The sequence below is a fragment of the Leopardus geoffroyi genome, chromosome X, assembly GCF_018350155.1.
Source record: "Leopardus geoffroyi isolate Oge1 chromosome X, O.geoffroyi_Oge1_pat1.0, whole genome shotgun sequence".
NCBI lineage: Eukaryota > Metazoa > Chordata > Mammalia > Carnivora > Felidae > Leopardus > Leopardus geoffroyi.
Window position 1 is genome coordinate 113,889,029 of NC_059343.1, and position 144,179 is coordinate 114,033,207.

Here is a 144,179-nt window from a genome sequence, read left to right on the forward strand (position 1 = left end):
CAGCTCTTGGGGCTTCCAAGCGGGGCAAGAAAGCCAAAGAATTTTGTATTTGTTTAGACTGTTTGTGTAGAATCTAAGACATTGAAAGGACCTCATGCGTTACTTAGTTCAGCTTCTCCCTTTGACCCGTGGGGAGACCGAGTCCCCAAGAGGGGAAGTGACTTACTTGTTGAAGGTCACACAGGCAGTGGCAGAGCCAGGACTACGATTGCAATGGCCTGTTTCTAGCCCAGGGCTTGTTTAATTGTAGCTGGAGTCAGAATCAGCTCCCTTCATATTGTGTCATAGTTCCGACTAGTAATACGAATAGCTAATTTCCACTGAGCACGTGCTATGTGTCAAGCACTTTGCTAAGTGCTTTATATGTATTGTCTCTCACGTAGTCATTTATTGCCTCTCTCTTTTTGTGTGTGTGTCTCTTTTTTTTTTTTTTTCCTCCCAAGAGGGAAATAGGAAAACCTCGATCGAATGCTAATTCCACCACCCTTTGATGGCTCCTCGTGGGGTCTGGCTCTCTGGGGTGTTTGACTTCAGACTTTGCTCAGTTTTCTCTCTCACCAAACTATCCCATGGCTGGTGTTAAATCTTAAAGCATTAAATCAGTAAGAGCGCAAGCGCCTAACCTTTAAAATCTATCCCAGTTGTCCTTCGAGCTTCTCATCTGCAGAAAAAAAATGCAGTCGAAGGACCACATTTTACCCCTGTCCTGGTTTGCTTCTCATACAGTGTCCCTTTATCGCATTTTGAGAATATGATTTTTCCTTTCATCAATAGTATCTCCCCTATCCCCTGAAATTTCCTTCTCTGCTTTTGAACAGCTTGCTAGAGGAGCCTTCCTTTTGAGCACAATGGCTTTGGCCTTTCCAGGGAAGACAAAGGGCTAAATTAAAGGCACAGCTGGTAACCTGCCACTGTGGTTGGGGTGGAGAGACTTCGTTAAGTATTCATCCATTTACCTCAGCCCATTTGGCTTTCGCCTCTCTCTTTTCTCGTCCCCTGAATCAGACTGGAAGTAAAGAATCACCAGGTTCTTCATTGTACTTTCAGCAGCTGGGGCTGTAGCAAATGCCCGCCTGGATTTGTCTTCCCTCGGACCAAGGGCGAGCGAGCCCCGTCTCCGGCACAGTGAAAATCCAGAGTGAATAACAACTTGCTCTTAGACTGGCAATGTCTTTCTCTCGCGCGAATACCACACCTCATTTTCTACGTCCGTGACATGCGTTGTTTTGTTTAACGGAGAGAGAATTCACGTGGTGGACGCATAATTACAACTCCGTTCAGTTGAAGAGCACTCCTTCGCTTGTCCATTCGTGGATTCAGAGAGCATTCACCGTGTTCTAAGCACTACGTTAAAACCCTTGGGTAGTCAAAGATGAATTATGCAGTCCCTGCCCTTGAGAAGTCATGGTTTCGCTGGGGCAACAGCTATTTAATCAGGTTTTGCTGCCACATGGTAAGTGCAGTGGAAAAGGTGCAGAGAGAGATGAGAAATGGTTGAGCTACTGTATTTTGATAAATGAGGGGTGGTCTGTGGGATTTATAAAGGCTAAATGAAAGTTGCTGAGAATGTTTCAGTGATCTCTTGCCTCCTCCCCTCTCTTCTGCCCCTGCTCCCTTCAGGCTGTTTTAGAGCAGCCATATCTTATAGGAGGGATTATCTACCCTGAGATAGGCCTGCCAAGAGATCGAAAAATCAACATTTTAATAGACAAGTTTTGTTACCGTGTTTAGAAAATGTTCGGTTACCCTCTTGACACTCTAAATGGTGGAGCCGTGCTTTCTTGGATCCCTGGGCAGTACTTATAGTGTAGAAATGCAAGGTGAAGGCTGTTAGGAATCCCCACGTTGTTAAAATTTGCGTTGTTGGCAGCCTGATTTCGTTCAGGCCAAGCCCAAGTAAGGACTGGCGGATCCTGGAAACAGGTGTATGTATCAAGTAGGGCGGAGAAAGGGGGCTGCTTCGGGAGACTCTGTGCTGTCAGAATTGAGAATGACGTAACCCCCAGTGCAAACAAAAATAGGCAATAAAAATAGGAAAGGCTTCGAAAGGTTTACTAATAGCAGAAAAATGTGCAAATCCTAGGCCGCCTGGGGATGGTTAGTTGCGTGAAGTCATCGGTGTTATTCCGTAATATTTGCTGGGGTTTAATGACATAATAGAGAATCTATGCCTATAGTATGTCGGTCACTTGGTATCCCTCTCTTGAGGCAACCGCTGCGATCAGTTTGTCATGTGTGTCTTCTTAGAGATAGTCTGTGTATCTTTAGGTGTATCTTTATGTATAGACAAGCATATGTGATGAAATTGTAATTATTATTCCTGTGGCTACCCAGTTGCTCAAACGTCTTTTACTGAATAACTCATGTTGCCCCCTCTGATACGAAATGATAACTTGATCAAATAGGAAACTCTCATATGTATTTATATCTATTTCTGGAGTATGTTTCATTTCATCAATATGACTACCAATCCCTGGGTCAGGACCACACTGCCTTAATCACTGTAGACAGACTTGTAATGCATTTTAATCTCTTCCCAGAATTTCAGGGATTGCAAGGCTATTCTAAATTCTTTTATGTCTTGGCCATGATTGTCTAGATTTCCGGAAACCTAACCATGATTTCCCCGTCACTGTGTGTTCACAGAAGCCAGACAACTGGGTAAATGTGACCAACTGCAGATTTTAATTGAGTCAAATAGAGAGAGAAAAACGTATCATGCTAATCTTTACAGTTTGTATAAATGTTTATGAATCAAACATCAGCAGGCCTTTGTCCTACTCCTAGCCACGTCAGTTATTTCATGGTTATTTCACCTCTCAGGGACTCAGTTTTCTTATTTGTAGAAAATCCAATTCTAAAAAATTTTATGGTTTAACAACCAAGTAAGTAGTAAAAGGAAATTTTTTAAAAGTTCCCAGGAAAGAAAAGTATTCAGACTGTTAGGACTGCTGTCTACATCTCTCTTTCTAACACTTGCTAATCTCCCTTTCTAACAAAGAGAGAGCAGGCCTCCGCTCAGTGCCTCCAGCAGGAAATGGTCTTTAGTTAAGTTTAATACTGTTTTGTCGCTGTATTTATCTTTAGGGTTACATTCTATTTATGGGAAGAGAGACTGCTTTCGTTTCCTTTTAAAATAACTGTATTTAAGTATATATATAAAAAAGTGAGTCGACGTCTAGAAAAATGCTAATTAAATAATAACACATATAGCAAAAATCACAAAGGCGATTTGAGAACGATCGAAGTTTGAGAAACAATGAAATATGTGATTGAGGCAGAGACTGGCCAGGTGGTCACCAAATCCCATTTCTGTTTACGGGGCAAATAAGGGAGGTTACATTTTCCGGCCCCCTGGCAGTACCGTTGGGGGGAGGCGACTGAGTCCTGGTCCGCGGAATGTAGGTGCAGGTGTTGTGTGCCGCTTCTAGGTCTGGCTCCTGAAACATCCCATGAGTTCCTCTGCTCATCCTTTCTTCCGCTGTTGTCAACCAGTTGCAGAGTACCCAGTGGAGGACCCCGAGGCCATCAAGGATGTTGAAGCCAGTAGATGCGGGGAGCCTGGATCCTTGAGTCCCCATTTTGAGGAGAGCTGTCAGAAACCTGTCAGTTGGGCTTTGCACAAAGGAGAAGTAACCTTTCGCCGTGTTAAGTCACTGAGATTTGGGGATTATTTGTTATAGCCACAGCCGTTGGCCTACGCTGACTAACACCGTGATCTTTGAGGACCTTGGTACTTAGCACAATGACTTAGTTGGGCCTAAGGGTTGAATAAGCTAATTTTGTCCTAATTTTGTCCTATTTCAATCGGCCTGTATCATAATTGTCAGATGATAATGTTTTGTAGGCAAAGCGCCGAGGTTTCTGCTCACGTCGTAACCCTTGTTTTGCGGCGCCTTAGATAGCTCCAGTAATCTCAGGTGATCGTAGCGTTCTCAAAATAAAATTGGTTTTAATTACTGTTTTGAAAAAAAAATATGCCCCATAGTGTCTTCAGCACCAAGGTGGGTGGGATTGAAAGTAGGGTATCCGATTGCCCAAAGGATTGGCAACCTCTGCCTTAGAAGATGGGTATGAGTTCAGTGCTCTCACGGTGTTTCAAGGACTCTAAATGATTTGGAGTCTACTCTAGACTGGACCATCCCTCTGCCTCCAGAGGGAACTGTTTTTCACCCTCATAGACACAATAGCAAGCCTCCCGAGGTGTGGTTTCCTCTCTTGCTTCTCTTAACCAGGTAACGATTTTCTTTACTGCTCAGCCACCTAAAGCAACGTCACTTGAAAGGCAAGTTAGAAATATCTCCATTGCAGATATAAATATCCAAGTACGTCAATTAGATGTTACGTTCCAGGAATAGGTGCTATAGGTTAAGACGGAAAAACTCAGGGCGAAATTTCCTATAGACAACATGGTATTAGAGGTAGTGTTCAACAACAATCAGGTAGTTGTTTCCTGATTCGGAGCTGCATTTTCCTTGTCTGTGAAATGGGGGAAATAATAATACCTATCTCACTGTGCTGTTGTGATTGAGATCACCTTATGTGGTATGGCACACGCAGCACTACGTCTGGAACGTAAAGAGTGCTCAGTAAACCCGAGTGCTAACATCATCGTGATGATCATCGGCACAGGGTCTGGAGTCCGACCGCCTGAGTTCAAGTCCTAGCTCTGTCATGTGCTAGGTGGGTAATCCCGGAAAAGCTATCGAACCTCTCGGTGCCTCATTTCTCTCACTTATAGAACGGGAGTGCCGCCATACCAGGGCCTATGTCATGAGGTTGTTGTCAGGATCAGATGAGACCACGTATGTCTTAGGCCCCTCTTCCCATTCACAGCCAAAACCAAAGGAAGGTTTCCCCCTCTGGTCTCCTCGTTCCCTCCTCTTGCCCTCCACTGGTGATGCTCTCGGCAAGGTCACGGACAGCCTCGTTGTCGGTAGAGCCCGTGGACATGTTTTTACCTGACCTGTGTGTAGCCTCAGCACACCCTGACTGCTTCCTTCTGGAAACGCTCTTTCCCTTGGCCTCCAGGCTACCACCCGCTCTGGCTTTCTCATCTTTTCTTTCTTGTTTGTGCATAGCCCTCTTCCTCAGGCTATTCCGTTGATATCTGTGCCTCTTGGGAAATTGTTCAGGCTTTTTCTTATTCTACACACTCTTGTTTTTCAAGAAAATCTCAATTCCAGCGTAGTCAACATATGTGTTCTATCAGTTTCAGGTGTACAATGTAGTGATTCAACAATTACATACGTCACCCGGTGCTCATCATGACAAGGCCATTCTACCCACTCTTTTGGGTGCTCTCTCCTGTTCCCATGGCTGATAATTCTCACGCAAATGCGTGACTCCTTTACATAGATTGAGCTCAAGGCCCATATATTCACCTATTCTGGTGATTCACCCTGAAAATCTAATAGACACCCAACTCAACATGTACAAAATTGAAGGCGGCACTGCCCCCAAACTTCTTCTCCTATGTTCCCTGTTGACTATGCCAGGAATCTGGGGTCATATTTGACTCCTCCCCTTCCCTTGCCCTATCAATCTATCCTTAAGAGCAGGGGCCTGCTACTAGTTGAGGGGTCTTGGGTAAATTATTTAATCTCTCTGACCTCAGTTTCCTCAGCAGTGACCAACTCAAAGGGTTATCGTGTGGATCAAGTGGTTGTGCAACTAAAGTGCGTGCTACAGAGCCTGACACAAAGTAATCACTAGCTGTTGTTACTAATTACATCATCAACACCTCTCCAATCTTTACATTTCTACGTATTCCCTGCTGTCACTCTGGTACTCGAGGCCACCTTCGTTTCTCGCCTGTAACCTATCATGGTCCCTTTGCTGACCACGGCTTCTTTTGTGGTCTCCTACTGATCTGTCTTCCCCAATATAGCCAGGATGATATTTCTGAAATATAAATTAGATTATATGTCTTCCCTGCTGAAACCCATTTGGTGGTTCCCCACTGCCCTCAGGATAAAGCCCAAACCCCCTAACTTCTCCAGCTCCTGTCTAGGCACACCCTTCTCTCCTACCAGGGTCTTTTCATATCCTTCGCGTACACCGCTATTCTCTCTGACTCCTTCCTTTACCTGGTAACTCTTACTGATCTTTCAAATCTCAGTCTTAGATATCCTCTCCCCCACCCGCTCCCTGGCCACTTGAAACGGGTTTAAGCATCTCTCTGTGCTCCTATAGTACCCTGGGGTCATTCACTCCTATGGCCCCTGTAGCACTGAATTAGCATGACCTGTTTCTCTGCCTGTCTCCCTGAAATCTAAGTCCCCGAGGGCAGGAAATGTGTCTTTTCCAGCATTGCATTCTCAGTGCTTTGCATGATTCCTGGTTCATGGCAAATGTTCAAGAAATATTTGTTGGATGAGTAAAAATATTATCGAAAAGCCAACAGGCCACTTTGATCTAGAAATGTCACATGTCATAATTTTTTATTCAACCATAAATCACAAACCTGTTCACCTTAAAGCTTTCTGAAGCATATGATAATCAACATAAGTAGGTCGTACTACAAGGATGTTCCTTCCTCTCCCGAAAGAGTTTTCTCATTAACCACCCGTTGTCACTTTTGTATCTCCCTCACGCATAAAGTTCTTATTTTTCTGGTTGTAAATGTCAGATGCTTAATGACAGAAATTCAGTACCAAGTACAGGACCCAGGGAGAACTACCATTTGGGGCCCGGAGCCAAGAGAGTCTGTTGTTCCAGAGTACATTTGAAAGTGAACTATCACAATGGCATAATTCGTGCGCGGTCTACTGTTGAAATGCTGTACGGGATGTCGTGGGTGTAGATGGCTGAACTCTGGAAGAGAAATCAGAGGAAAACAAACTGCTGTAAGATGAAGGCTGGCTGGAGTGCTCACTCCACGAGGAAGAAGAGACTGATTGGTTCCATCCCTATGCTTGGGTCATTGCAATGTGATCAGTGGGATATATATATTTGGTTGACCCTTTTCTGCCTCTACACTACTTCTTGAGAAATGTTTTCCTACCGTCCCGGGAGTAGGAAAAATGTACCGAAAGCCAAGATTTTATAGGCAATACTGTGAAATTGGACATGTTGGTGATGTATCGTGCTCAGAGTATTTCCGTTAAAACTTGGTGAACTCATAACGCATATTTTCTGTTGTGATATTACTTTGTATCTTAAAACTCTTAAGAAATAAGATACGAGACGCAGGATGTCGCCAAGAACTGGAAGAATCGTGGCCAAATCTCAGACATGGGCCACCTAGTCAGAAATATTCTAGGATTTGGGATCTGAAATGGATAGCTAGAATGTTTGAATCCCCAGGGCCCAGGCCAGATGGCATTTAAAGACTAAACTGTAGCTGTAGACAGCTGAGAGGGGCATGTGCATGCTTGCATGCATGAAAGAGAGAGAGAGAGAGAGAGCGCTCAAAGAATATATTTCTCTCATTAAGGATCTGATATTTGCAACCAGAAAGCTAATAATTGTGAGTCTATGTGTCTGTGTGTGTGTGTGTGTGTGTGTGCTATAAACATGACAACTGGTGGCCAATGGGAGAACTCGGGGAATAATTTGCCTCAGCATATATCCAGATGAAGGTCAAATGGTGCACCCCTGCTCCCTCCTCCTGTTCGAGGGTGATTAAATCAGGGCAGAAAGAATGCTTATCTCGCTTTCAACTGCATATCTAAGTTGGAATTCATGTCATGAACTACTCAAGTTCCTTTCTGGAAAGAGCGTCACTTGCTCCAAAACAGAAGTTTAGAAAAGCAGAAGCCCAGCAGTTGGGGAAACTCCCCTCTTCACTCCTATCCATCCCAGCATCACAGACATGCCGAAGCCGTCCGTCCGTCCGTCCGAGGTAAGTCCCAGGACAATACTCTGTTCTTGGAGAAGGGAGCCTAGTCGGTGAGCTGACGGAGGATGTGCCCCATCATAGTGATCCATTTTTCAGTCTTACAGAAAAAGATTTTGTTGTCTTCTGAAAAAAAAGAGTTTAACACTATTGGACGTCAAGGTTCCATATGATTGATCATTGGCTTTTCAAATCCAAAACATACTGAGACTGTTAGAAGATTCAAGGAAATATGAACCCGTTATAGACTATATCTTCGAAGCATTATTTTCCAAGGTTCTCTTGCTGCTTTAAAATTCTGATTAAGAAGGTCCTTTATGGCTTGACTTGGTCTCTGTTTAGCTGACTTGGAAAAGGCCTTCAAAGCATGAGGCGTTGGTGCTACCTGGATGAGTGTTCATTAACAGTTTCCTGGGCAGAGAGGGGGCGACGTTTCGTGGTGTCTAAAAGCATTTATAATGTTTGGTGGGGGGGGGGGGGAGGATTCCTGAGAAAAAGAATACAGAAATACCTTTGATAGATTTCACAATAACACGTGATCGTGTGAACACATTGCTGTCGGGCCCCTCCCAGTGATGGGTCTTCACCCACATTCCCTTCATGGTAAATCTGCCTTTTGCTCCCAGCGTTCCAAAAGATGCTCATACGTTGAATAGGGAGGGTGCGAGGGGGGTCAAGAGAGGCATGCTGGTGATGGTAAAGGTCAACGTATTAAAAACAAGAGAAGCAACCCCAGTTGTTGAAAGACATGGGAACTCTCCATTGTGCGTGACAGAGGCACTACGTTCCTGAAAATGTTGACAGCAAGCTTGTCTCTACTCTCAGATGCTGCTGATTAGACCTGCTTATATATCTTTGTTTTCTTGGTCTGGTCTCAAGAATCCTTTTATGTTTCTTCACTACGTGCCGTGGATAGAACTGAGGCAGTCCAAGATGGCCGCTTAAGAAACTCTTCATTGCTGAGCTAGAAAATATCTACACTAGCGTTCATCTCTGTGAATGCTGCTCACCTGTTCACCCCATAGACTTTACCTTTGACTGTTATCTGGCTGCCTAAAAGAGGGAAAATAGCTCATGCCCGTAAAGCTTATTATTAACCAGCACTTTAAAGGGATAGAGAATTTAATGGTCTTATATGGATTCTGATTTGTGGAGGTATTAAAACAGTGGCCTTTTAAAGCTTAGATGTCACCCACAAGGTGGCTATATATACTTTTTTAAAGGTCAATATTCCACAAATCATAACATAGCAAGTACCTAATTATCGTGGAAAACCAGAGGAAATTTAAGATGCATTTACTGAATGTGTAATCTGTGCCCAGCCGGCACCACCATTTTCCATAGCAGGTGTTGTGTTGGGTTATTTAATCATGAAGCTTTAGTCGTAAGGAGCAATTTCAGGGAACAATTTGCTTCTTGAAAGGCTTCTAAAATATAGGTGGCTGTTTTTTAAAGGAAACCTGCTGTATGAAAACCCAAACTTTACAAAATGGGGAACTTAGGGGGTGATCAATGACATAATAAGTTATTCTTCCTGTAAAAAGAGTAGCCACAGGGTTTCTTTAAATAACACACTTCTCTAGCGTAGTTCAAATTTGGTAGGAAGAGGCTTCTTATGGCCTTGGCTGCTACCCAGCTGTGCCCTGGGAAGGCCTGTTCATCTCTCTTAGCCATAGCTGTCTCTGGCAAAATAGGGATTACAACCGTGAGATTAATTGTGTTGAAGATTTAACGAGATAATTTGTGGAAATATGACCAACACGGTGTCTGACATGTGACAGTTACTCCATAAATGTCTTTTGAATGGGCAGATTTGGAATATTTCTTGCAAGACAAGTGGGTTTGCTTCCCTTGGGTTCTTTTATGGATTTCGTGGACTGATGCATTTGTTGTTGTTGTTGTTTTAGGTTTATGAATGACATGGTGGTGAGAATGAAAACTCTACTTTGCACATTTCAGTGAAAGTATCTTTAGTGAACTGGTTTTTTTCTTTTAATTTTTTTTTAACGTTTATTTATTTTTGAGACAGAGAGAGAAAGACAGAGCATGAACGGGGGAGGGGCAGAGAGAGAGGGAGACACAGAATCGGAAGCAGGCTCCAGGCTCTGAGCCATCAGCCCAGAGCCCGACGCGGGGCTCGAACTCACGGACCGCGAGATCGTGACCTGAGCCGAAAGTCCGGACGCTTAACTGACTGAGCCACCCAGGCGCCCCATTAGTGAACTGTTTTAAGGACATTTTAGGAAGCCATTGATCAACAACTCCAAATGTAATACTTTCAAATAACTGGATATAATATAATTTTGATTGGGGATTTCTAGTTTTTAAGATGTGTCCCTGCAAAATTGATCACATCCCCATGTGTCCTTGGCACATTCTATGTGGTCTCAGATTGTGCACATCATTCTCCTGGACTAGAGGCTGAGTTCTCAATAAATGCGCGTCAAATTGACCATGATGTCTCCTGCTTAGCTCATGGTGGAAATTTCTGTTATTTCTCCCTTTTATTACTGTTTCTCCACCCACCCCCCTGGCTTTGATTACGGGCGATATGGGAACAATTCTCACATTTCTGTCTCCGGCTCCCCTCCTTCTCTCTCACCTCCCATATCCAGATAAGGCCTCCAAATTCTGCCCGTTTTTCTTTTTTTTTTTTTTTTTTTTTTTTAATTTTTTTTTTCAACGTTTATTTATTTTTGGGACAGAGAGAGACAGAGCATGAACGGGGGAGGGTCAGAGAGAGAGAGAGGGAGACACAGAATCGGAAACAGGCTCCAGGCTCTGAGCCATCATGAGCCATCAGCCCAGAGCCCGACGCGGGGCTCGAACTCCCGGACCGTGAGATCGTGACCTGGCTGAAGTCGGACGCTTAACCGACTGCGCCACCCAGGCGCCCCTGCCCATTTTTCTTTACCTACCTCATCATCTGAATCCATTCATTTCCTTCTATTCCTGCTGTCACCCTAGCCGAAGCCATCGTTATCTCTCACCTGTACTTTTTTCTTTCTTGTGCCCATTTAGGGCAAATCTCATGTTTAATGTTTTTTTTAATGACAACTGTCAGGCACTCAGAAAGACCAAACAGTATAAGGAACACCCACATATAGATCACTAGGTTGAACTATTCGTAATATTTTGCATATTTCTTCATCCATTTTGTAAAGTATTTCAAGGTGAATTGCCAACATGCACGCCTCAATATAAGCCTCTAAAAGTTAAAGCCATTTTCTTATACAACCACCACAGCATTATCACATCTAACAAATGACCAAGAATTTCTTAATAACGTCTAATGCTTCACGTATTCATGTTTCCCCAGCTGTCTCCCAAACATCTTTGAAATGTGATCAGACCAGGGAGATCTGATCAAGGACCACGTATTGCATTTGTAATTTCTTTTAATCTAGAATGTTAGCCTCCCCCAGCTACCCCCACTTTTTTATAAACGTTGAGTTTTTAAAAAAAATTTAAGGTTTGTGTACTTTTTTTTTTTTTTATTAATTCCTTTAATGTTTATTTTTGAGAGAGAGAGGCAGAGTGTGAGCTGGGGAAGGGGCAGAGAGAGAGGGAGGCACAGAATCTGAAGCAGGCTCCAGGCTCCGAGCTGTCCGCACAGAGCCCGACGCGGGGCTCAAACCCATGAACCATGAGAGCATGACCTGAGCTGAAGTCGGACACTTAACCGACTGAGCCACCCAGGTGCCCCTAGGTTTGTTTACTTTTGAGAGAGAAAGAAAGACAGAGAGTGAGCCGAGGAGGAGCAGAGAGAGAGGGAGACAGAATCCGAAGCAGGCTCCAGGCTCCGAGCTCCGAGCTGACAGCACAGAGCCCGACGCGGGGCTCGAACCCACGAACCGCGAGATCATGACCTGGAGTAGACTACACCCCAGATCCTGGACTTCTGGCTTGACAAGAAGAGCTCAGGCTGTATTTCAGCCTCCGCTTGCTCCCGAGTAAAGCCTCTTTGTGCGTGGGCAGCCTGCACAACTGTACATGGGAGCTTTGCTTGCCCTGCCCCATTCCGTTGTCCCCACAGCAGTCAGAGGGAACAACAGCAATCGAATCCCATCACTCACCTGCTTCAAACCACCTCAAATCTTTGCATTGAACTGGAAATAAAAAAAAATAAAAAAAAAAAAAGCTTTAAATAGTCCACAAATTAGGCCCTGCGTGGTCCACTGTCCAACTGTTCTTTTACGAGTCCCAGCCTAGTTCACTAACCTCCACCCGATTGTCCTCCTTATAGTTCCCCAACGCACGCGTATCTTTCCGTTCCCACTTGCTCTCCCCCCTTCTTGAGAGATCTTGCCGCGACACCTCATTCTTCACCTTGACCAGGTTAGGGGTCCAGGTCTATTGAGCTCACAGTACCCTGCTTTTTCTCTGTACAAAAGACCCAGAGCACAACTTTGGCACAATTATAAATAATTTATTCCTGTGGTCCGTTGTTTAATTATTTGCTTCCGTGACTAGGCTGTGAGCGCCAGGAAGACAGAAACCGTGTCTATATTTGCCGTCCTTTTATATTTAGCAACTTATGCTACCTGGAACATAGCAGGTGCTCATTCAGTGTGTGTTGAATTAACGGAAGGAAGGCGCGGAGCCGGGCAGACTGAGAAATGGGCGCGCTGACGCGGGCCTCACCGAGTTACTGAGACGGTCACCCCAAAGAGGACGTGCATCACGCCTGGCACCCTGTAGGTGTTCAGTACCTGCTCCACGAAGCACCTCAGCTATTTATAGCTTCGGTGCGGTATTTTGTGGGGGCGTATGAGTGGGGAACAGAGTGGGAAAAGCCTGGATCAGACATCTCAAAACGATTTCACATGATCACCTGTGGCTCACTAATACGGGTTCCGTGGTCCTGTCGCATACGCCCAAGGCGCGTTCTTCTGGCAGTCGAAGCTTCTCCTGACACACACACTCTTCCGTTCCCTTTCCAGGTTCTGTGACGATCGTTTATTTAAGGATCCCAGGAGTAGGCATTATGTCTGTTGGCGCCCTCACGGCTGAAATATACTAGTATGTGAACTGGCGGAATTTTTTCTAAAATAAAAAAAAAAAAAAATCAAAGTGGCTACTGGTCGTAGGGAAAGAGTCTAATTCCTATTTTAAGGTGTGGTAAGACTCTTTGAGATGTAGGTCGAAAACGTGTAAAAACGGGTGTTCTGCTTAAGCCCTCTGATCATTAGAGTCTAATGGGATCTGTAAAACCTCTAGCAGAGCGGGCTTGGGGGAGTCACAGCGGAATATGACTGATCTGAAAGCCTTTGTGAGGAGCCCTGAATCAAAGTTTGCAGTCGCCCGAGCTTTGAATCCCTCCCTCCAGCCGTCCGGTGACGCCACGCTGGTGGCGTTGACCTCAGGGTCATTCTTTTTTAAACAATTATGTTTAATTTGTGAATGCGATCTCCAAATGCAAAAGCTGCCCGCCCTCCCCTTGCCTTCCCTCCGTCCAGGAATGAATTCACAGGCCTCCTGTCCTAAGCGTGCAGGGAAAATTCCGCTCCGGAGACGTTGGCCCGCAGCCTGGCTATTTGAGAGAATAATGAAATGACACCATAAAAGTAGGTCTCGTGGCAATAGGTCTTCTTCTCTGAGTAGGGAAATTGCCAGAGAGTCTTAGGCTGTATCTGCTCTCCTTCTGGGTTTTGTTTCTCTGGCCAGACTGGGCTTTCTTCCTCTGTCTTTTTTAAAGCGGTCCTCATTTTCGCCTCTCTTTTGCCTCAATGGAAAGAAAGAAAGAAAAAAAAGTTTTGTCAGCACTCCTGTTCCTTTTGTTGTTTTCTTTTTCTCAGAAGTCTTTTTCTGCCTTTCTCCTAATCCCAGTTATGCTCTGTCCTCAATGAATCAGTGGGACTCCCTCTTTGTTCTCTTTCTTTTCTGAACACAGAAAGGTAAAAGCGTAGGACGAGGGACTGGAACTCCGAAGAAGAGAAACCTAGATTTATTTCGATTCAATGCACTTTTTAGGCCGCGTCAGTCATCAGGAAGGAGTTTCAGCGAACACGACCGAGATCTCCCATTTCCTTACCTGGAACGCTTCGTTTCACTGGTGTCTCTGGAAATAACACGCCTTGACCACACCCTTGCAGTTCTGACACTCTCTGGAACCTGCTAGTGGTTTCCTGTCCGGGGCCGGCTCCTTCCCACTTGGGTCGGGGACTTGGCAGTAAGTGCCTGCCTGAGGCAATGCCCGCCCGGGCTCTGGAACGAACTCCGGGATAAGATCATCCGATAACCACACAAGAAGATTTGCCAGTTACCAGAGCACCAAAGCAGCCCGCCGTAGCTTTTTTTTAATTCACGTATTTATTTTTGTGGTCTTGTCGGGCATCCAGAAACGAGGCTTGGGACGAAGACGAGAGGCTGTTTTTGTAAAGGCCGACGTGGCTACCCGACGTGGGCCTGCTCCGGGTTGTCATGGTGATGCTGTAGGCCTGAACACTTTCACAGGCTCAACTATGAAGTTTCTGCACGCTGTTGTTGATTCATTTCTCCGCACCCCAACTTCTCCCTCACTTCAGCTGCTTCCTCTTTTGTTTCTCCCTTGATTTACGGCAGGCTGCTGTCATTTAAATAGATGCGCATTTTGGAATTCCTCCTTTCTGCGCCAATGCAAAGGGAAAAATCACCCATGCGGGAGTCATGCTCAAAGAGTTGGTTATTGTTGCTTGCGGGATTGCGACTCTCTGTGGTTGTCGAGCCTAATTCAGAGTAATTCAGGCTCCTCAGTGGGGGCAGTGCATAGCTCCACAGGAAATTATGATAGCGAAAGTCTTCCTGTCGAGCTCTGCACTTGGCACTACAAAGTGCCTCAGGCCGCAGCCACCTGAATAGGGTTGAATTAGACCAGACAACCGCAGCATCCCACTTCTTAATCTATTAGAGCGACATACAAGTGGCAATTGTTGATTGCAAAAATGGGATTAAGAGGCCCTTCAAGCGAATTGATTTTCTTGTGAGACCAAAAAGAGGCAAGAGAAGCCCTCGTTTGAATCACACAGCCAGAAAGTTTCATGAATGGGTTCCACTCCAAATGTTAGGATTAAAGCAATCAGTGCTTCCCCCCCATGGGGCGCGCAGGTGAGAGAAATAAACTGCTTCTCCAAAATAGCACATGACACGCGAAAGCCAAGGTTCAGGCATCCGCCTCGCCAGAGTCCCCGGAATAAAGTAGCCGCTGGAAAGCTGCCTAATAATGGGCCACAGACAGATGATGCCAGTGGTTCCTCTGGGCCCTGCGCAAGCTAGCGTCAGCTCCAGCCGGGGTTTGGTGGGGAGTCAGGTGAGTCACTGACATTTTTCATGATTCGGTCTCTGATTTGCCCGTGATGACACACTCCTCTCCCTCCGGGGTCCGCAAAGAGCATGGACCTCCAGTGGCCTTAGATTTTCGTCTCTGGATTCCTTTGGAGAACGTAACGAGATTCTCTGCTTGTTGGATTCAAATGCCGTCTCACTTTTTCCAAAGTGCCGTTTAATTTGGAAGGACATCTATCATCGTCACTTGTCTTCTGAAAGCCAAATGGCACACCGCCCGGCCTCTGCCCCAGGGTGATTCCACAGGCCTCGAAAACACAAACTCCGTTCGTCTGACGCCCAAAGCTGGAACACATCATCTCAGGCTGATTGAAAACCGATCAGGAGCCTGAAAGAAAACACGTAGCGGGTACGCACGCGCAAGCGCCCATATTCTGATAGCGAAAATGACGCTGAGGATCTCTCGAACGTTGGTTGCTAGCATATCATGCATCACAAATGTATCTCGAGCGATCATTTATCTGGCGGCTTTAGCTGTCAGGAAATCCAGGGGTGTGGAGAATAGAAATGACACCGTGATGCCAGCTGGGGAAAAGAAAGTGACCAGAGCAGATGGGGGAAGCCTCCTATTACCTCTGCGTTTAGGATCTGTCACATCCTAACCAGCAGCAGATAATTTGGAAAGCCCGAGCCCTTTGACAACACAAGTGGCGACCGGCGGTTGAAAGGTGTTAGAAGAGGCTCCTGTTTGGGAAGATAAACATCACTCCAAGGGACAATGAACTCTGTGCAGATCTGAGACTTCTCAGAGGAAAGTCCTTGTCCGTGAATGTAGGAAAATGAGAGTGTCCGCCTTTCCCTCACCTATCAGCCCAAGGGGCTAGGTGGGGGGAAGGTGTGATGATGGGGAAAGGCCACCTTTGTTTTACAAGCACAAAGGGGACCGGCTCTCCTGTCCCCAAAGGTCGCTTCAAAGATCCTTTGGGGGGGGGGGAAATGGCACAATTTAGACATTTGACGCGCCCTACACATACTGACGCCGTAACTTTTAAAATCCCAGCCTACCAAGCTGGTCGGAGAGGTGTTCTTTATTTTTGCCCGGGGAATGTTTTTTTGTTTTTTTTTTTTCCTTTTCCCCTCCCGTCTCGTTTCGTCTTCTTAACCTGTGGAGCCTGAAGCCAAGGGCCACATCAGAAACTGCTTGATGGAGTTGTTACGGCGTTGTGAGTCTGGAAAGCCCGCCGAAGCTCGTGTCCTGACGCATGGGGAGCACTGTTTTTGGCAGGAATTTCTGAAGCAAGTTTGCGGGGTGGGGGCGGGGGGACCTCATGCAGCCCAGCAGCTACCTTGGCAGGTGGAGTTTTTTTTTTTTGGTTTGGGGTTTGTTTTTTTTTTTTTTTTTGGTTTTTTTTTTTGGCTTTTTGTTTTGAAGGGAGGTCCTTGTTTAGACAACGTTTGCACAGAGGCTCTCCATAGATTCGCAAATGTGAAACTCGCCCGGAGAAGAAAGGACGTGGGCATTTACATGAAAATATAATGGATAGATTTCATGTTCTCCTTCCTCTGCATATTCAAGGAATTCTTTTTCTGGGTGTATTTCACTTGTAACAGCCTTTATTTAAAGCTTAATTCAGAGGAACCACAGTTTGTTAGGTCTTTTCTTTCCCTCTGGATTTTCTCTAAACCCCGAAAGCAGAGGCGTTGGCCTGCATATAACATAGCAAGTATGGGCTACAGTAAGTAATAATTGTATATTTATCATAATGTTGCTTTCCCGGAACGCTATTCATTAACTGCCCCGTATTTAATTATGCCGAAATTAGCACAGGGGAGTCTTTGGCTAGTGTATTTGCACATGTTATCAATTATGTCCTAATAAATTAATTTGCTTTTCAGGATTCACCAGAGGCACCGGTTGGGCCTCTGCGCGCCTGCTTGACTGTTCTGACTTTGAACAGGTTTATTCAGCTGCTGTCTGCTAAGCCCCACAGAAAAGGACAAAGGCTGCTGATCGGCCTTTTATGGCTTATTGGAAACTGGTGGTCCGCACTGAAGCTCTGGTCAGTGATTAACCCGCGAGAAAACAAACTACACAAGGCTAAGTTGATGTTGGAGGAGGAATGAGCTCACTTCATTAAGGCTTGAAGAGGAAACCTTTTCTTCTTCAGTGCTTGTTCAAAACTTTTCAGGTCTCTATTTAATCACGTAATTCTCTCTAAGTAGCGAGAGAAGCCTGGTGCACAGCAAGTGCTCTTTGGCCACATGACAACTTCGAAAGATAAATGATATATAAATATCTTCATGGTTTTGTGCGCGGAGGAAACCAATTCTCAGTACTTCACAGAGCAGGACCCTGTGAGGCTAATCTGCTTGTTTCTTTATCAAAAGGAATAGCCGGGGACCCTGCGTGCGACTTCAGGGGCGCAAACAGTGGTCTTCATATTTCTTCTGGGCTTTGCTTTCTTTGATAGGGTTTTTGCAAATGCGGGCGAAAGGTACCTCCGGCCCTCCCCGCGAGTCCAAACAAGGATTGGAAAGAGGCTGTGGAGGGGAGAGAGCGAGGAAGAGGCCTCAGATGATACAAATGGCTGCAGAACTGGAAGATAAATCTCTTTGCAGCTAGAACAGAAGGTACAACCGGGTCTGCGTTGCCTGGTTCTGTTTTGGGGAGTTGCTTTCCTGGCATCCTCTAGTCGAATCTCTCTCTCTCTCTCTCTCTCTCTTCATCTCTTGCACACGCGCACGAGTGGCAACCTCAACTTTGTAGACCATGAATACAAATCGTAGATTTATGCAGATTTACATGACTTAGTTCGGGTTTTGGCAACTTACCCCTCTTGGGGGATGGGGCAGGGACTTCATGGTCTTGAATTAGAAGTCAGTGAGGATAGAGAATAGGTAAATGTCAAGGGATTTCACTGGTGCCTTCCCGTTCTGAACTGTAGGATGAAACTCACTGTTGTTTTGATCAAGCACAAACTGAGGGCCTCTGTCGCAGTTTGGGGGACATCTAGCCATCCTCCCTCACTTTGTCACTGCTATGTTTTTCCTATTAGACCTTGAAATGGTGCTCGGTGGCTCCCTCCCACTCCCGGACACACATACTCACAGGCGCAAGCGCTCCTAAGACGTCGTTACGGGAAGGCGTTCAATTAATCAGGAACATACGTAATAAATGTGTAGATTGCACATCGAGGAGACACGTTTCACGAAATCTCCATTATCATCTGGTGTATGTCGGTCTTCAGAAAACTCACAATCACCGGAGGATGAATCAAGGGAGAGGAAGGGTTCTCCTGGTGCCTGCACAACCGAAGCTCTGGTTTTCTGGCATCTTCTGTCCTCTACACTACTTATAATCTGTATCTCTTCCTCTTTCCATGCCTTCCCCACTCCCTTTAGTTGCAGTGAGAGGATCTCTGCAACTAAAGCTCTCTGGCTTTGTGGCAGGACCGAACTTCTGGTTTGGGTGTCATCTAAAATAATCTTTCTTTACCGCTCCGTTCCCCTGTGACTTTATGTAGTGACTCCACGCCGTTATCTTTTCTCCACCCCCTCTAGTAGCCACCGATGTCATTAACGCTGTCCACTTGCTGATGTGTTGGAATGTCCCCCGGTTAACGGTTTGATTCTTTCACACAAATGTTACATGAGTGCTTTGCAAACTCTCATGTGTACCACGAATCACCGGGGGAATCTTGTTAAAAGTGAGATTTTGACTCGAGAGATGTGAGATGGGGCCTGAGATTCTGCATTTCTTTTTTTTTTTTTTCTTAATGTTTGCTTATTTTTGAGAGAGAGAGCGCATGAGCAGGGGAGGGGCAGAGAGAGAGAGAGAGAGAGAGACAGAGTGGGGGAGACAGAATCCAAAGCAGACTCCAGGCTCTGAGCTGTCAGCACAGAGCCCAACGTGGGGCTCGAACCCACAAACCATGAGATCATGACCTGTACCGAAGCTGGACGCTTAACTGACTGAGCCCCCCAGCCGCCCTGAGATTCTGTATTTCTAACAAGCTCCCAGACGATGCTGCCGGTCCCCGGACCACACTTTGAGCAGCAAGGCTCCACGCTGGTTTTTCCCAACCACACTTTAAAAGCAGGGTGTCTGGGGTGCCTGGGTGGCTCAGCTGCTTAAGCTTCTTCCTCATGATTTCAGCTTAGGTCATGATCTCACAGTTTGTGAGATCGAGCCCTGCACTGGGCTCCATGCTGACAGCGTGGAGCCTGCTTAGGATTCTCTCCCTCCCTCTCTCTCTCTCTGCCGCCCACATGCACATACACTCTCTCTCTCTCTCTCTCTCTCAAAATAAATAAACGCTTATGAAAAAATAAAAGCAAATTTGTGAAAATGCTGGGTTGGTAGAGAATCAAGCATTTGAATCCAGGCACAAAAATTTAAGCAAAGTTATTGAGAGTTAAAAGGTGCCCTAGCATCAGGGCATATATCAAAATCTTAACGTGAACTAGGTTCTTCTAACATGCATAGAAGAGCTTGCCAGCGAACACATATGCTTTTGTATATTTTCAAAAATTAAACTTGGTGATAACTACGGGCAATGAAAAGGAACGGTTTGTGCCAAACTCCACAATTGGGGGGTAAAAAGCCAGAGCTCACTAAATGACCTATCATTATAGGATTTTAAAATGTTAAGGAAATTCACTACTAAATCACATCTTGGTAGCGTCATTTGTAAAGAAAGTGTTCTCAGCTGGGTGAATATTTTAGCCCTATAGTGGTATTTCAGAGCAGTCTTTTAATATCGCTGTAGTATTTATTCTAATTTATTTCAGCTTCTGAAATTTTCTGAGTAATGAGGTTTGTTAGAGTGGATGCTGGGCCAGCTGTATATCTTAATCTAACCTACTGTTCCCCACCCCCACCCGGTTATCCCTAAGATCTTTGGGAAAAGATTTTCTACAACCTTTTGAGGCAAATTTTTAAGAACTAAATCTTACTACAAACCGTAGTAGATTATGCTGCAGTTTAGGCCATTATTATTTTGTTTAGCCAACCGCAAAATATTTGTCATGTATCGGCTATCACCCCCAGATAGTGCTAGGTACCAGGGCAGAAAAAAGAATTTTTTTTCTTTTTTGGAGTACAACAGAGTACAAACAGCTGTATAAAAGAATGAGGTACAGTCTATGAACTGATATGGTGTAATTTCCAGGACATCTTATGAAGTGTAATGGAAAAGTGCAAAATATGGCATGCTATTTTTTGTGTTAAAAAATAACAATATACGTGTGTGTGTGTGTGTGTGTGTGTGTGACAAAAACAAACAGAAAAAGGATAAAACAGAATCTATGGGGTTAGTGGAAACTAGGCGGAGAGGATAGGAATAGAAGAAAAACTTCTCTCGTGGTAGCTTTTTAGAAAGTTTTGGCTTTTTAACATGTAAACATTTTATATATTTCAAAAATTCAGTGAAAAGGGATGAAAAATCAAATCTTAAGACTTCGTACAAACAGAAACAAATAGACAAGTAAATGTCACATTTATACCAAACGACAGAGAGAAAAGGAAATTCATTTTTTTCCCCAAAAATTTTAACATAGGTCTCTGATGATATACATCTTTAGCAGAATGTGTTCTAAGGACAAAAAGAGCTGCCAGGTAACTGTCATCTTTACTTAGTACATATTGTTAGTATCACATCATAGTTGTGCATTGATGTCCACCTAAGGAGGAAGCAAGTAAGTAAATGTGTTAATGTTACTAGGAACCAAGATTTTCATGGTACGAGAAAAGGGATTTAAGTAGAAAGTATCTAAAAGGAAAGGAAAGCCCTCTCATGTTAAATTTGAGTCAAGAACATCAGTATGATTTTTATCTTATATATGTGTATATGTTTTTCCTAGCTCACTTCACTCAAAAGACTTAGAAGTAATGATCCCCCAGTGGCAATGAGGATACCTGGAGCTCAGATGTTGGTTTCTTTCCTTTTTTCTTTCAGGACATCCGCCGATTTGGTTTGATTGGATCTGATTTTTTAAATTTACATCCAAGTTAGCATGTAGTGCAATAACGATTTCAGGAGTAGAATTCAGTGATTCATCCCCTGCGTATACCAGTGCTCGTCCCAACAAGTGCCCTCCTTAATGCCCATCTCCCCACCCAATACCCCTCTAGCAACCCTCAGTTTGTTCTCTGTGTTTAAGAGTCTCTTATGTTTTGTCCCCCTCCCTGTTCGTATATTATTTTTGCTTCCCTTCCCTTATGTTTGTCTGTTTTGCACCTTAAATTCCGCATGAGTGAAGTCATAGGATATTTGTCTTCTGTGACTAATTTCACTTAAGCATCATACCCTCCAGTTCCATCCACGTAGTTGCAAATGGCAAGATTTCATTCTTTTTGGTTGCTGAGTAATATTCCACTGCATGCCTATATCTATATCTATATCTATATCTATATCTATATCTGTATCTGTATCTGTAGCTGTATCTATATCTGTATCTATATCTGTATCTATATCTACACACACCACATCTTCTTTATGCTTTCATCAGTTGGTGGACATTTGGGCTCTTTCCATAATTTGGTTATTGTTGATAGCACTGCTATAAACATTGAGGTGCGCGTGCCCCTTCAAACCAGCACACCTGTATCCTTTAGATAAATACCTAGTAGTACAATTGCTGGGTCATAGGATAGTTCTATTTTAAATTTTTTCAGGAACCTCCATGTTTTCCAGAGAGACTGTAGCAGTTTGCATTCCCACCAGCAGTGGAAAAGAGATTCTCTTTCTCCGCCTCCTCACCAACATCTATAATTGCCCGAGTTGTTCATTTGAGCCATTCTGACAGGTGTGAGGTGATAGCTCATTGTGGTTTTGATTTCTAATTTCCCTCATGATGAGTGATATTGAGCATATTTTCATGTGTCTGTTAGCCATCTGGATGTCTGCTTTGGAAAAGTGTCTACTCATGTCTTTTGCCCATTTCTTCCCTGGATTATTTGTTGTTTGGGTGTTGACTTTGGTAAGTTCCTTATAGATTTTGGATACTAACCCTTTATCTGATATGTCGTTTGCAAATATCTTCTCCCATTCCGTCCGTTGCCTTTTAGTTTTGCTGATTGTTTCCTTTGCTGTGCAGAAGCCTTTTATTTTGATAAAGTCTCAATACTTTATGTTTGCTTTTGTTTCCCTTGTCTCTGGCGACATGTCTAGTAAGAAGTTGCTCCCGCTGAGGTCAAAGAGGTTACTCCCTGTGTTCTGCTCTAGGATTTTCATGGTTTCCTATCTCACATTTAGGTCTTTCATCCATCTTGAGCTTATTTTTGTGTCTGGTGTAAGAAAGTGGTCCAGGTTCATTCGTCTGCATGTCGCTGTCCAGTTTTCCCAGCACCACTTGCTGAAGAGACTGTCTTTATTCCATTGGATATTCTTTCCTGCTTTGTCAAAGATGAGTTGGCCATATATTTGTGGGTCCGTGTCTAGGTTCTCTATTCTGTTCCATTGATCTATGTGTCTGTTTTTGGACCAGTACCATACTGTCTTGATGATTACAGCTTTGTAATATAGCTTGAAGTATGGAATTGTGATGCCTCCAACTTTGGTTTTCGTTTTCAGGATTGCTTTGCCTATTTGGGGTCTTTTCTGGTTCCCTACAAATTTTAGGATTGCTTGTTGTAGCTCTGTGAAGAATGCTGGTGTTATTTTGATAGGGATTGCATTGAATATGTAGATTGCTTTGGATCGTATTGACATTTTAACAATATTTGTTCTTTTAGTCCGTGAGCGTGGAATATTTTCCCATTATTTTGTGTGCCTTCTTCAATTTCGTTCATAAGCTTTCTACAGTTTTCAGTGTATAGATATTTCACCTCTTTGGTTAGGTTTATTCCTAGGTATTTTATGGGTTTTGGTGCAATTGTAAATGGGATCAATTCCTTGATCTCTCTTTCTGCCGCTTCATTATTGGTGTATAGAAATTCAACGGAGTTCTGCGCATTGATTTTATATCTTGCAACTTTGCTGAATTCATGGATTAGTGCCAGCAGTTTTTTGGTGGAATCTTTTGGGTTTTCCACATAGAGTATCATGTCGTCTGTGAAGAGTGAAAGTTTGACTTCCTCCTTACTGATTTGGATGCCTTTTATTTCTCTGTGTTGTCTGATTGTTAAGGCTAGGACTCCCAACACTACGTTGAATAACAGTGGTGAGAGTGGACATCCCTGTTGTGTTCCTGACCTTAGGGGGAAAGCTCTCAGTTTCTCCCCACGGAGAATGATGTTAACAGTGGGTCTTTTGTATGTAGCTTTTATGATCTTGAGGTATGATCCTTCTATCCCTATTTTCTTGAGGGTTTTTATCAAGAGAGGATGCTGTATTTTGTCAAATGCTTTCTCCGCATCTATGGTTCTTATTCTTTCTTTTATTAATGAGGCGTGTCACATTGATTTGCAGATACTGAACCAGCCCTGCATCCCAGGTATAAATCCCCCTTGATTGTGGTGAATAGTTATTTTAATGTATTCTTGGATCCAGTTGGCTAGTATCTTGTTGAGAAATTAAAAAAATTAATGTTTATTTATTTTTGAGAGGCAGAGAGAGACAGAGCATGAGAGGGAAGGAGCAGAGAAAGGGAGACACAGAATCCGAAGAAGCTCCAGGCCTTAAGCTGTCAGCACAGAGCCCGGCATGGGGCTTGAACTCACGAACTGTGAGATCATGGCTTGAGCCGAAGTCAGACACTTAATTGACTGAGCCACCCAGGCACCCCTCTTGTTGAGAAATTTTGCATCCATGTTCATCAGGCAAACTGGTCTGTAGTTCTCCTTTTTAGTGGGGTCTTTGTCTGGTTTTGGTATCAAGGTAATGCTGGCCTCCTAGAATGAGTTTGGAAGCTTTCCTTCCATTTCTATTTTTTGGAACATCTTCGAAAAAATAGGTGTTAACTCGTCCTTAAGGGGTTGGTGGAATTACCGTAGAAAACCATCTGGCCCTGAACTCTTGTTTTTTGGGAGATTTTTAGTTATTCAGTTTCTTTATTGGTTATGGGTCTGTTCAAATTTTCTATTTCTTCCTGTTTCAGTTTTGGTAGCGTATATGTTTCTAGGAATTTGTCCATTTCTTCCAGATGGCCCATTTTATTGGCATATAATTGCTCATAATATTCTCTTATTATTGTTTTTATTTCTGCTGTGTTGATTGTGATCTCTCCTCTTCCATTCTTGATTTTATTTATTTGGGTCCTTTCCTTTTCCTTTTTGATCAATCTGGCTAGGGGTTTATCAATTTTGTTAATTTTTTTTTCAAAGAACCAGCTCCTGGTTTCATTGATCTGTTCTACTGTTTTGGCTTTTTTTTTTTTTTTTTATTCCAATAGCATTGATTTCTGCGCTAATCCTTATTATTTCCTGTCTTCTGCTGGTTTGGGGCTTTATTTGCTATTCTTTTTCCAGCTCTTTCAGGTGTAAGGTTAGGTTGTGGATCTGAGACCTTCCTTCCTTCTTTACGAAGGCCTAGATTGCTATATACTTCCCTCTTATGACTGCCTTTGCTGCATCCTAGAGGTTTTGGGCTGTCGTGTTATCATTTTCATTGGCTTCCATGTACTTTTTAACTTCTTCTTTAATTTCATGGTTAACCCATTCATTCTTTAGTAGGGTGTTCTCTAATCTCCAAGTATTTGTGGTCTTTCCAAGTTTTTTTCTTGTGGTTGATTTTGAGTTTCATAGCATTGTGGCACGATATGATCTTGATCTTTTTGTACTTGTTGAGGGCGGATTTGTGTCCCAGTATGTGGTCTGTTCTGGAGAATGTTCCATGTGCACTCGAGAAGAATGTGTATTCTGCTGCTTTAGGGTGAAATGTTCTGAATATATCTGTTAAGTCCATCTGGTCCAGTGTATCATTCAAAGCCATTGTTTTGTTGTTGATTTTCTGCTTAGATGATCTGTCCGTTGCTGTAAGTGGGGTGTTGAAGTCCCCTATTATTATGCTATTATTAGCAATGAATTTATGTTTGTAACTAATTGATTTATATATTTGGGTTGCTCCACTTTGGGGACATAAATGTTTACAATTGTTAGGTCTTGGTGGATAAACCCCTTAATTATGATATAACGCCTTTCTTCATCTCTTGTTACAGTCTTTATTTTAAAATCTAGATTGTCTGATATAAGTATGGCTATTTTAAAATCTAGATCATCTGGGGGTGCCTGGGTGGCTCAGTGGATTAAGCGTCCAACTTTGACTCAGGTCATGATCTCACCCTTTGTGGGTTCGAACCCCGTGTCGGGCTCTGTGCTGACAGCTCAGAGCCTGGAACCTGTTTCAGATTCTGTGTGTGTGTGTCTCTCTCTGCCCCTCCCCTGCTCGCGCTCTGTCTCTCTGTCAAAAATAAACATGAAAAAAAATTTTAAGTAAAAAAATAAAATCTAGATTGCCTGACATGAGTATCGCTATTCCAGCTTTCTTTTAGCGACCATTAGCATAATAGATGGTTCTCTGTCCCCTTACTTTCAATCAGATATTGGTTTCTAAGTACCATTCCCCACTAAAAGGAACATTGAAGAATGGCTGATTACAGGGCTGGGATAGTGAAAACTACAAGGTGAGCCTGGAACATCTCATTGTGACAGGAAGAAAGGAAGCTTGAATACTAATGGGGTCAAGTCAGAAAGACACAGGGGTTGGTTTGAAGGGTTCTCAGTGGTCAACTTCAAGACAATTTTAATATCATAAATAATGATCTTAGTAATGGATTATAACACATTGAATTAAAATAAGCCATGAATCTGAAGTGATGGGGTGTCGAGAGGTTGAGAGTAGAAGGAAAGCTCTTCTTTTTAATGTAATACTAATTTTCAAATGTAGAAGAAAATACAGAATTAGAAACTCAACATTTTCCAACCACCAATGTAGTAATTCACCAGACAAAGATCATCAGTGGGTACAAACTTTCATTGGAACCTGGACTGGGGAAAACACAACAACATAGAAGGCGTTTTGGGGACAATTGAGGTATATGCTGTATATTAGATGATTTTACAGAATGATTATTACATTTCTTTTTTAATTTTAATTCCAGTATAGTGAACATACGGTGTTATATTTCGGGTGTAGAATATAGTGATTCAACAATTGTATACATCGCTCAGTGCTTATCGTGCTAAGTGTACTTTTAAACCTCTTCACCGATTTCCTCCATCCCCCCACCGTCCTTCCCTCAGGTGATCATCAATATGTTCTCTTCAGTTAAGTCTCTTTTTTCATTTTTCTCTTTTCTCTTTGTTCCTTTGTTTTGTTTCCTAAATTCCACATGTGAGTGAAATCATATGGCATTTGTCTTTGATTGACTTATTTCACTTAGCATAATACCCTCTAGATCCATCCATGTTGTTGCAAATGGCAAGATTTCATTCTTTTTTTTTAATTTTAGTTCCAGGGCAGTTAACATGCAGTGTTATATTAGTTTCAGCTGTACAATATAGTGATTTGACAGTTATATTACTCAGTGCTCATCAAGATAAACCTACTCTTAATCCCTTTATCTATTTCACCCATCTCCCTACCCACCTCCCCTCTGGTTACCATCTGTTTTATTCCCCAGGATTTCATTCTTTTTTATGGCTGAGTAATATTCCATTGTATGTATATATGTCTACATGTCTATCACCTCTTCTTTATCCATTCGTCTATTGATGGATACTTGGGTTGCTTCCATAATTTGGCTATTTGTCAATGATGCTGCAATAAACACAGAGGTTGCAATATATCTTTTGGAATTAGTGTTTTTGTATTCTTTGGGTAAATAGTAGTGGCATTATTGGGTTATATGATAATGATATTTTTAATTTATTGAGGAAACTTTGGACTGTTTTGCACAGTGGCTGCACCACTTTGCATTCCTGCCAACAGTGCATGAGCCTTCTTTATCCTTCACATCCTCAACAACACTTGTCATTTCTTGTATTTTTCGTTTTAGCCACTTTGACAGATGTGAGGTCACGTTGTGGTTTTGATTTCCATTTCCCTGATGATGAGTGATGTTGAGCATCTTTTCACGTGTCTGTTGGCCATCTGGATGTCTTCTTTAGAGAAATGTCTGTTTCTGTCTTCTCATTTTTTAATTGGATTATTTGTGGATTTTTTATGGTGATGAGTTGTACAAGTTCTTTATAGCTTTTGGATACTAACCCTTTATCAGATCTGTCATTTGTAAATATTTTCTCCCATTCCATGGGTTGCCTTTTACTTTTGTTCATGGCCTCCTTTGCTGTGCAGAAGCTTTTTATTTTGTTGTAGTGCTGATAGTTTATTTTTGCTTTTGTTTCCCTTGCCTCTGGAGATATATTTAGAAAAATGTTGCTACAGCTGACGTCAGAGACAGAACTGACTGTGCTCTCTTCCAGGATTTTTGTGCTTTCGTGTCTCACATTTAGGTCTTTAATCCATTTTGAGTTCATTTTTGTGTATGCTATAAGAAAGTGGTCCAGTTTTCTCAACACCATTTGTTAGAGACTGTCCTTTTCCCATTGTACATTCTTGCCTCCTTTGTCAAAGATATATAATTGAGCACATAATCGTGAGTTTATTTCTGGGCTCTCTATTCTGTTCTGTTGATCTATGTGTCTATTTTTGTACCAGTACCATGCTGTTTTGATTCCTGCAGCTTTGTGGTATATCTTGATACCTGGAATTGCGATACCTCCAGTTTTGTTCTTGTTTTTCAAGACTGCTTTGGTTTTTTGGGGTTCTTCTAATCCATGAACATGAAATATCCTTCCGTTTGTTTGCAACATCGTCGATTACTTTCATCAGTGTTTTCAAGTTTTCCAAGTACAGGTCTTTCACCTCCTTGGTCAAATTCATTACTAGGGATTATAGTATTTTTGATGCAATTGTAAATGAGTTTGTTTTCTTAGTTTCTCCCTCTGCTACTTTATAATTAGTATATAGAAATGCAGCAGATTTCTATATATTAATTCTGTATCCTATGACCTCACTGAATTCATTTCTCAGTTCTAGTTAGTAGTTTTTTGGTGGAGCCTTATGGTTTTCTATATATAGTATCATGTCATTTGTGAATGTGAATGTTTTTTCTATATATAGTATCATGTCATTTGTGAATGTGAATGTTTCACTTCTTCCTTACCAGTTTGGATGCTTTGGTTTCTTTTTGTGGTCCAGTTGCTGTGGCTAGGGCTTCTAGTACTATGGTGAATAAAAGTGGTGGGAGTAGACATCTTTGTGTTGTTCCTGACCTTAGGGTTAAAGCTCTCGGTTGTTCACCATTGATGTTAGCTGTGGGTTTTTCACTTAAGGCCTTTATTAGGTTGAGGTATGTTTCCTCTAAACGTACTTTGTGGAGGGTGTTTTGTCATGAGTAGGTGTTGTACTTTGTCACGTGCTTTTTCTCTACCTACTGAAATGATCATATAGTTTTTATCCTTTCTCTTGTTGATGTGGTGTCTGATTATTACATTTCTTGGGGATGATAATGGGATTGTGATTATGTAGGAGACGGTTCTTGTTCTGAGATCTGTGTGGAAGTATTTAGGGGTGAAATCTCATGATGTTTGCAAGTTGTTTTCGAATATATAATACGCGATATATGTGTGTCATGATATGTGATATCCCTACATATACACATATGTATGTATAAGAGAAGGCAAAGGCAGCTAGATGCTAACAAATTGGTGAATCCAAATGAAGGGAATACAGGGATTAAATGTACAAATCTTTCAACTTTCCCGAATGTTTAGAATTCTTCAAAATAAAACTGTATGGGTGTGGGGGAGGACATTTTGTCATCCACAGAGTTGCTGGAAAGGCGGGAGAACTAGACTCAGAAAATAAGTGGGAACAAGGGTGGGTCTGCAGCCAGAGCCAGAGGCGCAATCACGTTACAAGGCCTATGATGGGGACACCGCTGCAGCTGCTCTGGAGCCCTGTCCCCCAGAGTGCCGAGCCTAGACACTGGACCAGTCTGCAGCCTCCAGTACGGTTTCTCCCTGTCTCTGCTTCCATGTGTCACTAGGTCCCATGCCTCTGATTGACCGAGCTTTAGATCATGTGCCCACACCCTGATTGTAGGAAGCGTTGAGAAAGGCTTTTTCTAGCTTCTTTCTTTTTTTTTTTTTTTTTTAATTTTTTTTTTCAACGTTTATTTTTTTTTTGGGACAGAGAGAGACAGAGCATGAACGGGGGAGGGGCAGCGAGAGAGGGAGACACAGAATCGGAAACAGGCTCCAGGCGCTGAACCATCAGCCCAGAGCCCGACGCGGGGCTCGAACTCACGGACCGTGAGATCGTGACCTGGCTGAAGTCGGACGCTTAACCGACTGCGCCACCCAGGCGCCCCTCTAGCTTCTTTCTTAGCCACCTCTGCCTCACTCAGACTCATTTGATGAGAGATTCCCTAAACATAAGATGTACCCATACATCAGAAGGAGGTTCAGAAGCTGTCTTTTTTTAAATTAATTAATTAATTTATTTAGAGCACATGAGCAGGGGAGAGGGAGAGAGAGAATCCCAAGCAGGCTCCACACTGTCATCACAAAGCCGCCTGATGCAGGACGTGAACCCACGAACTATGAGATCATGACCTGAGCCGAATCAAGAGTCGGACGCTCAACTGACTGAGCCACCCAGGTGCCCCCAGAAGCTGTCTTTCTTTGGCAGCCCTTAGTCTAAGCTAAAAATCATAAAGGGCTAGACCGTGTAGATCATTATGAAGTCACTTGTATCATATCATTCCCCCATCATCACCTAGAAGGGCCCTTCTGTTCTAGTTCAAACCCTTAGCTGATCCTGCTGATTATATGAATGCAAACCCTGGTAGAGCACGATTGGCCTTTGGAAATTAGCGAACAGTTGAAACAGAAAAGATAAACAGAGATGTGAGGCCCTTGTGAAGTTACCCAGAAGTCATACATCATAAAGTGTAGAGTAAGTTATTTGGAGTAAATTATGCAGCCCAAAAGGTTATCTACATGAGATCCAGGTGTGTCCTTAGTTTTCATCCAGAAGCAAACAACCTTAAATGAGCTAAAGGCTCAGAAGTCAGAGTAGGTTATGAAAGTTAGATGCTCTATGTTCACGTAGATAAATGGAAGGACCAACATGGAGACAAAGTATTGTGATGTGAGCACCACCCCAGGGGAGAGAGCCCTGTTGAGCTAATATGAGTACTTGTATTTCCTTGATAAGTCTCTCTCTCATTACTGCAAATACGAAGATGAATAAGGCCCTCGAGGACCTTATAATCCACTTGGAGAGAGAGACAAGATATACATGAAAAATAAATAACAATAAAAGGTAGGGCATAAAAACCAAATGAGGCGTACGGACAGGTGCCGAAGAAGGTCAGATGAGGGACAAATACTGGGGGGTGGGATGGTGACGTCAGGTTTCCATAAGGAAACGAATATTAGAGGAGGAGTTATCTGCAGTAGAGCCACGGGAGTGGTTGGAAGTTGCCATTCTAAGTAGGCCTAAGAACACGGGCTACGGGGTTTGGAGGCTTGGTTTTGTGTGTGCATTCGGGGGAGAGGGGTGGTGAGGAAGCTGGCCTTCCTGGGACAAAAACATGGAGAGGTTGTCGATTGTGTGGTTAGGGAAGCTAAGGTTCCTTGAGGGTCCTTGAATACAGGGTTTGGGGAAATTGGCTACTAGGTGAGCAGACTTCCTCAACGTTAACCTCTCCATCTTCTTTATTTTATTTGGATGCTGCTTTTATTAGCTTATTTCCTTTCTTCATGAATGTACTCCTAATTCCTCACCTACAAGTCACACATGAATCCCCTTGTTACCACCACGAGACCACTTTCTTACCACTGGAACAGTCCTTTTTAAGGTTTATGGCAACTTCTTTGCTATCACATCAAGCAGCCTATTCTCAGTAGTCATTCTCCACCTGGCACCACTTGAATGGTGTCATTTGTCTGCTCGACAGCCTTCGTTGACTCATTGTTGGTTTCAGCACAAAGTTTAGTTCCTTAGACAATAATCTGAGACCTCCTGAAGTCTGGCTCCGACATTCCGTCCAGTTTATACGAATCACTACCATTTATTGAGTGATTTCTATGTGCCAGGCACTGTGGCAACCATTTGTCATACGTGATCTCATTTAATGCAAAACTCCGTGAGGCAGGTCCAATTAACTTCCATATTTTACATACATGGAAACTGAGGCACGGCTCACAACTGTAGTCTCAGCCTCTCACATGATGTTAATACCTGTATATCCAAATGCTTACTTGACCTCTCCATTTGGATGTAAGGGATATACATCCAAATATCACTTATTTCAAACTTAAAAAGATATTTAGAATCAAACTCTTGACTTTCCTCATCCCTGAACCTGCTCCTCCTGTAGTCGTTCTCCATTTGGGGAGATGATAATTCCACTTTTCAAGTTTTTTAGGCCAAAAATCTTGGAGATGCCTTTGATTTTTCTCATCTTTTAAAGCCACACACCCGGTCTATCAGCTCTAACATCAGAATATGTCCATGGGTCGCCTGGGTGGCTCAGTCAGTTAAGCGTTCGACTTTAGCTCAGGTCACGATCTCACGGGTTTGTGAGTTGAAGCCCCACATCAGGCTCTGTGCTGACAGGGCAGAGCATACTTTGGATCCTCTGTTCCCCTCCTCCTGTCCCTCCCCAACTTGTGTGCTCTCTCATTCTCAAAAATGAATAAACATTAAATATCTGTCTATCTATATCTACATATAGATATAGATATCTGCAGAATATAACCATTTCTCACCACCCCTACTACTCCTGGTCGAATTTATCCGCCACCTCTCCCCTAGATTTTTGGAATAATTCCATACCTACTGTCCCCACTTACCCCTTTCCTCCCTACTGTAGTTTCTCAACACAGCAGCCCTAGAGAGATCCTGTTAAATAAAAGTCATATTTTGTCATACCCCTGCTCAGAAACTTTCCAATGGCTCCCATCTCACTCAATGTAAAATCTAAAGTCTATATTATGGCCAGTTGTTACGTCCTCAAAGCTGACCCAGTCATCCACTTTTCTCCTCCTCAGTCGCTCTTCTCTGGCCACTCTGGTCTCTGTATTTCTTCTTCAATAATACAATCTACCCCCCACCTCAGGGCATTTGCAATTATTATTGCTACAAATGTTTCCCCCAAGCAATCCAAAGAGTTTTCTTCCTTTGTTTCTTTCAGGTCTGTATTGAAATGGAAACTCATCAGAGAAACCTTCTAATGACCTGAACAAAACACCCAACTCCCTTCCATTTATGTCACTGTCTAGCTCTTTAGCCTAATGTATTTTTCTTCATAGTTAACACTTACCACTAATTGATGCAGTAGAATATTGGATTTCAATAAATATTTGTTGAAAGAACAAAAGAAGATATTTGTCTAGAGGAAATGGAAGAGTCAGTATTTGAAGCCAGAACTATGTGCTTCTATATCTTGTTTCAAACTATTATATGCCACTGTTTCCCTACACAACTTTCTGTTCCAGTCAAACTATGTTAGTGTCCATGGAAGAAGCTGGTACCAGTAAGATGACGTGTTTTGTTTTGTTTTTTTTTTTTTATCCTGAATCACCTTATATGAACATACAGCCAAACAAACACCAAGAAATTCTGAGTAATATATGTCAAACACACTTATAAATGCATAAAATAGGCTCACAAAGTATAGGAAGTCCTCAGGGACAAGACATGAAGAAGGGACTGAAAACTCAGATGCCTTAAATATTAGAAAATTGAACCAGTAGTATATAAAAAGGATGCTATATCATGGCCAAATGAAATTTATCACAGGAATGCAACAATGGTTTACCATTTGAAAATAAATCAGTTTGGGGCGCCTGGGTGGCTCAGTCGGTTAAGTGTCCGACTTCGGCTCAGGTCATGATCTCAAGGTCTGTGGGTTCGAGCCCCGCATCGGGCTCTGTGCTGACAGGTCCGAGCCTGAAGCCTGTTTTGGATTCTCTGTCTCCCTTTCTCTCTGTCCCTCTGCTGCTCACTTGCATGCTCGCTCACTCGCTCTCTCTCTCTCTCTCAAAAATAAAGATTAAAAAAAATTTTTTAAATCAGTTTAATTCACCATATTAAAAGAATAAAGGACAAAAACATAAGACTATCTCAATAAATGCAGAAAAAACTCTTGAGAAAAACTGAGGTCCATTAAAAAAATCTCGGTGAACTGGGGACAGGAAATTTTCTCAAGGTGATAAAATGCATCTGTGAATAACGAATGAGTAACATCATACTCGGTGGTGACGGGCTGAATGCTTTCTCCCAAAGATTAGGAATGGAGCAAGGCAAGTGAAAAAAAAGAGGCAAATAGATTGTAACAGAAGAAATAAAATAGTCCTCATTCAAGGTAGCATGGTTGCCTACACACACAAAAAAACCAAAATGCTAAAGGACCTACAGAAAATTTACTGAAACAACAAAGTTAAGCAAGTTTAGAGGATACAAGGTCAACGTACAAATTTCTACCGACTAGCTATGAACAATTGGTAAGTGAAATTTAAAAGGATACCATTTTCAATTGCATCCCAAAACATGGAATACTTAGGGATCAATTTAACAAAGTGTGTGCAAGACTTTTACACAGAGAAGTACAGAACTTTGCCAAGGGAAATTAAAGAACTAAACAAATGGATTGGAGATTGGCAGATGTTATCGTTAGGACATGAATCCTTCCCAAATTTTCTGGAGTTTCAACACAAACCCAGTTAGAATCTCAGCATAATTTTTTGAAGAAATAGATAATCTGATTCTAAAAGGTAGGACAGAGCCTAGAATAGATCTTGAAAAAGAACAGAGAAGACTTCTGCTATCTGATTTAAAGAATGTCTACAAAGCTATAGTAATCAAAGGAATGTGGTATTGGCATGAGGATAGACGTGTAGAATAGAGTTCAGAAATAAACCCGCAAGTTATATGATCAACGGATCTTTGACAAAGGCGCCGAGGCGATTCAATTAGGGCAAGAGTGGTCCTTTTAGCAAATATGCTGGGACAACTAAATATCTAGATTTTTTTAAAAGGAAACCTGGGGAGCCTGGGTGGCTCAGTTGGTTGAGCAACTGACTCTTGACTTCACCGTGGGTCATGACCTCGGGGTCATGGGAATGAGCCCTGCTTTGGGCTCCATGCTGAGTGTGGAGCCTGCTTGGGATTCTTTCTCTCCTTTTGTCCCTTCCCCACTCGTGTGCACATGCTCGCTCTCTCAAAAACTTTCTTTTTTAAAAGGAACCTCAATCTTTGCCTGATGCTGTGCACAAATATTAACTCAAATGGACTATGGACTGAAAGGAAAATGAAAATTACAAAACACCTGGGAGAAAGTATAGGAGGAAAACTTCACAACCTTGATGTAAGAAAAGGTTTCTTAGGACACAAGAAGTAGAAGCCATAAAAAAGAGGTTAATAAATTTGACTTCACCAAAAAGTTATTTTAATGTTTTTTAACATTTATTCATTTTTGAGGGACAGAGGCAGGGCATGAGTTGGGGAGGGGCAGAGAGAGAGGGAGACACAGAATCGGAAGCAGGCGCCAGGCTCTGAGCTGTCAGCACAGAGCCCAACATGGGACTCGAGCCCATGAACCGTGAGATCATGACCTGAGCTGAAGTCAGACTCGTAACCAACTGAGCCACCCAGGTGCCCCTGACTTCACCAAAATTTAAAACTTCTCTTCTTTGAAATATACCTTAGAAAATGAGATGGCAGGTCACAGAATGGGAGAGAAATCTGCAACATAGTACTCTGACAAAGGCCTTGCATCCAAAATATGAAGTGAATGCCTAATTGACAACCGAGTTCAAAGAGTAGGCAAAAGATTTAAATAAACATGTCACAGAAAAAGATAAAAACGAGCAATAAACACACAAAGAGAAGCTCAACATCATTAGTCACCAGGGAACTACTAAAGTGACAATCATATATCACTACACATCTAGTAGAATGGCTAAAATGAAAAAGTCTGATAATGCTAAGTGTTGACAAAGGTGCGAAGCAGGAACTCTTGCGCGTTGCTGATGGGACTGTAAAATGGTGCAACCACTTTGGAAAACTGTGGAATTTTCTTATAAAGTTAAATATACATTTACCATGTGGCCCGGCTTTCCTACTCTTAGATATTTACCGAAGAAAAATGAAAACGTGTCCATACGTGGATGTTCATGGCAGCTTTATTCATAACAGCCTAAAACTGGAAATAACCTAAATGTCCATTAACAGATGAATGAACGAACAAATTGTGGCATTCCACATAATGATATACTACCCAGCAGTAAAAGGGAACAGACTGCTGATATACCCCAAAACATGGATGAATCTCCAAAACATATGTGAGTAAAAAAACCCCAAACATAAAATAGTTCATACTGTATGATTCCACTTATATGAAATTCTAGGAGAGTCAGACTAATCAATAATGACAGAAAGGATGTCCGTGAGTGCCGAGGGTTTGAGTTAGAGACGTGTCTAGAAAGGAGCACAAGAGACCTTTTTTAGGGCATTGTAAATAATCCATATGTTGACCAGGGTAATGATGAATGCACGCATTATATAATTGTTAATTATACCTCAATAAAAGTGATTTTTTAAAAAAAAAATGCTTAAAGATCCAACATGACATCTAGTAGGAATTCCAAAGGGAGAGAATTTAGAGAATGGGGGGTAATCAATATTTAAAGAGATAATACCTGACAAGCGTTTCAGATGGGAGGAAAGATAATAATCTTCAGATTCAGGAAGCACAAATCTTGGCCAGAAAGAAAGAAGCTAAATCCACATGCAGAATCCAGAATGCCAAAGACAAAATGACATTGAAACAACCCAAAAGACAAATTACCTTCTAAGGAACAGCAATCAGAGGGATAGAAGACTTAACAAGAACAACAACTGAAGACATAAAGCAATGGAAAAGCATCGCCATATCTAGAAAATCTCCTTCAAACTAGAATTCTATACCATTTAAAAACATTTTCGGAAACCGGATGGTGGTTATAAAGGTATACAAATACGTAAAAAGCTATCAACCTGTACACTTAATATTTGTACATTTTACTGTATGCAAGTTATATCTGAATAAAAAATTTTTAAATATTCCAGTCCTAGGTCTTGAGTTTTTACCATCCATAGATCCACAATTAAAAAAGTACTTTTGAAACTATCAAATATGTAATGATGTTCATGTCATTAGGATCCAAATACATCTTTTAAAACAAAATTAATGTTTATTTATTTTTGAGAGACAGAGAAAGAGTGCAAGCAGGGAAGGGGCAGAGAGAGAGGGAGACACGGAATCTGAAGCAGGCTCCAGGCTCTGAGTTGTTGGCACAGAGCATGACATGGGGCTTGAACTCAGGGACCGTGAGATCATGGCCTGAACTAAAGTTAGACGCTTAACCCATTGAGCCACCCAGGTGCCCTCCCCCATTTTTAAGATTTTTGATGTCATAATATTTTTTTTTAATGTTTCTTTATTCTTGAGAGAGAGCGTGACAGAGCACAAGTGGGGGAGGGGCAGAGCGTGAGAGAGATACAGAATCCAAAGCGGGCTCCAGGCCCTGAGCTGTCAGTACAGAGCCTGACACGGGGCTTGAACTCATGAGCTGTGAGATCATGACCTGAGCCAAAGTTGGACGCTTAACTGAGTGAACCACCCAGGTGTCCCCCAAATGTATACTTCTGAAAGAGAAATTTAAATCAAAAGAAAGGAGTGAGGTTTACCAATTGAGAAATTGGTAAGCATAAGTAAAACTAAGCATCAGCTTATCAAATAGCAATAATGATATCATATTTACCTCATTGTAAAATATACTTTTTAAAAAGCTTCTCAACATTTCTGAAGTTGAAATCCATCTTGTATGTTGATGTGTTATGATTTAACTGGCAGTATTTTGTCTTTATTTGGAGTTGGTAAAATAATGGTGCATCTTACAACCAATGAGCCTTTGACTGAGCAAAATATAATAATGATTACTAACTTGGGTAATGTAAAAAACCAAAGTGAAGACAACATTATTAAAGGTGGGAAAATGGAGTTAAAATGTTCTAAAATCCTCTTTTAGGAAGAGAGTAGACATATTAAGTAGGCTATATTTTACTGTGTGACTATCCAAATCTAAGAGAAACCTAGCTCTGTGTCATAACCACACAGGAAAAATAATTTATCTCAAATGACATTAAAACACACTATTTTGACTCTACAGTCCTAATGGAATATATCCAATGGACAAAACGAGCCATGAAGGAATATTAGGCTGCATTAAGCAGTCTTTTTGTTGATAGTGATGGTAGGACTATTTTTTTGAAACTAGCAAATATGTAATGATGTTCGTGTCATTAGGATCCAAGATTTTCAAGGTAAGAAGGATAGAAGTGTACAGTTAGATAAATTAACTAAAAACTTTGTAACCTTAAATTTTATAACATAGTAAGATCTTATAATTTGTTTTTCACTTCCTGAAAATAGACTTCTTTCCTAGCTCAGTGAAAAGACCTAGCTAGGAAGAGCCCAGTAATGAGGAGCCCCCTTAACCCCCATATCGTGGTCTCTAATTTTTCTACCAGAAAGGACTCCTTGGTGGAATGACTGATTACAGATTTGGATTATGAAATGAACAACATGGGCCTCATACATCCCATTGTGCCATAAAGCAAGTAAGTTATCAAAGATCACGAGGAGCATGTCAAAAGGGTGTAGGACCCAACTTGAAAGAACTAGACTCCCACTGGCCAAATATGGGATAATTTGAACATAACAGCAATCGTGACTGCAGTGGATCAAAAATCATAAGATACATAAACATCTGTGAGTTCGTAATGATAATTTGAAAAATATTGATCGCCAGGGGCTGGGGGTAGGGATGAGTGGGGGGGGGGGGACTGCTTAATGGGTATGGAGTTACCTTGAGGAATGATGAAAATGTTTTGGAACGAGATAGAGGCAATGATTGTATAATCCAGTTTCTGTTATATGAACTATACTCCAGTAAAAAATATTGGGTGATAGATACATAGCACCTTATTACATGCTTCTCTACTTTTGTGTATGTTTGAAAACTCCCGTGGGTCAAAGAAGCCATAATGGAAAATACGGCTAAATCATAATGAAAAGATTATATATCAAAAACTTAAGGGATATAGCTAAAGAAGTACTTAGAAGGGAAATGCATAGCCTCAAATGCTTATATAAGAGAAGGAGAAAGGCTGAAAATCAGTAAGTTAACAATCCAATTTTAAAAACTAGAATAAGGACGAGTAATAAGATGTAGTAGTAGAAGGAAAGAATGAATATCGAGCAGAAATTAAATAGAAACTAAAGATATAAGGACCATAAGGACAAATGTTGTTTCTTTGACTAATAAAAGTGATAAGACTCCTGGCAAGATTAATATGCCACCTACTGAGGTGATCTTCTACTAGCCTTTTCTCTTATTAGCCCCCAGCCCACCACCATGGGCTTGTCTTCATTGGGAATGACCTGGGCCATATCCTCTAGTCAATGTCCCAATACCCTCCCCGTATACAGCAGAGTCTCTTTTCCCCCTCACGGTCATGGCAAGCTTATAATGAAGGTAAGTGACAAGTTTCCACATTGTGCAAATCTGTTTAGCCCCACGTTGTCCCAGACTTCTCCATCAGAAAATACGATTCTGGCTTTCTGTCTGCCCAGAGAAGCAACCATCTCCACTCGCTATCTATTGCTGCGTAAGAAATTATCCCCCAGATTTAAGCAACTTAAAGCAATGTTATCTCACTGAGTTTGTGCACCAGGAGTCCAGGAGTGCCTTAGATGGGTCCTTCTGGTCGATGGTCTCTCATGAAGTTGCAGTCAAGCCCTCAGCGGGGGCTCTCGTCTCATCTGAAGTCTTGACTAGGGGAGCATCTGCTTCCAAGATCATTCCTGTGGTGGCTGGTTAGATCTTCACTGGCTGTGGCATTCCTGTAGGCTGCCTGGGTGTTCTCCTGACATATGGTGGCCTCCCCAGTGTGAGTGATTCAACAGATAGCAAGAGCAAGGGAGAACCAAAGATGGAGGCCATTATGTTTTACGACATTATTTTGGAAGTCATGTACCAACACTTCTGCCATATTCTATTGATCACCTGGGCGAACCCGGGTCTAAAGTGGGACAGTACTACACAAGGTGTGAATATATTCTTTTAATATGAAATGTATTGTCAGACTGGTTTGCACACGACACCCAGCGCTCATCCCAACAGGCGCCCTCCTCCATGGCCATCACCCACTTTCCCCTCCCTCCCCCCCCCCCCACCGTCAACCCTCAGTTTATTCTCAGTTTTCAAGTCTCTTATGGTTTGCCTCCTTCCCTCTCTGTAACTTTCTCACAAGGTGTGAATATTAAGAGGCAGGATTCACTGGGGTCATCTCGAAAGCTGAGTACTACACCATCTAATTATTCACCCCAAACAGGAGAAAGACTGCTTCCGTGTTTAAAACAGTTTATTTTGGGGGTGCCTGGGTGGCTCCGTCGGTTAAGCATCCGACTTCGGCTCAGGTCATGATCTCACGGCTTGGGAGTTTGAGCCCTGCGTTGGGCTCTGTACTGACAGCTCAGAGCCTGGAGCCTCTTCAGATTCTGTGTCTTTCTCTCTGCCACTCCACCACTCACACTCTGTCTTTGTCTCTCAAAAATAATTAAACGTTAAAAACATTTTTTTTAATAGTTTATTTTGTATGGCCTTTTGTAGCAACATGGATGGAACTGGAGAGTGTTATGCTAAGTGAAATAAGCCATACAGAGAAGGACAGATTCCATATGTTTTCACTCCTGAGAAACTTAACAGAAGACCATGGGGGAGGGGAAGAAAAAAATGGTTAGAGAGGGAGGGGGCCAAAACATAAAAGACTCCTAAAAACTGAGAACAAACTGAGGGTTGATGGGGGGTGGGAGGGAGGGGTGCGTGGGTGATGGGTATTGAGGAGGACACCTGTTGGGATGAGCACTGGGTGTTGTATGGAAACCAATTTGGCAATAAATTTCATAAAAAAAATAATAAAAAAAAATAGTTTATTTTGTCTCTTCTTCTGACCATCAAGATTTTTCAAATTCTTAGGGTCCAGTCTTGAAGCATTTAAACGTGTATTGTATTATTCTCAATATTTTCCAATATATTTGGGAAGAAACAGCCATGAAACTGAACTAAAGGGAGGTTTGCCTTTAACAACCTATATACTTGAATATACCCTTTCCCTGTTCGTATGGAAATCTAGCTAATGTGCAGAAAACAATTCTAGGTACACTAGCAGCTAGAGGTTGCTCCATATCTAACTACGTTCTAGTTGTAACCACTTGCATTTAATTTGTACTCTTTTTATTAACCACATCCCCTTGAAACTGTAACCATTTGTCGTACTGTTTTCTGGCTGTTGTTTTTGTCCCGGCGCCAAGGCTCTATAGAAAGAAACGCAAAGTACTTTCTCTCCTCATTACAATCTGTCTGGATCCGCACCGCCATCACTGTAAGCTTTTGGAAATTAATATCACTCTTTCTCATATGTCATGTAATTGAAGCCTCACCATATGCTTGTAAAGACGTCATTATCCCATTTTCTAGATGAGAAAGCTGAAACTGGGGAGATTAAGTTTCCTGAGATCATACAACCAGCACAGTAAGTGGCAGTGCCGGGATGTGAAGCCAGCATCTCTGACCCTCAGGGAGATTTGGGGAGCTTTGCATTTTTTTTAAGTTTATTTATTTATTTTGGGAGAGAGAGAGAGACAGAGAGGGAGGGAGGGAGGAAGCAGGGGAGGGGCAGAGGGAGAGAGAGAATTCCAAGCAGGCTCTGCACTGTCAGCGTGGAGCCTAATGCGGGGCTCAAACTCACAAACCACGAGATCATGACCTAAGCCGAAACCAAGAGGTGGATCCTTAGCCGACTGAGCCACCTAGGTGCCCCTTTGGGAACTTTTAATTGAAGTACCACAGCCATTCATAAAAGTGCACAAATCATAAATATAAACCCCAGTGAGTTATGACAAAGTGAACATATTTGGATAAGCAGATCCCAGATCAAGAAACAGAACTTAGCACCTAGAAGGCCCCTTTCTGCCTCCTTCTAGGCACTATTCCCCCAAGGGCCAGCACTATGTTGATTTCGAATGGCATCAATCAGTTTAGTCTTGTGGAATCATCCGCTGTGAATTACGTCGATGAGAGTTGTAGCCCATTCATTCTTATGGCTGTCGTATCGTGTACTCCCTGATATGATGTAATAAAAAGGGCACTTCACATCTGTGATTTTCTTTCCCCAAATTCATAACCTCGGTGTAATCATGAGAAAATATCAGCAGGCTCAAATGGAAGGGCTCTCTACAAAATGTGTGACCCGTAGTCTTCAAAACTCCCAAAGTCATGAGGAACAAGGAAAGACTTGAGAGACTGTCACAGGCTGAAGGAGACTAAGGGACACGAAAACTAAGTTCAATGTGCTATCTTGTATTAGATCCTGGAACAGAAAAACGACATTAGAGGAAAAACCGGTGAAATCCAAATAAAATCTATAGTTAATAGTACAATACCGATGACAGTTTCTGAGTTTCGACAAATGCACCATGGGCAAGAAAAACATTTATCGGAAGCTGGTTGAAAAGTCTAGGAGGAGGTAAAAAGAATATATTGGTACTCTGTACCATATTAACAAGTGCCCTATAAATTTAGAATTATTCACAAATAAAAAGGTTTAAGATCGGGCAAATGATTTGCATAGATATTTCACCCACGATGAACAGATGGCCAATAAGCGCCTGAAGAGATGCTCAAAGTCATTAGTCATTGCTGATGGCAATATAAAATGGCCAGCCACTGTGGGATAAAGTCTGGCATTCCTCAAAAAGTCAAACGTGAAATAACCATGAGACCCAGCAATTCCACCGCCAATAATATTTGACTAAGGAAATGTGAAGTGTTATGACTAATTGTAATCTGACTTTGTACAATTAGAGTTCTGGCTTTGACAAAGATCAGCATATAAATGGCAAGCGAGGCCCCGGGAGTAGAGAGAGGCGTTCTCCAGTGTTCTGGCTTTAGTGAGACAGGGGAACGAATAGGCTTTGGGGAGAATGGAATTCAGGGATTCTCTCTGGGGATGCTGGGTTGGAATGTTAGATGGGCAGTTAGATAGGAGACTGGAGGGGTCTGGCTATAAATACAATTTGTTTTGGTAACATACCAGCCGTTAGTAAGTGCACACTGCCCAAGGCATGTTCTACTTGCCGTGGCCGCTGTAGGAAGGTGATCCCCCTGGGTTGGTGAGGGTCAATTTTAATGGTTCTTTGTTTCTTCTGTACAGTGACTGTTCAGATGGTGTGGTTTGCTACATGAACTACAGTATCATGGTCCCTCCATCTGAGATGACTGCTTTCTGAAGGCATCTCCAACCTGCAAATGGCCAGTCTCCATCAGCGTGCCCAGTCTGGGAGAAGAATTTTGCTTACTGCTCTTTGAAGCTGCCATCAATTTCAAGGTGAGGGTAGACAGGGTCGCTGGGGTTCAGCTTGAGGGTTGACTCTGACTACTCTTGGATGCTGTAGATGGACCTCGGTCACTGTGGGCAGTTCCCCCCTTTAGGGAATCCATCACCAGCATGGCCCCTTCCACAGGGCAGAATATTATAAAATAATATAGGAGAGTGACTCTTCAGTTCTCAGACTGAAGGTTCCACAGTCTGAGGACGCCAGGAATGGTTCCTGGAATGGTCAGACCAGTCTGCATTGTCTCAGGTGAGGCTGGGAAAGATGGTCTTACTGTCCTGGAAGTAGAGGTCTGGTAGGGTAGCAGAATCAAAATGGCCGAAGGCAGCTGGCTTAGGAGAGGCATAAGAACTAAACACAGTATGTGAGCCTGGATTGAAAGAAAATTGCTATACAGAATATCATTGGTAAAATTTGAATATGGACTGTCTGCATCCAAGATGATAATATTGTATTGATAGTTAACATTCCATATCTGATAATTTAGCTATATTTATCCAAGAGAATGTGCCAATTCTCAGGAGAGTCACAGGGAAGTATCCAGGGACAAAATAACCCAGCAAAAACAACACCAATGGTAAGACGACACGTGTGTGCCTGCGTGTGTGCAGAAAGAGGGAGAGGGAGGTGCGACCTGTCCAATGTGGCCAAATGTTAATAACTAACAAATCTGCATTCATTGATGTAAAAGTTCCCTATACTAGACATTCTTCTGTCATTTTGCAAGTTGGTTTTTTTTTTCTAAGTAAAATATTGGAGGCTAACACAAAACAAAAAGCTGGCTTCGAAAGCCAGGAAACTAGATTCAGGAAGGAAAGAAAAGTCGGACGAAAACATGGGGATTGGGGCAGGGGGGGTCTGGGATAACTGCTCAGAATAGGTATTCTCTGCTTTTTTTTTTTTTTTTTTTTTTTTTTTTTTTTTTTTTTGTCTTGATCTGTCAGGAAGTGAGCTCGGTGTGAATGAGCAAATGTGAGGCAGCTCAGCATTGAATCACTTTTCCAAATTCCTTTCCGGAAAGGTAGGATCAGGAAGGCTAACTTGTCCCGAACTTTTGTGTGTGTGTGTGTGTGTGTGTGTGTGTGCACCTCGGTGTTTTTCTTTCTTCTCCCAGCCTTGTTGAAGCATAATGGACAAATAAAAATTGCGTATTTCAGATGTGCAACGCGGTGTTTTGATATACGTACACGTTGTAAAGTGATCATCGTAATCATGCGTATTCACACATCCTTCTTTTCACTTCTTTGGGTGTGTGGTCAGGACACTGAAGATCGACTCTCAGCTCATTTCAAGTATATAATCCAGCATTATTAATTCCACCTTTCTTTAAATGTGATTTCATTTCTCTTTCTTTTCTGCATATGTATACTATACAAACATACAGCTCAAGGCACAGACTCTCCCTGGGTGTACACATTTCTGAATTATCTCCTTAGAGATGGTTATCGAAGCCTAGAGAGCATATAAAGTGCAAAGATCAAGGGACCTGTGGTAGAAACCTAGAAGGTCTAACAGCAGAGAAGTAGCCAACAAAGGAAGCTGAAAGGGAACCCTAAGGAGAAGAAAATGCTTCAAGGAGAAGGGAGTGGCCTGCAGTCTACAACTGTCTCGACCCCGATGGCGGCCATTGGCCATAGTGGCTATTTAAATTTCAATGAAATGGCCGTGGCCCCTGCCTCTCGCCGGGCCTCTGCTGAGGAGTCACAACAACAGAGAGCACGTAACACACTCCAAAAAACACCTCCTGAACGGCCAGGGCCTGGACAGTGCGTGACCCCTCTTTAATATAGTAGTGCTTGCAGGAGCAGGACACTTAAGCTTTTAAAACACATAAGGGACAGAAAACTAGGCAAAATGATGAAACGGAAGAGTCCTCCTCAAAAGAAATTCCAGGAAGAAATGACAGCTAAAGAATTGATCAAAACAGATATAAACAATATAACTGAAAAAGAATTTAGGCTAATAGTCGGAAGATTAATTGCTGGGCTTGAAAAAAGCAGAGAAGGCAGGAGAGCATCTATTGCTGCAGAGATCAAGGAACTAAAACATAGTCATGATGAATTAAAAAATGCCATAAACGAGGTGCAGAATAACATAGAGGCAGTGACAGTGAGGATTGAAGAGGCAGAGGGGAGAATAGGTAAAATGGAAGATAAACATTAGGGGGAAAGATGAAGCTGAGAAAAAGAGAGGTACAAAAATTCTGGACCATGAAGGGAGAATTAGAGAACTAACTGGTTCAATGAAACGGAATAATATCCATATCATAGAAATTCCAGAAGAAGAAGAAGAGAGACAGAAAGGGGCGGAAGTTGTACTTGAACAAATCATAGCTGAGAACTTCTCCAATCTGAGGAAGGAACCAGACACTGAAATCCAGGAGGCAGAGAGAACTCCCTTCAGACGTAACTTGAATCGATCTCCTGCACGACATATCATAGTGAAACTGGCAAAATACAAAGATAGAGAATTCTGAAAGCAGCTAGGGACAAACGGGCCCTAACTTACAAAGGTAGACACATAAGGGTAGTAGCAGACGTGTCTACTGAAACTTGGCAGGCCAGAAAGAAGTGGTAGGAAATTTTCAATGTGCATACTAGGAAAAATATGCAGCCAAGAATCCTTTATCCAGCAAGCCTGCCATTCAGAATAAAAGGAGAGATAAAGGTTTTCCCAGACAAACAAAAACTGAAGGAATTCATCACCATTAAGAGATCCGCCCTATAAGAGATCCTAAGGGGGATTCTGTGAGTGAAATGTTGCAAGGACCGCAAAGGACCAGAGACATCACTACAAGCATGAAACCTACAGATAACACAATGATTCTAATCCATATCTTTCAATAACACTGAATGTAAATGTACGAATGCTCCAATCAAAAGACATAGGGTATCAGAATGAATAACAAAACAAAACAAAACAAGACCCATCTATTTGCTGCCTACAAGAGACTCATTTTAGACCTGAGGACACCTTCAGATTGAAAGTGAGGGGATGGAGAACCATCTATCACGCTACTGGAAGTCAAAAGAAAGCTGGAGTAGCCATACGTATATCAGACAAACTAGACTTTAAATTAAAGGCTGTAACAAGAGATGAAGAAGGGCATTACATCATCATTATGGGGTCTATCCATTAATAAGAGCTAACAATTATAAATGTTTATGTACCGAATACGAAAGTACCCAAATATATAAAACAATCGCAAACATAAGCAATCTTCTTGGTAAGAATGTGGTAATTGCAAGGGACTTTGATACTCCACTTACAACGATGGACAGATCATCCATGCAGAAAATCAATAAAGAAACAAAGGCCCTGAATGATACACTGGACCAGGTGGACTTGACAGATATATTCAGAACTTTTCATCCTAAACCAGCAGAATACACATTTCTTTTTGAGTGCACATGGAACATTCTCCAAGATAGATCACACACTGGATCAAAAAGCAGCCCTCAATAAATATCAAAGAATTGAGGTCATACCATGCACATTTTCAGATCACAATGCTATGAAACTTGAAATCAACCACAGGAAAAAGTTTGGAAAACCTCCAAATGCATGGAGGTTAAAGAACATCCTACTAAAGGATGAATGGGTCAACCAGGCAAGAAGAAATTTTAAAATATATGGAAACAAATGAAAATGAAAACACAATAGTCCAAACCCCTTGGGATGCAGTGAAGGCAGTCCTGCGAGGAAAATACATTGCAATCCAGGCCTATCTCAAGAAACCAGAAAAATCCCAAATACAAAATCTAACAGCACACCTGAAGGAACTAGAAGGAGAGCAACAAAGAAACCCCAAGGCCAGCAGAAGAAAAGAAATAATAAAGATAAGAGCAGAAATAAACAATATAGAATAAAAAAAACCCATTAGAGCAGATCAGTGAAACTAAGAGCTGGTTTTTTGAAAAAATAAACAAAATTGATAAACCACTTGTCAGACTTCTCGAAAAGAGAGAGAACCCAAATAGATAAAATCACAAATGAAAATGGATTTATCACAACCAATCCCTCAGGAATACAAGCAATTATCAGAGAATACTATGAAAAATTATATGCCAACAAACTGGACAACCTGGAAGAAATGGACAAATTCCTAGACACCCACACACTACCAAAACTCAAACGGGAAGAAACAGAAAATTTGAACAGACCCATAGTGAAGAAATTAAATGAGTTATCAAAAATCTCCCAACAAATAAGAGTCCTGGGCCAGACGGGATTCCCAGGGGAATCCTACCAGACATTGAAAGCAGAGTTTCCTTTCCTTCCCAAGCTGTTCCAAAAAATTGAAACGGAAGGAAAAATTACGGACTCATTCTATGAAGCCAGCATTACCTTGATTCCCAAACCAGACAGAGACCCCACAAAAAAGGAGAATTACAGGCCAATAGCCCTGATGAATATGGATGCCAAAATTCTCAATAAGATACTAGCAAATCAAATTCAACAGCATACAAAGAATTATTCGCCACAATCAAGTGGGATTCATTCCTGGGCTACAGGGCTGGTTCAGTATTTGCAAATCAATCAATGTGACGCATCACATTAATAAAAGAAAGGATAAGAACTATATGATCCCGTCAATAGATGCAGAAAAAGCATTTGACAAAATATAGCATCCTTTCTTAATAAAAACCCTCAAGAAAGTTGGGATAGAAGGATCATGCCTCAAGATCATAAAAGCCATATATGAAAAACCCCACAGCTAATATCATCCTCAATGAGGAGAAACAGAGCTTTCTCCCTGAGATCAGGAACACGACAGGGATGTCCACTCTCACCACTGTTGTTTAACATAGTGTTAGAAATCCTAGCATCAGCAATCAGACAACAAAATGAAATAGAAGACATCAAAATTGGCAAAGAAGTCAAACTTTCACTATTTGCAGACGACAAGATACACTACATGGAAAACCCAAAAGACTCCACCAAAAGGCTGCTAGAACTGATACATGAATTCAGCAAAGTTGCAGGGTACAAAATCAATGTACAGAAATTGATTGCATTTTTATATACTAATAATGAAGCAACAGAAAGAGAAATCAAGAAATTGATCCCATTTACAATTGCACCAAGTGCCATAAAATACCTAGGAATAAACCTACCAAAAGATATAAAAGATCTATATGTTGAAAACTATAGAAAACTTATGAAGGAAATTGAAGAAGACACAAAGAAATGGAAAAACATTCCATGCTCATGGATTGGAAGAATAAATATTGTTAAAGTGTCAATAGTACCCAAAGCAATCTACACATTCAGTGCAATCCCAATCAAAATTGCACTGGCAACCTTCTCAAAGCTAGAACAAACAATCCTAAAATTTGTATGGAACCACAAAAGATCCCGAATAGCCAAAGCAATATTGAAGAAGAAAACCAAAGTGGGAGGCATCACAATCCCAGACTTTAGCCTCTGCTACAAAGCTGCAATCATCAAGACAGTATGGTATTGGCACAAAAACAGACACGTAGACCAATGGAATAGAATAGAGAACCAGAATAGGACCCATAAACGTTAAGGCCAACTAATCTTTGACCAAGGAGGAAAGAGTATCCAATGGAAAAAAGACAGCAAATGGTGCTGGGAGAAGAGGACAGCAACATGCAGAAGAGTGAAACTAGACCACTTTCTTACACCATACACAAAAATAAACTCAAAATGGGTGAAACACCTAAATGTGAGTCAGGAAACCATCAAAACCCTAGAGGAGAAAGCAGGGAAAAACCTCTTTGGCCTCAGCCACAGCAATTTCTTGCTCAACACATCTCCAAAGGCAAGGGAATTAAAAGCAAAAATGAACTCTTAGGACCTCATCAAGATAAAAAACTTCTGCGCCGCAAAGGAAACAACCGACAAACCTCAAAGGCAACCAATGGAATGGAGAAAGGTATTTGCAAAGGACGTATCGGGTAATGGGTTAGTATCCAAAATCTATAAAGAACTTACCAAACAACACCAAAACAAAACAAAACAAAACAAAACAAAAACACACACACACAAATAATCCAGTGAAGAAATGGGAAGAAGGCATGAATAGACACTTTTCCAAAGAAGACATCCAGATGGCCAACAGACACATGAAAAGATGCTCAACATCACTTATCATCAGGGAAATACAAATCAAAATATACTGAGATACCACCTCACACCAGAGTGGCTAAAATTAACAACTTAGGAAACAACAGATGCTGGCGAGGATGTGAAGAAACGGGAACCCTCTTGCACTGTTGGTGGGAATGCAAACCGATGCAACCACTCTGGAAAACAGTGTGGAGGTTCCTCAAAAAATTAAAAATAGAACTACCCTACGGCCCAACAGTGGCACTACTAGGAATTTATCCAAAGGATACAGGAGTGCTGATTCACAGGGGCACATGCACCCCAATGTTTATAGCAGCACTTTCAACAATAGCCAAATTGTGGACAGAGCCCAAAGGTCCGTCAACTGACGAATGGATAAAAATGTGGTTTACATATACAATGGAATAGTGCTTGGCAATGAGAAAGAATGAAATCTTGCCATTTGCAGCAACGTGGATGGAACTGGAGGGTATTATGCTAAGTGAACTAAGTCAGAGAAAGATATCATATGTTTTCACTCATATGTGGATCTTGAGCAACTTAACAGAAGACCACGGGGGAGGAGAAGGGGCAAAAAATAGTTACAAACAGAGAGGGAGGGAGGCGAACCATCAGAGACTTAAACACAGAGAACAATCTAAGGGTTGATGGAGGGTGGAGGAGAGGGGAAAACGGGGGATGGGCATCGAGGAGGGCACTTGTGGGGATGAGCACTGGGTGTTGTATGGAAGTGATGAATCATGGGAACCTACCCCCAAAACCAAGAGCGCCCTTTACACACTGCATGTTAGCCAATTTGACAATAAATTATATTTAAAAAAATAAAATAAATTTCAACTAAATGAGTTGAAAATCTTCAGCTGCCAGATGTGCTTAGTGGCCACTCTGTGGGACAACACGAATGCATAACATTCTCACCACTGTAGAAAATTCCGTTGGACAGCATTGGGCTGAAGATCAAGCAAGATAAGGGGCCGTCGTCCAGTGGACCCTGGACGATTAAAGGGGAACGATCGTCCACCTTAATAGGAAAGAAGGGTAGGCAGAACGGCAGGTAGGTCTGTAGATTTGGTGGCAGGAAGGTCAGGAAATTTCCGTCTGAAGCTTTGAATCTTTCATGTGGATTTGAACGTTCATTTGCCAAGAGTGAGGTGGCTCTAGGGTATGGAGGGCATGAAGAGAGTGAAGGCTTGACGTGGCATCTGTGGAAAGTAGGAGAGAGAACACTGGCCAGAACCTTGGTTTCTCTAATTCGAGTGTGCATCAGAATCCCCTGGAGGTTTTGTTCAAACACTGAGTGCTGGGCCGCCACTGACCCAGAGACTGTGATTCAGTAGGTCTGGCTGGGCTGAGAACGTGGGTTTCTAATACGCTCCCGGGTGTCGCTCATGCTGCTGTTTCAGGGACCGCAATTTCGAGAGCCGCTGGGCTTGCCAAACAGTACTGACATCGGAAGGGCCTAAATCTCGGTTGCCACGGCGGGGCAGGGTGCGGGGATAGCTAGGAAGGTTTGCGGCCATGGAGAGTGTGGGAGACCTGCCTGGAGGAACCATTGTAAGAGTGTTGGTACAACAGGATATCAAATTAGAGGTTTTGACTAAGATGCCAAGGTGTAATAGATTCCGAGGTGATTAATGAGATAGGCCAACCGGCGTGAATTTCCAAGTAGACAACAAGAACTGACTTCAAAACTCGACACTTCACCCACAGTAAGGATATACAAGGGTCTGGTTGTTGGAGGTCAGGGGAGGATTGGTAAGGAAGATTTCTTTCAAGAGTGCTGTGCTCGAGCCTGTCTCCCCAAGAAGGAGGGCTGGAGGGTGCTTTTCCCTAGACATCAAGTCAGGAGAGCGGAATTTCAAGAGACTTGCTTACTTACAGTGCCTGCCGTGTGTCCCCTGCAGTTAGGGCGACATGATGAAATGGTGTCTGACTCTCCTCTGGAAACTGTAAAAGGGTGGCCATGGCTCCAACAGCAGGGGCACGTGAGTGTTGCTGTTGTGCTGGGAAATGCCTGTACCCCCAGAGGCCGCAAGAGCCAGAGACATGTGAGTGTCCCGCGGGATCAGACGAGGGCCACGCATGCACGAGAGGTCTGCAGGCTACTGGTCTGCAGTGTGGGGTCTCAAAAGCATCCACAGAATCACAAAAGCATCCCCCAAAGGGTTGATTTTAATGAGTTTTTTTAAGGTTTATTTATTTCTTGAGGGAGCGAGACCACCAACAGGGGAGGGGCAGAGAGGAGGGGGGTGGGGACAGAGGATCCAAAGCGGGGCCCTGCGGTGACAGCAGAGAGCCGACGCGGGGCTCGAATTCATGAACCGTGAGATGGTGACCTGAGCCGATGTCGGACGCTCAACCGGCTGAGCCATCCAGGCGCCCCGAAAAGGGGGGATTTTAAGCACCTTCTGGGTCCAGAGAATGCAAAGCTGACCGACAACAGTTATCAGTCAAGGAGAAAATGTTCCAGTCTCCCTTACCCTGTTCCCTCTCCTTGCTTTGCCTCTGAACCAGTGTTCCAGATATAGCGAATTAAAAGGCGGGGTGCCCAGCTACATTTGAATTTGAAATAAACAGTGAATACCTTTTTATTCCACGACTTCTGTCAGTCCAACCTACTGGTTACAGAAAGAAGTCTACCGAACCTCTAGCAGCTGCCACACTGAAGCTTTACTTTTAACTCTTTTCGGTTTCGTTTCAATTATTAGAAATAGGAATTATTAGAAATATGAATTCCAGGGGCGCCTGGGTGGCGCAGTCGGTTAAGCGTCCGACTTCAGCCAGGTCACGATCTCGTGGTCCGGGAGTTCGAGCCCCGCGTCGGGCTCTGGGCTGATGGCTCAGAGCCTGGAGCCTGTTTCCGATTCTGTGTCTCCCTCTCTCTCTGCCCCTCCCCTGTTCATGCTCTGTCTCTCTCTGTCTCAAAAATAAATAAAACGTTAAAAAAAAAAAAAGAAATATGAATTCCTTTGATAATCAAAATCACGAAATATTTTTTTTTTGAAACGTAGCGTTTTCCTTTGTGTTTTATGAGCATCTTTCCATGGCAGAGTTCTCAAAAGGGGCTTCTTTTTTTTTTTTTTAAGTTTATTTTGAGAGAGAGAGAGAGAGAGAGAGTGAGCAGGGGAGGAACGGAGAGAGGGGGAGAGAGACTCCCAAGTGCCCGATAAGGGGCTCGAACTCACGAATCGTGAGATCATGACCCAAGCCAAAGTTGGACGCCTAACTGACTGAGCCACCCAGGTGCCTCTCAAAAGTGGCTTCTAATAGCTGTTTAATATCTCACTGTATAGCTGTAGCGTAAAGTAACTCCGGCCCCTGATTCTGGTTGTTTTATATTTTTATTAATACACGTAGCATTGCAATGAAATCCTTGTAGTTGAATCATTGTGCACGCTTAATTATTACCTTAGGACATGTTCCTAGAAATGGAATGACTGAGCCCAAGTGTTACCGTGTGCTTTTAAGCTTGTCAGAATTCCCTCATTGTCTTGATTGTCTCTTATTTTATTATTGGGGACAATGAGTCTTCTTTCAAGTGTTTCTCGGCCAGTCATATCCTCACATTAGTCTGATGGCTCTGGCAGGTGTCTGTTAACTTGAAGGGTGCTAGTGGGGCTTTGCTGTACGGTCACAGTGACTTTTGCCAAGTCTGGCATTCCCTGACACACCCGTGCCCACGTACTTATTCCGCGCGTGACTCGGTCGGTACGTGCTGGTCGGATGCATGAGTCCATAAGTGAATTACTGAAAGAATCTGGCCAAAGCCAGATTATTTTACTATTAGTTTCAATAAAAATTTTGTTTTACTTAAATAAACAAATATGTTTATTTTATTTAAAACATTTTCATTTTAATCCCTCCCGGATTATTTTGCTATCAACCTTTTTTCCTGATGTATTCCCCCACTCAACGAACAGTTACGAAGTGCCCGCTCAGTACGTGGCTCAGTGCGGGGCCGCTTAAAAACAATAAGAAGCATCGGGAATAGTCAACATGATAAAAGTAGTGAATCACAGACATTTCAGGAACACCTCGGCCATGTAGCCCCTTCAGAGGAGTGAGCCTGTCCGGATTGGCACATGTTCGAGGTACTTCAGGATTTATACACCGACTTTCAAGCTGTAAATGGCTGCTGATGAAAATATTCCCACAGGGTGTCCCCCTCTTCTCTGCTCTGTGAAACTTGATTGACTGGGATGGCTTCTCACGCTGAGCTGCTGTCCCTGCCCCTGTCACCGTCGTCTCTCCATCCCTCCTTAGACTCTCCGCTGTCAGTGATGCCCATTTCTTGTTTGTTTCTTCTCTTGCTTCCCTAGTGCCACTTTCTCCCAACTGTGACAAAATCACCTCTTATCTATGTCGCCGGCTACCGATAGCATCACTTTTCTTTTGGGTGGCAACCCAAGTAGTCCCCTTACACGTGGAGCGACTCTACAGTCTGTCCCTCTCGGCCGTGTTGCTTGGTGCCGGCTGCCCGGGGGTCACTTTTTCGCTATTAAAAAAATATTTGTACGAGAATATTTTCGAGCTGCTTCCTGAGCGTTCTAGAAGTCCAGACGCTTGGTAACAACTGTACCGTTCGTGCTGATGGCATCATACGAATATGAAGTTTTAGACAAGGGACCCCAACCATGGGGTCTTAAGGCTCTTAGAGGCTGGCTGGGTAGCTTGTCAAGCCAGTTCGTTCTTCTGTGGTTCTCCTGTGGACAGGATTTCGTGAAGAAAGCCACCTCTGATATCTCCTAACTCATGTTATTTAGAGATCTTCTCCTCCCTGTCTGAACCCATCGGCCCCACTGAGGGATGAGAGGTCTTCCCCTTCCCGTCTTACTGTAGTGATTATAAGCCTCCGGGGAAATGAATTCGAGATTCTTCTTCACCACGTGTTTGGAGTCCCCTTTCATCGGCGGAGGAGCCCTGGGCTGCATTTTCTTATCGGCCAAGGAGCCCTGGGCTGGAGGCGAAGCGGTAACTAGGGAGAAAGAAAAGAACCCAAACAAGGCCTTAGGTAGGTTTAGGCACAGCGGATGTGAGTGGCAAGCGAAGACGTGCCGTTTGAAGAAATCCCTCAAGTTTTAGGGTCTCTTCGAAGTACCTCTCTCTTCTGACAGTGTAGTCTTATGACGGGGGTGGGGTTGGGGGTGGAGGAACAATTCAGAGAATGCTGTGGAGGCCGCAGTGAAAATCCCAGGGGCCCAGAGGCGTGGGGGACGCAGAGGGAGAAGAGGGAGGGAGGGAGGGGCCCGTTGGGGCCTGAGCGCTGCGGAGCTTTCTGTCAACGAGCAAAACCACCACGACCACAACAGACGGTAGAGCCTCTCCTTAGCGATCATTCCACCTGCCTTTGACACCCGGAGCCACACATCTGGCTTGCTGGGGTTTCGTTGCCACGGCCACCCCCCCCCCACCCCCACCCCGTGTGGAGTTCCGGGGGAAAAATAATGAAGTGGGTCTTGCCTCTTCTCCCTTACGGTAGCCCCCCAAAGAGTGTACGTTTGATAAGGGCCGAAGTCTGTTTGTGAAAAGGAACCTCCGAGAGGAGATACGGCACCTAAGACCAAAGACCTTAATTTTGCCTCAAATTTTGGCTATACTGTTTCTATAGAGACCAAAGGAAAGCTTCGGCTCCCCCACTCCGCCATTAAAGTTTAGCGCATTGAAAACTGTCTTCATGCTGTGATACCCTTTCAGGGAGGAGAATAGGGTCTGAACTAATCCATGAAAGTTGTCATGCTATGAACTAGTAGTCAAGCTTTTTCCTTTCAATTGAATCTAAAACTATACTGTACTTCACACTTGATTGGTCCTTCAGATGGAAGGATTCAATATCCCTGCTGGAAATCAGCTCGTCTTCTTCACACAGTGCCGTTGAACGTGGAAAGAACTTATTGCTGAGGCATAATTCCCAGCTCTACCCTATGAAAAGTCGTAAGGATATTTCATTTCTTTTCCTTTGCTGAAATTTTGGGCCAACTCTTTAAAATGCTAACTTTGATTTCCGCCTTTGACAAAGCTCGTTCGCCAGACTGTGTCTCCGTGCTCGGGCTTGCTGTTTGTCAATAGATGTGGAGATCTATACATGCTCACCAGCCTTTCTTTCCTCAGGATGATAGACAGACATACAGCATAAATGTATCGAAGACAAAAAATATCTTCTGAATGCAGCCGTCAGCGAGCCATTGAATGTCCTGTAGCAAAGGTAACGGGTCACTTATTTACCATGAACACTGAGACGAGAACTGGAGGAATCCGAGCGGGTGCCATGCCAATCGTCCAAGGCAAAGGACGTTTTGCCTTTCCCACTCAAAGAGTTAGCTTTGTTTGTTTGCACATGTTTTAGATCAATAACTGGTAATAGGAAAAGCAGAACAAAAGCTCTAATAACCATGAGCCATCTGCAGTGTGAATCGACATTTCCCAAGTTAAACACTACTGTCTTGTGAGCGAATACATGCAGTGTATATGAGGGTTTTTTTTTTTTTTTTTTTAATTGAAAAAAAAATGCCTTGATCTCTCTACACCAAAAGGGGGCACCAAGGTATTAAAGAAGTTTACGATGTTTTCAGAGGCTGTAAATGAGATTAAGTGGAGTTTGGAGCGGTTTTTTAGTATCATTAATATGGATACGATTTTTAAAACTTAATGCTCTAAAAAGTCTGCTGGGTGGCTTCAAGTATCTGGGTAAGACCGTTTGGATGTGAGAATGGAATTTTCTGTTGGTATGGGTGATTTCTTTGGAGTTTGATGGTGCAAATGCAAAACGGAACACATTTTACTGGATGAAAGGTCAAAAAAAAAAAAAAGAAAAATTGCATATATGTCTCCGTAGGATGTTATCGATCTTAATACTCAGGGTCTTTTTCTCTGAATCTTTGGTTTATTCCGTCTTATTAAAATAGAAGTTTGTTTCTTTGTTGTCTGAGACACTTGCTAAAGGTAGGAGGATTCGTTTTTATGTTTCCGCGTCCAAATGGAAAAGAATTCAACATCCTCTATAGGCTTTTCCGAGAGAAGGCTACAGAAAGTGGGGACCTGCGAGGTATAGCAAATAGTTGCTAATTTAGAGATCCAGGACCATAGCTCCCAGAATTCAGAAGGAATAAGTAAAGAGAATAGAAGGCGTTTTCTGAACGATTTTCAAATTGCACGCTTTGGTTAATCCTACCTCGTTTCTGCGATTCTAGTAAAGGGAATTTAGTGGAAGAAAACAGGGAGCGACCAAATATTCTTCACGAGGTTGTAAATACATGCAGTGCGAGGGGATGCCTCTCCCGCTCTAATGTCACCTATGAGGAGTAAAAAGCAGTTCGATTTCTCATTTTGTTAGCGATGGCGTAAGTGCTATTTAGGGTGTTTTTTTCCCAGCACCCTGATCCTTGCCCCTTACCCTCCCCTACGTGAAATAGAGACCTTTTATATGTAATCAAATCTGAACTGGTTGGTTAGCTATTAATTCCTCTTAAACATGGAAATCAGTGGCTGCAATCCAGTTTCCTCTGGATCTTTCTACCGTTTCCAAAGATGGCTGCAGGCTCAACAAAATGGGTTGTCTTTTCATGGACAGTTTTCTCCATTTATTTTTAGATGTCCAGTCACGGCTGCTTTAAAAAAGATCAAATGATATATTCTGTTGAAATCGTGTTTTATAGTTTAATTTTTACCCGGCCTTTGGTCTTGCTCACGATTTAATGCTGTTCCATCCCTGTAACTTGTATAAGACAGGCGACTAATTAGTATATTGTTTAACTGGGGGAGTCAGATTAAAGAAAAAAAAAATGTCTTTCAGGTTTATTTGAAACAGATGGACTTGATTTGAGTGGAGTAAATATTCAGGTACAATAAATTATTACGTGTAGTGCTGGAAGTCAGCTATAATTTTGTGTTAAAATGTGGCAATATTGAGAAATTTTCATGACTCTTGTTTGTTTGAAATAAAAACAGAACAGGGTTATCGAATTTCATGGCTTGTTCTTAGCAGCAGCGCAGTGATTCGCAGGTATCGAAATGTCCGCTTAAAGGCAGGAAAGGGAAGTTAGTGTCGCTTTTCGTTTGTCCAGGTTTGTCCACGTGTATTGAAAGGATGTTGGGCTTGCTTAGGAAATACTTAAAATGTAGTCAAAGAACACCGCTCCCTCTGGGTGTTTTCAAAGGTGTGGTTCCAATTGGTGTCATTGCGAAAGAAAAACCTTGCTTCTGGGGAAATGTTTTGGAAATTGTTTATAGACAGTACATTGTATAGATACATAGGTATTCATATATTTTATTTCTCTGCGCGCTCCTCGTATCCTGCCACTCTGACAAAAGGTCGCTAGGAATGATGAAATCAGGTGCTGTTCATTTTTGGAATATGGAACAGAAAAACCAGAAGAGCCAAGATCTAAAACAGCGATTAATCATGACGCTGGTGACCAGTGTTTTGTCATGGCCTCGATCTGTGCTTTGGGCGGACTCGCCTTGGGTTGAAATATTGTTCCACTTGGAAAAACTACGCATGCGGTAGTGTTTGCAAGAGGTCAGAACAGGCAAGATAATAAGTAGGTCCGCTTTTGATCTACACTTTTCCGTTCTTTGGCGTAGCATTTCTTACGACAAGAGTTCACATCAAGAAGCCAGAAAGACCTGTTCTTTAAGTTTTTTTTTTTTTTCCCAAAAGACCATTTGTTAATGCTTAAAAATCTGTGTGTCCACATCCTCACTGGCTTGTTTTTGTGGTGTTTTCACGTCACTTCTCCCTGGAAGCAAATTAGTGGTCAAGTAGAGCTTATGAAAGAACCTGGAACACATAAAGGTCTCCAAAGGAGCCATTCTCTTTTAGGGAAGCTACCTCCGGATTTAAAAAAAAAAAAAAAAAAAAGATTGGGATCACAGCTGCAAGGGTCCCTGATCTGTCCCCCCCCGGCATGATGTGTCCGTTGAAAACTGCGTATGGAGGGGTTTCACATTAGATGGGTTGTTTCTTTTTATAGACTGATTTGCCTACACACGCACAATCGGTGGGAGTTTTCAATCACGAGTTTTCTTTCCTTTTTTCCATAATCCAGCTCGATTTCTGTATACAGAGTGAAAGGGACATTTTGGCTTCTTTGATTATAAAGACAGGAAAGATGCAGAGAGACACTGATGGAATTGAGGGCGAAAGAGTTTTTAAAGTGAGTCCCCAGAAGGCAAAATTTTCTTTTGAAATGAAATTCTCCATTATCCTGAAACCAGACGTCTCACATAAGAATCTTACCAAAGAGCTGATCGTGAAGAAACCATAAGGAGCTACAGCTTTTTCCTCTTGCAGCACCTTCTAAAAGTTGGCTTTTGGTGTTTGGGGCAGTAAACAAAAACCTCAGAGCAAAATCTGATCCTACAGAAACGATATGGAGCTATGTTTTTTTTTGTTTTGTTTTTTGGGGTTTTTTTTGTTTGTTTGTTTGTTTGTTTTGGTTTGTTTTTTTTTGTTTTTTTTTTTTTGTTTGTTTGTTTTTGCCTCTAAAATAGACAAGCAAAATAGCTAAGATAAAACTCAGGAACTGACTTGAGCTGCCATTTGGTAGAATTGCAGAGTCGAACTTCACAATGGGCTTTCCAGCTTAACTGGCCTTAACACAGCTGTTTATTAGAAATTGCAGTGTTATTTGTCGGTGTGGCTGGAGCCATGTGGTTCGGAGTAGAATGGCCAGAATGGAATTAAAGAGGTGTCCCAAACTTCGCACTTGAAAACATTTCCCTGAACTGTGGAGACAATACTGATTTCTCCGTTTATCAAATCGAGTTCTGTCGGTTTGAATAGTGAGAACAAAGGTGCTAATCTGTAGTTCTGAGAAAGGCCAATTATGCCCTCTGCATCCGGCAAGGTCTAATATGATTGATTCTAAATAATTGCCAAATCAGATGCACATGAATGTAGTTTTATTATTTACTCAAAAGCCATTAATCCAGTGTTTATGTCATGTCGACTTGGGTGCGTTTGCAAATAAGCCCACGTATATAGAAATGCCCCACCTCGCCTTAGGAAAATGGAAGGAGGCATTTCGGGTGTGTTTGAATCCACTGGGACTGTTCTGATCTGGAGCGAGCTGGTTAGGCAAGGCAACGGACGCTGGGATCTCTCAGGAGCCCTGCACTTTGCACTAGGAAAAGATCTCTTCTTAACCATTTCCACATTTTGAATCTCATTAGATTCCGTATCGTGACAAAGTAGATACGTATCCCCGTTTTCCAGTTGAGAAAACTGAGGCCCAGAGAAGGAGTCAAGTGCCTTTCACTAAATCATGTGGCCAGGTAGCTGCAAACACCTAGTCAGCATGACTTTGCGACAGCGGGCGTGACATCTCAACATGGGAGAGGTTTCGCACTATGAAAAAGCAGGATTGCTGGATTTGGGGAGGAAGAAGGAAAAGCTTCGGCAACCCCGGATCGTCATTGCTGGGTGGCAAGCCCTGACGGGGACTGAGTTGTGGCTTGCCCCCACCCCACAGGGCAAACCTCCACTCCGGCCCTACCACATGTACCTGGTTACTTGCGTGTGTCCTGTGAACCTTTGAGCTTTAATGCCCACCTCCCCCACACCACCAAACCATTGGTTGTCAACCTTTCTTGGGTATGAGGCCCCGTTTTCAACTGAAAAAAAAAAAAATGTTGCCAACCCTTGGTTTAGATCTCTGTGTTTCCCACCAGGCAGAGAAATCTTCAAGGGCAGGCATGGAGTGCGATTCCTCTTTGGAGCCTCTCTAGGTCCTAGCACAGGGACTAGAACACAGGGCGCCGTCAGGAAATTGCCGGGGTGGAGAGGGCGGGACAGCTATCTTATCACCAGTTATCACTATGCTGACCTGGAGAAAAGTTCTATAAATCGGGTTTTGAGAAAGGAATCGACATCGCTAGACTTGAACATTGCAAATCCTAGTTGTAATTGAACAGAAGGACTCCCAGTTCCACGGGAGATTTTAAAGGTGCGTTTTGCTCGCTCGATCCGGAGGATCTACAAGATCTCGTCTACATCTACAGGATCCCAAACAACTGTGGGTAAAACGCACCATTGAGCTGATGCTCTGGATTTGTGTAGGTGTTTACCGTTGACCTCTCCAGCCTGACCAGTCTGACCTGGTGAATTACTCAGAGTATGGGGCAACCGCGTAAGGTGCCTGCTTCCTTGCGACCGTGGCCTGAAAAGTGCTATTTTCAATCCTCCACGATTTTCCCTGAGAAAGAATTTAATAATTTATAGATGCCAGTCAGCACAGTGCCGTGGATGTGTTTTAGCGTGAACGGGACAGACTTGTGGGACGTATTAATGCCCAGCCGCCTTTCCGTTCCTCTGAACTCGTCTAGCAGTTACGGTCTGCATCATTCCCGGGGTATTCACGGTCACAGAATTAAAGAACATCATCTGAGGTCATGTTATGGATACGAAGTGGAGGCCCAGAGAGACTTGTGCAAGGTGTCTGGCCCCCTGTGGATTTCCCGTGTCCTCACTAGATGACAATGCATCTCGAGGTCGAGGCCTGGACGTCTAGTACAGTGCATCTTGCGTGTAGCGGGTGCCGAGTCCTTTCGTGAAAAGCCGTGACATTTTCAGACGGACTCGGGATACAAAGTCCATAGGGATGTCCTTGTCAGGCTTTCATTTCCAGAGGAGACCTTCAGTAGAGGCTGCACGCCAGGGGTTTCGAGCGAGCTCAGGCCAAGCGTTTGGTGGCAAACAAAATGGCCACCAAAGGCATGCTTTCGAAAGGGATTTGATTCTGTATTTTTAAGGAGTGTTGGGGAGGAGTACAGGAGACAGAAAATTGGTTTCTTCTTGTTATTAGTGATCCAGTAGATGTCCCTTCGAAAAACACTCCACACAAAATCTGAAGGCTCCAAACTGATCTGACTTATTAGACTTAATGAAATCCAGGAGAAAGTACTTCCTGAATCCCGAGGCCTTTCATATTATTCTTTACCTAATTCTTTACAAGTGATTTTGCAGCTAGTAAGTGCCAGAAATAGGCCCATCCACAGAAAGGGAGCACATTTTCCTTCACAGTATGACAATGCTATCTGACAGCTATTAGAACTTGAAATTCAGGGGCTTGCAAAGTAATTCTTCAAGTGTAGCTCGTTTCCAATAAAAGCATTCAGTGTTCTGTTTTTTCACTTCATTGAAATTCATTTAAAACTTCTCTTCCACGGAAACACTTTTGTGTTTCGATAATCATTCTGTATGTGCCTTTCTGGCCTTACACTTAAAAAAAAAAAATTGTCTTAATGCCCTAAGATCCTTTTTAAATGTAATACCGAGACAACAGAAACATGGCAGATGTTAAGTATTGTCTTTTTTTTTTTAAAGCATCGTAAAACCATTTCGTTTTTGGTTTCCGTCCCATTTGGGTTTTGGAGTCTCCCTGCCTGAATTCTGGCTCCAGTAGGCAGGTGCGATGGTGGACATTCCCAAACGGACTTGCTTGCAAAATGGCACAATCACCAGAATCTACAGAAAGTTGTTTTTCTTTCCAAAAGAAGCTTCGTTCTATCTTTGGTCAAAATAAGTTGAGTTCTGGGGCACCCCGGGGGGCTCAGTCGGTTAAGCGTCCGACTCTTGATTTGGGCTCCGGTCATGATCTCTCAGTTCGTGCGTGGGTGAGGTTGAGGCCCGTGTCGGGCTTTGTGCTGACAATGCGGAGCCTGCTTGGGATTTCTGGTTCTCCCTCTCTGGGTGCCCCTCCCCCACTGGCTCACTCCCCCCACCCCTGCCTCATTCTCTCCCCGCTTTCTCTCGAAATAAATAAATACACTTAAAAAAATAAATTGCGCCCCAGCCCTAGCCCTGCCACTGCTAATTAGCAAGCACTTCAGAAGTTACCTAACCTCACTGGGCCTGTGTCTTCATCTACAAAATGAGGGCTCATCACAGAGATCAAACCCATGGCCCATAATGTCATTAAGAACATTAAATAAGCTGATGCAGGCCAAGTGCTCTGCCCAGCGCCCAGTGCAGTAAATAGCGTTTTAAAATTATTATTATTATTATCGGTAATAAGGTTTGCTTCTTAGCTCTGTCCTAAGTGGCATTTGGAAGTCTGCTTCAAGACGGCAGGGAGGGAAGAAGTGGCTTTTCTGGCCAGGGCTATAGAAAGATAAGAGGCTTTTAAAAGTAGAGCCCGTAGCTCTACTCTCATCCCCTGAGAAATGGCAAGAGATGAACAGGACTGCATAAAACCACCCTTGATTGCTGCAAAACAAGGCTAAACAGCCCCGGCTTGCAGCAGCCGGGACCCATAGGATGGTGAACCACAGCACCCCCCCTCCCCCCCGGGCCTGCCTCGATCCGATCCCCGGTCCCCCCGTCGCTTTAAACACACTGTCTTAAAGGCAGCGAGGAGGTGGTACTCCTTCCATACCCGTGAAGCTCTCAGACATCCAACATAAATTGTTTCTGGGAAGAGATTATCTTGGGAACTTCAGGGGCAATCTTTGGCCGGCTGTCTGTGTAATCATTTATCATTTTGCTAAGTGCCCTTAAAGACCAGGGGAGCGGTTTGCTCTCCGCAGCTGCAGAATACTTCAGCCCCTTGTCACTTGCCACAAAGAAAAGTTGGTGTGGAGTTTTGACAGAGGCTCCGTTTGCCGGCCCATCTGTGCGAGCACGACTTGAGATTTGGAAGGCTCGCGTTGCGGCCGCCGAGTGACTTTGGTCTGTTTGGGCATCCTGCCTCCCCTGTGCTCATCTCGACGCCCTCTAGACCACCGTGCCTTCCAGACGAAACCTGGCAGCCCTAGGCTTCAGACCGTCGACTAGGCCACCAGGTACACAGACGGAAGGGGCGAGAAAGCTGAAGCGACCGCTAGCAGTCGTTTATTGGGCACTTACCTCAAGCGAGGAACTGGCACGAGTGGCTTTCATGCATTGGTAATACCCCCCCTGAACCCTGTACGTTGTACGGACTGCTGTCTCCATCTTACGGATGTGAAAACTGAGGTTCAGAGAGGTTCAGACTTGCCCAAGACTCACGCGGCTGGCGAGCGACCGAAGCGGAGGTTCCGACCCAGGCTACTTACACCTCTATTCCCGGGCCCTCCCCCGTTGCACCGGGTTCGTCTTCGGATCCGATAAAAATATCTCGTCCCCTTCCCCCCACCCCTTCATGGGGACTGAGGCTTCGCTTCCCCTGGTGGGGTGGAGAGGGGACAAAGTGGTGAAGCCTCGCGAGTAGAAGCCTTACTGGGGTCGGGCCAAGCAAATCCCCTTGCCTGGCCTCTGAGCCTCTGAGTTACTGAAGTTACTCCCCTGGCTTAGGGGTGAGGTTTTACAAAGAAACAGATTAGGCATCGTGTCCTGCTGTATCACTTGCTAGCTGAGGACTTCAGCAGTTCTCTCTGACCGACGGTCTCGTCTTCTGTAAAATGGGATAATGCCTCCCCCATAGGACTGGTAAGAAAATTAAATGAGATACTGCCCGGGGCGCCTGGGTGGCTCAGTCGGTTAAGCGTCCGACTCTTGATTTCGGCTCAGGTCAAGATCTCAAGCTTCGTGAGTTTGAGCCCCGCATCAGGCTCTGCGTTGACGGCAAGGAGCCTGCTTAGGATTCTCTCTCTCTGCCCCCACCCACTTGTGTTTTCTCTCTCTCTCTCTCTCTCTCTCTCTCTCTCTCTCTCTCTCTGTCTCTCTCTCTCTCTCAAAACAAGTAAATAAACTACACGGTTTCTGAGAACTTAAACAGAGGTCTGTCGCAGATTATAAATCCCAAGCAACTTGCTGCAGCTTTGCTCAAGTAGGGAGCCGTGGGCCTTATGGCCAGTCACATCACATGGTTATGCCCAGGCAGAGGGAGGCAGAAGAGAGAATAGGAGTCCGTGGCACCCCAGGATTTGGGTGCGTGCTGGGACAGAGGGCCTTCCTGTGACTCAAAGTCACCCCGGAGGAACTCTCTGGACTTGTGATTTCCCACCTACAAGACATCCAGGACCAGGAGCTGTCCCAGCCCACCCCCACCCCCACCCCCCCAGAATGCATCTCCTGCCTCTCTGGCCTCTTACAGGTGCCGGGGAATGTTCCCCTTCTCCTAAAGTGCAGGCTGGGTAGCATGGAACGGTCCAAATGTTGTGTGACTTCCACCCCAAGCTGGATTCCCTGCACAGGAGTGGAGTGAAAGGCAGAGCTGGGAGGGACAGGGGCAGCTTTTCCTTCTGGGGAAGAAACCTTGCAGAGGCGGGCGGTGTGGTTCATGGCTGCGCCAGACCCCTGTCGCACAGCGTTAAGTGATGCTTGTGAACTCCGTGAGGGCAGAGGCTTGGTCTGTTCCCCCGTACAGCTAGCCAAGTGCTTGGCCCTCAGTAGGTGGGCTCAGAAAGGCTGGGGAAGCTGAGGGGAGGGAAGGATTTGCAGAAATACCACCAGGACACATATATTTATCCTTCCCCAAAGGAGCGGCGGTATTAAGTCCCCGCACCCATTGGGTACCTCAGTACTAATGTGGACAAAAAGCCATTCTGAGATTTTTCAGATGATCTTTTCTAAACATCTCCTCTCCTTCCTGCCAGTCAATTCTCTTCTTCCAACAGAACCTTGATTGCGAGGGGGTATAGCATTTATGTAAATTTCAAGTGCCACTCCTATTTGCCTCGGGTTAACCTAATGGTTTATGTTAATCTCAATCAGGTCTGCCACTCAGACCTCTTATCTCCTTCACCTTTCACCTAATTGCTGGGAGCCAATTTCCCTCAGGACCTGGCTATAGAGGCCCTGAATACTCCTTCATCCTATTCCTTCCTTCCTTCCTTCCTTCCTTCCTTCCTTCCTTCCTTCCTTCCTTCCTTCCTTCCTTCCCTGTTGAATGTGTCTGTTGCACTGGATCGTTCCCAAAAGCAGCGAGTGGATGATTTTGTGTGTTCCTGACACAGGCTAAGTGTGTGCAACTGTCATGAAACTGCCTACTTGCTCCCCAAAAGGTCTATATACACAGTTACAGGCACTAGCAGGGACAGATGTCGCAAATGCAGTGTTGAGTGGAAGAAACCTGACACGAAAGAGAGCACACGCCCAGGCTACAAGATGCCATTTACGTGAAGTTCAGAGCCAGGGGAAATTAAACCGGTGAACCTGGCGGGGTGGGGCAGTGACTGGGAAGGTGAATGGGAGGGGCTTCAGGAGTGCTGGTCAAGTTCTATTTCCTGATCTGAGTGCTGGTTCCAAGAGCACATTCAATTTGTGAAAAGTCACCAAGCTGAACATTTACCATTTGTGCACATTTCTGTATGCAGGTTATACTTCAATGACATTTTCTGCAAATAAGGGTCTATCGAGCTCCCACTGTGTACCAACTCCCATGCCGGGTGACGCTGGGGGATTCTTTTCTCTTCCAAAGAGATCCAGATGTAAAACTGAAAATGGGCAAAAGGCCCCTTCCATTTCCCAGACACTCTTCCGAGATTATTTCAGCCCACTTCGTCTTCCCTCGCTCAAATGCTTGGACTCCCCGACTTCACTCGTAAGTTCCTCAGGAGCAGGAACCTGGATGGTATATGCTTTCCCAAATTCCCATTCGCGAACTCCCACAGCACAACATGGCACGGGGGCTGGACACAAATCGCGGATGCATAGCTGCCGACCAGATCAACTCCCATACCCAGACGGAAGGGAGACGGAAAGCTTTTCCGTGATCGGGATGGATCGGATGTTCCTTACGTTTCCATTTCCGGGCTGACCCGACGCATTCTCCGCTATACGTGTCACTGGCGAGCCGGTGGTTCCCCAGGGTTCCCACTGACATCACGTGGTCTGTCCCTGGAATTAGGACCTATGTTTCAGATACCGACCCAGGTTTGGTGAGACTGTCACTTTAAAGAATCAGTAGACCCTGGGCGTTTTTTTGATGTAACAGGCATAGCTTCGACTATTTATGAGTGGGTCTTAAAGGCCCATGACATGTAGTAATTTGTAATTTTGCTGAGGCATAAATTTGAATTGCATACGCTTCAAGGCTGATGTGATAGAGCTTAGTAAGAATGTGATGGTTCTTAGGAGGAAAATCGAAGTATCGTGGAGGAAATTGTATGCAAATTATGTAATTGTGAGATTTGTGAATCGGAAGGAAGGCGGAGATGAGGTTTTCTGGAGGCCCATCCCGAATGTTAGAATGTTAACGGTTCATTGTCCCTCAGTCTCCTAGTCAGAGCAGTCCGAGATTTAGTCTTCAGCTATTTCTCTTTAGCATTCATTTGATTAAAACTTTCCTAAATTCAAGGCATACAACAAAATGCTTACTGAGAGATGGGAAGAGGTTCACAAGAAAATGGGTAGATTTTCATAAGGGGATGGGGAGGACACTAAATGATACTGAGCGAAGAAATCGTGGGTCAGGCGTCTTGGTTTATAGTCCCAGTTTTGCCCTGAAATCCCTTTGGTGGGTGATCTGCCCGGCTTTCAGACCTTGGATGGGTTGCTCTCCTCCTCTAGTGCTCAGTTTCCCTATTTATGAAGTGAGGAGTTTAGAGCAGGTTATCTCTAAGATTCTTCCAGGTCTGACATTATAGGAATTGATGACCTCAGGCTGCGTATCTGTTTTCATTTGAAACTCTTTTCTCAGTGACGCCTTCCAAAAGAGATCGATTAGTGTCATCACTGAGTGAGTATCCACAGGGCTAAAAAGCCAGCAGAACAGGAGGATGCACGCACAAGTGGCTTTTCACCCCAGGAAAGGTGTGGACAGCTCCTAGGGCGCAATCGGATTTAAATAAACAACCAACCAAATGAACAAACAAACAAATGACTCATACACTTTCATCAACTTGGAATCTTTGTTGAATTCTCTGGGTTTTCTTTTGACTTCAAAAAGAGAGACATTTTTGTACTCTCTGATATTTCTTTTGAATTTTAATGTTTACTGTCTGGAACCAGAAAAGTGGACCAGGGATCTGCCCTTTATTTCAGGGGCCTCAGCAGAGGGAGTGCAGTGACCTGGAAAGGTTGCTGCCCTCCAGAGGAGCTGGAGGTGAAAGGGAATGGTGTCCAACTTGGAATCACAAACTAGTCAGGACTGGAGGAGAAAACGGAAGCTTGAAGCAGAAAAGAAGCTTCCATTCACCATTTATTTCGAAAATAGACCCTGAGTGCCTACTGTGTGCCAAGTGCCGTGTAGAGTCTCTGTCCTGAGAGGAACTAGAAGCCGTTGGAGACTTTAAAGCACGGGAAGGACGCGGTCACATGTGTGCCTTTGAAAGATCCCTCTGACTACTGTGGAGCTGAGAGAGATAGGTGACGAGAGAGCAGGCTGGGGAGGTGGTTTGGGCCCAGGCGCGAAAGGGTCTGAACAACGGACCTCGTTGTGTGGGCAGTGAGGACCCCTCAAAAGCAGAGGCTGGCAAACCGGGTCCACCCAAGGGCGTGGTTGCAAGAGAGTCCTGTGTGAACTCAACACATAGTGTTAATATTGTGTACAAACCGTGAAGGGGCCAACGAGAACGAGATGCCTTGGTCTTCACATGGCATGTTCAGAAGCTGGCAGTTGATCCAGACGATCGAGGTTCTTGGCCTTCGTCTAACAAGAAGTGTGATGCTATTGGCCCAAACTCTGAAGTCACTGGAGAATATACCAAAAAATATGATTGTCTCTTACAGACCTCTAACTCCACGAGGGTTTACAGAGCCCGTGCTACGAACCTAGTTGCGAGGCTCATGGTATTAGTTATCCCCTTGCCTTGCAACTATCCGCAAACTTAGCAGGTTCGGTGGAAACGCATATATTATCTGACCCTTTCTCTGAGTCAGAAATTCGGGCATGACTTAGCTGGGCAGTCTGCTGAACCGTCCGTCACAGGCTGCAATCAGGGTGTTGGTGTTGGCCAGCGCGGGGATCTCACGCGAAGGGTGAACTGGGAAGTGTGGTTGTTGGCAGAATTCAGTTCCTGCAGGGTTGTTGGATGGAGGGCCTCAGCTCCTTGCTGGCTGTTGGCCAACGGGCACCCACAGTTCCTTGCCCTGAGGGCCTTTCCATCATGGCGGTTTGCTTTATCGAAGTGTGGTAGCCAATGAAGCAAGAGACTGTTGCTGCTTACTCTCAGGGATTTGACAGTGTCTTTAGGGAGGCGAGATCTGTATATAGGAAACAACCAGCAAGCCATGAATATGACAGACTGTGATAAAATGCCCAAATGTGTGACAATAAGCTGAAGGATTCATAGAGTCTTGACGGGGAGGATTAGTGACACAGGGAGGTAGGGTGTGTGGTGATACGAAAGCAGAACAGTGCGGTCTGTTCAGAGAGCAGTGCGATTGGCAGTCTGGGGGAGCAGAGGGTAAGTTCTGAGGTGTGATGGAAAGCAGAAGAACTAAACAGATTCCCGGCGTGCCTTAGAGATTTGAGAGAGAATCAGCGTCATTTGAGAGAAGAATCACCATCTCGCCAATGGATACGCCTGTCAATGCCCAAGGGGGCGACCACGTGACTGGGCCTCAAAGGTAGACGCGTTGATGAGTGTGCACTTTGACAAGAATTATGATTTGTAGCATTTATAGTGCAATTTACTTTAGGTAATCATCGCAACTTTCCGGGTATTCTTCTGAGCGCTTCCCTTTGAGGACGAGATCATCGGGCAGTAGCTTTTCCGTTTACTGCTTTATATTTCCTTTGTTCCCAAACATAAGCAAGAGAACCTTTTCTTGTTTTTGCGTGTGGTTTCTCTTTGAGATCAATATTAGAATACCTTTCTCTCATGTCTGGTTCCCTAACCCCGAACAGGCTCGTCCCGCTTTCAGTACATAAGACCGTAAACGAATAAAATAGCTGTCATTACTAAATAGTCGAAAATGATGGAGTTGATGCATCTTATTTGTAGTTTTCTATGGGGATTCAGAGCGATTTGGGGAAATGATTTGCTTTGTCCCAGCCCCTAGCACAGTGCCACATAGCATCTGATAAATGTGCCCAACAGATGACTGACTGAGTGTAATGCCAACGATTTTCAAATGTGACAAGGAATTTGACTTGACCTGGTATAATTTTACCCAGTTCCTTGTGCAAAATGAGACATCGGTCCAGATGCAGATCGCATTTGCATCATTTAAAACCGCTCTGGGGGATCTCCCCCTCGCAGGTAGAGGCTCTGTAAAACAATAAGCCAGTTTAGCAAAGATGGGATTTGCTGCTCGTTGTTTTTCTATTAGGGAGGAATTACGCTAAGCCCAGCAGCAGACATTTTGTGTTACCATGGCAGCCCATATTTCCTGCAGGGTTGTGACCCCTAATGACTACAGTGGGAAGGCAGGAAAAATAGAGGCTCTTTGAAGATTAGTAAATAAATGCATTACTTATGCAAACCGTCTCTGAGATGGCCCCACAGTACGGAGGAGAACTGAGGACGCTCTTCAGATTGAGCAAACGGTTATGTGTAAACACCTGCATTGGTGCATTGGAAGGGAACACATCACCTTTCATTTGATTATTTCTTTAAAAGTCGGTTTGGTCTGATCATGAAAGTGATATGAACTGGACTTCACACTGAGAAGATGTTTCCCCTTCATTCGCAACAACTCATTTTTTTTTTTTTCCCCCATCGGCTCTTCAGATATACTATGGCTCCCGGAATGATTTTGCGATGTTCCCCGATGGATCGTAGACAGGGGGGAAAAAAATGAGTAGATTCAACTTGATGTAGGCATCGAGAACGCAGCCCACCTTGATGTGTCTTAATTGACCCGATACATTTCTGAACGCGCAGCTGAAAATAATAGAGAAAAATCAAGCATCACTTCGGGGCTCTCCGTAAGGTATTTTCTCAGTACGCGTTTCTTGTGAAGTCACAGCCACGTTTGTTCGCGCGAGAAATATTTACCGAGTGCCGACCACGCTGTTGTTCGAGGCACTGTATTCAGGTGACAGTGGCCCTAACCTTGCATTATTTGGGGTAGATCAAATGCAAATGGTTGGGGTGTGCGTGGCATATCCTTTGCTGCTCTTGAAATGCGTTATTCTGTCGACTTTGGGGAAGCTGTTAGGTGCCAAGGCAGAGCCCCAGACACCGGGGATGGAGTTGTGGGCAAGACCCGGCCTTTGACCCCAAGGCTGGCACAGTACGGCTGTGGTTCCAGCAGCTCGCTTTGACCTGGTGGCTGGCCCCTGCCGGTGTCCTAGCAAGCAGAAGGGACCTGCATCCGGGAGAGCGTCTCCAGTGGTGTGGCTTGATTTGTGCTGACCCCTCAGTGGCCTCTCACCTGGTTCTCCTTGTATCAAGGGCACAGATCTTGGCCAGGCAGTGTTCACTTCCTTTGTATTACTTCGTCCTTCGGTAATATTTTTTACTGTATCTTCTGCACATTCCCTCCAGCCAGGAAGATTTGTTCAGAGCTTTGCTGTCTATAGTTGATGTTTTTCAAGCTGTAGGAATATTGGTATTTTATTCCACGCGTGACCTCTGTTCCCTTCCTCAGACATTCCGTTATACCCTTCCTCTGCCCCCTCCCCCCAGCAAGAGATTGAGACTCACCGGGAAAACGGGTCTCGAAATCCATTCTTCCAATTTTGACTTTTGTAGGCTTACGGCAGGTCGAGAATGAACGTGTTGGACGAGGAGGCCCGCGTTTTCGGTGCTTGAAATTCCTTGGCCGAGAGCGCTAAATACAATTGTGTAAGCGTGACTAGTCTGAAAGGCAGGATTTTAACGTTAAGCACACAGAGGAGGGGGGGGCTGTCCCTTTTCTCAAAAGCAACAAAACCTCACCCATCAGCACGAACCAAAACTGTGGTTGCACTTTGGTTCTGATGTCGGAACAGCCCATCCCCCGTAAGGATAAATCTGCTCACGCCGATTCCTTCTCCATGCCATCCCCAAGGGTTGCTGGGGAAGGGATGGAAGCGAAACCAGATAGACCGCTGGGAAGGGGGTGCCCTGGAAAATGGAAGGGGTCGGCGGGGTTGAACACTACTGCAAAGAACGAATGTCGTTATCTCCGCGCTCAGCGGCCGAAGGGTGGGAAGCCTTGACTTGGCTGATTGTGTGTGTAGGTATCATGATGGGCCGTCCATCTGGTGGCCTCCGAAGCAGCCTCCTGCTGCCTCGCCGTGGGGCCGAGAAATAAACACCTCTATTCATCAGGTGAGGGGCCAGCGGACCATAACTCTGTTGCCGTCCTTCAGAGACAGCAGATAAGCGTTATCAGTCATGGCGAAGATATTTGCGGGAGCCTCTCCCGACTCTAAGACCCTGCTCCGATGATACACTTTCGGAGGGCGGTTTCTCGAACTCATTTCGTATTCTGGGCTTTCTTGCCTTCCGGCTTCCCAGATAATTATCCCACACAACTGCCCAGATCGTGGCCTGAGCAGGAGGGGTCGCCCACCTTCTGCGCATCCCAACGTGTTCCTCTGTGGGGCTGGTCTCACTCCTGTCCGTACCTAATGGCAGCACATAGACCGGGGACTGAGGCTTCCATTCCTTTACCGCCTCCGAAGTGAAATATTAGCTAGAGGAGGTAATGACGAAATGAGCAAATACTCTTAGCAGGCCACCAATTATAGAGAAAAAGTCTTTTCAACATCACACGTGGATGGACTTCAGGGTAGCCTTCTTCGTCTGGGCCAGAAGTGCTCTTAATGGCAAATACACTTAAACACTGTTTGTAGCATTCCGAGAATTATTTTGCAGGCAATCTCCATGACAAGCCTGCTGGTGGAATCTCACAGAAAAATAGGGGAGGGACTTTATGGACAGAAAAATAGGGCTGTTGAGAGAAATCAGGGCTCAGAAAATGTAAGGAGATGGACACGGTGACAGGATGATTGGGCAGTACGTGGAGCCACCCGGGGGGCTCCCAGGGGAGGGTTGCATTACCTGACCGGGGGCGGAGGGGCCAGCACCGATTTGAAGTTGCCAGCCGGCCACCAGGGCCTGGGGAAGAGCGGTACAGAGGTGACGATCCAGAGGAAGAGGACAAGGTCACCGAGCGAGGGCTGGCGCGGCTGGGGCAGAGGCAAATTGTCTTGCATAGTAAGATCAAATTTTACTTTCTGACTACAGATGTGACGGGCCGAGGGCAGGAATTGGAGAAATGTCATATGTCATAATTTTTTATTCAACCACAAATCACAATTTGTCCTTCTCCTTTCCAAGGGCTCGGCCAGAACCTTGCTCGCTCACGGTCCATTCCCCTGAACCCTATATAAGGTACGGTCCGTATTCCCCGGGCTCCCATGCCACCCTGTCAACTGTTCTCAACATCGGACAACACCCATCCCATTGGCTCATTTCTTGGCTCTGCCGTGAGAGTACAAGTCCATTCTGGTCACTGGCTAGATCCCCACGGCCCAGCCCTTAACAGGCAAGAACGCAAATGGCGTGCGTGAAGGGCGTGACTTGAGAGCGCTCTTGGCCTGGATCTTGGTGGACTTGGAACATAGGGCCAGCACGAATGGATTAGGAAACCCCGAACTTGGAGCCCAGGCTGGGGGCAGGGAGGTTCACTAAGAATGAGAGCCAGAGTGCTTGAGCGATGGATGCTTTCTCTGTGCCGGCCTGGCTTCACCTACAAGGCTGCGTAGCCCCAACTCACCCCATCCCAATAGGGTTCGAGCCCCGAAGGCTCCTTACTTTGCAGTCAAGACCTCGGCAGCGAAGCGCCTGATGGAACCCTAGCAAACTGCACAGAGGAGGGTTTTTGATCCATTTCAGTAAAGCAAGGCCGCCCGATGGATGTGGTTCAGCCGCAGCGCTGCTCTGTATAAATGTAAATGATCCAGCCACCAGCTAGTTTCTTCTTGGCACTTTTGATGAAGCTGGAGAACAGGACACTCTTTTGACAATAATTTCACTGCGCAGAGTTTGTTGTTGTTTTTTTTTTTTTAACAGAAGTCCAATCGAGTCTCACAAAGCCAATTTCTGGCATTGATATTGTTTCTGCAACAACGAAGTTAAGAGAAAATGATTGTTTTGATTTCTGATGAAGGGAAAGAATTGTAGAGTGGAAGTCCTAAGTGTTCGATCATCTGATAACACTCTTCTGTGTCGCTGAAAGGCCAGCAATCTTTGCGGAAGTGGCAAAGCCCCATCAGGCTCCAAGCCGTGTATGTTGCTTGTGCATTTCTACAGTGAATTGCCTGCCTTGTTTTCCCGGTCCTCACCAAGTTTGGGACTACACTGAGATGTCCTACAAATTTTAAAAAGAATTCTATCTGGAATTCTCTCTACAAAGAACAAGCTCCTCGAGGTCTATCATACATGACTTCATCCATTCAGCATCCTACCATGTGTAAGCGCTGTGCTTTGAGCACAGACAAAGGGACACCGTCCCCCAAATGGTGCCTATTTCTTGATGAAGTTCCAGGCCAAATGGAACACCATCTTTCCCGCCCCCCCCCCCACACCCCACTTCCTCCCTTCCAAGTCGGAAGTTCTAATCCCTGGAACAATTAAAAAACAAAAACACCTACTCCCATTTTCAAACCACCCTCTAGGGAGCACTGATGCCCCACTGAGAATTATTGCCCAACCCACTGAGCTTGTTTTTGTGTCTACACAAAGCGTGTTCCTACCTCAGGGCCTTTGCACTTGCTGTTCTCCCTGGAAGGCTCTTCCCCCAGACATCTGAATGACTCCTTCCTTCTTCCCTTGGGTTTCTTCCCAATGACATTATTTTAGAGAGCCCTTCCCTGATTATTCTATCTACAATAGTGCCCTTGCCCCATAGGCCTGTATCTTTCTACTCTTCTTAAACGTTCTTCGTAACACTGTAACTATTCCTATCTGACGTTGCTTAGATATTTATTGGCTTATGTATTTATTGTCCGGTTCTCCCACTAGACTCTGGTAACTAAGAGGAGATCTCCAAGACGTAAGAGACTTTACGTGGCTCTATTTCCAGAGTATAGTAAGTGGCACCTGACCCAGAGTAAGTGCTCAATCAGTATTTGCTGAAAGGGTGTCTGCCCCACCCTCCTCCTATGCGCTCCCATGCAAGTCTGCCCCATAAAATTCACTAGTACGTGCAACATGTGGCCGCAGTGAGGTTGGGACTGTCGTCTCCTGGGTGGCTTTCCGGGCGTGAGCAGGTGCCAAAGTATCCAAAGACAGCCAGGTTGCTAGCCAGCCAATCACTGGTCTATGCCGTGCTCATATTTACCCTTGTCTTTTTTCTTCGCGTCCAGGGCAGGCATTTCGGAATCAGCACTGCTTAGATATTTAGTAGTAATCTCCCTTCGGTACCGGCTGTCCGATCCCTGATGTGAGAGAGAGGGTACCAGCCAAGTGAGAAGATTAAGTCTGAAGGACAGGAGTTCGGTGAAGGGAGGGGGGCTCCCCGGAGTGGCAACGGAGGGAGGAACCCGCCAGTCAAAGCAAACTGCATACACGAAAAAGCACCGAGAGTCGAGAGGAGAGAAAATGAGGTCAGGAGTTGGATAAACACAGGGATAGGATAGCTATCGAAGACAAGCAGGTACCACACAGCAATATCCCTCAGTTCCTTCTGGTCTCTGTTTAAATGTCACTCGGATCATCCCCGAATGCCTTAAATAAACCGAGAGTCCTTCATCGACACACTTAACCTGCCTCTCCTTTACGGGTTACCGCCACCTGCTGTCGTATATTTACACTGCTATTTGTTTCTTTTCTTCCTCCCAGCCCAATGTCGCTTCTCCCACTGGAGATGTCAGGCAGTGGTTGGCACACGGCAGTCACTTAGAAAATATTTGTGAAATGGGGCGCCTGGGTGGCTCAGTCGGTTAAGCGTCCGCCTCTTGATTTCAGCCCGTGGTTCATGAGTTCAAGCCCCACGTTGGGGTCTGTGCTGACAGCTAGGAGCTCGCTTGGGATTCTCTCTCCCCGCCCTCTCTCTCTGTCTCTCCTCAGCGCTCGCTCTCTCTCTCTCTCTCTCTCTCTCTCTCCTGAAATAAATAAACACTTAAAAAAAAAAAAAAAAAAAAGGACCATGTTTGTGGAGTGAGTGAAAGAGTGTACCAAGGCATGACTGACAAGGGCAGTATTTGATCTGGGTACTCCCAAGAGATCTTTCCTTGGGGTCCAGTGTGAAAGAGGAAATACCAGGGGCGCCTGGGTGGCTCAGTCGGTTAAGCGTCCGACTTCAGCTCAGGTCACCATCTCACGGTCCGTGAGTTCGAGCCCCGCGTCGGGCTCTGGGCTGATGGCTCAGAGCCTGGAGCCTGCTTCTGATTCTGTGTGTCTCCCTCTCTCTCCGCCCCTCCCCCGTTCATGCTCTGTCTCTCTCTGTCTCAAAAATAAATAAACGTTAAAAAAAAAATTTAAAAAAAAAAAAAAAAGAGGAAATACCCTAACCCCTCTAAGCTGGTGTGCCATAAGAGGGTCCTGAGAATAACACGGGAACAGACATGTTTGTGAAAGGGTGACCTTTGACTTTATTACCAAGGGTCATCAATAGAAACACTAAATGTCTAATATTTTTAAAAACTTTTTACCATCTATTCATTTTTGAGAGGCAGAGACAGAGCGTGAGCGGGAGAGGGACAAAGAGGGAGACACAGAATCCGAAGCAGGCTCCAGGCTCTGAGCTGTCAGCACAGAGCCTGACGTGGGGCTTGAACCCACGACCACAAGATCATGACCTGAGCTAAACTTGGAGGCTTAAGCACCACCCAGCTGCCCTGAAATATTAACTGCGATTGATTACTTTTCCTGACATATTCCTTTATTCTTGTCTTCTCTCTTTCACACTAGGATAGATTGAAACACCGTAGAAGAGGCAGTCACCAAAAGTGGCCCCCTGCCCCCCAATATTTGTGTGACCTTGACCAGATGGCAGGCGATCAGAAATTCTGCAGGACTGCAAGATTAGATTAGGCAGGTGGTGGTAACCCGTAAAGGAGAGGCAGGTTAAGTGTGTCGACCGAATTTTTCTGGACATCTGGTTCCTGCTCCAATCCGGAATTCATTCAGATACCTACCAGGAGAGTTTATCAATGGATCCATGTTCTTTTCTCTGGTCCCAGGGTATCACTAAAAATCAGACTTCCAAACCCTTATAGAATCCTAGTAAGAGCCGCCCCGTTTTTGAGCAGTTGCTGTGTACCGTGCATGATGCTGTGTTTTAGCAACAACCCTACGAAGGAGGTGTTATTATCATCTCCATTTACAGAGGGGACGCTGAAGCTCAGGGAGGTTACTTTATTTGTCCAGGATCACAGAGCAGCTGGTAACTGGCAGAAACTATGATTTTTTTTTTTTTTCCACTATAATTTGCAGTCAGTGGGAAGGCTGGGACTTAATTAAGAGGCAGTCGTCCCCCTAACCCCTCTGCCAGCCCAGATCAAGCATGAGGACCGATATGTAAGCTGACACCTCTAAAGAGACACTCTGCACGGTCAAACCTACAGAGATGTCAGCAAGGTTTGTACCCACCCGACCTTGGCCAGGGGTGTCGATAGGCTCAAAAACAAATACTGCTCCTCCCCTCAAAAATACACGTTCTTCCAACTTCTCTGCTTCGCGATAACAAGGAAACAGAGTCAAGAGGAGTGGTTTCTGTGCATGGGCACTTTTGGGACAACTGTGTGCTGTATTCTCCCAAGTTCTTGTGTGAAATGGGTTTTAGTTACTTGCAAACATAACCGTTGGGGCACCTGGGTGGCTCAGTCGGTTGAGCATCCGACTCTTGATTTCGGCTCAGGTCGTGATCTCACAGTTGGTGAGATCGAGCCCTGTGTTGGGCTCTGCATTGACACCACAGAATCTGCTTGGGATTCTCTCTCTCCCTGTCTCTCTGCACCTCCCCTGTGCGTGAGCGCGCGCGCACACACACACACACACACACACACACACACACACTTTCTTCCAGTCTGATCCCTATAGTCTGAGTTCCGTGCACATATAGACCCTAACTCCTTAACATTCTCAGTGACTCTTAAGGGTGAGAAAACTCCCCCAAGGGCTGGGACTCCAGATGGGGACAGCAATGATACATGACACTTACATTGCTATTATCAGTCTCCTGAGTATTTGTTACACCTCTTTTTCGTTGTTGTTGTTGTTACACCTCTTGTTTGCACGCCACAACATTCTTGAGAGTTAGGCATGTATTATGAGAATTCTTATCTATATGCCTACGTGGACCTAATCTTTGGGACTCTGATTTTCCCAAGGTCACACGGCAAGTCGAGTGGCAGAACTGGAATTCAAGCCTGGGTTTTTGGATGTCCAGTTTAAAAGGTGGTCTTTCGGGGGTGTGTTGGGGGGGCAGAAGACCCTGGGGACCATTTCGCCTCCGTACCCCAAATCCAGCTTTCTGCCTCCAACACCTCACAGGGCTGGATAAGTGGGAAGAACCGTTCCACTCTCCGTTAGGTCTCTGTGTCACAGCATCCGGTTTGTTAACTAGCCAAGATGAGGACACTGCTCCGGGTCTCCCAGGCAGAGATGGGCTTATGCTGTTGTCACCAAAAGCCTGAGGCGGCCTTGCCGGGCCAGGCTTTGGTCTGAGAACTACTGCACTGGGCCAACCACGAGGGGCGGCTGACATCTGCCCAACGCCAGGCCATGGTCTCTCTCTCTGACGCCCCCTACCTCCTTTCTGGCCTTCTTTCTCCCCATTTGAAAATTGCTGGCATCACCAACACTGTGACGTTCATCCCCATTCACTCCTGTTGGCAACTCAGTGTCAATCCAAGAAGGTGCCGGGCTCAACCCGGATGACTCTGCTCCAGCTCACCTAAACACAGCTTCATTGCTGTCTCCGGGGAAAGTTGGGCCTCAAAATCCTGCTCCCTGCAAGAAATGAAAGAGAATTCGAGTAAATGGAGAGACATCCTGTGTTCATGGCAGGAAGCCTACTATTGTTAAGATGATGTCACTATCCGAAGTGATCTACCCGTTTGACGCGATCCTTATGCGAAAGACAGCGGCAACGTTTGAGGAAATGAAACCGCCGAGCCTGAGTTTCCTGTGGCATTACCAGGAGCCCCGAATAGTCAAAACAATCCTGAAGAAGAACAAAACGGGAGGACTTAACACTTGCCAATTTCAAAATGTACTACAAAGGTGTGGGAAGCAAGCCAGTTAGGGCTGGCATAAGCAGAGACATTGAAATCAGCGTGGGGGGAGCTGAGAGTCCAGAAATGAACCCCTACATCTATGGTCAGCAGATGTTTTGCAAAAAAAAAGAAAAAAAATATGTGCAAATCTTATATCTGTTACGTCTGGTCTCTAGAGTATATAAAGAACAACCCAATTTTAAAAACGGCCAAAAGACTTAAGTGGATCTTTCTACTCGATGAATTAATTTATTTATTGGCAACGTTGACGTAAAAACCGCAGTGATACCACTTTGTAGCCACTAGGGTAGCCGTATTTTTTGTCAAAATACATCGCCAACATGCGTTGACAACCATCTAAAGAAGCTGAAACCGTTGGACATCGCTGGCGGAGATCTAACAAGGGTGCAGCCCCCGTGGAAATCACTTTGGTAGCGCCCCGGAAAGTGAAACGTACAACTACCTTGAGACACCCAGCCAATCCGCTTATGGGTACATGCCCAGAAGTATTGAAAACAGCTACTTAAACAGATACGCGTACACACACGTGCGCAACAGCACTGTTTATGTAGCCAAAAGGAGGAAACAAGCCAATCGGTCCGTCGACTGATTAACACAGAAGCCAAATGTGGAATATTAGCCCTACGATGGAGGGCTAATATTCAGCCAAAAAAAAAGGTGGGAGCAACGAGGGGAAGGCCCATAGAATGCGGACTGCTTAATGCATGCAGGGTTTCCCCCTGGGGGTGATGAAATGCCGGGGGACAGCATTGTGAATGTATTTAGTGACACTGAATTGTTTATTTTAAACTGGTTAGTTCTGACTCAATAACATTTTATTTTCACTCGATAAAAAGATCCTGCTCCCCTCCCATCGCACTGTGGCACTATCACCAAGCACCGAGGAGGCTGGCAGCCTGGCAGGGGCCACGTGTCATCGCTGTTTCCCTGGCCTTTCCTATTTTCTGGACTCGGCAGATTCCTCATGATCTGAGTTTCTTTGATGGTGGAAAAGAATTCAGCCCCCACCACAGGGTGTGCATAAATGACGGCGCTGAATCATCCCCACGGGGCCATGTCACGCTCAGAGGGCATGTGGATCTCATGCAGCCTCTCATGTCACAGGTGCCCACGAGGACCACAGCAAAGCCCCCACCCCATTCTTCCAAATGGGAGGGTCTCCACGGCAGCTCTCGACGTTTCAGAAGAGTCACTTTGGAGTTCACAGGCTTTGGGGCGCCCCACTCCCGCCTTCTGTCCTCAACCGCCAGGTCTCAGCTGAGCCTCTTTATGTCAGTGGAATCAGAGGTTTGTAAATGAGTCTAATGTGTTAAAGATGATCCATCGGATCTCTGCTCCGGTGAAGGATAATGTTTATTACATACTAAAGAGCATTCAAGGAGATGTCAGCGAATACAGTAGTTGTATGAACATGTGCGCCATTAAAAATTGTAATTAAGCCAACTCCCTGAGCACCAATAGTGAAACCCAATGAAGCCATTTGCGGCAGGGCTGGGTTACGATTCCCCATGGCAAAGGGATCTATGGCAGCATCTGCGATGCTGACCAAAGCATTGGCATTGACCACGGCTCTTGTGGGCCAGGAGACCCAGGGACAGTGGGCTTCACCTGTCTCCACTGAGGATTTGGCGAGAGTAAACACAGTGGCATAGACACAGATGATAGGAAATTCTCAGGAAGTTACTGAAAGGGAACGCAAATATGTTTGGAGATCCCAGAAGTAATTTCCAAAGAACACAAACACAAATGGTAACGATTACTGTTATTTTACTGTAAGCAAACTTGTATTGAGTGTTTACCATGTGCCAGCACTCTGTTGAGCCCTTTACAGAAATTCTCTTAATCCTCACACCCCTGTAAGGTAGGCGTTAGTGTCAGCCCACACTTACAGATGAGAAAGCAAAGGGTCTGAAACAAGACTGTCACCTGCCTGGGGTCACACAGTGCATAATTTACAGACCCAGGAATCAAATCCAGGATGGTTGACTCCAGGGCAGGGAAGTGGGAACTTGTCCCCAGATCTTACTAGGGACCTTGCTAGGTATGAGGTGTGGGAGGGGTGGGAAGGCAACCTTTATTGATAACATGATTTGTGTCACTTAATCCCTACAACACCCTCGGTGAGGTAGAGACTGCTGTTCCCCCTGACAGATGAGGAAATAACGGAAGCTGTCAATGGCTGAGTCTCGTGGGGAGAGCCGTTACTCGGGGTGAAGTGTTTTAAACCTTAGGAAGGAACTTTAGGGCACTTCCACAGGCATCCCTAGACCTCCATAGGATGGTTTCAGGGTCTCCACTGATCTTTCCTGATCCTGAGTTCCTGGTTTGTGCATATATGCATGGAATGCTCAGGGCATAACACATCAGTGGGCTGAGGCCCCATTACCATACGCCTGGCCACCCTCAAGATCCTGTGAACTGGACAGATAAATTGTGTTCGAGCGACCCCCCCTTTCTGGGGGGGTTCTACTGGTTTTGCCTTTTTTGGGGGGGATGATGCACTGTGATACTCTAAGATTCAAATAGACTCCTGGATGGGAGCTAATGAAGGCTTAGTTGGCTGGTTCATGGAAATTGCCAAGTTCATTCCTCCTTTCTTAGCCACCAAATTGCCATCTGGGCCACCTGGGTGGCTCAGTGGGTTGAACGTCCGACCCTTGGCTTCCACTCAGGTCATGACCTCACGTTTCGTGGGTTCGAGCCTTACGTCGGGCTCTGTGCTGACAGAGTGGAGCCTGCTCAGGATTCTCTCCCTCTCAAAATAAATAAACTTAAAAAAAAAAAATTATGAGCGAACTGCTATCTGAAATACCAGCAGCTTCCCTGCTTCTTGAGGTCTGGCTGTGCCACGGGTGGGAAAGAAAAATGTTTGCAGTTAACTGATCCACCCACAAAAACACCAGCAGCTGCAGCAGGCAGCATCCCTCAGCAGCAGGTTCGGGGTCCTTATGTGCTTACGCGTGATCTAATTCAGTCCTCACAAACAGCCCTATGCGTCAGGTACTCTCATACCCTGGACCTACCCTGCGCGTTTCTACCGACGAGGCACCTGAGGCCCAGAGAGGTCAAGCATCCCGCCTAAGGGCACAGAGCTAGTAAGTTGGTAGAGCCAGAACTGAAGCACAGTCTTTGGCTTCAGAAGCGATGTTCGGAATCTGAGGTGCTCCCGCTCCGTGAGGGTGCAGGACTCCATCTGGCTTCCACGCTGCCATTTTGTCATTGCCTTCCCTTTCTTTGAGGATCTCCTAGAAGCTCAGGGCCCTAAGAGATCGATCGGAGTGGGGTCAGGGGACAGAACTGAGAGGTGCAGAGAGACAGATGCTGATGTGGGTGTAGGAGGCTGGGGTGCGGGGGGGTGTAGACAATTTAAGCTGAAAATTGCCACCTTCAGAACTGTAGCTGTAAGTGGAGTTGGGGAGAATGGGAAGGGTGAATTAAATAAAATTGTTATTCATCTTCCCTATTTTTTTTTTTTTTCACTTTTGCCCTGAGAGGGCAATTAAGGAAACAAATGGTTTGTGGAGATTAGCTGGCTGGGAGCTTTGCATATTAATATAACGACACTTGGCTATACCCGGCTGACTTTCTATTGAAGGTAGCTTTGGCTTTGGGGCTGAGGAGCTGATTTCAGAGAATTGAGCTCCTGCAGATTAAAAATAAAATAAAACAAAATTAGTCTGCGCTCCGTCTCCGCCCTGCTTGTGTCCCACCAAGAAAAATAAGACCGTTGGCCGAAAGCGAAAAGGGAGGTGGACAGGCCGAGCAGCCTCCGGCTGGATAGTCATTGGTGTGCAAGAGGCCAGGGGTCCACGGTAGGGTGAGTGGTGTCACCGGGCTGGGATGGGGGCGGGTGCTGTCACTCCTTACAAAGGTCTCCACTTACTTAGCGGGGTCCAAATTCAATCGCATTCGGCAAACGTTTGCCGGGCCCTGGCTTCGCTACGTACCGCAGGTGCCGAGAAGGTTGACGCTGGGCCCCTTCGCCTGTGTCCCCTTCTCCTAGACACTGAGGAGTGTCTAGGCTAGCTGGAGAGAAGGACACATGACCCGTGCTGTAATTTTGTGTGTGGAGGGCATCGGGGAGTTGACGTCTGGCTTAGTCCGGAAGAACGGCTAACAAGCGGACGGCCAGGGTGCAGGAAATTGTCTTTCTAGAAGCAGAGAATGGGATGCCCACGGCGACCCCGCCCAATCAGTGAGCCCACTCTCCAAACCGTACATGAACCTTCCCCTGTTCCACCTGCCGGCCTTTATAGGGAGCAGTTTGGAAAGTGGTGAAGCCCGGAAGCTTTTTGAGGCACGCAGATCTGGTCTGGAACCATGGCTCTGCCTCTGCCAAGCTGTGTGACCTTGAACAAGTCACCTCCATCGACTCACTTCGTCCAGGTGAACACGTAGGGCTAAACCGGTACCTCTGTCATAGGGCCATTGTGAAGGTTGAGGTTCCACTGACTTAGCACAGATGTCAGCTGCTGGCGTCTTCTAACCCTTAAGACCTTGATAACAGTGATTCAAACTCTCATTCCCCCTCCCCGAGATGTGTGCGGGTTGTCAGGAGCTGGCGGGAGGGGGGTGGGGTCCCGATGGCATGGTGACCGCTGTCTCTGACTTTGTCCCCCACTCCCGACTTCCTGTTCTTCAAATTAGGTCCGTTGGAGATTCCACAGCTCCCTCCCACTAGTAACTCGAACTTCGACTTCAAACCCCTTCTTTGATTTCAGCAACAATAAAGCTGCCCCCGCCCCGAATGTTAACAACGACCGGGGGGGGGGGGGGCAGTGGCATACAAAGCCTGTGTTGCACAGCATGCTTCAGGGAAGGTTTGGGGAAGTAAGTTCCTGCAGCAAAGTCCTTTGGTGGCTCCTCCAAGTTGCTCAGCTGGCCTCTCTAGACTCTCTTCTCTGTTCCCTCTCTCCCGGAAACAAAGGAACTAAATGTTTGCCATTTTCTGATGCAGAGCAATTCAGCTCTCTTAACCTCCGTGCTTGGAGCTGGGCCTCAAAAAAAAAAAAAAAAAAAGTCTTGTTTTTTTACTTTTGAATAAGCAAGGGTATGGCTGAGGCTTAGAAATGACCTCCTACAAGGACCTAATTAACTTTTTGGACGAGTTACCATCCACCTCCCTGTTTTTAATGGGGTAGAGGGTGATTTTTTTTCTCTCATTATACATGTGAAGCACTTTACGCACATCTCATCCGTACTAAGCACACAATAAAATAATGGCTGTTGTTATCATTTTAATATTTGGGGCTGATTTGAGCATAAATTAATCGATGCATGATACATTCATATTAGTGTAAGAGTCAAAGAGATCCGATAGAAGCACCCTTAGAGATCCAATATTTCTCAAAATGTGTTTTTTGGAACATTATCTTCACAGGCTGTTTAGAGACCATCCGAGAAATAAGGCTTCCTTCCTTAATTATATTAAAGTCATGCTGCATACTGTATCCCACTCTTGGAAGTGGGAAATTCGCATTAGTCCATTAAAGGCTCTGACAAGTCCTGCGATAAAGATCATCTGTTTAACTTTGTTTAGCTTTTTGTTTGTTCCCCACTGGGACTTGCCCACACACTTCTTTGTCCTTGTTGGGGCAGACCTGCGACGCTCTGGCAAGCAGTTGTCAACTCTGCCTTAGCCTTCACTTCCGGCTCGCTACGGCTTCAAGGCCATCTGGAGATCGAGAGATGAGAGCGCCTTGTCAGGCGTTTCTGAGCTCTGTGCACAGCCGTGTACATGTGGCCTTCTAGATTCTCAGGAATATGTCAGATCTCTTCAAAGTTCCTCATTTCCCAGCTTTTCCTTTGAAGCTTTTTGGTTAGTCCATTGTTTGCCCCGAGCTTTAAACCCTGCCTCAGGAAGCTGTTTTGTGAAACAATTGCTGCTGATTGTTTTGACACACAGCCCCGGGGAAGAAGCTGTTTGCACTAGCCAAACACAAGTCCAGCTGGCTCTGTTTAATCTATATCCTGAATCCCACCACTTGTCACCACCCTGCCCATCCCCCCCCCCCCCCCCCCCCCCCATCCAAGCCACTGACTGTCCTCTCTCACCTGAATTACCGGCTAGTCTCCTGACTGTTCTCCCTGGCTCTTCAAATGCGGTTAGGTCACTGGTTAGAATCCTTCGGTGGCTTTCCCATGGTCCTTTGGAGAAAAGCGAGGCTCTTCTCACGGTGTCCCGGGCCCTGGATCTGGCCCTTGCGTGCCTCAACTCGTCCTTCTCCCCTATTATACCCTACGCTAACAACCCTGTTTGTTCCTTTCAATTTCTCGAACGCATCAAGCTCTTTCCCACCACAGGCCTTCACACTACGGTTGCCAACATCCCAGTTTTCCCAGGACTTCCTGATTTTAGCCCTGAAAGTCCCAGATCTCAGGCACCCCTCAATCCTGGGCAGACGGGGACAGTTGGTCACCCTACTTCATACACAGAGTTATCCCGAATGAAAATGCTGGTTTCCTCCATTCTTCACCGAGATATATCCTGCTCACCCTTTCATCTGTTTAAATATTTTTATTTGATTTATTTTTGAGAGAGAGAGAGAGAGAGAAAGAGCCTGAGCGGGGGAGAGGGGCAGAGGGAGAGAGAATCTTGAGCAGGCTGCACACCCAGTGCTCCCCCATGGCCTTTTGAGATCATCATGCCCTGAGCCTAAAGCAAGAGTCCGGATGCTTAACTGATGGAACCACCCAGGTGCCCCACCCCCTAATCTGTTTAGATAGTTCTCCTTTATTTATTTTTAAAAATTTTTTCTTAAATTTTCTTTATTTTGAGAGAGAGAGAGAGAGAGAGACTGTGTGTGTGTGTGTGTGTGCGCGCGCGCGCGCGCGTGCGTAAGAGAGAGCGCAGGGGAGGGGCACAGAGACAGGGAGAGAGTAAGAATCCCAAGCAGGCTTCATTCACACTGTCAGTGCAGAGCCCGATGCAGGGCTCGAACCTGAGCCAAGATTAAAGGTCAGATGCTTAACCGACTGAGCCCCCCTAGGTACCCCTCAATAGTCCTCCTTTAGAGAGGCCTCCCCTGACCACACACTTATAGTTTCTGTCTAGTGATTGTAATTATGTCTTTGTTTCTTTGTTTGTTTACTTTGGTGGCCTGTCTCTTCCACGAGACCCTAAAGCCTCGGAGGGTTGGAACTGCTTTCGTCTTGTTCACTCATGTATTCCCATCACGTAGTAGGAGCTCAGTAAGTACTTGTTGAATGAATGAATGAATGAATGAATGAATGAATGAATGAATGAATGCCATACCACCGTAGTGCCTTTGTGTAAGTTGGAGAAAAGCCCCCCCTCGATTCAGGCACCGTTCTTAGGGGAAAACTGGCTCGGTGAGAAGGGCACGGCCTGCATTTCAGGCCCCTCCGAGCGAGAGCGAGCGAGCGAGCGAGCAGCCTCGTAGAGGTCACAGACTGCATGTGGCCTCGTATAGGCCACAAACTGCACAGCAGGAAGCGGTTCTGAGGGGAAGCTGGGCCTTCCTTCCCAAGCGGCTTTAGAAAGCCATTCGAGGGGCGCCTGGGTGGCGCAGTCGGTTGGGCGTCCGACTTCAGCCAGGTCACTATCTCGCGGTCCGTGAGTTCGAGCCCCGCGTCAGGCTCTGGGCTGATGGCTCAGAGCCTGGAGCCTGTTTCCGATTCTGTGTCTCCCTCTCTCTTTGCCCCTCCCCCGTTCATGCTCTGTCTCTCTCTGTCCCAAAAAATAAATAAACGTTGAAAAAAAAAAAAAAAATTAAAAAAAAAAAAAAAAAAAAAAGAAAGCCATTCGAGGAGAAGGAATACAGAGAGATTGGCTCAGCCGCACCAACTGACGTCAGTGCTTAAGCGTCAAGAGCACAGGTTCGGGGAGCCCACGGACCTGGGTTTGCTTTCTGCCTCTGCCTCTTACTAGCTGCGTGACCTTAGAGGAGTGCCTCCATACCCTCATCTGTAAAATGGTCATCGTGGACGCTAGACAAGATCGTGTGGATAATATATGCTTATTGTAGCGTCTTATACACAGCAAATCTTAAATAGTCATTGCTCCTATGCATGCATGTTATTTATATTCTATAAAATATGATCTACAGAACATTAGATTCCCGAGAAGAAGTCAGAGTGAGTTTCCGAGGCAGCTTCGAACGGGCCGCCCCTTTCCCTGGCAGCCAGCTTCAGAGTCTGCGGCTCGGGTTTTTATTAAAAGACCGAATTGGAAAGCTTCCCAGATTACACAGCTGGCCCCGTCCCTAGCCAGCCTGGTGACGGCGTAGGGTGCCGCGCAAGGTGACTCACTTATCCTGCTGGAGGCCTCATCTCCTGCGAAACAGCAGGGGTGGGGGCGGGGGCGCCGAGCATACTCTCTCTGAGTGGTCCAGGCTTCGAAGGCAGCTCTGTTTCAGGGGAAGCCATCGCCCGGAGCCCTGTGGAACTGGACAGTGTCTAGGTGGCAGATCGGGTGGACGGCAGGAATGCATTGGGCCTAGAGAAGGCCAAGGACCTGGAGACGAGAGAGTCAGCCCGTTAGAGCACCTTTAACCAAGGTCACCCCGGGGGGCGGGGGTGGGGGGGTGGGAATCTCCAAACCCAAGTTGGCCATACAACTGCAACGGATAACGACAATACTAACGAGAGACACAACCGTAAGAAGAGTTAGCAGGTGCTAAACATCAGAGCCTGGCCGTACATTAAGCGCCCACAGCGCCTTGATTTGTCCTCCCAACAACTCAGAGAAGTAGGGCCCATCACCATCTTTGTATCGCAGGTGAGGAAACTGAGGTCCGGAGAGGTGCGGTAGCTTAGCCCACGTTGGGCAATGGAACCTCCGTCGGAGCCAAGGTCTCTCTGGCCCTGGAGTCGCTCGCCCCAAGTCAGCACACGTGGGCTAGCGTCCCACCAACGTGGGGTTTACCAGACATCTCCGGGAGGAAGATCCAGGGTCTCTGGTTACTCACACCCTGCACAGCCTGGGCCCTGAGCTCTGAGACGCCCGGTGTGTTTTTTACTGGTTCAGCGCTGGCGTTCGCCATCGTGCAACTTAACTAGCTGTGCGTCCCCGAGCAAGGGCTGACCGAGCCCAGCCCCTGGCACACGGCAGGCGCTCCATAGCGTTAGCCGCTGTTGTTGTTGGTGTCAGCCTTCATGGGCCCGTTCTGCCTGCGTAAAACTGGGGCAGGAGGGTCCACCCTCCCTACCTCACGGCCTTATTGACAGGTCAAGTGAGATGATGGCCAGAAAAGCCTTGGCAAACGGAAAAGGTCGGTGTGAAGGTACTGCGCTCTCATTGGTGCGTTCGTTTGTTCCTTCGCTGCGCTTGTCCGAGATGCTTATCATGGGCTGGACTAGACCCACAGCGGCAATGGAGGGTCTGCCTTTGTACCTTTGGATTCTCCTTGAAAACCGTATTATTTCTTTGTGTACCGCGTGGCAGAGATTTTCACGGCCGTTTTGCAGGTGAGGTTACAGAATCTGTCCCGAATCGTACAGTGACGCAGAATTAATAACGGGGATGCGTGTGACCTTGGGCACGTTACTGGATCTCTCTGTGGTAGGCTGAGTACTGACCCTCAAGTGTCTAGGTCCTTCTCCCTGGGCCTGTCTATGTCACCTCGCGTGGAAGGAGGGATTTTTCCAGCCTGATTAAATCAAGGATCTCGCGATGAGGAGATCCCCTGGATTACCAGGTGGGCCGGCATGCAGTGGCATGTATCCTTGCAAGAACGGGGCAGAGAGGGATGAGACAAGAGGAGAAGACAGTGTGACCACGGCGTGGCCACAGACTAGAGGGATGCGGCCACACACCAAGGGATTCTGGCAGCCGCCGAAGCTGGGAATGAGGAGTGTGGTTCTCCTGGCGCCCCGCTTGCCACTCAACGATACTGATTCTGGACTTCTGGCCTCCAGAATTATCCTGGGAGAGAATAATTGTCTCTCGTTTTTTTTTTTTTTTTTTTTTAATTTTTTTTTTCAACGTTTTTATTTATTTTTGGGACAGAGAGAGACAGAGCATGAACGGGGGAGGGGCAGAGAGAGAGGGAGACACAGAATCGGAAACAGGCTCCAGGCTCCGAGCCATCAGCCCAGAGCCCGACGCGGGGCTCGAACTCACGGACCGTGAGATCGTGACCTGGCTGAAGTCGGACGCTTAACCGACTGCGCCACCCAGGCGCCCCTAATTGTCTCTCGTTTTAAGCCGACAAGTCGGTGGTAGTCTGTTACAGCAGCCACAGGAAACGGCTAACGCACCCTCCGTGACTCCGTTTCCTCCCTTGGAAAACAGGGCTAACAGTAAGAGCCACTTCCTCAGGTCCCTGTAAGGGTGCATTGGGTTCGTACGTGCGGAGGACTTTGCAACCGTGCCTGGCGTATCGTAACCACCATGTAACGACTAGCTGTGATTGTCATTGCTATTGTTGTCGCTTTATCGCCATCAACCGAGTATTTATACGCCAGGCCCTATGCTTAGAGCTTGAGATACGTTTCTTCATGCCTAGTACAAGTGCTGGACCTGTAACTCAACTGTTCTGGATCTAAAACCCACACATTTAGTTTTGACATTTGATCACTTATCATTAGCACATAAAGGTCCCATAAGAGCAATGTATCTCCATGCTTTGCATCGCCCCTGTTCTACATCTCACCCTGAACTTCCTACCCCAGAATTCAAGGCTTCTTGGGCAGGAACTCTACCTTGGGAGGGCATGTGCTCCTGGATGAGCGAACCCAGTCCACTCCCGGCCCAGAGCTGCCTGCTGGAAATTCCGGAGAGGGGCAGGATGGAGTGAAGCGCTATTCCCTCCAGGAATTGAAAAACCCTCTCCTTTGGGGCGCCTGGGTGGCACAGTCGGTTAAGTGTCCGACTTCAGCCAGGTCACGATCTCGCGGTCTGTGAGTTCGAGCCCCGCGTCAGGCTCTGGGCTGATGGCTCAGAGCCTGGAGCCTGTTTCCGATTCTGTGTCTCCTTCTCTCTCTGCCCCTCCCCCGTTCATGCTCTGTCTCTCTCTGTCCCAAAAATAAATAAACGTTGAAAAAAAAAAATTAAAAAAAAAAAAAAAAGAAAAAAAGAAAAACCCTCTCCTTCGATTAGGAGGACCAAGGGCATCGCTGCCTTTCTCGTTTCTCTTCTGAGCGTCTGGCATGTATTAGCATTCCGCAAATACCTGAGGAATTACTGAATGTTTCTGGGATGGTTGGAAGGCAAAATTCCGCCACCCAGACAGAGACTCGGAGGTCCCCCGGTGTTGCGGCAGTGCGCCCCTCACGACACTGGTGCCAAAGACATGGTGTTCCCAAAGGGGTAGCTTGAGAGTCTAAGGAAAGGATTGTTTACGAAGGTGCTTGTTGGCCAGGTGAAGGGAGCCAACAAGGGATGGCGAAAGACCCCAGCCTGACCACAGCAGGGAGCTGTTGGCATCCCTAGCCTAACGGAGCAAGGGGAGGGAAGGGATACAGAAGCCACTGGAAGCCCCAACAGGGGATGTGCCTTTTGGTGAGGGAATACGGCTCTATCAACCTGTGGCATGGTGCCTTCGTCTATTCAGGCTGCTATAGCAAAATATCACAAACTGAGGGGCTTATAAACAACGGAATTAATTTCTCGTCTATCTGGAGGCTAGGAAGCCCAAGATCAAGGTGTCGGCAGATTTGGTGTCTGGAGAGGACCTGCTTCCTGGTTCACAGACGGTGGCCGTCTTGCTGGGTCTTTCCATGAGGGATGGGGCAAGGTAACCCTCTGGCGTCTCTTTTTTAAGGACACTAATCCCATTTGTAAGGGCTTTGCTCTCGACCTAGTCACCTCCCAAAGGCCCCCACCTCCCCATACCATCACATCGGGGATTAGGTTTCAATTTGTGAATTTAGGGGAGGGAAGCACTCAGGCTATAGCACCAGACAGGAGGAGAACCAGGGGGAACGGATAGTGCATTCTCTCTCTCTCTCTCTTTCTTTCCACCCTTCCACCTTCTGCCAATGCTTCTCATTGATGAGACCCAACTAGGAGCCAGGGGACCAGGAGGGAGCCCAGGCGATGCGGTCCACATGGGTCCGCCTCTGGGGGCACAAAGCAGGATGGGAAAGGATAGTGAGTGGATCTGGGGGGACAAATCGAGAATGTTCAGCATGGCTATTATTCCGAGGTCATCCAACAAGGCCAGTGCTAAGATGAAAATAGGACTTTTAGTGACTCTGGGCTCATTCTCTGAGACACCAGGCTTCTGACAACAGCTGTTTTCCATTGTCGATGGGTTTGAAAACTAAAATCTCTCTGGCCTTGCTCCATTCTTTTAATTGATTGATTTTTTTTTTTTTCGGTGACATCTCATTTTTAGTTATACTTTCCACAGGCCACGAATGAGTTCGTACGGAGGATAAACGAATAAAATCTCTGTAGCGTTCCTACAGGCTGTACTTACGTGCTTACACAGAATCCGAACTCGAGTGTATAGATTTTTCTGAAAGTTTTGGTTGATGATATGTCGGCAAAGAACAGAAGAATCCTGATCTGCCTGCCGCAGGTGTTAGAGGCATCGGGGCCTTTATTCGCGGGCCTGGAAAGGTCTGGCCGCTCACCAGATCGCGGTGGGTGGCCAGCTCTGCGACTCCTCACTGTGTGGCCCCCGGCCAAGTCATTTCATCTCTCTGAGCCTCGGTTTCCCCTATGACAAAGTGGGGGGTATGGTGTGCCCACCTTCCTGGGTCACTGTCACGCCGTCCATCCCAGCCCCTTACCAACTGGGAGGCTTTGGGGAAAAGTGTCGGCACTAGGCCTCACTCAGACCTGAGTCTGAACCCCGGTTCTGCCACTTAGCGGCTGTAGAACCTCATCCAAGTCCTTCAACATTTTTATGCCTCTCTGTCCTCATCTGTACAATGGGCCGGGGCTAGATCCTCCCTCGTGGGGTGGCTGGGAGGCCCGAGGGGGGCACTCTTTGGAGAGTGCTTGGAGCGGGACTTGCTCGTGATTATTTTACCTGTGGCCCCACGGCACAATCCAGCAATGGGCACCTCCTGCCTCCGCCCGACTAGCAGCTCCGCCCTCTGCCTCCGTCCCATTCCCGCCTCCTGCCCTGGTCGCGACTCTCGGGACCCGTAAGCCACAGGGCCAGTTACCAGCTGCCCAAGCATCTGACTTCGTTTTTCACTCATTTCTTTTACGTTCAGCTTCCTCGTATGTATATGAGTGAGCTCAAAGCAGGGCTGGTGGGCTATTTATGTATTTGGACAAGAAGCTAGAATCTCTTTTCTCCTGGGGGGGTGGGGGGGGGGGGAGGTCAGCCGGGCAGCGCACAAGGTAGCAAAGGGGTCTCCGGCGTAAGAGGCTTCCCCGACATTCTGGATCTTCTTACCTGAGGTACCCCTGAGGCTCGTCTTGGCATTGCGGATCCCCGACATCCGTCTGTAGTCAACCCCGAGGACTTCCTGGCGGCAGCCCTCTGGGCCCAGAAGGAGGAAGCGGGGGTGTTGCCCCAGGTCACCCGGCCACTCAGTTGCTTCTCCCTCCAGAAGGCACTCTTAACGCGTGACAGCGCTGAGGTCACAGCGGGAGCTGTGACCGAGCAGGCTTCGCCACCTGCCGTCACCGGCTCCGTCTCCTACAGAGCGCTTGGCCTCGAGGAGTCTGTTTTCCTGCCGGAAACTGGGAGGAATGGTGGCCTCTACCCCAGAGGAGTACGGGGATTCCGATGAGCCTGGGCCTCGGTCGCGGCTCGTGGTGCTTATTTGTGAGCCTGCGACACCTCAAGCCCCCCAACCCTATGGAGGAAGTTGAGGCCACGGAGCGACATTTCACTGGCCTGTTGCCCCCCACTCCAAGACCACTGACCGTTCTCCCTGGCAGCCCCCTCAGCGCCGGCCAGGTGCCAGGTCCCAGGTGAGAATGGCACTGACATCCCTTTTGTCCTCACTGTACACAAGACAGACTGTTCTTCTCGGAAAGGAGGACAGTGACCCCTCCACACATGTCCTGCCACGGGGCGTTTCTCTTCCCGGCCAGGCCCCAGCCTCAGAACTGCTCCCCCGCCCCCACGATCCCGACTTCTGAAATTCGTTCTTGATCATCCGTGATCCCTTTGGGTCACCCTGCCCCTGCCGCTGAAGCTGTTCTTGGCACGTGCCCGTTCCATTCCCTGCTTCCCCCGACTCCCCCACGACTGCCCTGTTCTTCCAGATGAGGGATCAAACTTCTCCCAGCTTAAGCAACTCGACCCACGACTCTACCCAACAGCCAGCGTCTGACCTCCACTCTCCTTTTGATATCTGCAAGCCAGGAGGGGAGTTGTCCCCAGAGGCCGAATCAGCCGGGACCTTGATCTTAGACTTCCCAGGCTCTAGAACTATGAGAAATAAATGTTTGTTGTTTAAGCCACCCGGTCTGTGGTTTTGTGATGGCAGCCTGAACTGAGTAATCTAATAGCTTGCCTTGCAATATGGAGATGTATGCTTCCATCAACAGAGATGGCGAGTGGCATCTAAAAAACCCAAACTCATTGACAGAGAGTAAAATGATAGTTACCAGGAGGTAGGGGAACAACGAAGAGCAAAACAAGCCCTAGAGATCTAATGCCCAGTATAGCGAATATAGACAACAGTATTATAATCATCAAACTTGCCAAGAAATTGGAACTTAATTATTCTTATCACTAAAAAGAAATAATTATGTAACATGACAGGTGCTAATTACTGATACAGTGGCAATCATATCGCAGTATATAAATGTGTCAAATTAACGTGTTGTGTGCCTTAAATTCACACATTGCTATATGCCAGGTATTTTTTCAATTAAAAACAAAACGCAACGAAAACAAAGATGGCGGAACAGGCTTTATTTTAAGGCATGTACAGAAAGAGTGCCTGGTGTTACTACAAATTTTAATATAATTTTATGTTGATTTTCATATATATGTATATGTGCGCACACACACACACACACACACACACACAGCCTTGGAGTCAAAGGTTTGCAGAACCCCTGAAGCAATGGCTCTGAATCCTCGGGTCCATGGCCACCATTTGTAAACGATTGCACCGGAAAATAATAGGGAAGGTAGAAAGCCACATGCTTAAAATATATACACCCTGGCCCTGACTCTAGCAGATCACAGGGGAAGGAAATATAGGGCAGTCTAAAATTCTTAAGTGGGTGTTTTCTCAACAAAACCAAACAAGAAGCTTCCTGAGGACGACCAGCACTGCAGTCTTTTAGAGGAGGGGCGGGCAAGCGGCTAGAGAATGAACAAGGTTATTTTTATAAAGGAAGATGCCAGAATGGCATTCTGGAATGGCTCCGTCAGAATGTTGCGGGTTGGTAGCGGCGTTCCCAGACGTCGCTTTGCAAGGTTCATCAATGGCTGCTGGGACGAAAGACACCTAATTAAACCGCTGAAATTTTCCTCAGTTAAGAAACCGTACCTTGCCATATATCCGTATGTTACGAGAGGAGTTGTATTTTTGCCGCTGCTCTCGGGCCAGTGAGCAACTCCCTTTCACTTCATGATTTCTGTTTTTCTCCCCAGATCCGGTCTTGCCTCCCTAGAGTTCCTTTTCCACACATCAGCCAGAAGAATCTTTTAAGAAGATGACCTTTAGACACGGGGGGGGGGGGGGGGGGGGGGAGAAAATAACATGCCTTAGGGGCATTTGACGTGAAAATCATATGCCCCCTCCGGCTGAGTACTGCCACTTTATGCCTGTGCATTTTGTCCTGTGTTTTCTTTTAAACATTTCCCTGAAAAACTACGGCCGTGTGTCTAGACCATCAGTTTCCCTTGCCCGCCCCCTATTCTCGGCATATGGTACACATTGGTCGTCACCTCTGTGTGTGATTCATAGAGTCAACTTTGAAAGGGAGTGACACAGGGAGTCGCGAGGTGCAAGGCATCTGGAGCCACGATGACTCCTCGCCTGGTTGCCAACGTTCCGCGCGCAAAGTGCCGTGCAGGGCTCGGTGGGGACTGCAGAGAAGACCGTGCACCCTCTGCCCCTGATTTGCTCTAGGCCAGCAAGCAAGTGCCTTACTGTGCTTTTACCACCTTTTTGGTACCAGAATTAGGCATTGTTGACTATGGCTAACAACAACAGCAATAATAAGTACCTTTCTAGGCGTTTTTTTTTTTTTCCCCTTCGACTAGGAATTACTTTTATGGTACGTTATATCGTGTGTAAATGTCACCGTGGAATATTTGATGAGGCACTCCACCTCTCGGATATACACACGTTCCCTGAAATGATGAAAAAGCTGCTCTCGGAAACATGTGGATGCGGGACTGTGCTGAACGTAACCTTTTCTTTCCCTTTTTCCCCGGAGAGGGGGTTGGCCGTGTCCATATACTCCTAACATCTCTAGAAGCCCCTTCTTTGTACCTCTCTGGTGACGTGACGTGAAGAGGAGGGAAGGCATTTCATTTTGCAAACTTGTTCTGCAGAACTTTATTGAACAGTTTGATAAAGGGGAAGGGGATGAGGTCATGTGGGATATTGAAGGACCCTTTGCTAGATGACCATGTGGGAGGGAGGCTACATCCTTTTCAGGTCCCATCCCTCGCTGTCACCCTACTCTGGTTCAGAAGAAGAAACGCAAAGACTTCTGTCCACTAGGTTCAAGGGAGAGTAGGAATGGCCAGTTTTATGCCAAATGACACACGGGTAGACATACAAATAAGGATAATTTTGCTTCTTGAGGTGCATTGTGGGGTTAGCTAAATAGCTGTTGTCCTTGAAGCAAATTCTACAATATCTGAGTTATTACGACCACCTCTTGGCATTGATGGAATCAGCTGGGTAATTGCCGCCGCGCATATCATTTTGTACCGTGGAGTTCACTGCCCGAGCTGAACTTTCTGGACCTTGACCCATTCATCGCACATTTCAGGCTAAGTAAGAGCACATGTAATTGGGTTTACCAGTTATAAAAACCATGAGCATCTGGGTCAGGCCGTTACGTTTGACTGGTATGAGCCAGGACACACAGTTAATGGAAGGTGTCATTGCCTCATCTATTAGGATAACCTCCAACCATGCTTTGTACTGTGCAGAAAAATTTTCAAAATAATGACGGTAATATACTTTTCTTTTGGCTTTGGCTTTGGCTTTAGGAAAAAAAAAAAAAAGAAAAGAAAAAACACCTCACCTAAAATTCATCTGATTAAATTTGACTTCACTAACATTTATTCATGCAACGGAAATTTACCTGGGTTTGGCTCACGGACTGTGTCCTCTACTCCAGTGTCTTTTTCTTTGCTCTGTTGTTATAGTAACTGAACATATAACGCCAGAAATCATGATTATAATGTGCTTCTTCAAAAGTTCTTTTTGTTAATTGAGGTATTCATCCACACTGCCTCCTTTGCGCAGCCTTTGGGGCAACCAAATAATATAGGTCTGGGAAGTGGTCATGCACACAAGAGAAGACGAGTAAGGAAAAAAAGGAGAGGATAAGTAGGGTCATTCCATTATTCTGCACCACACACACACACATACACACACACACACAGGAGATAAAACAATAGTTTTTATAATGCAAACAAAAGGGGTCTTATTATCTTCCTTATTCACTTTAAAGAAGATACACTCATGACTCAGAAACAAAACGTGCTGTAAAAAGATTTGAATTCCAGTACAATGTACAATGTCAGATTCGTTTCACCCATCCCCCACCTCCCTCTGATGACCGTTTGTTCTCTAGGTAGGAGTCTGTCGTTCATTTTGTCTCTTTTGTTTGTTTGTTTTTGCAAAACGGATTATCTGACAGAGCAAGTAACACATCTCTCATACCTTGCCTTCAAAAGGATGGTGTATTATTTTTATATTACCATTTATTTAAAATTTGTTTTCACGTTTGTTATTTCTTTTTGAGAGAGAGAGACAGCACCCGCGGGGTATGGGCAGAGAGAGAGGGACACACAGCATCCGAAGCAGGCTCCAGGCTCTGAGCGGTCAGAGCGGACTGAGCCACCCAAGCACCCTGTATCTTGATGGCAGTCTTACGGAGCCCTGCGCTGAGCTGGCCCTGGACCCTGGACCCACGAAAACTAAGATAATACGCAGGTGTTGTTTTAACCCATTAAGTTTGTGGTAATTTGTTACAAAGAAGTAGAAACCACATAGAAAGTTCACGAGTCTTGATGCGTCTCCCCTAAAAAAAAATTGGAAGGGCGTCTGGGTTACTCAGTCGGTTAAGTGTCCAACTTCAGTTCAGGTCATGATCTCGTGGTTCGTGAGTTCGAGCCCCGCGTCGGGCTCCGTGCCGACAGCTCGGAGCCTGGAGCCTGCTTCGGGTTCTGTGTCTCCCTCTCTCTCTGCCCCTCCCCTGCTCACGCTCTGTCTCTCAAAAATCAATGAACACTTAAAGTTTAAAAAATGGGAATACCAACTAGTCACACCTCACGGAGAGGAAGAAAAGATTCAGTAGTAAGTGCTGTGGCTGTTTAAGCATTATTAGGGCAGCGGCTAAGGATGTGGGCTCCGGTGGGAGACGGGTTTGAGTTCTGGGACCAGCCCTGACAGTCACTAGCCACTTGACTTCAAATAAGGCGAAGGGGGTCTAGTTGGGGTTCATCCTCACACCGAATTCTCCAGGCCAGGGTCTCTGGGGGGAAAGATTTTGTAAAACGCATTCGTGGGCCACTCTTGTTGTAGACAAGGTAGAAATGATGAGGGTTTGGGATTGGGATAAATGCACATTAGGGCCTCTTTAGTTTCCTGGTTTTCAGGCTTCTGGAATCTGGCGTAGGGTGTGCTGGCTGCTCTCGCTCCCCATTCTGGTATTCGAAGGCAAATAAATCAATCATCAAATATTAGTGAGGAAAAGTGGACTGTTCAAAGTCACAGACGCCGCCAGTGCCGGAGTCAGGACCAGAGCGCAATTTCCGTGGCCTTCTTCGCCCTGCTCCTTCAACCGTGTCATCCTGACCCTCCTAGAATTTCAACCGGTTTGCTGTGAGGCTCCTAGAAAATAATGTTCACCATTTTCTTTCTCTGTTATTTTGCCCCAGGCCTGCATCCTTTAACTTGATTACATCTTGTCTGGCTGATGGGAAGTAATTTCAGCAAGTGCTTAACTCTGATGGGTGCCCGGTCCCCCTGCCCCACTCTAGTGCAGAATGCCAGCTCCCACAGGAAGACTCCACAGTGTGGTTCCCCTCCATGATTCCTACTTCCTGCTCCCCCCGCCCCAAGATACATACGGGGCTCACTTACTTTCAGCGGAAAAGTTAAAGTAGGAGAGAAAGAGTGAAAAATGCACTCACGTGGAAGTAAAGAAAAAACAGTGAAGTTTGAGCTTGGTGGGTTTCTGGAAGGGCGGTGTTGTTCCTCCTGACAAATTCCTGGCCGTCTTTCAAGATCCAGCTTAGCTGGCACCTCGTCTAGGACTCATTCTCTGTCTCCCCTCAGGCGGACTTTACCGCTCTCTTCGTCCCTTGTGTTCCCGTTGCATTGGGGCTAGAACTCTTCTTTGGTATTTATCAAGTGTGACTTTGTATTCAAGTGATTCTCCCCAACACGGAGGCGGTACACTCAGCTGGGACCAGTTTTCACTTAGCTTCGGGGAGGCCTCCCCCGTGCAGTGCCCGGCGCGGAGGGGGCACTCGACCACTGTGTGCGGGGTTGAATCTAAGATCGCACTTGTTTTAACTCTGAAATTCGCTGCAACGTAGTTTTGACACAGCTCCTTTGGCACTTAACGAAGGCGCGTATGTTTTCGGAGTTAAATCTGGGGGCGAGCAGTGTGACGCATGGGCATCTTCTGATTACAGGCCTTTATCGGCACCTCGCAGCAAAAAGCGGACTGACGGATGCTCTTTTGTTTTTAATCTGCTCTATTTTCCTTTTTAAAAAAAATTTTAAATTTTTTTAATGTGTATTTATTTTTGAGACAGAGAGAGACAGAGCATGAGTTAGGGCGGGGGGGGGGGGGGCGCAGAGAGAGAGGGAGACACAGAATCCGAAGCAGGCTCCAGGCTCTGAGCCGTCAGCACAGAGCCCAACGCGGGGCTCGAACCCACAGACCATGGGATCATGCCCTGAGCCGAAGTCGGAAGCTCAACTGACTGAGCCACGCAGGCGCCCTAAAAGTTTTTTTAAAATGTTTATTTATTTTGAAGGACAGAGAAAGCACGAGCATGGGAGAGGCAGAAAGGGAGGGAGACACAGAATCCGAAGCAGGCTCCAGGCTCTGGGCCGTCCACACAGAGCCTGACGTGGGGCTTGAACTCACGAGCCGTGAGGTCACGACCTGAGCCGAAGTCGGATGCTTAACCGACTGAGCCGCCCAGACACCCCAGTCTGCTCTCTTTTCCACTCCAGATGGGGGCGGTACACAGTTGGTGTTATCAGTCAGGGTTCAGGACAAGAAACCGAAACCACTCAAGGTACGCTAGTCAGAAAGTACTTAATACAGGGAATTCATACTGAAAACCTACATGAAGGGCGAGAGGCGTGGGCTCTGTGCCACACGGGCCCGGGCCCTGGGACGTGGACTCTGGCCAGTGCGTTCCTAACATCCAGGAAGCTGGAGAATGGACACGGGACCCCTAGTAACAGAAAAGCTTTGTGCCTCAGAGACCTTGCTTACCAGCAGGAAACAACCAGAAGAGCAGGAAAACGGGCCTACATTTCACTTCTGCCTTCAAAAACCCACATGAGCACATCCAATCTGTAGAACCTGTTTGGTACCCATTACCCCCAGCTGCAAGACCGGCTTGGAAATGTAGGTTCTAGCTTTTGAAACTCTGCAATACAGGAACGTAGATCACAAGAGGGGCTGTGACGAAGACCGAGGGAGCTGACACGGTGTCCCCACAAGCTGATCCTGGGATCGTCTGCTGGCCCGGCACGGCTAGGGCACCTCGGAGCTTCCGGCTCAGATAGACCCGGCCTCCTAAAGCCGTCATTAGACGTCAATATGTTGGTTGTCGTCTGCGCTGCCCACGGCAGGAGAAGCTTCAAGAAAGACTTCCTGTCCTGTAGCCTTCTTGAAGAGTCAGCGGGTTCTGTGCCCTGGCCTCCTTGCTGTACCCTATGTAGCCGGGATGGGCCAGGGGCCCGATTGCGTCTCATGTATACAGGCTAGCCGGGGACCTAAGTGGCTCGGGTGGCCTGGTTTGAAAAAAAAAAAAAAAAAGCTAACGCCGTGGACTTCCGCCCTCACAAGTTTAGCAGGGGAGACTGAGAAACTGCCAGTGCGGCTACACTGGAAAGTAATGAGAGACACTCGGGGCCAGGGTGGCCGTCGTAGGCCACGTGCCAGGTCGAATTGTTATGAGACCCGATTAGTGCAAAGGTGAATGGGGCACACAGGCAGGTGGCACGGCCGCGTCCACGGGACAGCAGCCCTTGAGCGATCCCCGGAGAAGGTAGCTGACTCCGTTCTCGGCATCTTTTGAGGCCGGTTGCAACCCAGGCAGGCCTCTCTCCACCTGCCTTGCAGGTAACCTGGTCTATCATGTCACAAGAGAGCCTGACTAAAACCAGCACGCGGGGAAAAGGGGATGCTCTGTGCCCCGCCCTGTCCGCTCTTCCGGTCCCAGCCTCTCTCAGAGGGGCGGCCCTAACTTCTTTCTAGCAGCAGCTAGGATTGACGGCACCCGTGTCACACCGGCGTTGCCCTAGGGATGCCGGTGCTCCCTGCTGCTCGGGACCCGGATGTCCTCTGCCAGCTGCCAGGAGCAGCCTTCGTCTGGTTTGCCCGCGGGAGGAAGTAACACGAGCAATGGGAAAGAACTGAGTTTTCAGGACATGCCCCAGGAGCATTTCCTTATACCTTATTAAAAAAAATAGGCGAGGCACAAAGAACCTTTAAAGCCCTCCGTGGGCCCAAGGAGTTTTTCCGTCTCGGCAGATGGATGCCACTTGTACCCAACGGAGTCAAGAAGGGAAGCACAGGGACCCCATAATTGAAGTCAATGGCCTGTAGACTCCATAAGGAAGTGACCGTGACCACCTCGCTCACCACTGTGTCTCCCAAGTCAAGAACAGTGCCCTCTGTAGGTGTTCAATAAATATTTGTTGAATGAATGAATGAATGAATGAACGAACGAACGAACGAACGAGATGAAGTCCGCTTTTCACATCTCCGATTCGGGGATAGACATCTGGTAGACCCTCAGTCACTTTAAGGGCAAGAGGTGCTCACTGATTCATTCACTCAGTCATTCGTTCCCAGGGAGCAGCGCTCCTGTGGTTTGATAAAGCAGGGATGACTTGTCGAGGGGAATGTTTACTCTGTGACTGTTCTAGTCGCTCAACTTTCGTCCGCCGAGTGCTTTTCATTGTGGGAAATCCTGCGTGAGGTACAGGGTGGGACGTGCTGATGTACAAGGCGTGTGCTCCCTGTCCCCCGGGGGGATCCTATGAAGTTGGGACTAGTGAGGGAAAGCTATGACCGCATGACAAACTACTGTCGACACGGTGGCTAACAGTCACACCCATTTGTTAGCTCTCGGTTGCACACGGCCCGATTCAACTGGCTTCTCCGGTCAGCTTATCCAAGGCGTTGGCAAGGCTGAATCCCCATCTGGAAAAGTCCAGGCCAAATCTGCTTCCAAGCCCGTTCAGATTGTTGGCTGAGTGGCAGCCAGGGGCCACATGCCGCCTCCGTTCTTGCCACGCGGTCCCCTCCACCTTCAAAGCACCGATTGGGGGTCAAACCCTCCTCTGTAAGCACCTGTAGAAAGCTCTGCTTTTGAAGGGTTCACCTGATTAGATCAGACCCACCCGGGATAATCTCCCTTTGCCACATAACGTAACATAAACATGGGAAGGATATCTCGTTATATTAACAGATTGCACTCACGCTGGAGGGGATTCCACAGAAATGCACGCGGTGGGGGGTGGGGGGCAGAAATCTTCGGGGCCAGGATGCCAAGCTAGTCCTTGACAATGGCGTATTGTTCATGCAGAACCATGGTGGAGAGATCTGGAAGGTGCGGTTTTCCTGTTCCTGGTCTCCCATACCCGCTTCCCTCATTGTCTTCTGACAATGGCTCTCCCTTCTTTGGGGACAGTTTCCTGGATGACAGATACGTGGAGTGCTTCTTTCTGCAAATAGCTAGACATTCCATTTGGTTTGGCCCGACGGAATAGACTGACATGGATTCAAATAGTGGCTCAGTCGCTCACCTCGTGTGTGACGTTGGGCAGATTACCTAACCCTCCCAGCCTCAGTTTCCTCTTCCATGAGAAGGGGATGATGGCCATACTGCAGTGTCGACAATGCACGTGAAGCTTCTCCTTTTTTTTTTTTTTTTAAGTTTTTATTTATTTATTTTGAGAGAGAGAGAAAGTGCAAGCAGGGGAGAAGGAGAGAGAGAGCGAGAATCCCAAGCAGGCTCCGCACTGCCAGTGTGGAGCCCGATGCAGGGCTCGAACCCGTGAACCACAAGATCATAACTGAGCCGAAACCAAGAGTTGGAGCTTAAGCGACTGAGCCACCCAGGCGCCCCACATGACTCCAAGCTTCTTGATAGCAGAAGCCATATTTTAAAGGGGCGCAGGACATCCTGATGCAACTTTTGTGACACTGGCATTTTTAAAAAACGGCCCCAAGATGTCTCACGTCCAAATGGGTGTATGAAAACATCCTTATCGAGAATTTTGCAATCCTTATCTCCCGTACCTCCTTGCACGGTGCTTGATGCATAATAGGAAGTCCGGCAGTGTTTGTAGAAGCGATGACTTAATCTCTTTTCTTCATCTAAATTGTATTCTCCTTGAGGGCAGCTCATTTTTTCTTGTTACTAAGATTCTGTGTCGTTTATTCTTTCAAAGGAAATATGAATGTTATCATGGCATTTTTCAAGAGGGAAGCAATGTTTAGCGATGGATAATTCCTTCATTCATTCGAATTCTCAGACTTTGGTGAGACCTAAGAGCGGCTGAACTCAGGCACCCCAGTAAGAAGATTAGCTCTTTAATGTTTAAGAATCGTGGTGAGGGGGAAGGGATTCCGCAACCTTCCCCCAGTAACTCGATTCAGAGTTAGATCAGATAGAAGGAAGATAATAAGGATTATTAAAATCCCTCATGCTCTACTGAAGTCTATTTCCAAATGCTAATGGGGTCCCCGGGAAGTCAGGCAACTTCCTCCCTCCTTTTTCCTGTGTGTGTGTGTCAGTGTGTGTGTGTGTGTGTGTGCGTGTGTGTGTGTGCTTAACGCACAGGAGAAGTGAGAAGAGGTTGTTTGCCCTGCCTGAAGTAGGGGTGGAACCTGGGCTCCCCCAGAAGGTCTGAATCCAAGATTTCCTATAGCAGAGCGGTTAAGAAATAGACCTTAGGCTTTCAAAAATATGGATTCTGTCTTGAATTCGAGCTCCACTGTGTGATTTTGGGGAGCAAGTTCTTTAACCCCTCTGAGCCTCAGCTTCCTCATCTGGAAAATGGGGATGATAATCCTGTCTCTCCCAACGATGTATTATCAAGTGAAGCATTAAAATACATCCTTGGGAGAGACAGGATTATCAATGCTTTTCCCACTGGGTTAGTGATATTTTGGTTGGCTGGGGTGCGAAAAGAATCAGAGGTATTGTTTTTGTTCTTGGTTTTGTTTTAGGAATACGTATTCCCTTGGAGGTCCTGACGGAGTTCCTATTTGGGGGCCTAATCCTAGCAATAAAGTACCTCGTCCCTTTGGGGAAGGGCAGAATCCAAGCTGATTAGATGTTTGGCTGAGTTATTTACAGGGCTTGGAACGGTGATTTCTGATTCGGGAGGTCTGGGATGCAGTCTGAGTATTTGCATTTCTGACATATTCCGGGGGGGGGGGGGGAAGGTTACTGATAATACCACTGTTCTCGATGGAGGGAAGGTGTCATCACAAGATACAGTGATTCTAGCGACCTCAGCCGCCTCTAGAGTTCTTTGTAGGAAAACGCAGCTATTCCGGTCAACAAACTCCTCCAGCCCACCGGGTTCCAGGCACGGGTCAGTGGCGAGATATCATCCCTTCATCCATTCATTCATTCGCTCATTCACTCATTCAACTCATTGAAAGGAGAGGGGCTCCGGGGAAAAAGCGGACCCCTCGTTATTTTTGAAGGCCAACGGGTAAAGATTTCTTCTTGATGACCTGGAAAATGGTTTCCTGCAGTAATACTGTGGCACTCGGGCACACCAAACAAACGGCACAGGCTTCAGAAGCGTTGGCCACAGCTCAATTATTGTTCACTCCAGCTCAACACTCCATGCCTCTGTCTCTGTCTTACACACACTCACGCACATACCCCTCTTGTTCGGATACACTTGCGTTTATATCTCTTTTTGTGTTTGATAACGGGGGGACCTTAGCATTGCTTCTAGAATCCTGTCCAACAGCATGAGTAATCAAGAAGCCATGGAAACAGCATGTCTAGTTATATGTACCTATAAAAAGCAATTGGATTTTGAAAAACCAAACAACCAAAGCCACACCTAAGGTCTTATGAACTGTCTCACAACTATACTGTTGGTTTGTATCTCATTCCTTAGTGATTGCTTGCTCTCTATCTAAAGCTAAAATATTACTAAATATACTTTATATAAACTTAAGCTTATATATAATATCTATAAGCTTATAATAGCATATAATGCTATATATAGTATGTAATATAATAATATATATATATATTATATTATATTTAAGATGAAGCTTCTCTGTTCCCTCAACTGGTTCTGATGATCAAGGTCCACAACTTATACTTCCGGTCCTCTCCACCACCTGGCGAACCGTGCTTCCCGTGACCCCCCTGAGGGGTCAAAGCAGAGACAGAGAAGAGAGGTAAGAGGGGGCACGAAACCCCTTACTGAGCTAGTGCTGCCCTGATAATCCAGCATCAGAGCTCTCTGGGCTTAGCAGGTGTTGAAAGCGGGCTCTTACCCGCTGGCCTCCTTCATGGGTTTCTCCTTTAGGCTCTCCATGTTCGAGAGGGATTAATAATCAAAAGCCAGTTTGTAAAACTTCCTCAGGCTTACAGTCTCAGCCTTGGTACCTAAGGCAAAAACAGTTTCATTGTAACATCCTCTTATGTATACCTGATTTCATCGTCCCTAAGACTGTGGCTGGTATCGCAGGCTTTGGAGTCAAAGAAACCACCTTTGAACCCAGGCTGTGCCACTCACTAGCTGAGTGATTTGGGGAAGGCCTTCAGACCCACCAGCTTATCCCCCCGGGCCTGCCCGCCCGGCAAAAGGACTCTTTTCCCGGTTGTAAGGATAAAGAGAAATCACGCATTTAAAGTGATCATCCAGCAAGAAATGGGAGGTGCTATGATTCGTGGTTGTAATGTTGTCATTATGATCTTCCCGTAGCCCTGTGTTTTAGAAAATGCTTTCTACCCACAGTTTCAACTCCCTCTTTCTCAACACACCAATTCACTTTCTTCTCCAACCAGGTGCTTGAGACTCTTCAAGGTGACAGAGTAGATTGGCTTAAGAACAGGGGTTCTAAACATCTGTGTGACCTTGGATAAGTCAGTCAACCTCTTTGAGCCTCAGTGCTCTCATCTGTAAAATGGGGACAATAATAGTGTGTACGTTGTGGGTTTATAGTGAGGATTAAATGAGATCGTGGGCGCCCGGGTGGCTCAGTCAGTTAAGCGTCTGACTCTTGACTTTGGCTCAGGTCACGAGCTCACAGGATAGGAGTTCGAGCGTTGACAGCACGAAACCTGCTTGGGATTCTCCCTCTTTCCCCCTCCGTCTCTGCCCCTCTTGGAAGGAAAACGAGACAATATACATCACGCACCTGGCATGGTAAGTAAACAGTCACATGCTGACTACCGCGAGCTCCTCGTTGTGCTAGAACTAGGGATAGAGAGATGAGATGCAAAAATCCAATTCCTATACTTGAGGAATTTACCATCCGCGGCAGTGAGTTCAAACTTGCACATTAGATTCACCGTAACAGCGACGTCAGAATCTCTGGTGTGTGGGCAGGGGGGCCACCTGAGCATCAGGATATTTTCAGCTGGTTTGACTACGTAGCCAGCGTTCTAGATGGACAACAGGGGGTGGCAGCTGTTTGGGGAAAGCAGCAGCGAGTAACCCCTTTGAGGATCTGTGGGCCTTGTGTTCTCTGTCGCGACCGCTGAACCCTGAAACGCAAAAGCCGTCGCAGGCAGAAGATAGATGAAATGGCGTGGCTGTGCTCCAACAAAACTTTGTTTACCGAAACAGAAGACAGACTATAGTTTACGGAGTCTGATGTGAAGTATCAAAGTAAACCAAAGATTACCTTGAAGCGTGGCAGGTGCACGCACACACAAAAAGGCACGGCAGGTGCCATGATAGGTCGAGAAGTGCATTCAGGAGGCGGTGAAGTTTGAGCTGAGTCTTCAAGGATATGTAGGAGCTAGTGAGGAGGGGCAGGGGAAGGAAAGCTCTTCCAGGGAGACAAAAAATGACATTGATAGCTGCTAAGTACGCATGGACAGTTGGTGGGCCTGAACATGGTTTAGTATGGCTCGAATGTACGGTCGGTTGTCTCCTGGAGCGAGAGGAACAAACGTGTTGGCCTCAGACCATGAGAACCTTTCTGTGTTGGGTAAAGGAGCCTAAAATTTATCTTGGAGACCACGGGGCACAGTTGCATTGTCAGAATCACATCTCTGAATGAGCACCTCTGTCAGGCGATGACGAGGGGTGGGGGACAGCAGACTAGTGGCACTTAGGGAACAGTTGTAGCGGTCACGTAAGAAGTTCATGAGATTGGAAGCTAAAGTGCCTCCCCCGCCCTCTCTGTCCAAAACTAAATGTAAAAAAAAAAAAAGAAAAGAAAAGAAGGGATAACAAAATCATGATCTTGGTGACGTACGTGAGAAGAGAAAAATGGAAAAGGTCAGGAGGGGTGGCCAAGGTCTGATGAGTGCTTGTTCTCGTGGCCTCTGGGAACCTAGGGATCGCCTTGTGTCACGTTGCTTTCCTGGAACTCTGCCTCCACCTTCACAAATGATCCCTTCATTAAACTCATTTTAAGTATGCAGTTTGGAGGTGACATCTGATTCCTGCCGGGACCCGGACTGATAGACGAGGCAAAGCCATTGACTGAGAATGAGGAGGGACGTGATGTGGGAGAGGGTAGGGAGGACAGAGGAGGTTGGAGAATAGCTTTCCTGGGGAACAGAGGAGGGGGCCAAAGGCCAGAGGAGCTCAGAGTATTGGTAAAGAACAGTGGAAAAGCAGGCTGACTTAGGAACAAGACTGCAGAGAGAAGTCATAAAGCTAGCCGGTTGCTGACAGACCAGAGACAACGGTGAATCGTGGTCATTTGAAAGAGGGTTGTTTAAAGAGTTTCAACCCCCTTCACATCTGAGCCCCCCTGGCCGGGCCCGGCACAGGATGAGACAAGCAGAGCGCGTGACCCTTTCTCACCCTAGCCTGGCACCCGGAGTCCTGACCCCGGAGACCGCTGTTAACATTTTGGCACATTTCCTTCCGGTCTGTTCTCCCAATCATCTCTCGGTTTCGCTAGGTTGAGGTCACTGTGCTTATGCGATTTTGTATCTGGCTTCATTTACTTGACATTGTAGTGAAATTGAGTCTTCTTTAGAAGTGTTTTTATTATGTCTCTTCTTCCTGGCAACGCGTATTCACTGCGGCAAAACCAGACAAGACCGAGAAGCCAAAAAAAAAAAAAAAAAAAAAAAAAGGAACCGTCTGAAATCTCACTGTCCCGAGACAGTGACTCGTCACTTTGCTGCAATACTGAAATTGATTCATGAATCAAAAAGGTACTTCTGCTGAAGAAATACGCTGCCAGCTTGTGGAAGGCTGTGCAGAGAATCAAGCATAGTGAAGTTGGGAAAATGGTTCTGGAGTCGAAGCAAAGGCACCAGGGCCACAGTCTCACGTGGGAAATAAGCCTACGGACCTGCATTCTAGAAAAGATTGAATTTGTGGGGAAATGATGCAGGGAAAAAAGTTAAAAAAAAAAAAACATTTCCACTTGTTTGAATGCTTTTTAATAATTCCCTGACATGGGGTGCCTGGGTGACTCAGTCGGTGAAGCGTCCGACTTCGGCTCAGGTCGTGATCTCACAGTTCGTGGGTTCGAGCCCCGCGTCGGGTTCTGTGCTGACAGCTCAGAGCCTGGAGCCTGTTTCAGATTCTGTGTCTCCCTCTCTCTGCCTCTCCCCTGTTTTCTCTCTCTCTCTCTCTCTCTCGTAGGTGAATAAATGTAATTAATAATAATAACAACAACAACAACAACAACAACAGCCTGGCAGGCCTTCTCACACTCTGTAACTTTGTTCGCGGAGCACCTGTTGTGCTGCCGTCCTCTATGTGAAAAAGCTATACCAGGTCATATTCCCGGGTGAAAGGCAGGCTGTCTGAGCGTGGTTCCGCTAAATGCGAGTAGGAGCGTTCTTAACGTGTGTTCCCCGTTTACAGAAGTACTTGAGGTTCTAGTTTTCCGTGAGAAAACTTGCGCACATCTTGCTGCCTCCTCGTTTTCCTACACAGAAGAAAAACCCTCCCCCTTACGTGTGCCCGTGCCACTCTACGCCAAAGACCCAAGCCAGAGGACGGTTCTGGTGTGAAGTCTTCCCAGGTCCAGCCTAACGGGCGAGATTTTGAATTTCGATGGCCGACACCACCCAGGCTCTTAGTGGAATGAGGGCTCTGGTTTTGAGTAGAGCCAATAGTTTCTTGTAAGGGTATCTGATGTCAAGGTGCAGAGATGAAGAGGAACCTCTACTCAATAAGCTAGTCTGTGGGTAGTCCGATAAAGGGTGATGCGTATACATGCAGCCGAGCTAGGGATTCGCCGTGGAAGGGTTGCGGGTGCCAAGGAAGCAGAGGTCACATTTCTCGACGGGGTTGGTCATTAACGGTGGGGTAGAGTAGGAAGCACGTGGGAGTTCGGGTGGGAGGAAGCTGAGAGGTGTGCCAGACCCTGGGCTGAGCACTTTACAAACACCGCCTCGCTCTCAGATGTGCGTTCAGTTGGCACTGGTCAACCTAGATGTGAGCCACGGCTCTATCCCTCGCTAGCTTTGTGCGTGTGGGCAAAGTCATAGCATGCTTGCCGACTCTCAGATTCCTCACCTGGAAAACGGGATGAGCTGTGATGGTTCCCCAAAGGTTTCTTGCAACAACCAGATGAGATCATGTATGTGAAGAACTCTGGGCACCCTGCCTGCATCACTACTTCGTTCATTCTGTCAACAAAGACTGCTCTGTTTGCCAAGCACTGGAGCTCGAGAAGCTTCCTTCGTCAAGCCCAGTCTAAGAATGCTAGCTCCTGGCTGGGACTTGCCATTACAGGGGCCCTGGGCACTTACGGGCATTCTTCCCGAGTTACGGTTAAGAACTGGGAAAGCTGCCTACGGGTATTTCCTTGAGCGGCTAAAAGGACCAAAAATATCCGGAGGGAGTGCGGCTATCCCAACAGCCAGGACCAGAGCACGCTGGGATGGGTCTCTGAAGGTCAGGACCAAAGCGTCCCAAGATCGGACTTGTCCGTCTTGGAGGCCCGATCACAGGCAGGTGCTGCACGGACATACTTATCTGCCTGCCCACGTGATTAGCGCCCTCATCAGGCTCCCGTCCATGATCATGCATCTGTGTGCCCACGGCTCATGGACTTGTCCGTAAGGATGGGCTTGGATGTGAGAGAGGTTATAGGCTCAGGGCTGTCTTCCCCCAAGGCCGTTTCATGAAAAAAAGAAGGCCCCTAATGGTCACCAGTGTGAGTGACAGTAACGTAAACGTCGAGAATTGGTTCACAAATGGAGTGAGTGGCAAATCCGTGTCTGGTGTTACCTCTACTGCAGCGCCATGCTTTCTCTCTCTCATTCTCTCTCTGTCTCTTGCTCTCCCTCCCTCCCTCCCTCCCTCCCCTCTAAGACTGCTAAAAACATCATGCAACCACTTTTATGGGCAAAGAATTATGTTCATGGTAGGAAATGATGATTATGATCACTGTTACCGTGGATCATTGTCATGCAGAAATCCCTTCTAGTTAGGGAGGGGTGTGTTCAACAAAAGCCATCAAGGTGTAGGCTAGTGTTAACTATCATCTTTTAGCCCCTGAAACAGTAAACGCCACAGAACCCGTCGGTGGCCTTCCTTAGTCACATTTTGGGTCTTTGAGATCAAAGGATTGTGCTTTATCGGCAATGTGTCACTGATGTGTTCGTGACTGCAGAGGCCGTCCGAATTATTTGTGAAATAAAAGTTTGCATGAGTGAGGCGAGTGCTGCTGGTTCCCCCGCTCACAGACCAAGGACTGGGGATTGAACCCCGGGCCCCTGGCCGGGTGGGTGTTTCCCGGGTTATTCAGTACAGGTACCCCGTGAGGCCTGGAGAGGGGGAAAGCCTGAAACAAGAGAAGAGCAGGACGATAAGGCAGCTACTGCTGTTGAGAGGAGGGAGACGAGATCAGAAATGTGGCCAGAAGATAGATAAAGAATGGCCACGAGGATTTGGTTCTTTAGTGCTGTCATCGCCTGTGGCCATCTTTTAAGACCATCGCAGACGCTTTTAAGAGCGTTTGAGGAGTAGGTGAGATCTAATGGCACAGGCTTAGAGCTTTGGGGCTCCGGTCTTGTCTCTGCCCTTGATTTATAGAGTGACCTTTGACTTTACCTTCCTTTTCCCGACCTTCCCCCCACCGTCTGCCGTGCGTCTGGCTTATACCGAAAGCAACTTACATCCAGAGGTCTCGGGGCCTCAGCGTCTCTGTCTCTATGATGGGCATATGCCACGAAAGGAACTTCGGGGACTGAGAGGGTTCTATGAGTATAGTGTCTCTATGGAAGCGTCCAATTAAAATTTCCAGACTCTGAATTTCCTGAGCACGTCTTCGTTGTACGTAGGTCAGCTGTTACATGGCCACAAGGAGGAGAAAGCTAGCATCTTTTCCAGCACTCGTGATGTGCCAGCACGCAACACACGCCATCTCGTGTAGTCCTCTTGCCAACTGCGGGGAATAAGGGCCGGGATTGTCCTCTGTTTCCCGGTGGGGAAACTGAGGCATGAGATAGCTAAATAACACGCCCCAAACCGTGCGGCCAGTACGTGCCCACATGGGGACACAGAGTTCTGGAAGACGCCCAAGCTTTTACCCCGCGAAGCCTCCAGAAAACCTGCTCTCTTTCTTTAACCTGCTGTGGCCTTCCGTGAACGACCCTGCTGCTTGAGGGAGCCGCTTTGAAGCCTGAGCCCGAAGGACTGACTTCACAGTTGCGAAGGCCAGAGCATGGCTGGGTGTGATGGCGAGACAGAGAGAGAGAGGCTGAGCCGGGAGAGCAGGCCTCCCGACCCCCCGGGTAACTGGGCCGCGGGAGGTGACAGGTGCCGCTCGGTGAGTGGCAGCGAGGGTGCGGGGGATCCACGGACAGACGGGTGGGGTCAATACTACCCCCTGCAGAGCTCTCTGGTGCTGAAGCGTGGGCGTGTGGGTGACAGAGTAAACCTGGGCCGGAGGAAAGGAAAGAGACAGAGACAGAGAGATACGCAGGCAGAGAGAGAGACAGAGAGAATACATCCAGGCGGCCCTTTTGCAGGCCAACCAGGGCCGGACACGTGGCGCAGGGCACTCCGGTAGCCCCAGAAAGGCCAGAATCCTCACTCCGAGGGGGACTTCCCCGTGCAGACGCACGCCTTAGAGCGCTCCCAGATCGCTCTCATCACTCGGGAAGACTCTTCTGCCTTTCCTTTTGTCGTCCCGGGCCAGAAAGCGCCAACAGCAGTGACCGTGAGCTTCTAAATTACAGATGCTTAGACACAACATGAAATTTTGTCTCGCCACAAAAATGTCCTGGCTGAGGTCATGTTTACCCAGCCGTCTAATTTTGCCACCTCCCAAAATGGCATCGCACAGCACGGGGTACGGGAGCACGTGCCCGTGGGGGAGGGGGGCGTGGGGTAGGAGACGAGCACCTGTATCGTCGGCCCCGCCCTGAATCCCTTCCCTGCGTCGTCTGCGGCCATCGTCCAGCAGAACGTGCCAGGTACAGGCTCACGAGAATCGGCAGCAGGCTCCAGGCCCCGTGCCGAGGGCAGAGAGCCCGACGCGGGGCTCGAACCCACGAACCGTGAGATCGTGACCTGAGCCGAAGTCGGATGCTCAGCCGCCTGAGCCACCCAGGCGCCCCTCCAGTAGGAAGCTTAAACGGGCATCGGCTTACCTTGGTGGTCAGATGCGATGTTACTCTCTCCTCCCCGGGAGTCAGGAGGTTGTACTTTGCCAGCTCCTAAGTGAACACCCACCTCTCCCCCCCAACCCAGAACTCAGCAAGGCTCTCTCCTTCTCTGATGTATTAAAAAAAAAAAAAAAAAGAAAGAAAGAAAGAAAGAAAAGAAAAAAAGCATGAGGGCCTCAAAGGGCATTTTTGGATTCTGCTCCTCTGCCTACAATTACCTTTAATAATAATGACACTTGAATGGAAACATAATGGGTTAGCCCGGAACACTGGAGTGGGTGTTTAATTGGCCCTGCCATTCTCAAAATCTGAGATAAAAATAAGACTGCTTAAGAAGGCTCTCTCACGCTGGGCACTTGGGGAAGAAGTTAGTTGTGCCACTAATTCCCGAGCCGCATTGCATGCCCCTTTGCCAATCCTTCAATTAGCCCAGTTCATGGAGGGCTTTTCTTTGAAGCCAGGTCTATTTTTGTGGTGGGCTGGCGGCTCTGAGATGTTTTTCCCCCGAAAAGGCCTGGCACCTTTTGTTGCTCTTTGGCAGAGATGCGGCCCTAATATGATGTTTACAGGTAGCAGGGAGACTTTAGAAGAATAAGTCGGTCTCAAAGTCTGGGTTCTCAAAATGGGCTTGGAGGAACCCTGGGGGTCCCGGAGACGCTTTCCTCCTTTTTCCAACTCCACGTCTTTGCGCAACAGGCTTTTCCGCACCTGCTGCCTCCCCAGCAACGTGGTTGCGGACGGAACGCGGAAGGAGAGGAGGGGCCAGCTGTGTTTCGTGAGGCCAGACGTTACAGAAATGGGCAAACGTGTAAATGAATGCCGTTCTTACGAAATCTTGTGTTTGGGAAAATATGGTTACTTTTCATAAAAAATATTTGTGATGGGGGCGCCCGGGTGGCTCACCTGGTTGAGCGTCCGGCTTCGGCTCAGGTCATGATCTCGCGGTTCGTGGGTTCGAGCCCCGCGTCGGGCTCTGTGCTGACGGCTCGGCTGTTGGATTCTGGGTCTCCCTCTCTCTTGGCCCCCCCCCTGCTCACGCTCTGTCTCTCTCTGTCTCCAAAGTAAAAAATAAAAAATAAACCATTAAAAAGAATATTTGTGATGGACTTCTTCTACTTTGCAAGTGGATGAGTATTTTCAAATCTCTCAGTTTTGATTTCTGATAGAACACTGATTTCAGTCGAGCAGTCCGTAGTAATACGCTGAGATAAAAGCAGGAAGTGCCCAACTTCAAGGAACCACAGCACTTTCCGGCATAGCGGCTACAAGCTCGGGTGTCGGCATCAGGCAGCTTTGGGTCAAAATCCTGTCTTTGCAATTTATCAACCGCATGACTTGATCTTTCGGGACCTAGTTATCTCTTTCTCTGGACAGTCGAGACGCCCGTTTCAAAGGGTTTCTGTGAGAATTGCGTGTGAGAAATTAGTTTGAAACACAGGCGCTGTGAGATTTGTCACGAGAAGAAGGAGACAAGTCAAATGCAAGTATCGGGCACAGAACAGGTGCTCGGCAGACGGTAGCTCTTAATCGTTCTTGTTCAACATGACACCCCAGGAAGGGGCCGCAGGTGACGGCGATGTGCGAGTGCCCTTGTGTCCAGCCAGCCACGCATGGTCCCCCCGTGCTCTTCCTCCAGGCTCTTCTTACCCAGTGTCATCCCCTACATGCACGTGCATGTGTGTATTTGCACACGCACGTGCTCACAAGTTCACCAGATATTTACTGAGCACCCACCAGACGGACCTGGTCCCCTCCTCTCAAGGGGGCTTCCGGCACCAGGACAGAGGCCAGCCAGGTGGCCGTGGGAAGCGACAGGACTCTTTATTCTCACCTCTTGGCTCAGGCGTCACCGTCCCCCCTCCGCCCCTGGGGTCCCCGTGGGATCCCCTGGCTTCGGGCAGACGTCACGAAGCCACACGCTCTTTCCTAGTAGCGCACGTCTGTCTCAGCGTATTACTACGGACTGCTCGACTGAAATCCGGCTTTCCTACAAGGCTGTAGGCTCTGTGAGGACAGAAACCGTGCGTGCTGGCCCCGCTGCCGCCTATTACGGTGCCCGAGACATAATAGCTGCTCAATAAACGTGCGTGGAATGAGGGAGTGAGGACGCGGACGTTCCCATCAGCCACCCGCCTCCACTGGGCACCAGGGAAACACGGGCTCATAGTCACTGCTGATTCCCTCCCTCTGACCCATAGCTTCACACTCACAGGGCTTGACTCAGAAAACACCCACATGTTAAACGAAGGAGCGAAATCACCCTCCCTCCCCCAACCCGCCAGGCCCGGGGTCTCCCCAACCGACTCCTCTGTCTCTTGCCACTAAACTTCTCTGCCACCCTGTGAGAAGGGAAGGAAGCCTCTTTCATATGCAGAGTATCTGACTTTGAACTTGACCTGACCTGGCCTCAAATCCTGGTTCTGCTACTTACTGGCTGTGCAACACTGGGAGGTCTCTTCCTCCCTCTGGCCCCCAGTCTCCTCATCTGCAATATCACGGGGTTGCATGACAGGACCTCTTAGGTCACTTCCCACTCTGAGGATTCTGGGAGCTCTGGGAGACACGAAAGAAACAGGTGCTATTTGATGGCCGTGGAGTCATGACACGTTGCCCCAGGAGAACAGAGAAAGTGGAGAAAGACAGGTATGGATAGTGTCCAACGGACCGTCAACATCAAGGAACAACAGAGACTGTTCTAAAACGTGAAGAGTGGTGGGGCGCTTGGGTGGCTCAGTCGGTTGAGCGTCCGGCCTCGGCTCAGGTCATGATCTCACAGCCTGTGGGTTCGAGCCCCGCGTCGGGCTCTGTGCTGACAGCTCAGGACTGGCTGACTAGCCACGCCTTCCCACGCCTATTAAAACCAGCGCCAAACCCAATAATATTGCCTATTTTTAGATTCTGTACACACGTCGGGTCTGCCTGTGGTCTCAGAAGGAGCTGTGTAAACAACAAGTCCCTGCCACCCCCCCCCCCACCGGCAGGCCAGGCCCTATGCTGGGGACTTGGGGCAGTGGGCACGTGACACAGTAGGGATAAGACAGCGGTGGGGGGCACCCGGGTGGCTCAGTCAATTAAGCATCCGACTCTTGACCTCGGCTCAGGTCGTGATTTCACGGTTCATGAGTTCGAGCCCTTCATCGGGCTGCACGCTCACTGCATCGAGCCTGCTTGGGATTCTTTCTCTCTCTCCCTCTCTCTCTGCCCCTCCCCCCTCAACATAAATATATAAACTAAAAGAAAAAATTTCTTACAAAAAAAAAAAAAAAAGCAGTGGGTCTCCCCAGGGCAGATACGACTGAACTGCTCCATTCCGAACACAGGACCAAGGCATTTGCCTGTTTTTCTTTAGGGGGGGTAGTTTTCCCCATCTCCAAATTTGGTCTGCTTTTCCCCTGATCTGCTTCCCTCTGTGATGGGTTTTCTTCTTTTCTCTCTCTCTTTTTTTTTTTTTTTTTTTTTTTTTTGCTTTCTCCCCTTCCTTTATTGTTTAGTCCCAGGGAAGCAAAGAATAGCCAAAGGAATGACTTTTCCTAGGCTCTACACAGCCGGTCTAGCCCCAGTAACATGCCTCCCAACCTCTGAGGAACGAGAAGCCAGACGTAAACTTGAACTCCTATCGTGGCGTCCTATGAAATGTTATGAATGAGACTGAGCCGCTGTTGTTGGGATGAACCAACTCCCAGCATATCGTGGGTGTTCATCAAGCGTTAAGTAATAATAACGTGTTCGGTGATGCGCTAAGCTTGCTTTATCCTGGTTACCAGTATTTTTGCTTTCGTCCTAATCCGTGGAGTTGGATTGGTATGGGTTGGGCCACCCCATTGTCAAGGGGAAATTAGTGAGGGAAATTGGTGACAGGCGACCCACATGTCTCTCCACCTAGCACGCCATAATGACAATTTACCTGTCAGCCTTCCTGACACTAATCTTTGCCTGTGGCTCTTTCTGGTCGGACTTTCTAAATCCCCTTGTAGTTATTTAGAGCTTTGAAGGCTGGTTCTTTAGGGAGATTGAGAAATGATGGTCAGGGGCAACATACTCTTTCTGGGGTGGAAAAACAGCCTTTTCAGGGCTTCCTCTCACTTCCACGGGAGAGCTTGAACTATATTGTACTTCTCCCAGGTATCAGCAGATATGTGGGTGGTTGCAGGGAGGCCGCTTTATAGTGTGGGCAATTGCTTGGTCACGCCTATCAATCAGCAAAGCCTGTACTTGAATTTCTCTGATTCGCTACAGACATTTTGGGCGAACATGTGACTCGTCACTGAGTTTCCACGATGCACACTTTCTTGTGAGGCTCACCTCCGCCTCTTGAAACATACTAATTAGCAAAGGACCTCTTTGGTGGTTTTCACATGCTTAAATTGGCTAATTACGGAAAGGAGAAGGAGAAGGCAAAGATCCCTATAACCTGAAAAAAAAACAAACAAACTTTTGAGCAGACAGGTTGCATTGGGTGCCTTCCCCTGCATGACCCTGGGCGCTCTCCGGGCCCCTGGCTCCACGGCGTGCATTTCAAACTTCTTTTCTTCTGCCCTGTTCCTGCAAAGCATTGTGTACAAGCTGTCCAGTGGTTGAGACAGGCTTCTGCAGTCCATCCACTGGGCTCTTATGGAATCCGCACGAGACAGAACCTGAGCTTTGCAAAACAAAGACAGGGTCCCATCTTCTCACTTCTCTCTCCTTACACCCCAGCCAGGCTGACTACCCCGCGCATAAGCGACGGGAGGCCTTGGGACAGATAGACTGGATCTTCCGGATCCTAAAGGAGATCACATCAGTCCAAGGGACACAAAGCGTGTGGGTGGGGACAGGGAGGTAGGCGGTGTCATATGGGGATCCACATGCAGATTGTAAGTCCGCTCGAGCGAGTGGCCTCCTAGTATTATGATTTTCTGTTACCTTGAGAGCTGATATGCACCTATCGAAGCAACACTGACATATAAACTTGTAGACCGGGAGCCAGAATTGCCCTACCGCGTGAGCTTTGGGGTCAGCTAGACCCGCATCCGTATCTTGGCTCTGCCCCTTACTAAGTAGGTGACCCTGGACAGTGACAACCTTGGTGCCTTTTAGTTGTAAAATGAGGGTCATAGTACGCACTGCAGAGTGTGGTTGGGAGAATTAAATGGAGGATGTGCACACGTAGAGCACGGAAAGCAGAGCCTGGCATACAGTTCGGACCAAGTAACCATAAGCCCTTATGCACATCGTTGGATCTGATTATCTCTCTTTTCCATCAAACAACCTATAGCCACTCAAGCGCTTGTAGTGGGAGAGGTAAAGGGAAGAATGCAACCAGCACGGCCAGATCCAAAGCCAGCAGGTCTCCCAAGAGTCAAGGTGTCGGCGCAGCGCCCAAAAGAGAATTAGATTGTGAGACGGTGAGGGTACACGAGTCTGTGTCTGGTCTCACGCTCGTCCCTCTGCGTGTTCCAGATCACTCCTATCCGTCCAAGACGCTTGGACTCTTTGGAGGTGAATCTTGATGTGTCAGGGTGGAAAGGTGCTGGCCCATGCTGACAGCTATCTCACTCTTGTTGGCACCATTTAGGGAGATCAGTTTCGAAGCCGGGGGCCTAATGTGGCGAACGCGCCTGCAAGTGAGGGGGATTTTTCAGGGTATGATGATTATCAGTTTAGCCCTAGGACAAGCTTGTGATTAAATGGCAATTCATTTCACAGTGACTAAAGGAGAGTATTTAACAATAGTTAATTTAATATCGTCGTTACGTTTAAATGAATACACGACACGTTTTGTCATTGTCGTCGTAAGGTCATCATTTAAACCACACGATATACCAAAAAGAATGGTGCTTATAACAGAGCTTGTGCCTGTCCCAGGCAATTTGGGATTCTTGGGCTATCAGTGCCTTAGATCCAAACAGATTGACATCCCCAATCTTAAACCTACAACTCGGGCTGAGTTCCTGGACTGAGAAATTTTGCTTTTCTGTCCCCCGGGCTTTCTGACACCTGCTTACTTTCAGAGTTGTCCCTTATTTTAGGTCTGCCTTTTCAGGTCCAGCCTCCAGATTTCTCAAAGTTAGTGTTTGCCGTCTCTGTGCCTAGGCTTTCCTCCAGCATAAAATGAGGTCACGTGGCCGGGGGAGGGGGTCCCCAGTACCTTCCCCCCCCCCCCGCCCCCGTGCTGGCCCTTAGATGTCAAGTCCATCGGGATTCATCACAAGGCTGTGTTTGGTGACCTTGGTCTCCGGGGGCAACAAGGGAAAGGAGCAAGTTCCGGTATCCAAGCCTCCCAGGAAGATAGTTGGAGGGAAAAACAAAACAACATAAAGAGAAGCCTAAGCGTCGGCGGGCTTGAGTTCCATCTGCCTCAGCGTTTGAAATGCTGCTGAAGTTGTCTCAGAGTGCGTGAGCTTTTAAAATGAGCACTTCACCTTTCAGGGCTTTGTCATGAGAGCATATAATCCAAATTCGTATTTCAGTTGCATAACCGGAGTCCATTTCTCAGACATCCCTGGCCCGAGTCAAACACTCGCAGCCCTATTTGAGACTCTACGTTTGCCGGATGGCTGACTCTAAGGAGATCTTCATTAAAGTCAATGGAGAAGAAAATTAAGTCATTTAAATTGCTATTTCTGGAGTTGCGGAACTTGAAAGTGTCCAAACAAGAAATATTCCATTATTTATGGTGGTGACTCGATGTGTGACCATCGAAGTGCTCAGCCGGTGTTGTTCCTCTTTCCCAGGTAGTCTGTGCTGGTGGCGGAGCCGAGATAGGGAAAGGGCAGCCCATGAAATAAATAGGGAGTCTTCTTAGTGCAAAGTAAGGTGTAGACGGATATGATAGATTGTGACGTGAGCTGAAATTCTGAAACCGTCTCTTGCCCAACAGGAAAGAGGACTTTGGAATTTCACCCTTCCTTTCGCCTTCCAGATTAGAATGGCCACTTGGGGGGCGCCGGGGTGGCTCAGCCGATGGAGCGTCTGACTTCGGCCCAGGTCATGATCTCCTGGTCCGTGAGTTCGAGCCCCGCGTCGGGCTCTGTCCTGACAGCTCGGAGCCTGGAGCCTGCTTCGGATCCTGTGTCTCCCTCTCTCTCTCTGTCTCTGACCCTCCCCCGCTCATGCTCTGTCTCTCTCTGTCTCAAAAGTAAATAAACGTTAGAAAAAATTTTTTTAGAATGGCCACTTGGACCCCGGAGAAATTCACCAGGGGCAGCGTGATTCCTTTGGTGGGCAGCTTTAGAGGTTATTGGTAGCAAACTGGCACTCTCGCTGGGGGACTGTTAGGGCCCATGTCCTCACGAGAAAGCTTAACTAGTTTCTTCTCATTTCACTCCATACTGAGGTAGACACCGGGCAACCATTTCACGGTCGCTGGAGATTTGGAGCTCCCAGCGTATCTCTGAGATATCCCTTCCAGTCTAACCTGTGTCCCTGGATAGCACAAATTCTTAACCCGAGCTTAATGCGGTCCATAAACCCCCTGAAATTGCGTGTAACGTTTTGTGGGCAGCTGCACATCTGCTTCGTTCCCGGGAAAAGAGCTTTCATTGGATTTCCGAAAGGATCTGCAGCCCCAAGGAGACTAGTGGCAACTTCCCTGTCGGAAGGAACTCGAACCAGCCCGTCGTGTTGCCTTTCTGGTTTGGAAGGCGTTACGTTAACCCAGAACGATTGCCGCACACATCGTTTCTTCCCTTCTCACAAGCTCTTTGTTTCTGGGAGCCTGTCCCTTTGCCAGTCCCCTGGGTGTGTTCCTCTCCCGCTAGAGGCCTTGACGAGTCAAGTCAGACTGCCGTGCATCCTTGTCCGCTGTTCTCCTCTCCTGCCATTCTAGGCCACTGGGGTTCCACACCCGAGGTCTGCTTTTGGCAAATGGAGGTGACGCGGGGAGGTCTGTCATGGAGGCCGAGGTTCCCTGTTGTCTACACTCAGAAGGCAAAGGCCTGTCCCGCCTCTGCCCACCTCATCACTCCACGGGAAGCAGGGAGGTTGGCTTCCGGCCTCTGCCTGAATGCTTCTGCTGGCCACTGTGCTCAAAGTCTCGTCTGTCCGAAGTTCACTCTCTGCACAAGGGAAGTGAGTACGGCCTTGCTTCCTTTCTAGTCACCTGTCCCTGCGACAGCCACTGTGTTTCCAAACAGCTGCCTTGGGCGTGAGAGTGTGGGTTGTTCTCCCGGACAGGATGAGTGATGAGTAAGGATAATTTCTAAAAACGACTGTAAGTAATAGCTATCATTTTTCTAATGCTTACTATGTGTCAGGCCCTGTTTTGAGCACATTATGTACACTGTCTCCTCGAACCCCCACAATGACCCCATGAGCCGCGAGCTGCTTTGGTAGCCGAACGTCACAGTTAGCAGGTGCAGGAGCTGGGATTCAAAGCCAGTCTCTAACGCTGGCGCTGATGTTCTCTGCGTGCCTCAGTTGACCCTCCCAGCGCAGCCCAAGGATGAGTGTGTTTCCAGAGGTAAAATGGCCGCCTCTCTTCTCTGGCTAAAATCGGGATCCAACGCTCCTCTCTGCTAATGAATTCGCTGCCGTCAGCCTCCACTTTCCGAGCCGATGCCAAAGTCTTATCTGTGGTTACTTTGTTCATTTCCATTTAAATCCTTTTCTCTTCCCCCCCCCCACCCCCACCCCACCCCCGGAGTCAGCGCTGATAGTCACAAAGGTTTCTTCAACTACTGGATCTTGAGTGAGTGACTCATCCAAACACAATTATCATGCCATCCTATTTGCCCATCATAATTAGCTGTCCATTTGAAACCTCCAAAATGCCTGTTTCAGTGGTTAATAGCAATGGAAAAATAAATTAAGGCATATATGCCAGTGTGTATGTGTGGTCATTACCGCCTTATTATGTGCATCAGCCCTATTGTCCAGCTCAAAGCTATAATCGCAGGCGAGCTCCCTTCTCCCCAGCACACTCCAGCAGCCGCCCACTCCTGCTGTTCAGCCGGTATGTGCTTAGTGAATGCAAATTAATATTAATATCAATCAGCCTAAGCCAAATCAACCTCTCCTAAGCAGGGAAGTGAATCTGCATAAAATCAAATGAGATAATGTATGTGAAAGTACTCTGAAAATTATAAAGCACTATACAAATCAAGGTATTTTTATAATAAAATCATCGCGCGTTACAAAACCAAATATGAATTGTTTTTTTAATGGTCTGCTGTTTCAGATTTGCTGCACCATTAGCAAAGGCTCAATAAATATTTGTTCAATTGCATTGTTGAATTGCGATCATCAAGAGTGGACTGTACATGAAAACAAAGAACTCCACGGAAGATTGAACCAATGCAGAAGGTTAGAGAGCATGTAATAAAGGAAGTTTGAAAGAAGCTGGATGAATTCACGTACAAAAGAATATAATTTGTTTTCCTTTGAGGATGGCAGACTCTTGAAATCTCTTCCTTTCCGAGACCAGGCGATTACGGCTTACCTTGTTGTAGAAATCCTCTACAAGTTACGACACGGCAACATCTTCACCGGATTGAAATTTGAGCCAAGCCGTGCGATCCTAATTAAACAATGTTTAGTACTATGCAAGATGGAAAACGGGTCAGCTCGTGTCAAAATGCTTTCGGGCCGGAAGTCGGGTTCGCGACGAGGCTTTCTGATGCCTCGTCAATTTTTTTCAGCCCCCATCCTTTACCAGTTTGTAACGAATTTTCCAACGTGCTGAAGGAGACTTCCGGTTTATCGCAAGACCTACCGTTTGCAACAGTGACAATTTTTACTTACTTAAATAACACCCGTTGCTTTCGGTGCTGACATAGTGCCGGGGAGAAACCGTGGAAGCACATTAGCGATTTAAGGCACCAATTTCCTTTGTCCTGTGGTGTATTTAGCTACCTCTTGGAAGGAAAGCAGAGGATATCTGGATGATTGACTGAAATCTGTCAGTGAGTCCACGGAGCCCGGGGCCTGGCATTTGGAAGAGTTGAACAGCCAGATCTGTGGGTGAGTCTTAAGAATTGGATTCCATATGAGTTCTGAAATGTTTGTAGATCTTATCGCTCAGAAGCTGTAAATGAAAACCGCTAACATTTGGAACATTTAAGTTAGGCTTAAAGAAGCGAGCTAGGCAGCCTAGTGGAAAATGGTAACAACGGAAATAGATGAAACTTGCAAAACCCTTCCTGTGGCTTTATTTGCTAAGCGGATAAAGCAGTAAGCATGCTCAACTTATGAACGGAGGAAATCCCAAGGGCAATTTCATGAGTTTCTGGAAATACATTTGCTAAGAGCACTTTTAAGAGGAATTTGGGGGAAATAATGATGATTTGGGGAATTACTATCATTGCTTTTTTTTTTTTTTTTTTAAATGAAGCCTGCATTTTTTTATACGTCTTTAATACCAACGTGCAACTGGTGTCAAACAAAATGTGACAGTGAGCTCAGATAGGAATGCTATTCTCTCCCGGTACAGCCAGATAATCACATTAATATATGACTACAGTCAAAGGCTTCGAAAAATGACCATTGATCTCCACCATAACATTGTTTCAGAAACATGCTAGACCACATAACGTGACTGGCTATCATTTGAGTCCCACGTTGGTCCGTTAACGCCAAATATGATGTTGAGTTCCAAATCAGTTTCATCCCAAGTCACAACGAAAAGAAATGTGAAACGCTGAAAAGCTTGTTCGCGACGTGCCCCTCCGATCCCGCCAGCGTCTGATACTTGTCGGTGGGACGACCAGAGTTATGAGCGGCACCGGATGCTGCTGCTGTTTCCCAAAGCATACGACACTTGGTTTTGAGGACATGCTCCAGCTTCTCTGCCTCCTTGTCCCCCTTCCTGCTGCCAACTTGCTGATGTTCCTGGAGCTTCACTCCTTGAACCTCCGCTCGGCTCCCTGCCGTCTGCTACAAAGTTCTCACCTGCTCTCCCGGTTCCAACTCTCACCTGTTTACAGGGGACTCGTGGGGCGCCTGAGTGGCGCAGTCGGTTAAGCGTCCGACTTCAGCCAGGTCACGATCTCGCGGTCCGTGAGAGTTCGAGCCCCGCGTCGGGCTCTGGGTTGATGGCTCGGAGCCTGGAGCCTGTTTCCGATTCTGTGTCTCCCTCTCTCTCTGCCCCTCCCCCATTCATGCTCTGTCTCTCTCTGTCCCAAAAATAAATAAACGTTGAAAAAAAAAAAATTTTTAAAGGGGACTCGTGAGGCCCCGGGGTGGCTCTGTCGGTTCACCTCTGACCCTTGATTTCGACTCGGGTCATTATCTCACGGGTTCGTGAGTTGGAGTCCCCCCTCGGGCTCCACGCCGGCAGTGCGGAGCCTGCTTGGGATTCTCTCTCTCGGCCCCTCCCCTGCTCACGCTCTCTCTCTTTCTCTCTCTCTCTTTCTCAAAATAAATACACTTAAAGAAATACAGGGGGCTGCCTGGGTGGCTTAGTCAGTGAAGCGTCTGACTTCGGCTCAGATTGTGATCTCATGGTTCATGAGTTCGAGCCCTGGCACTGACAGTGTGCTGCCCACTGAGGATTCTCTCTCTTTCCCTCTCGCTCTGCCGCTCCCCCAATCACTCTCTCTTCCTCTCTCTTATGTATTAAGCACCTACTACATGCCAGAGACTGTATATTATCCCACGTAACCTTCCTAGCAGCCCTGTGAGGCGGCTAGTATGATTATTTTACCAACGAAGATACTAGGGTTCAGAGAATGTAAGCCGCTCCGGGGACGCATCCGGGTCCCATCTGACCGAAGGCGGAATGCTTAAACGCACCGCAGAGGTCAGAAACTCAGCTGCTGGTGGGGTTCCAGGCGAAAAAGCAAAGGAGACCAGATTCAAGAAGAGAAAGACCAGGGCAATTCGTCCCCATTGGGGAAACGGAGGAGTGGTGGGTCCCCTAGGGCACAGTTCAGCTCCGGCTGTAGAAAAAAATAGTCTTATCAGACCTTCCAACCGTTCTTTAAATTTTTTTTAATGTTTATTTATTTTTGACAGAGAGAGAGAGAGAGACAGAGAGACAGAGTATGAGCGGGGGAGGGGCAGAGAGAGAGGGAGACACAGAATCCGAAGCAGGCTCCAGGCTCTGAGCTGTCAGCACAGAGCCCGACGCGGGGCTCGAACTCGCAGACTGAGGGATCATGACCTGAGCTGAAGGTGGATGCTTAACCGGCTGAGCCACCCAGGCGCCCCTATTGAGGCCAGTTTTTCAAACAATGAAGCACATAAATATTAAATATATTTGATGCACTTTGACAAATACCGCAGTGCGTTTCCAGATACAAAACATTTCCATCACCTCCGGACGTGCCTTTGGGCCTCTCCCAAGTCACATCCCACCTTTCCCCGCCCGAGATGACCGCTGATCTGATTTTTTCCCACCATAGATTAGTTTTCACGTTCCAGAACTTTCTATACCTAGAATCACCGTTAGCGCTCTTCTGTCATCCATGTTGTGGGGTGACCTATCAAACTGTTTTAACCTCTTTGTAGAGCAACAACCGCAAAAACCCCACGTCTCCAATCCAGGAGATGTCAGGATGCAGCCCCGTACCGTGCTTGAACGTATCTCCGTCACTCTTCATGCGCAAGTGCCATCAAATTCATGTTCCCTTCAGACGGCCTACCTCTCTTCTCTTCCTATCCTGCTGCGACCGCTCTGCCATAATCCTGTGATGTTTGGATTCCAGCAGGGCACTTGACAAAGTCCCACGTGATATCCGAGGGGACCGGACGGGGTTGTGGTAGAAGGACGGTCACGGTCCGCATGGGAAATGGATGGGGTCATGGTGTCCATCGTGGGCTCTACGAAATGGGCAGGCTCCGGATAGACCTGTCAGCAAAGAAATGCTATTTAGAGCCATATGACTCGATGTACTGAGAAAGACGGTGAACACAGACCCTGAAAACAAGAGGGGAGGGGAGGGGAGGAGAGGGGAGGAGAGGAGAGGAGAAGAGAAGAGGTCTGTACCAGTCTGCTGCGGCCGCCGTAACAAAACACCACAGACCCGGGGGCCCTACACAACAGACACTTATTTTCTCACGGTTCTGGAGGCTGGAAGGCCAAGATCAAGGTGCTGGCAGGGGTGGTTTCTCCTGTGGCCTCTCTCCTTGGTGGCCCCTTCCTCACCGTGTCCTCACATGGCCTTTCTTCTGTGCCGCGTGTGTGCCCTGGGCGTCTCTGTGTGTCTGAATTCCTTCTACTAACGACACCCTACAGCCCCCTTTTAACTTAGTCGCCTCTTTACAGACCTTGTCTCCAAACACAGCCGCATCCCGAGGTACTGGGGATTAGGGTTTCAACATGGGAATTTGAAGGGATACACGGTTGAGCTCCGGCTTCAGCTCAGGTAACGATCTCGCAGTTGGTGAGTTCGAGCCCCGCGTCGGGCTCGCTGCCATCGGCCTGTCAGTGCAGAGCCCGCTTCAGATCCTCTGTCCCCCGCTCCCGGCCCCTCCCCCACTTGTGCTCTCAAAACATAGAAGTAAAATATTTAAGCATATATATACATATGAAGAGACACAATTCAGCCCATAATAAGGTCCAGGAATTGAGCTTTGGTCCCTCCATTGAGAAGTCAAGCAAAAGAGAGAGAGGCATCAGCAGACAGCCATCCGGAAAACCTTTTCTCTCAATGGGAGAAACTGATGAGAAGCAAGAAATCTGGAAATTGCCGGCACGAAGCCCTTAACGTAGACCTTTCGGAACACCGTTGCGTCTTGCCACTCATCGGCTACCTGACACGGTTACCTAAGTGTCCTCAAATGCGTGGCTGTTGATTTGATCGCTCGATTATATCCGTTTCTGAAGAGCAGGAGCTGAGTTTTCCACATATTATCCTGGGGGAGGAGGTGAGAAGGCGGGGGGGGGGGGGGGAGACGAATTCACTGAGCCCCTGCTGCTTGCCATGGCGTTTTTTTTTTTTTTTCAACGTTTATTTATTTTTGGGACAGAGAGAGACAGAGCATGAACGGGGGGAGGGGCAGAGAGAGAGGGAGACACAGAATCGGAAACAGGCTCCAGGCTCCGAGCCATCAGCCCAGAGCCCGACGCGGGGCTCGAACTCACGGACCGCGAGATCGTGACCTGGCTGAAGTCAGACGCTTAACCGACTGCGCCACCCAGGCGCCCCTTGCCATGGCGTTTAAGTACATTACCTGATTTAATTCTTACAGCAGTCTGGAGGTCCGCACATTGTTCCACAGATGGGGAAACTGAGCCCAGAGAGGGTAAGCAGCTTCCCCGAAGCCACACAGCTAATGAGCGGTGGAGCCATAATTTGAACTGCAGACCCCAACCCTATGCCCTTTGGGCTCATGCATGTCGCACGCCCTGCCGCCAGGCAATTTGGGTGGTATTTGGAATTTTTTTTTTTTTTTTTTTTTTTGGCCAAGCCTTTAATTACCGAGAGGAAGTGGCATTTTGATGAGCACATGTTTGCCGTTCTAACGCCAAACAAACAGCTTCTGCTTTTTTTTTGTAGACGCTGATGATAGCGCTGGGTCACCTCCAACTCTCCGGAAATTGGTAATCTTGCTACAAATAAAACGATTTCATTTTCGTTTGCCTTTCTCGTACCGTGATTGTGAAGAAGTCAGAAATGATGATGAGTCACAGGTTGCTGACAGTCCAAAGCGGACCTCACGGGGCATCTAGCCCACCCGCCTCCCTTTTATAGATGAGGACACGGGGGCCGGGCGAGGGCAGTTGACCTGTCGAAGAGGGCACAGTGGGCAGGGGCAGGAACCAGAACTGGCTGGTTTTCTCACCGGCCTCACGCTCTTTCCTTTAGTCAACTAACCCCATCTAGTAAGCAGCCCTGAGGACCCCGAGATTTTCTCCATTTCTGTGTGGACTTTGAAAGGCAAAGCCTCTAAGCACGCGTTGCCGGGTTCATGTCTGAAGAGGCTGGGACAAAAGTGCCAGGAAAACCGGCAAAGTCCATACTTCTGACATTTACTAGTTTTGTTTTATTTTTTTTTTAAGGATTATTTTATTGCTTCCAGGTAACATTTACTTGTTTTAAGGTTTCATCAATGACCTTTTCTTCTCAAAACAGCCCTGAGAAATGGGCAGCTGCAGGTAGATGTTAAGGTTATTTTAAATCCAGCTCTCCCCCCGCGGAATACGGGAACAACTGCTCTGATCAGTTGCCTCCCTTTCAAGTTGACGCATGACATTCAGGACGCGCCTTTGGGGAAGACCGAACCAACGAGACTTCTAGATGAAGAGCGGGGGATGCCACAGGACTCGGGTACCGTTTTCATATGTCTCCGGAGACGAGCTTCGTTCCTTCGTTAGGATTTCCTATGGCCCCTGCTGGCTCTGAACTTGGCAAAGCGCGCGCCACAGTTTTCCTGACACCATATTGGGACATAGGGTTAATTATCTCAGACGTCGTAGTCGAAATCCCAGGGCCTCGCGTCTGGAGCCAAGGACGGTACAAGCCACAGATCTGCTCGGAGCTGCAACCGCCCAGGGTGTGGAGAGAAAAAAAACGGCAGCTCGAACGGCAAATGATTCTTAAAAGCCTTCTCCTGGTTCACCCAAAGAGCGTCATAAAGGGCAGATTGTTCTTTTATACCCTCTTTTATGTTTCCTGGGGAATCTGAACCAAACCTGCCTATCGGGCACCTACTATATGCCGGGCCCTGTGCTCGGCGCCGAGACCCTGCAAAGCAGGGGCCAGGGGACAAACAGGATGACAAATCTGGGGTGACCCGTAACCATTAGATGTTCGATCTGAAATCCAGCTCAGCGATATTCGCCTGTGACCTCCACGGAATGTCACCCCGCCTTGCTTCAATATTGACCAGCATCCCGGCATCGAGAACAACGGCCAAAACCTATTTTCTTCTTTTAAATAGACATTTTTTTTCCCTCTGGGCTTACTGAGAATTATTTTTTAAAACTGCTCTTAGCTTCTCCCTAGTAATGGGTGTTCACGTAACCAGTGCCTGAAGTAGGTAGCCAGTGAACTAAAGTCTATTGAGTCATTTTCTCTGCAAAGACAGCTGTTCTGTGCCCCGCTATTGACCGGATTCCATTTGACTGAGTATGCCCATTATGTAGCAGCATACCCAGAAAGGGCCGTTTTCAGGGACAGAAGATTTTCTTTTTCCTTTTAATGAATACGCTCGGAAGACAAAACCAAGGTGACTTCCTGCGTGGCTTTTGTCCTGAGGTCTTGTTGAAGAAAGACTATTGATTCAAGTGTCTGGAACATGTTCCATTTCCCTGAAGGGCTTAGAAGCTGGAAGCCGTAGAAAGGGCACCGGATTAGAAGTCAAAAGGTTAGACTTCCAGCCCTGGTTCTGCCCCTAGGTAGTTGTACAGCCTGGGAGAAAGAGCTGATCGTCCCTGGGCCTCCTGCCCTTTCTCCGGAATTAGGAGGACAAGACAGGACAGAAGTTAAGAAGCGGTTCCTTCCCGTATCAGTTGCGTGCATTTGAGAAAGTCAACCTCTCTGGGCCTCAGTTTCCTTGTCTTAGAAGGATGAAGCAAGAAAATACATGTAAATGATTAGTTCAGTGCCTGACACAGAGCGATTGGTAAATACCAACAATTCTTAGTGTGCCGGTTAAATTAAATCATGGTGGCCCTTCCGGCTCTAAGTTTCCGTGAACCCTGAAGACGGGTAAACTCTTTAGTGTCCTTTTAAGTGAAATTCTGTGTTCATTTTCTGACTAGATAATACTTAGCCCCCGCATGTTAAACAGTTGCTACAAGTTGACGAATAAGAAAGCTCTCCGATGGTTTTTCCTCTTCGTTCGTTCTCTCTGAATACAAGCCATCTCCCTGAAAACTCAAAGGACAAGAACGCAAATGTTTCACACTCCATGTCTACAGAAGAGCTACCAGGAGATAGACAGCACTGATTCCCACATCAGCTTGTGCTTTAGCCCATAAGAAAGAAAAGGGTAGAGAATTTACTGCGTTTGTCAGGAATCCAAAGACTTTCCTCCGTAATCTTTGTAAATGTTGTTGAAATTCACTTTGAACTGTGGCTATGTTTTATCAGTATTCAGTGAGCAGTGTGTGGTTTGGGAGACATTGAGCTCCTTCTATGTGTGAGAGAAGAGACCGACTGAGGCAGGCCTATGGAACTTCCTAGAACAAGAATAATCCGAATCCCCAGCACAAAGCCAGGTTATTGTTTTAAAATGCTGAGTGTGTGTGTGTGTGTGTGTGTGTGTGTGTGTGTGTGTGAGAGAGAGAGAGAGAGAGAGAGAGAGAGAGAGAGAGATTGAGAGATTCAGATTTCTCAATTCAGGCTAACATTTCTTACGTGGACCTTTAATAGTCAATATGCATAGACTATAAGACAGAAGTGTAAGAATTATTTTTTGGTCCAGTGAACTAATCAAAAGTGCTTTACGGCAGGACAGGAGTCTGTATCTTCCTCCGCACGGGCTTCTCAGCTTCTCCTGTTGTTGGCCCTTGTCATCCAAGTTGAAGCCAAAGTGGCCACGTGAGACTGTGCAACAGCTTGACACGAAAAGAGGAAATCTAGGGCTGGTGCCAGGAGATCTCATTTTGCCAACCTAGGAGGGTGTTATTTGATATGCCTCCTGAAAGGGCAAAGCTGTGTGGTAATTGTCTTTTAATCCGTTGCTGAAGAGCGTCACGCTCGCGCTAATGTTCACGAGGACAGGATGTCCGGATCCAGGGTAGATGTGGCCGTTTCCCGGCGTTCCCTGGCCCTGGCTAGCATCATTGCACTCTGGCAAGCAGACCGAAGCAGGCGTTTTGTATGTTCCTGTGTGGAGGCGTGAGCTGGGGTGGTCTCTTCGGACTGAACCTGCACATAACAACATTGCTAAAAGCTTTGCCTCTTTATCCCATCTACATCTTCTATTATATATACTGAGCCAGTGACGGTTTTGAGAGTAATTGTCCGCCTGCCTGGAAGGCCCAATTTGTGCATTAAGATAATGCTGTCCTGATCTCTTAGCACCAGTTTGTTTATTGTTTCCTTTGTGAAACATTTTTGTTCACCAGCCCATAAACCCATACTCACCATATTAAGCTTTATAATAAGGACAAATCACTCTAGCTATGAAAGGAAAAGTCGAATCTCCCTTTAAAGGCAGTGGGAACTCCAGAGACGTGAATTCACAGGAGGAGTGATAGGGAAGATGGCCACATGTGACATTAGCCTCTCAAGCTAACAGCAAACGTACGCAGTGAGCGACGACTCTACTTACCGGGCGTGAGTCAGAACACATCTGCGTATCGCGTTTAAGCGTAGGTGTTGCGTTTTAGGAGTGACGTTGTTGAGAATATATCTGGGAAGGTGCCCGGGCTGAGGCGAGGTCTGGAAACCGTGACGGACAAAAGACGGTTACGGTAAGTCTATGTTTGGCCTGGAGAGAAGACCGAACTAACCCACGATGACTCTTACAAGATTCGACAATCGAAGAGGCAGTACGTTTGCTTTGCGTTACTCCGGAGGCAAACTCTAGGATAAAGAGATGGGAATTACAAGAAAGTGCATTAGAGATCAACGGTACGAATGACCCAAACCTTACAAAAAGAGAAACCATCCAATTATAGAATACATTTACTCGGAAAGTAGAGACTTTTTCCTGGAGATGTTCAAGCTGGTTGAGCCCCTAGTAGGGATACTATCGGCTGCCGGCCTGAGGGAGAGCCAGGTCAGGTCATTTCCAGGGTTATCCCTTTCATATTCTAAATTCTTTATTTTTTTTTCGAGGAACTCGTTGTGCCTAGTCAACAACTAGGAGCCCAAAACCATATAGCTTCACTCACTTATCCGTCCGAGCATCCGTTCACTAATTCGTGTAACGAACACTGACCGTGTGACTGTTACGTAAGGTGGAAAGAGAAGACACAGAAATGTAGGATACGGAGACGTAAACAGGCGATGACAGTACAGGATGGATGATGCGTGCAAAGACAGATGGAGGTACGAGTAACAGAGTGAGTCGTGGTGATGTTACAGGGACATGGAATCTAGGAAGATCTGACCGGACGACGTCGTGCCTGAGGAGGATCCGAAGGCGTGAACTGGAGTTTCCCAGGAAGATAGGGTGGTCAAGTCAAGGTGGAAAGACCATGTTAAATGCAGGGGAGCTATGTGCAAAGACATGGGCGTGCGACACCATCCGGCAAGTTTGTAAAATTTTAGCTCACCCGTCATGGCTGGAGCATGAGGTCTATCAGGAGAGGAGGAGAGGAGGGAGGATGAGGTGGAAAGTGTGAAACTGGGCTAGGTCACGAGGACCCGCCCCGAGGGGCCTGAACCTTTCACAGAAGCGGGGGAGCTGGGCAGCGATGCGCCTTCCTCCTGTGCTTGTTCTTTGGTGTTGCCCATGCAATTCCTGCATCCAAGCTGGAAGCCTTTGAAACCAGATGAAAATGGAGGGCAGTTATTTCCTGCTGCCGCAAGTCAGCTTAATTTCCAGAATCTCATTCTCTGACTTTTCAGTATCTGTTATCGCTTTGACCTGAATGTAACAAAAAGATGGAACATAAAAGTTTTTTCATTTACCACAAATTGAACAATATTATGTAAGGTTTCGAAGATATTTGAAATGTCCGTGGGCAGGAAATGAAATTATATCTGTAGCTGTAACTTCATACAAGCCCCGTCTCCCAGCTGATAGGATATGTTCTTTTTTAGTTAAAAACAAATGGAATCATCTTAACAAAGATATAAAACCTCCAGGATTTTAGCATTTGGTGTCCTGGTTTTTAAAGAAAAGCTCTTATCTCTTTAGAGTCCTACAACTCAAAGGAGCTTTAATTTTGTAAAACCCCCACAATTGGCCCTATTAATCAGATGGTCAATCAGATTTGGGGAGAACCCAGACTTAGGGACTTTTAAAAAATTACCTACAATGTTATTACTTTCAAGTATTATACTTGAGGATCCTGTAAGTGCTTTAAAAAAATCACACATTTCATTTGAATGCAAATGCAGCTATGATGACAGTTCCTGAAAACAGTTGGTCTGCGTTGGGTTGTTAATATTCATATTTATTAATTTTATTCTGAATGCACACATGGAGTGTTCGGGATCAGAGACAGCTTATCATTATTCAGTTAAAAAAGCAAATAATGACCTTGGTTCCCCATACTCCGATTCTTTCCCCTGGGGTGATGTGAGGGAAGCCAGGTCAAACCGTCTGCACACACAAGGTCCGCATCACAGGTGAGAAACAGAGAGAAAAACGGATTTTCCCTTCTTCGAGTACAGGAGAAAGAGGCAGCTGCCCCCTCCTTCCCTCTCGAAAGGAGGGAGTGAAACCTTCACTCTTTGGGGAAAAATGAAAAGCATCCTGGGTTCTTACTCCAACCTTCTTGAATGTAAATGCATCTTTCCAAGGACCAGCTATATCTCCAACTTTTAGGACCTAGAAATACCGCCAAGGTCCCTGGCCTCGTTTTCCCTTAAGATGTAAACGTATACCTCCAGAGTTAGACAAATATCCTTGGAGTTCCATCACTATCTCCACAGTTGTAAATTACTTCCCAAGGCTTACTCTTAGCCCAAGATCCCAAGTTTTCAACAAAATTTGTAAGGCCCCAACTCTGCAAATTCAAAAAATATTTTCTCTATCCCCCGTAGGCAGCCCACATTGTCAATGAGGCTAACATTTCATTGTATTAAGAATGAGTGCTTGCTTCGCAAATCTTTTCCTCTATGCTAAATAAAAAAATAAACTTCAGCCCTATATTCATTACAATAGATTTTAGTATAAGTCGTTCAACAAATTCAACAAATACTGACAGAGTGGCCACTGTGGGCCAGGCCCTGTTCTAATGAGGTATTTCAGTACAAGTGATCTTTCCAGAGCTGGCATTTAATTGTTGCCCATTTACTTTCTCTGCCAATGAGTATGAATCTCCTCCACTTAGGTCAACTCTTGTTCTGTTTGCTATTCTAAAAGTCCTACATGATCATGGTACCTGTGTGTGTGTGTGTGTATATATATATATATATATATATATATATATATATATATATATATATGCAGTCTGAAAATTTTTGAGCAAGATTTGGAACATTGTTCTTTGGAAACTATTAAATTCAATCATTTTTTCTTTGTACTTTGTCATCCTTCCTTATCACTTATAATCCTAACTGTTAATCTTTAAGACATTCACGTATCTTCCTTCACTAGACTCGAGCACATTAATTTGCATGCTAGACTAACTCAAATGACTTCTCCGCTTTAAGCCAAGGAAAGTTTTGCTCGAAAAAATTTCCAGCTGTCGAACAGTTCTGTTTGCCAAAATTTGAAGTCCTCTTTTACGACTAACTCCATGGTCGCTTAAAAGCTTAAAACCCGTTCTACCTTTAGTCAAACAAAATCAAAGAGATTATATTGACAGCATCATAGGTAGGCAAAATCAAAGTGACCCTTCACTAACATGCCCTTGGATTATGTTTAATATCGTATCTTAGAAAGGATAGTAGTTTAATGGGCCAAAAATAAAATATACACCGAAAGGATAGCTTAGTAGAGTTCAGGGACAAAACCAAATTCTAAGCACAGTAGGCCATAATGAGTTATTTCCCCTAGACCATTGAGTTTAGTGCAAAAAATAGGTTGGGCCAATAAGAAGTTAGTTGTAACATAGGTTTTGTTACCTTCCAGTTAATAAAAACACAGGGGGAATCTAATGATCTTTTTTTAAATGTTTTGCACGTTTTGGAAACCATTTATACCTTTCCGTTGTAGTCGAGAGTAAGTAAATAACCTATGCCAGAAAGTAATAATAGCACGTGTAGCTTGAGTATCTTCCCCATGTAAGAGTGACTGTGGGTTTGAAGCAAGACAGAGCCAGGTTAGCCACACCTGGCCAAGTGTTGAAGACATACCTCAACACATACACGGAGCCCTTGCACAAGACTGGAAGACCTATTGGGTCCCAGAATGTAAGGTAAGCCCCATGCAATCATTCTCTGACCGCTAAGCTAACCAAGCACTGACTTGAGTGACCACACACAACAAAGAATACAGACTTTACCTAGTTTATCTAGAAATGTCTCCCCCCAAAATAGCAACGACAACAAAATGACAAACAGCAACGATAAGAAACCCCGAGAAGGGGGACCATCTCATCTCCAGACTTGCCACATTACCTTATATGAAGTGTCCAGTTTTTAACAAAAATTATGAGGCATACAAAAAAAGAAAGGAGGGCCCACACACAGGGGTAAAAAGGCAATCAGTAAAAATGATCCAAGAGGAAGCCAAGACTTTAGACTTACCGCATAGGAACTTTAGAATTTTTTTAAGTTTATTTTTTTTTTATAGGTTTATTTGTTTTTGAGAGAGAGAGAGAGAGAGACAGAGCATGAGCAGGGGAGGGGCAGAGAGAGAGGGAGACCCAGAATCTGAAACAAGCTCCAGGCTTCGAGCTGTCAGCACAGAGCCCGACGCGGGGCTCGAACCCACGAACCGTGAGATCATGATCTGAGCTGAAGTCGGACACTCAACCGGCTGAGCCACCCAGGTGCCCCTATTTTTTTTTGAGAGAGAGAGAGAGAACAAGAGTGAGCAGGGGAGGGGCAGAGAGAGAGGGAGAGAGAATCAGAAGCAGGCTCTGTGCACCCAACATGGGGCTCGATCCCACGAACCTTGAGATCGTGACCTGTGCTGAAATCAAGAGTCCGCCACTTAACCAATTGAACCACTCAGGCTCCCCAACTACATAGAAACTTTAAATCAACCATTTTAAATGTGTTCAGAGAACTAAATAAAAGCAGTTCTGAAGAAATAAAGGATGAGACTGTTGGCCCCCCCAAAGAGAAAATATCAGTGAGGAGGTAGACATTATGAAAAGGAGCCGATGAGACATTCTGGAGTCGAAAAACACAATAACGGAAATGAAAAATCCACTCAGGGACCCCAATAGCAGACTTGAGCGGGCAGAAGAAAGAATCAGTGGACTTGAAAATGGGTCAGCTGCGATTATCCAGTTTGAGAAACAGAGAGTAAAGAGAAGAAAGAAAAGCGAACGGAGCCTCAGTGACTTGTGGGACGCCGGGAAGTCCACCAGCATATGGGAATCCCAGAAGGAGACGACACAGCAAAGAGGCAGAAAAGACTATCTAAAGAAATAATGGCCGAACACTGCCCAAATTTTAAGAAATCCATTAACTTCTGTATCCAGGATGCTTAATTTATTTATTTATTTTTTTTAATTTTTTTTCAACGTTTGTTTATTTTTGGGACAGAGACAGAGCATGAACGGGGGAGGGGCAGAGAGAGAGGGAGACACAGAATCGGAAACAGGCTCCAGGCTCTGAGCCGTCAGCCCAGAGCCCGACGCGGGGCTCGAACTCACGGACCGCGAGATCGTGACCTGGCTGAAGTCGGACGCTTAACCGACTGCGCCACCCAGGCGCCCCCAGGAAGCTTAATAAACTCAAAGAGAGTCACACTGAGGCACATGGCACTCAAAATATCAAAAGGAGGCAAAGAAAATCGTGAGAGCAGCAGGAGAGAAATGACTCATGTAAAACAGGCCCCCAACAACTGTAACCGCTGATTTCCCATCAGAAACCAAGGAGGCTGGAAGGTGATGGGACGACATAGTCCAAGTGAGAAAAGCTCTAGAAGCATTCTATTTTCAGAAAAACTGTCCTTCAAAAATCAAGGGGACATCAAGACAGTACGGGGTAAACGAACACCGAGAGGAGTCACTTCTAGCAAACCTGCCCTACAAGGGATACTGACAGGAGATCTTCAGGCTGGAACGCAAGGACCGTAACTCAAATCCACCTGAAAATATAAAGGACACTGGCAAAAGTAACTGCGTAGGTCGGTATAAAAGTGACTACATAATTCCGTAGACACGAGAGTCTATGTTTGAGTAGATAAGTTGGACCTTATCACAAGTGAAAATTTTCGTGCATCACAGGACACCTACTACGAAAGTGAAAGGTAACAAAAGGTACAGCACAGGGAATGTGGTCGCTGGTACGGTTAATGGCATTGTACGGCAATGAATGTGCGGTGAGCACAGCATAATGGACAGACTTGTCCAATCTCTATGTTGTAGCCCTGAAACCACTGTAACATTGTGTGTTAACTGGACTTGAATTGAAAATGAATAAATAAAATGCCCCAAAGAGTGAAAAAACAGCCTGCATCTTGGTAGAAAATATTTGCAAATTATGTATTTATTTTTATTTTTTTAATCTTTATTTACTTTTGAGAGAGAGAGAGAGAGAGAGAGAGGGTGAGCAGGGGAGGAGCAGAGAGAGAGAGAGACACAGAATCCGAAGCAGGTTCCGGGCTCCGAGCCGTCAGCGCAGAGCCCGACGCGGGGCTCGAACTCACGGACCATGAGATCGTGACCTGAGACGAAATCAGACGCTTAACCGACTGAGCCACCCAGGCACCCTGAAAATAATGTATTTATTAAAGGGCTCGTATCTAGGGGCACCTGGGTGGCTCAGCCAGTTAGGTGTCTGACTCTTGATTTTTGGCTCGGGCCGTGATCCCATGGTCGTGAGGTTGAGCCCCACACTGGCCTCTGTGCTGACAGCGTGGAGCCTGCTTGGGATTTCTCTCTCCCTCTCCCCCTGCCCCTTCCCTGCTCATACTCGCTCTCTCCCTCTCAGAATAAATAAATACACTTAACAAAATATAAAAGCCTTCCATCTGTAATATAAAGAGCTCTTACAATTCAGTGAGAAAAAGACAGTGCGGGTAAAATTCAGGCGAAAGATCTGAATGGTCATTTCTACAAAGAAGACATACGAGTGGCACAGGAAAACAACGTACACAGTTGGGCCTAATGCGGTGAGTCTGGACTGCTCTAGATTCGTGGACTGGCGTATACCTGAGTCCGTTCAAGCCCCTGGAGCTCTTCAACGCCTCCGAGACAAGAATGGGGCACCCTTGGGGCCCAGGAGTCGAAACCCCTCTTCTCAACCCCCACACGGAAAGAAGGACAAGGAGGGAGGCCACACGTGACTTCTGAGGATGGGCTGTTATTCTGGGTGACAGCCTGCTTCCATGCAGCCATGCTCACGCCCTTCTCAATGCAAAAATGACCAACGCCAAGAATGAGAAGGGCACGCGTCTGTACACAAAAACATGCCCTCATCCCTTCCGAGGAGGAACGTCATCCACGATGAAAAAAATAACGTAAGAACATACTTCCCATATGCCAAGCCCTGTTCTAAGTGCTACGGAAAGAAATTCAGAGTATCATCACTTTCCATTTTCCCCATTTTATGAATGAGGCAACCGTTACTCGGGTTCAGTAGCTTACTCCAGGTCACACAGTCAAGAAATATTGAAGTCGAGGATTTGGACCCTGGCGGGCCAGCTCCAGGCTCTAAAGTCGTAGCCACTGTGCTAACCTGCATCTTCACGTGAGACGTATTGCGTAGACGCAGAAGTGCGGGCCCACCAGGACAAGGCAAGTGAGAAAGGGCTTGGGCCTGAGGAAGCAACTCTGATTAATCCGGAAAACTACCTTCTCCGCCTTCTGTTGCTGATCGACTCATAACGTGCTGTCGCCCCCACCCGAGGCAGGGCTTAGATCTTTTTTTTTTTTAATGTGGATCCTTCTCTTCCGACGTTTCTAGCTCAAGATGCCTACATGTGGGGCCTCTAGTAACAAGCAGAATATGTAGCTTTCCAGAGAGAGAAACGCAAATACTTGCGTGTACAGTATTCAGGTTTTCAGAAGGAATGACATCGTGCGTTCATGGCTGGACTTGAAGGAAAACGTAAAGGCTATTTCTGGCAGAAATTCTTGGAAACACTGTAGGAAATGAATCCAAGTGGCTGGCATAATCTCGCCCTAATAAAACCGGGGGCAGGTGTCTGCTACTCCTACAGTCAAAACAACTTAATAAGATTAGTCCATAGTGCCTAGAGGGCTCAAGGATTGCATGGCTTAGGAGAAGTAGGATTCAGTTTGCATCAGAGATAGGTACAATAGGAGACATGCTGTTAACAACTCAAAGTCCCTCTTTCAACCAGCATTTGCCTTGAGTGCCTGTGATGTGCCGGGGTCTGTACTGTTAGGGAAGAGAAAGATACAACCCCTGCCTTTATGGTCTTGACAAGTAAAATGGACTCTTTTTTTTAACATCACAAATAAACATGTAGCCACAAATTCATATAAGTCCTGGGAGGAAAAGAGCGGTATCTTATGAGATTCGCAGAGGCGACTCGAGAAAGATCTTCAGAGTCTGCTCATCTGAGTCAGTGACACTTCAGGTGAAACCTGAAGGATCTGCAGGAGTTGGACGAAGCTTTGGAGGTGGGGTTGGAAGTGGACTTCCTGGTGGAGAGTGTTGAGGTGGGAGAGACCTTGGCAGCCTTCTAGGGATTGAGAAGGCCCGTGTGGCTGCCGAGAAACGATCAGTGGGCAGAGTGGCTCGAGATGAGGATGGACAGGTGGGGCAGGCCAGATCATATAGATCCTTGTAGACCATGGAAAGGACTCTGGATTCTGTTCTAAGTACAATGGGAAGTCACTGTTGAGGATTTTAACAAGGGGGCGGGGGCTGGGTTGACACTAACCAATGTGTGGTTTAAACATCCCCAAATATAATATATTGATATATAATCAAATCCTAAATCAAGAAGTACCTAGTATCTCTTGGTAGAGGCAGTGGGAACCGCAGCCAGGAAAGGCATCAGCAACGGTGCTGGTGGTTGCTGTGTGCGGAGTGGTCTTCAGCCAAGCCTTGAAGGGAATGTATGAGGCAAAGTCACTCTGAGCCAAAATGGCGCCGGTATGACTAAATAGAAGGAGAAAATTCAACAGGAAATGGACGGGGCTTGGAGACTCTTTGGACCGTGGCGAAGGATGCAGAGCAATGATCGAAATGTCCAAAGTTTGGAGCCATTGGACCTGGAGAAAATGTTCTGGCCGTTCAGATAAATGGGGGAAGGGGGATGGGGAAGTGGACCGCCAAAGAAAACGATCAGTTCCGTTTGACAGATGTTGCTCGTAAGCGCACGAGGGGCAGAAGTGTACGTGCCATGCTCATGACGGAAGAGCTCAAGCCAGAAGTTGATTTGGGAATGACGGAAGACAAGGGAAAGCGGAGAGTAAGGCACCCCTGGGGGCAGGGGGGCAGGGTACCTCAGGGGGAAGGATGAACTGCAGCCCTGGAAGGAAACACCAAAAGACCAATCAGCACAGTTGGGAAAGGACTCAGAGCATTGTCACAGAGTCAGACACAGCCAAGTGAAGTCACTGCAAGTGATGGCCGAGGAAAGAAGACCGAATGGGCCTACCTCACGGAAATGCCCAGGGTGATAAGGACAAGATGCTAAGGTCAAAAACAAGGTTGCACCTAGAGTGACAACACTGGATCAGATGCCCAAATGGTGGAGTCTGAGGAGTCCCCGAGAACCGTGTGACGTCACGTTGTTTTTTCTCCCGTCAACCTCGTGTGTCAGAGAGAAATTGTTTTTACTCTTGCCAATTCTTGAGGAAGTAGCTAGCTCCCGGATTCTACGGCCTGCTGCCTTAATTAGCCAGCACATCTTTCTTTGACACCTCAGGGACGCCCTTCTGCCTGACATTTCGGAATTCAGTAAAGAAATTTTGTCAGGAAAGAACCCCAGACCCCTAGAAGGTGGCAAGAGGTAACAGGGCTCCCAAAGAGGTTACTAAAGAAGCAGATTGGCTTGTCCCAGGTGCCAGAAGAAGACGATAAGGCCCAATGGATTCGAGCGAGAGTTTATTAGTCACAGCACAGCAAACAGCAGGAGCACCCGCGTGGTACAACTGGCTCCCCTAAATCAAATTCCCATGGGGCAGTGAGATGGGCCCAGATGGCAGCCACGCGTGCCTGCGAGACTAGCTATAGAAAATGCTCCGGGTCAGAACGCAGGTAAGCCCCAAAGAATGTCACGGTCAGCAAGCCTGTGCGGGGACGCTCAGGGCCCATAGCAGACTGCCTCTCCCAACAAACTGGAATTCACTGTACCTGTTAAGCATTCATAAACTATACAGATTCTGGTTCTCAAAAGTCTCTTTGCTCTTCCTTCTTTCCCGAATTAAAAATTCTACCCTTAGTAGTCACTCCTCGTGTAGCTACGTTTGCACCCCCCATTCCCCACCCCCAGCGCCCCCAGACCCCAAACTTCTTAGTCATTTCAGTTCCTGAAAAATTCCTCTGGAATTTTCCAGTTTTTTCTAAGCCTCTCTTTATGTCCTATAGAATGATGGTGGAATGTGTTCCCAGAATTCCTCATCTAGAGGCACCATGGCTTAGAGCAAGAGTTGGCAAACATTGTCTGTAAAGGGCCTGATAATACATTTTGTTAAGCTTTGCAGGTCATGTGGTCTCTCTCACAACAGTTCGAGTCTGCCGTTATAGCATGGAAGCAGCCATAGACAATAGTACATAAATGAATGAATGTGTTCTAATAAGACTTTATTTACAAAAACAGACTGCGGGCCAGATTTGGTCCACAGGCCCTGGTTTGCTGACCCTGGCTTGGAACAGTAATAGGATGTTTTGTGTTTGTTACGAGAAAGGAATTATAGATTGATATGCCTGATAAACAGAGGCAAACATTCTTTCAAATACTAGCAACTGAATCCAGCAACATAAAGGAAAGACACCATGACCACGTGGGGTTTATCCCAAGAATGCAAAGTTGGGTTAAATGTCCCGATCAATCAATATAATTATCCGTATTAATAGAATAAAAGAGATAAACATATAACCATCTCAACAGATGTGGGCATTTGACAAAACTCAACATCCATTCCTAAAAATTCTCAGCAACCCATGAACTCATACAAAAGCATTTATGTAAAATCTACAGCACATGTCATTCTTACTGGTAAAAAGACGGAATGCTTTCCCTCTAAGATCAGGAACAAGGCAAAGAGCAACTCTCACACCTCCTATTCAACGTTGTGCTAGACATCCTAGTCACTGCAAAGCAAGAGAAGGAAATCAGAGGTATACGTGTTGAAAAGGGAGAAGTAAAATGTTTATTTACTTTTGAGAGACACAGAGAATGCGAGTGGGTTAGGGGCAGAGAGAGAGGGAGACATAGCATCTGAAGCAGGCTCCAGGCTCTGAGCTGTCAGCCCAGAGCCCAACGCAGGGCTCGAACCCACGAGCTGTGAGATCATGACCTGAGCCGAAGTCGGACGCTCAACCGACTGAGCCACCCAGGTGCCCCAGAAATCAATTTTTTTAAAAAAATAGCACTCAAAACTATGACATGCTTGGGTATAAATTTACCAAAACATGAGCAAGACCTCCACACTGAAATTAAGGAAAACATATATATTGAGAGATACACCATGTTTGTGGATGACAAGGCTAAAAATAAATTCTCCCGAAATTGATTTATACATTCAATACAATCCCCATCAAAATTCCAGCATGCTGTTTTTGTAGAAATTGGCAAACTGATCCTATAACGTATATAGAAATGGAAAAGACCCAGAAAAGCCAAAGCAATTTAAGAAATAAGCAAATAAACTAGAACAAATTTGAAGACAAACTATCTGATTTCAAGGCTTACTGTGAAGCCGCATTAGTCACGGATAGGCAGGTAGATCAATGGATTTGGATAGAGTACAGAAATAATCCACACATAAAGAGTCAATAATTTTCAATGAGACTACCTTAAAAATTCAATTAGGGGGAAGGACAGTCTTCTCTACGGTGGTATTGGAATTAATAGGTATCCATACAGGGAAAGAGTGACCAACAACCTTTATCTTACACTTGACACAAAAATTAACTTAAAATGCATCATATCTGGGGGCGCTTGGGTGACTCAGTCGGTTAAGCGTCCAACTCTTGGTTTCGGCTGAAGTCATGATCTCACAGTTCGTGAGTTTGAGCCCTGCATCAGGCTCTGCACTGACAGTGTGGAGCCTGCTTGGGATTCTCTCTCCCTCTCTCTCTGCCCCTCCTCTGCTCATGGTCTCTTTCCCTCTCTCAAACAAACTTTTTAAAAAATGAATTATATCTACATACAAAAGCTAAAACTACAAATTTTCTAGTAGAAAATACAGAAAAAAAATTTTGACCTTGAATTAAGCAATGATGCCTTACATAGGATACTAAAAGTATGAACCATGCAAAAAAGAGTTGATAAAATGGACTTTATAAAACTTTAAAGTTTCTGCTCTTCGAAAGACACAAATAAATTGAAAAGGTAAGCCTTAGACTGGGACAAAAATCTTACCAATACCTATATCAGGGATGCTGACGGTGGTTACTCAGGTGAATATGTTTGTTAACATTTATCCAACCATAGCCTTCAAATGGGCGCAGTTTATTGTATGTGAATTATACCTCAGTAAAGTTCATTATAAAAGCTTTCTTTTCTAGTTTTTGCCTGCTAACCAGTAAGACCTCTCTCTAATTTATGTCTATGAATTTGGCTTTTCACTACGGGAAGAACTTAGTGTTATTTGCAAAAACAGACCTTTATTTTACTTATTTTTTTTGAAAAGGTAATGAACAACTGTCTGTTTTTTAAATACAATTTATTGTCAAGTTGGCTTCCATACAACACCCAGTGCTCATGCCAACAAGCGCCCTCCTCAATGCCCGTTACCCACTTTCCCCTCTCCCCCAGCCCCCATCAACCCTCAGTTTGTTCTCTGTACTTGAGAGTCTCTTATGGTTTGCCTCCCTCCCTCTCTGTTTGTAACTCTCTCTTCCCCTTCCCCTCCCCCATGGTCCTCTGTTAAGTTTCTCAAGATCCCCAAATGAGTGAAAACATATGGTATCTGTCTTTCTCTGACTGACTTATTTCACTCAGCATAATACCCTCCAGTTCCATCCACGTTGCTGCAAATGGCCGGATTTCATTCTTTCTCATTGCCAAGTAGTATTCCATTGTGTATATAAACCACAATTTCTTTATCCATTCATCAGTTGATGGACATTTAGGCTCTTTCCATAATTTGGCTATTGTTGAGAGTGCTGCTATAAACATTGGGGTACAAGTGCCCCTATGCATCAGTACTCCTGTATCCCTTGGATAAATTCCTAGCAGTGCTATTGCTGGGTCATAGGGTAGGTCTATTTTTAATTTTCTGAGGAACCTCCACACTGCTTTCCAGAGCGGCTGCACCAATTTGCATTCCCACCAACAGTACGAGAGGGTTCCCGTTTCTCCACATCCTCGCCAGCATCTACAGTCTCCTGACTTGTTCATTTTAGCCACTCTGACTAGCGTGAGGTGGTATCTCAGTGTGGTTTTGAAAGCAGGCAACAACCTCTCTGACCTCAGCCACAGCAATTTCTTACTCGACACATCTCCAAAGGCAAGGGAATTAAAAGCAAAAATGAACTATTGGGACCTCATGAGATCAAAAGCTTCTGCACTGCAAAGGAAACAATCCACAAAACTAAAAGGCAACTGACAGAATGGGAAAAGGTATTTGCAAATGACATACCGGATAAAGGGCTAGTATCCAAAATCTATAAAGAACTCACCAAACTCCACACCCGAAAAACAAATAATCCAGTGAAGAAATGGGCAGAAGACATAAATAGACCCTTTTGCAAAGAAGACGTCCAGGTGGCCAACAGACACATGAAACGATGCTCAACATCACTCGTCATCAGGGAAAAACAGACCTTTAAATGTGTACTCTAACTTTCGGAGCGTTCATAGAAATATTTTTTAAATTTTTTAAAATGTTGTATTTATTTTTAAGAGAGCACAATCAGGGGAGGGGCAGAGAGAGGGGGACAGAGGATCTGAAACGGGCTCTGTGCGATGCGGGGCTTGCACTCGTGAACCGTGCGATCGTGACCTGAGCCGAAGTCTGACGCTTAACTGACTGAGCCACCCAGGTATATATTGAACGAGAGTAGTTCTAGCACCTTGAGAAAGCCCATTAGTTCCTCTCTAATTAAAAAAAAAAAAAGTATCCTTTAGTCCGTAACCTTTCTGCACTGTCTCTAAATTGGTTTCCTATTTGTCTCTCCTTCCCTATCTCCCATTCTCCGTCTCCGGGCTGGTCTTCATATACACAGTAGATGTGGTGGTGTTCACGTACTACCTGAGGAGATGGCATTACTCTCATACAGTGATAATATAACTAACCTAAAATAAAATCTCCAAGTCTTGGATGCCTTAGAAACACACTAATTATTTAAGTTCTGGAAAGACGGGAAAATAATTCATATAGCAAACACACAGTGCTTACTGTGTGTCAGGCACTGTTCTGTGAGCTTCATATTAATCTATTTGATCCACAACGACTGTCTAAAGTGGGTACTCCATCATTATCCCCATTTTACTAACGAGGAGACTGCGGGCACAGAAGTAGTTAAGTATCTCGTCCAAGGTCACACAGCTAGTAAGTGTGGGAGTTGGGGTTCGGGTACCTTTGCTTACCAGGAGCTGTGTTCTTCAAAGTATAGGACTTTTGTAATACATTCAAAAATATGTCAGTTCTATGACAAAGATGCAAAGGCAGGGAAACATCATTCTTTTCATTGGAGCCATAAAAAAGCAAGAAATTGAACAGTACGGATATATAATACAACCAAATGGATATATAATACAACCAGTACGGATATATAATACAACCAATTACACAAATGGATACATAGATGAAAATGCACTGAAGAGTCTTGAAGGATAAAAAGCAAAATGATAGCAAAGATTATCTCTGGGCGGCGAAATTATACATGACCTGTTTTTTTCTCCTTCTGCGTGCTTCTCTGTATTTCCCAAACGTTATATAATAAAGAGGCATGACATTTATAATTTGAAAAAGATCAGTGTCTTTTCGACTATGTGTGGATTTTAAGCATTTTAGTTCATTTTAATTTTTTTGATGTTTATTCACTTTTGAGAGAGACAGAGACAGAATGCGAGTGGATTAGGGGCAGAGAGAGAGGGAGACACAGAATCGGAAGCAGGCTCCAGGCTCCGAGCTGTCAGCACAGAGCCCGACCCGGGCCTCGAACTCACGAGCCATGAGATCATGACCTGAGCCGAAGTTGGATGCTTAACCGACTGAGCCACCCAGGCACCCCTGGATTTAAATATTTTAAATATTCCCTGGCATTCTATGTTATTGAAGAATTTCTTCAATAATTGAAAAGTTCTTTTCCAACAAACAATACATCATCGTAAAGAGCAGGGAACATTCAAGTGATACCCAATTTGATATGTGTTTTATAGAATAATTTCCTGTACTATTTTATACTACTCGTAATGGTCTGGTCTTGTGAATTTTAACAAGGATGGCTTCTAAGCAAACGCTGTGAACAACATTATGACAATCAACTTGATGGATTAATTGAAAATTTATATGCAATAGCATGGGAGTAATTATATGTACTAAGCCAAATTTACTTATGATAATAGACTTAATTGGAAAATTCTTTAATGTACAATTTTAATAAGGGCATTAAAGAAATTGGGAAATTTGAAGAACATCTAATCATTTCTGAATTATAATTGTAAATGAGTGCAGATGACCTAATCTGCTTACGTAAATGATAATTATTAATTTAGCAATTGTACAAATGAGCTCAACACATGAACTACAAT